General features: G+C 41.3%; 7 protein-coding genes across 13 annotated transcripts in view; 4 read left to right on the top strand and 3 right to left on the bottom strand.

Moving 5' to 3' along the window:
- LOC143029937 (ionotropic receptor 21a-like) overlaps positions 1-3,392 on the bottom strand; it is a 9,599-nt gene extending 6,207 nt beyond the window's left edge. Inside the window, exon 1 of the mRNA XM_076193148.1 lies at positions 3,166-3,392. Within this exon, the coding sequence (XP_076049263.1) occupies positions 3,166-3,392 (227 nt within the window). The remainder of the gene's footprint in view (positions 1-3,165) is intronic.
- Positions 3,393-27,521: 24,129 nt separating this feature from the next.
- On the top strand, positions 27,522-30,631 carry LOC143029938 (zinc finger MYM-type protein 1-like). The gene is made up of 2 exons (XM_076193149.1): positions 27,522-29,990; positions 30,527-30,631. Exons 1-2 carry the CDS (start codon positions 27,522-27,524, stop codon positions 30,629-30,631), a joined length of 2,574 nt encoding a protein of 857 aa, XP_076049264.1.
- A 2,325-nt stretch (positions 30,632-32,956) lies between these two features.
- Positions 32,957-74,047, bottom strand: LOC143029584 (uncharacterized). 6 transcript variants are annotated; one of them, XM_076192275.1, is made up of 11 exons: positions 73,501-73,554; positions 72,499-72,546; positions 68,955-69,014; positions 67,562-67,752; positions 59,034-59,146; positions 54,535-54,670; positions 54,238-54,404; positions 50,788-50,905; positions 37,216-37,307; positions 35,884-36,051; positions 32,957-33,755 (listed from the first exon to the last, which is right to left on the bottom strand). In XM_076192275.1, exons 1-11 carry the CDS (start codon positions 73,537-73,539, stop codon positions 33,640-33,642), a joined length of 1,248 nt encoding a protein of 415 aa, XP_076048390.1. In that variant the 5' UTR covers positions 73,540-73,554; the 3' UTR covers positions 32,957-33,639. The 6 variants fall into 6 exon arrangements, with proteins under 6 accessions (XP_076048390.1, XP_076048394.1, XP_076048392.1 ...); XM_076192279.1 differs by lacking the exons at positions 72,499-72,546; positions 73,501-73,554 and adding an exon at positions 74,024-74,047; XM_076192277.1 differs by lacking the exons at positions 72,499-72,546; positions 73,501-73,554 and adding an exon at positions 73,636-73,844.
- LOC143029583 (uncharacterized) lies at positions 73,802-82,988 on the top strand. Of its 2 annotated transcripts, none has more exons than XM_076192273.1 (5): positions 73,802-73,935; positions 75,991-76,095; positions 76,202-77,141; positions 77,352-77,478; positions 78,827-82,988. In XM_076192273.1, exons 2-5 carry the CDS (start codon positions 76,013-76,015, stop codon positions 79,240-79,242), a joined length of 1,566 nt encoding a protein of 521 aa, XP_076048388.1. In that variant the 5' UTR covers positions 73,802-73,935; positions 75,991-76,012; the 3' UTR covers positions 79,243-82,988. The 2 variants fall into 2 exon arrangements, with proteins under 2 accessions (XP_076048388.1, XP_076048389.1); XM_076192274.1 differs by lacking the exon at positions 73,802-73,935 and adding an exon at positions 74,067-74,286.
- Positions 82,989-88,611: 5,623 nt separating this feature from the next.
- LOC143029939 (uncharacterized) lies at positions 88,612-91,916 on the top strand. The gene is made up of 3 exons (XM_076193150.1): positions 88,612-89,577; positions 89,655-90,189; positions 90,277-91,916. The coding sequence occupies exons 1-3, from the start codon at positions 88,612-88,614 to the stop codon at positions 91,914-91,916; spliced, it is 3,141 nt and encodes a 1,046-aa protein (XP_076049265.1).
- A 65-nt stretch (positions 91,917-91,981) lies between these two features.
- On the top strand, positions 91,982-93,787 carry LOC143029940 (ATP-dependent DNA helicase Pif1-like). The gene has a single exon (XM_076193151.1). The coding sequence runs from the start codon at positions 91,982-91,984 to the stop codon at positions 93,785-93,787; it is 1,806 nt and encodes a 601-aa protein (XP_076049266.1).
- Positions 93,788-125,325: 31,538 nt separating this feature from the next.
- Positions 125,326-144,179, bottom strand: part of LOC143029587 (nonsense-mediated mRNA decay factor SMG9) — a 31,356-nt gene continuing 12,502 nt past the window's right edge. Inside the window, exons 3-9 of the mRNA XM_076192283.1 lie at positions 140,502-140,584; positions 138,843-139,041; positions 131,777-131,956; positions 130,858-131,116; positions 129,199-129,352; positions 127,212-127,311; positions 125,326-125,984 (exon numbers count right to left, since the gene is read on the bottom strand). Coding sequence (XP_076048398.1) covers positions 125,906-125,984; positions 127,212-127,311; positions 129,199-129,352; positions 130,858-131,116; positions 131,777-131,956; positions 138,843-139,041; positions 140,502-140,584 — 1,054 coding nt within the window. The 3' untranslated portion in view covers positions 125,326-125,905. The remainder of the gene's footprint in view (positions 125,985-127,211; positions 127,312-129,198; positions 129,353-130,857; positions 131,117-131,776; positions 131,957-138,842; positions 139,042-140,501; positions 140,585-144,179) is intronic.

Raw genomic sequence — 144,179 nt, forward strand, 5'->3', positions numbered from 1 at the left:
CAGACAAAATACATAGCATACTAAACAGTTCCTTGAAAGAAGGAAAAGTTCCAGAAGATTGGAAAAAAGCAAATATAGTACCTATATATAAAGGAGGAAATAAAGAAGAACCTACAAACTATAGACCAGTCTCTCTAACAAGTACAATAGCAAAAATTTGTGAAAGAATGATCAAAAGTAGATGGGTAAAATATTTAGAAAAAAACAAAGTGTTAAATCCAAGGCAATTTGGATTCAGACAAGGACGATCATGCGTCACCAATTTAATATGCTTCTATTCAAGGCTAATAGATATAATACAAGAAAGAGATGGATGGGCGGACTGTGCATTTCTAGACCTAAAGAAAGCTTTTGACAAAGTACCACATAAGAAGTTGCTTAAGAAATTAGAAACTGAAGGAGGAATACAGGGCAAACTGCTAAATTGGATGGAAGACTTTTTGCAAGAAAGAAAAATGAGAGTAGTGATAAGAGACCAGCACTCAAAATGGGATAAAGTAATAAGCGGTGTTCCGCAAGGAACAGTACTGGCCCCAATAATGTTTGCTATATATATTAATGATATGGATGAAGGAATTGAAAGCTATATGAGCTTCTTTTCAGATGATGCAAAACTACTAAAAAGAGTGAAAACAGAAGAAGATTGTGAATCACTACAAAGAGATCTATATAAAGTACAGGAATGGAGTAGGAAGTGGGAGATGGAGTTCAATACAAAAAAGTGTAGTATAATGGAATTTGGAAAAAGCAAAAACAGAATAACATGATCATATAAATTGGGAGAAGAAGGAATAAAAAAAGTAGAAAATGAGAAGGACCTGAGAAACATATAAATAAGATTTTTGGAGAAACTTATAATATAATAAGAACAATCAAATTTGCATTTACATACCTGGATGAAGAAATGGTGAAGAAAATCCTAATCACCCTGATAAGACCAAGATTGGAATATGCAGCAACGATATGGTCACCAAGTACAAAAAAATGTATAAAAAAAACTTGAAAGAATACAAAGAGCAATTACAAAATTGGCACCAACACTCTCAAAACTATCATATGAAGAGAGACTAGAAAAACTTGAACTACAGACACTAGAGCAAAGAAGAGAGAGGAGATTTGATAGCTATTTACAGAATAAGATTCTAGGACTGATTGCGCGATCTTTTGATTTCAAAAGTCCATCACTCATTAACAAGCTATATAAATCGTTAGTTCGTCCACATTTGGAATATGCTGTTTCCGTATGGTCACCGAATCTCATTAAAGACATTGACAGATTGGAAAAAGTACAACGGCGAGCCACAAAACTGATTCCAAATATAAAAAATAAATCATACGAAAATCGACTAAAACATATGAATCTGTTTTCCCTAAAAAAGCGTAGACTCAGAGGTGACTTGATACAGGTCTTTAAAATTCTAAAGGGAATTGACAACATCAAAAGTGACCAAAGTTTTACATTGAATGAGAATCAGACAAGAAACAATGGTCTCAAACTGTCCGGAAATAGATTCAATTTGGAAGTAGGTAGAAACAACTTTGCCAACCGTGTAGTTAATGAATGGAATAAACTTCCTGCACAGGTAGTGCAATGTAGTTCAGTTCAAAGCTTTAAGAATCATTTAGATAAATACCTAAGTAAGATGCTGTAATGATTATAATTTATCTTATATTATTTGTTTTTGTTTTGTTATCATTTGTCTGTCTGATTTTTATTTATTATTAGTTATATGTCAATTTATTATTATTTACTATTTACCTGTTTGTTTATTATTTAACTATACCTATGCATTTATTTATGTATTTTATTTGTTATTTACATTATCATAGTTTTTATTTATTATTTTATTATTAATATGATTTTTTTTTCGCATCCGACCTAGATATGGATCAAAAGGTCTCCTGTCGGTATGCTCCGCCTTTGTAATCCTTTGTAAATTACTGATAGAGAGAATCTGATAAAATGGGATGACAGAAATACAAGAGGACACGGAAAGAAAATAAAAAAAGACAGCTATAGAAGAGATTTGAAAAAGAACAGCTTTCCTCACAGAGTAATAGACAGTTGGAACAAGTTAGATGAGAAAGTGGTGTGTGCAAAAACAATACATGAATTTAAAAATAGTTTAGATAAAATGAGATATGAAGACGGGACTCCACGAGCATAACTCCCCTTCCCGTAAAATACAACTAGGTACAACTAGGTAAATACACACAGACACACACACACACACACACACACACACACACACACACACACACACACACACACACACACACACACACACACACACACACACACACACACACACACACACACACACACACACACCGACGCAAACACACAGCCCGCTCGACTTACTGAAGTTATTAGAGTCTCGTCATCTCACGATAGAGGTTCGAGATCAGGCCCCACTCGTAACATGGAAGCTATACTAATACTCCAACCCGTTACTGTTTCCCCTAAGCATTGGGATGGGTGCATAGTGTGCATAAGGTCACAACATCACCCATAATTCGGACATTGCTAGTTCTGAACTCTCATCGAGAAAAAATATACGGGTTCACCATGGTCACGTGATCTGTGATCATGGTCAACTCATTCAGCACCCCCACCCCGACCCCAAGACACGACTTGCTGGTGTAGTGGTCATTGCCGTGGACTCACGGCTGTCACAAGCTAATAATCTAGAAATATATATGATGAACACCTGATATAACTAAGAGGACACAGGACAACATTAAACCACCTATTTATATCTAGAAAACATATCATAATATCATAATTAACAATTTATCCCATCAGTTTAAACTTAATGTCATATGATAAAGACTTGCGAATGAAAAATTTTAATTTGAGAAACATTATATATATATATATATATATATATATATATCGAGAACTGGGAAGATGCAATCGAATAAGTGGATTTAAAGATATACTTTTTATTCCAAAAGTCACATCATTGCCTATAGGATTTATTTATTTTTTCAAGAAACGGAAAATACTTCTCTTGTTAATGTGCTGCCTAAATCAATGCATAAGAAAATGAAGAAAAATAATTGTAATTCTTCCTCTACATTCTAACAGCAACATTCATCTCCTAAACAGACACGCTCTACTGTAGAATTTAACCATCCTGGAAAAAAAATCGAGAAACGCACCAGAATTTCGGAAAGGTGTGAAGAAAGTCTATGTAGCGAGGTGCCAAGTTTTGCAGGTGCTTGTTGGTCGACTCTTCGAAGAGAAGACCCCAGAAGTTGGAGAAGCCGTAGATTGGCAGCTCTGACCTGTCCAGTTGGCTCACTGTCTTCATCGGCGCGTCCAGCGTCTCGATCGTCAAGAAGGCAGTCAAGTTTCCCGAATAAGACACAGCCGTTGTGAAGCCCATCAAGAGAATTATTCCAATCAAAATCTGAAGAATATTCATCGCTTAGTTCAGTGATGCATAAGAAATTATAAGTACGTAGTCTTCTCACAGTGCATAAGGTATCGTAAATGTAAGAGTTTTTTCATCATATGTATATCATATGCAATTTGCCAACCTGTCCGAGGGAATTCCATTAAGACATTTTTATGGCGGTTTCGACTTCCGTCGATTTGCATTTACGACGCTGGAAATGTTTGTCCCTGTACATTTCTCTTTGATGTTTTTTTTTTTTTTTAATACAAAGGACTCTGACTCACTATTATTTTGACCTTGCAACCTCGCGTTTACATCCCTCACTATCCTATCCATACACCACGACGATATTTAACAACCCTGACACAACATCACCTTCACCCAAAACCACTCTTTCTACTCTCTACCCACACTCAATTTCTATTTCTCACTCAAAAAAAAAAATCGTCCTTTCCCATACATCCACAACACATCCCATAACGCTCCGTCAACCCTGTGTACGAGACAAGTACGGAAAAAAAACGCTTAAAGAAAACGGGATGTAAGAACTAGTAGGGATATATGGAGACAAAAATATATATCACACTGAAAGAGGCTGAAAATGAAGCCAATGTGATATTGTGAACTCACCTGCATAGGCGGGTTCTTAGGTAAGCCATAGCTTTGGTTGGTAAAACTGCACAAAGAGTACAGTAAGGAGGTTTGTGGGGCATGGAAGGTTTGGAAATCACGCTCCGGTAGCCACTTGGCTATACAAGGAATGACCAGACCAATACCAATGATAGTGACTAAGAACAATAACCACACATCCAGCGAGAAAGGAAATCCAAGTGCCATCCATCTGTGGTAAAAAGAAAAACATATACAGGTATTCCTTAATCTAAATTTTAATGCGCAACTCAGAATGCATGATAGATAAGGTAATAATATATGGAAAAGAAAACTCTCACAGATAATAGTAAATGTTTGGATAAACTTCGATGCAGTTGTTGAGAGTACACTTTACATAACACGGTCATTCATTTCTTGAATATCTTCCTGTAGCCTCACATTTAGGTCCGCGCTTTCAAGGATATTCCAGACATACTGTATGATGTACCTCTCCCTTCTTCGTAAGGAGTATGCTGTACATTCAGAAGTTTGGGGTTTTCTCAGTAGCTGAGGTACCTTGTATCCAGCTGGTGAAAATTATCACGGGGGCCTTAGTCAGCATTGAGGGTCCGCTACAGGACCTCCGGCCTATCCCCGAGATGACGTTACAGCCGGAGCACTTTTGCCACGGTGGCTTCTTAACAAGGACACGTGTGGACACGTGTGGTAGCGCCTCAATATCACTAATGTTTTCCGTCGTGTTATAAAAGTGTATTTTCTTTCTTGTGTTTATCTATGTGTTCATCTGCGTGTGCCATGAAAGACAGAGGTAGGTCCAATAGGATTTCTGATGCCACGTGAAAAGGCTTCAAATTTACGTGTATAGGACACTTGTTAATTCCCAAAGGATGTTAAAATATAATTAATATTTACACTTTCTCTTGTGAGAAGGATCGCTTGGTTACTTGTTGGATAATCTAGCATATATTTTGCATTGTAATTATGACAAGTTAAGGAAGATGGATAAAGAAAACACAGGCCAGAAAAAGCTTAGAACGAAACCGGACAGGAATAAACCTTCTTCGTTTTGCATCGTGTTAACGTCGTTCTGGTAAGTGTGTCTTGCATGTACTTACCTTGGCAACGGTTTCGGCGATGGAGTCACGAAGCAAGCCGTTTCATAGTCATAGGGAATAGAAAATTCACAGAACTGGGCACGATCCCATACAATGAACGTATTCGACAGTCCAATCTCTGCCAGGTCATGCGTGCCGATCTGCCAAAGATACACATCCCAGTATCCTAGTGTAGCAAGAATCATAACTCAAATAAGATTTAACAAATCTAAAAATAAAATCGACGAAAAGATTAACCTTTACGTACCTGGCCTACGTGACCCGTGAAAGTACCATTCGGAAGAATTTGTCCCCAAAGTTCAGGGCCGGGATGCTCCCATATCGGCGTGAAGTTCAGATACTTCGCAAGGACCATGGTAAACTTGTAGTCGATGCCCCCGATCTCGTGTAAGAACCCGTTCTCGTCGACCTCACAGAACAAAGACGGTGCATGCTGGTGGGCCAGTATACGCATTGGGTATCCCTGCAGCCTCTTCACCTATGACAACAATATAGTAGAAAAGGTGGTAGGAAACACGAGTTATGTCAGGAGCACTTATATATAATCCGACGTTTCGACTACATCCCTTCTTCAGAGTGACAGACGTGTGCAGATTAGTGGTAGACAACAATTTTTTTTCGGTTATAGTTGTATTTACTGAAGTAAATACGTACGTTCATGTGCATGTATAGACACATACGTCTACATACATATGTACACATATACAGACGTAAATAAAAACAGCATATCCCTATGCTTTTGAACGCAAAGTATATATGCGTATATATATATATATATATGTTAATTCTGTGATGTACAGCTTCAATCTAAAGTGGTGCGCGTGTCCTCTCCCAACATGATGCACATACATTATGGTCTTGAATTACGTGATAGGATCATGATCGACAGCTATTACCCTCTCGGATAAGAGCTCAGACATCGCTATATCGAATAATATTTCTATGATATGCCTATTGATCTATCGCGTCTTACCTTGTCAGGGAAGAAGTTTGTGTTCGGATTTAATAAAGACTCATTGCGCCATTTGTCCACGAATCGAAATGTACGATTGGTGTACATCCAGTGAGTCCAGAGTTCCAGCTCGTCATTTTTCTTTCCAGGTCTGGTGAAATAATAAGTGGAGAAATGTAATGGGCATTTCGAAACAACCCAGAAAATATTTGAATGAGTTCCATTAAATCAATATATTTCTCTTTCTCTCTCTCTCTCTCTCTCTCTCTCTCTCTCTCTCTCTCTCTCTCTCTCTCTCTCTCTCTCTCTCTCTCTCTCTCTCTCTCTCTCTCTCTCTCTCTCTCTAATAAAAGATATATGGCAGTGATGTTGGGAAGTGTTATCTGGCATTTACATGCAACATCTTTCCTATCGAGGGGATGCCACAGAAATGGATAAAATAGTCTGGCAGTAGTCAGAATGCAATAAGAAGTGTCAACCGACATGAAAGGGGTTAATCGACATATACTCTAACTTCTTCACTACCGAAAGGGGGTGCCACCGATATGATGTGTGTGTGTGTGATAAATAATAATCAACGGTTTATTGGGTATAGCAGCATTTCTGCTGAAAATATACATCCTACAAGATTATAACAATATAAAACTATGACAATGAAAAAATGTTACAAGCAATAAAAAAACTAGACAAAAACAGTAAGCTGAGTGTGTGTGTGTGTGTGTGTGTGTGTGTGTGTGTGTGTGTGTGTGTGTGTGTGTGTGTGTGTGTGTGTGTGTGTGTGTGTGTGTGTGTGTGTGTGTGTGTGTGTGTGTGTGTGTGTGTGTGTGTGTGTGTGTGTGTGTGTGTGTGTGTGTGTGTGTGTGTGTGTGTGTGCGTGTGTGTTTATATGTATGAATAATTGAACATACAGTATATACTTTTCAAAATACCGTCGTATTATACGTACAATATGAAGATTGACTTGTGTGTCTTGGCAAGCTTGTAAGTTCTGGAGAAAAGTCTAAGGTCTTCCAGCGTAGAGTCGGTAATGAAAATATACCTGAAAACCACACACAGAGAGCTTGTTATCACAGGTAATATTTAGGGAAGCTGTTATGAGTCTGCTGATATACTTAAGCGTGCCACTACAACACTTGTAAATTATTTGAGAAACTATGAATGGTGGCCTGGCTCAAACACTCAAAGTTTTCAAAGGGATTTATTCATACATTTTTCAGTAAAAGAAAAAGAAATATCTGCCTTTTTTTTTTAAACAATATAACATTTGAATATCCATGATGTGAATCTTTCTATGTCTAAGCTTTGAGACTAAGTTTTAAAAATAAGATTTAGGCTAAGGATTTAGAAAAAGAAAATTCCTCATGTTAGGTTAATAATGACTCTCTTTCACTATATTTTCTTTCTAATTCTTCTTGAGAGTTTATAACTTCTCCCGTCTTTTTCATTTAGTGTAGATAGTAGTTAATGCTCCAAGCAAACAGGGATATTTATAAAATTTTCCTTGTTCTATCTGTAATTTGTTTCATTGATTCCCAAATTGGTAATAAATCACCGTCGTTGATCACCAGCACGATCTCAAGTTGAACAGATTCTTGCGTTTCTCTGTCTTCACAGTGTATCCTTCTCTTCATGGTACAAAGACACTGTATAATACTATTTTCTTTATATAGAATGTCGGTTACCGATAAAAATGTCTACGAAAACATCACGTGGGAATAAAATTATTATTTCTGGTGTGCGTCATCAAGTGCTTGAAACCTAATAAAACTCTAACAAGCTTATCAGGAATAAAGGCTTCGTTCTCTAACAATATTTTCCTTTCTCTCTCCTCCCTTTTAGGCCTTCCCTTTCCTTTGTATTTTTCTTTTGTATTATACAAAAAGATCTCTAGCTCATCCATGCCTATCTCTCTTTTCTCCATAGTATTTATACTTCCCTTTTGCTCTCCTCTTCTCTACATCCATCTACATTCTATCCACACACCTCCTTTGTCAACTTGCTCCTCTTCCCCATCTTCACAATAAATTTTAGCATGTTTATATATTTTTTATGTTTAAAATCATATCAGTTCTCCTTATATTAAAAATAAGCTATCTCCACCATTTTACTTTCTGCAAACAGGCTACCTCTAATGTCCACAATGCGCTCCCATAGAGTAGTTTTGTTTCTACTGCGTTTTCCACCGTGTTCGACCTTGATTTGTACCGAAAACAGTAAATCACAGGAATATGAAATTTACATATAACAAAGAATTTTGTATCTCTTACCGTGGCCATATGACAGACATACTCACGTTCCAAAAAAGTCCCATTTTTTGTCGTCCTCGTTTACAGCATCGTAGATCGACATTATGTCATTAAACACAAATATATAAACATCACAACTAGTGGTACGCCAATAAACTCCGTATTCTGCAGTGACACTTATCTTATTCACCTTAGATTGCGGAAGGAAAGAAAATAGTAAAGATATCAAGGCTCAGAGTTCAGTGATGCAAATGCGCATGTGCATCTACTTTATCCACACCATTCATTCCTTTAAATGCGTGACAATTTTTCTATGTACATTTCATCCTATCATTAAATCACAAATATTTACTTAGGCTTGAATATAAAGAACTACGTTTATGTACATTTATATTTGGAATGCATAATATCGATGATCAAATCATATTTCCACTTACCTGGTACGTCAATTCAAGTTCTATTGCTAAGGAGATGATTTCATCTATCATTCCTCCAAGATAGAACTGGTTGAGTTTGGTAATCACACTTATGGAACAATTCTTGAGCTCATGTAGAAGCAATTTTCGGAGAAGGCTCAGATACAGGCGAAAACTGGGGTTAGGGACAATTGCCTTTGAATGTTGTTTGTAAGAAAGAGAGGTGGATATGAAGGGGGACAGGAAACTTCGTCCCTGAGTTTTATGAGACAGTTGTTGTGAAGGTGGGCGTTGAGTGGAAGCAACAGAAGATGCATCGGCACAGAATGAGCAAGGAAGTGTTGAAAAGAATAGAGTAGAGGTGAAAGACGAGGGAATAGGGGCTGGCAATGTGGAAATCATGGAGGAATAGGAGCATGGAGGGAAACTCAAGGGAGATATGTATCTAGTCCTGATTCCAGAGAAGCCGAAGAAGACGTGGGTAAGGAGAGGCAGTGCCACCAACACTCCGACTATCAAAGGTTCCTTTCGGAGAATTACTGCTATTTCCCACATTCTGAGGAAAGACAAATGTTTATAGTGTGCAAGTAAGTCGTCTTACACTGATTATGGTTTCTAATTTGTTTGGAAACGACAAAAAACAGATTCTTTGTGGCAACACATCACAAATATTACTATCACTTCATCCAAACCACATGATTTCATGCAAAGTATTTACGTACCATATTTCAAAGCCGCATTATGCCCAGACTACCTCATCTAAGACACTTATTCATCACAGAGAAGTGGTAGACTAGCATTACGAAGTTCCCCGCCCGGATCGATCCTAGCGGGGCCGGGTTGCTTGTTTGGAATACTTCACTGTTGCGAGTGATTTGTTCCATGATAGTTACATCGACAAAGCGAATAAAAACTTAGGGCATTCTGGTGTTCACCACTGGTAGGCGTCGGGAGGTAGGTGAAATGAGGTATATCTGACGGCAGTTGGCAGTCACTTTCATTCCTGGGTATAAGTCAATATCAGATTCTAACTCTTTTGTACGCTCAGTGGTGTAATCAGTAGAGCGGTGGGCTAGCCTTACGAAGATCCTCGGTTCTAACCTCGTACGACTGGATTGATTATTTGAAAGACTTCACTATTACGAGTAATTTGTTCCACGAATATATATATATATATATATATATATATATATATATATATACTTGTGTGTGTGTGTGTTTATGTATACAGTACATGTAAGAAAACTTGAAGTTCTTCATATCAACAAAGGAAGGCAATGCAAACCAAGCAGAGGACAGATTTACGTTATACAAGGTTCCTGCGAATGTGCAAAGAAAGGAAAAATATCTGAATCAGAATTTAGAGACCCAACGTAATGTAATCGATTCAAGCAACGAACACTGGAAAGCAATGGGGAAGACACGATGTGAAGGAGATACACTGAAAACACGATCAAACAAGTCTATTAGAAAACGAGGACGCAAGAAAGGCGTTTAGAGAGACACGAAGGGAGAGATTTGACAACAATGAAAATTGAATATAAAAGAAAAGGAAAACTAAGCAAAATTGTACAATGAATGTATTGATAAAAACGACAGTGAAATATAAGTACCAACAACTCAACGAAGGGTGAGATTTGACAACAATGAAAATTGAATATAAAAGAAAAGGAAAACGAAGCATAATTGTTCAATGAATGTATTGATAAAAACGACAGTGAAATATAAGTACCAACAACTCAAGTTAGAAGTAGTTTATGAAATTATATATATCAAAGTATTAAAGATTAAATTCCACTCACTGATCACATAGAAAAGTACATGAGGAGGACACATAAAAGAAGAAAAAATACAGGAGAAAAACATGAAAATGTCCAAACAGAAGTTAAAATGGGGTAAGGAAGACTATAAGGATTTATGCTGGAAAAGCGTGTGGAGTAACCGTTTCACCCAATCAAAGTAACACTTGAAAACTTACTAAGTAAAGCTAATTTTCCTCTCACATGGAGACCAGAATCCTTAGTTCTCACATACAAAATGGAAAATAAGAATAACGTGGCAATGGTTGGAAAAGAATTAGACAACTAGAACATCTAGGGGGAAAAATTTCGGATATTCGCATCTAGACCAGGGAGTACTAGGAATAGGGAGTACTAGGAAAAACAGCGGATTGTTGGACAGCGCAGTCGTCGACCTCAAGGTGGGATGGGAATGAATGCGACACAAGAGTCGACTGTGGCTGTGGAGGTTGATTGAAGATGATGGGTGGAACCAGAGGTAAATTGCTCCCAATGAGTGAGATTTCTTGGAAGGGAAGAAAATGGGCAGACATTAATTCTGAGAAATCACTCAATAGTGGAAATAAGCAATACGAGTTCATACTTAATTCAGGCGAGTCCTTTTTTCAGAGAGTGAGAAACCTCGATGAACTCACTGAAACCCAAAGTGGTGACGGTTTTGCTCTGACCGAAGACAATAACGATTATATGGAACTTCCAATTGTGTTCATTTCTTGTATTCTTGTGGTACTTTTTATCCATATTTTACGCCACATCTTTTGTTTTCTTTTTTTGTCTCACATTTTCTTTATTCATCTATTCATTCACTTGCTTATTGATTTTTTTTATTTTTTCCCCACTCCGTGTTCGAGGGGCCTCTGGTCCGTAGGGGCTCAAGTTCTATATTAGAGCAGGAAACGTCTTCAGGTGTTGCTGAATCTCTTGCTCCGTGGGGGCAGTCTCGTGGTGGCTCCATGCATAAACGGTCTGCAGGTTTCAAGTCAAACAGAATCGGCTGGCGGCTTTAGGAGGAACAGACACGAAAGAATACCTCCGTCACCGATGAATCAGTCAGTGCGTATTTCACAGCCGAATGAAATCGCCCGGGGGCAGCCAGAGGGAAGGCTATAGGTGAGAGGGACTCTGGGGTATTACAGGTGACCGGCCATCTCGAGTGTCCTTCCCGGTGCGGCAGAAAACGTCCGGGTTCTTCGGCGGCCGGGGGATGAGACGGACGGAACGACGCGAGGACAGGAAGCCGGGCAGGACCCACACGTAAGAAGCCGGCAGGACAAAAGCTGCAGAATATAAATAAATGTAAAAAAAAAAAACAAGAAAAAAGATGGACGACCGTTGAAGAGATACAGAAAAGGAACGAATGGAATAGACTTAGTAACCATGCAGTGAGCGGTGAAACTATTGGCTTAGCGTAGGCCTTATGGTCTCTTGTAGTCTCTTCCATCCTTATGTTCTTATGTTTTGGATCTGCTCGCCACCGTGGCGACTCCTCCGTACTCGATGTCATCCATCTTCTGACGAATACCAGAGTCAAGCCAGGAGCCGCTTAGCTGCAACCGATACCGCCACCTTTACCCCACGTGCTCGGACAGCAAGGGTTACTGATAGCTGATGAGTATCAATCATGGATCCACCAAATGTTATATGATTGATTTCACTCTGTACAACTCATCTGCGCGCACGCACACACACATACAGTTAATAAATCCTTTCCTGTGACTGGTCGTTTCCTCTGTGTGTGTGTATGCAGAGGGCAATTCCTGTGGACTTTAACGGGGATTTGGACGGCGTGGCCCACCACAGTCTCCACTGTCATTGTGAGCATGCCACAATCGGTCTCTAAAGAGAGAGCTCAGAGCTCATATATGACCGATCTATGGGTAACGCACACGCACACACATACACACCCAACTCCCCGCCCACGAGAATTGGAATAACGACTCGCAGCGCAGCGATACTGAAATTATTTCAGCCCTCGGCGGGATTTGAACCCGGACTGCTGTAGTGGCGGCCGGGAACTCTACTACTGCGCCACGAGTCGTGTGTGTGTGTGTGTGTGTGTGTGTGTGTGTGTGTGTGTGTGTGTGTGTGTGTGTGTGTGTGTGTGTGTGTGTGTGTGTGTGTGTGTGTGTGTGTGTGTGTGTGTGTGTGTGTGTGTGCGCGTCCCTTCACAGGCCTCTGTGGTTTTACCTCTGCATTTTGATTTTCTTTGGGAAGAGCACTGTTCATTTAGTACTTTCAATTATTGACGCATGATTTTGAACAAATGCCTCACGATTTCCCAACACATGAGGATATTCTTTGCCAATTTGGACTCTGCAAAAACAGATCATGTAATTCTGTGAATATTAGTTCAAACCGGGCAAATGGAACCGAGTTTGAGTTCGACCTGGTCATCTTAGTTGGGTTCAGACTGTGGCCTAACACAAAATTGCAGTGAAGAAGAAAACGACACAATTTGGCGCGAACGTTGACGTCGGCCCTTGGCCGAATACTCAGCCCTACTCATTCACGTCCCTGACAATACTCATTATCCTTACAAACAGAGTTCACACTTATTTCAGAGCAAAGCTATATGCGCTAGGGATGCACACATGAAAAGGTTCGTAGTTACTCCCGAAGTAGTCAATTTTATATTGTGTGTACGAGAGTCAAGGTAAATCACCGGTGGAGAAAGAATTCAACCTACCTGTAACAGCAATCATGAATCCATTGATGCCTTCTGGAAAAGTGGTTCCATTTATATTGCTTTTAAGTGTGTGTGTGTGCGCGTGTGTATTTGTGTGCCCTTTCTCACGATCACGAATTTTATTTTAGATCCCCTTCTGCACCCCAGGAAAAATGATAAATGTAAATTGTGTGTGCAATTGGAAGACCTGCCTTTAGCTTAGGTAAGGTTTAATACTATTTGGCTAAAGCCGTCGGAATGATGCTTCATTCAGTCAACTATCACTATAATTAATACACACACAGATATATATATATATATATATATATATATATATATATAAATATTATATATACATATATTTATATATATATATGTATAAATATATATATATATATACATATATACATATATATATGTGTATGTGTGTGTATATATATGTATATATATATACATACATATATATATATATATATATATATATATATATATATATACATATATGCAGAATAAATCACTTCAACGCGTAATTCTAGTATGCAGAAAAACCACTAGGAAAATAACAGAAATGAATCGACGAAAGTGCTCGGTCTCATTTCTGTTATTTTCCTAGTGGTTTTCCTTCATATATATATATATAGATATATAAATATATATATATATATATATATATATATATATATATGTACATTATATATATATATATATATATATATATATATATATATAAAAAATATAAATTTCTTGTTTATTCTTACTTTTCATTGATAATTTTTTTCAGATATTCATTTATGCGTAATTTCTTTTATTATTGATATTAATATTTACGTTGTTACTGCTACTATCATTGTTAAAATCAGTGTTTATATTGTTTGGAAAAATGAACAGTCTTGATTCCACTTGCATAGTTGAGCGTTCTCGTGAGAATTCGATTTTCAATTTATTTCTTTTCTTTCAGGTGGATAGGTTAAACTTTATTTCAATTGCCTAATTGTTTGAAAGCATTTTGTTTAATACAAACCTCTGTTATAGAGCAAAGCTAATTGAAGTGATCCTAAAAAATTCGTGGTTGTTTTCCTTGTTTTTCAATAGTTTGAATATATTTCTGCAAAATGTTAGTAAACATAATCACGTCAAGTTACAGTATCTATATGCCCAAAAAGTAAATGAAGAATGGTTACAGCTTGTTCTTATTGTCCTGCGGATAGTCCATCCACGCTTAGGGAAAACCTTGAGGCCGAGGACGTGTTATCCTCTGCACCGATGGTTTTTTAGTAGAGCACACAGCAGATTTTCTCTCTTTCTCCATCGCTCTATCTATATATTTTTTATACGTACATATATACATATACCAAGGCTTTTTACCCCTTACAAGGGAGGTAGCCAAAAAGGAAAAGGCATAAAATCATTCCCACCCATTCCATCCCTGAATACACTCCACACCCCTCCCCCCTCTCTCTCATCTTAGCACCTCTTGGATGACGGGTCATCCCTGCACCTTGTCCACTGCCCTGGGTCAGAAAGCAGTGTCGCAAGACACAGCACATCCACAGCAAGGCCGCTTCATTAAATCGGTGACCCCCCCTCTCCGTCCCCCCATGCATAAAGGAGAAGACGGGGAGAAATCCCTTTGGGCTGCGTCAAAAATTTGCTCACACATACTACCTCACCCTCCATCCCCCCACCCATTCCACCTCATGCATCACAACATCATCCATATACAACCATTCTCCATTCACCCCTGTCTTCTGTCCTCTTCCGTCCTTCCTCAACAGACATTCCCCTCTTCCCCAAAGCCCCCTTCACCCCATCCATCCACCTCATCCTAGGATGTCCCTTCATGTTCACTCCCTCCACATCTGCCTTCCATACCTCTTTTACTAGTCTTTCTTCACTCATTCTTTCCATGTGTCCAAACCATTCCAATACTCTTTCATCAACCCTATCTCCCAACTCCCTTTCCACCCCTGTTCTCCTTCTCACCTCCTCATTTCTCACTCTATCCAGCCTAGTAACCCCCATCATACTTCTCAGACACCTCATCTCAAACACAATCAAACTCCTTCTCTCTTCCTCTCTTATGTTCCATGTTTCTGCCCCATACAGTGTTGTTGGCACAATCACTCCTTCATATAGTCTCCTCTTAGCATCCATTCCCAAATGTCTATTCCTCATTACACTCTTTATTCCACCAAGGCATTTACTCGCTTCTCTCAATCTACATTCTACCTCCACCTTCACTCCACCTTTTCCTGCCACATTTGCACCCAAGTATCTAAAACTATCCACTTCCTCCAGTCGCTCTCCCTTAATGCTCACTTCCAGTCTACTGCCACTTTCACCCCTTGTACATCTCATCACTGTACTTTTACCCACAATTATCTTCAGCTTTCTTCTATCACACACTCTCCAAAACTCTGTCACCAACTTCCTTAATCCCTCCTCCGATCCTGCCACAAGCACAGTGTCGTCCGCAAACAACAGCTGGCTCACCTCCCACTTTTCTCCATTTTCTTTAACCATCTCCAATCCCTGACCCACTACCCTTGCATTTACCTCTCGCACTACCCCATCCATGTATAAGTTGAACAGCCAGGGCGACATAACGCATCCTTGACGAAGTCCCACCTTTACCTCTAACCACTCACTCTCTCCATTTCTAATCCTGACACAAGCTCTACTACTCTCATTAAAACTCTTGACAGCTCCTAGAATATTATATAATGGATACGTATAACAAGAAGCTTTCCTCCTACGGGATAGGAGGAAAGCTTCTTGTTATACGTATCCAATATATAATATTTGAATTTCTTTTCTATTATAATTTTTTTAATTAAAAATATGCAGATCAGTTGGCTTCATTGCAGTTTATAGTTTTATGTATCCACTAGCCTAAAATGCTGCACTACGTGCGGCATTTTAATGTAGCGCCTGCGGAAGGTTAACTGGTATTGCGGCCCAAAACTAGAGAGCAATAAATATAAAGCATTTATTGGTACCCTACCATGTCAGATTTACATCAAAGAGTTCCATATCTGGAGAATATTGTATCAATGTGACATTTGGAGATCACTGTAAAACAGGAGGATAAACACTTTAGGTTATCGTCTGCAGAAGGCTACTCGGCCTTTGGTCCACAATAATAACATAACCAAAGTAAAATATTAAGATACACATTTAATTCGACTTGGTGTTAGATCAAGTAAACATCAACTATTGCATTTTAGCAGGATTTTATTTATTTTGTTTGATGTGAGAATGCAATTTTTTTTTTGTCATTTGTGGATATCACCCGGATTTCAAGAAGGTATAATATGACCGGGCTGGTACATTGTTTGAAAATTTAAGAAACAGGACAGGGATTCATATCTTAATTATATATGATGATATGAAGATATTAAAGATTTTGTTTTACGAGTCTACGGATTGTGCGCATCATGTTTCAGTAGTCTAAAAATAAGACGTTCGCATTTATTTGTATAAATTTTTTGGGAGGATTTACAAGTTTTTAATGTTAGTCTGTGGATTGTGTGCACTTTGTTTTGGTTAAAAAAATGAAACATTCGTATTTATCTATACATGAAAAAATATTAGGTATTTATTTGCATTTATAATTTTTTTTATTAATTCGTATCTTTATCTAAATTAATTTTATCGTATTATTTTTTCATTTAACTTATTTTATTTTCCTACATGGAATCGTGCACATCAGAATGAAAAAGTGTGCATTCTGTAAGTATATTTTCCTCCTGTTGAATACATTCAACCCTCAAGCAGAAATTCCTTCACCTGAATAAAATCGCTTGGCTGAAGTCAATAACAACATGCAAGAACAATAATTGTGGTCTCCTGATGAAATGAGATAGCCTACAACTTTTGAAAAAATTCCCTCAGCGAAATAAAATCACTTGGAGGCAGTTAGGAATGGTACACAAATATAGCAACATTTGCATGGGTCTTGCGGTCTCTTGTATGTCGGGTTTTCAGTCATCAATGAGTCGGTGTGAGCGCAAATAGGATGATGGTAAGTTTTAAACGGAAAATGTCATGGTGGATGGCGGACTATCTACCTCAAATGTTATTCCGAATCAATGCCCCGTTGACATTTGAAGGTTTTCTGTCCTATTCAGTAGTGTAATTAACACAGTTGTGCAAGTTTTACGTGGGGGTAACTCCGATGGCGAGCAAATCAGGCCCAGCACATTTGTGTTCCGTGTTACACTTAGCCACTTTGGTAAGATGACTTCTACGTAGGCGGTATGAAGTGCGAGTAGGCACACGACAATGCCGGTGCCGGCGTCTTAATTATATATATATATATATATATATATATATATATATATATATATATGTATATATATATATATATATATTTTTTTTTTCTCTCCAGAAACCACCGGGAAATTAAAAAAACATATACCGAGCGTTTTCATCTATTAAGACATTTTCAAAGGTACGAAAACGTTCGGTATCTGTTTTTTTCAATTTCCCGGAGGTTTCTGCAAAAATAGTTCATCACGTGTGTTTTGTGATTTCTTTGCATATATATATATATATATATATATATATGCATATATATATATATATATGTGCATATATATATATGTAGTTGTACATGAGTTACCCCTTAACCTTCCCTTAACGTATTACAATTGGTTGGAAAGTGTTTTGTAGTTATAATAAAATCCTGAGAGGCTCTCTATCTTTATGTTTAAAACGTAAAATTTACAATCAATGCATTCTGCCAGCAATAATCTACGGGTGTGATACTTGGAAACTGACGAAGGCGATGGAAACAAATCTAAGGACTGTACAGAGGAGAATTGAGATATGAATGATGAGAATATCGCTGAGAAATCGAAAGAGAGCAGGTCGGGTGAGAGAACAGATTAGAAAGACTTTGTGGAGGCGGTAAAAGAGAGGAAGTGGAATTGGACAGGTAAGTTAGTGCGAACGACTGATGGGCGATGGAGCAACTGTGTCACTGAGTGGACGCCGCGAGATGGGGAGCGTGGAAGAGGGAGACTAGACAGAAGGTGGAAAGATGAGATTAAGAAATTTGCAAGAGTGATGTGGCAGAGATTCGCGCGGTCGTGTGAATCATGGAATGCTATGAAGAAGGCCTTTGTTCAACAGTGGACTCAGGATGGCTGATTTGATTGATTACCCCTGGATTCTGTGAACTGGTTTGATAATTTTTGTGTTTATTATTACTCAGAGTAAAAGAGAACGAGTAATACAGCAAACTTTATAGTTTATAATGCGAATAGTGTGATGAATCGTACATATGACAGCCAATGCTTCGTGCGAGAATTTGCTCGTACTAAAGTGGTTAAGAGAAATCCAGAATAACGCTTGACTATTTCATAGATTTGAAAATAATATCTGGCCACGGATGGTTCAAGACTATTATGATTAAGGTGACCTTACTAAAATAGAATGAAAATATTGATGTAATTTAATTGCTTTGGAGAAATATCAATCAGGGATTCCTCAAACATTTTTACATATTTGTGGAATTCTTGGTCCCAAAGGAATATACAAAGAAAGTGGACAAATAAATAATAATTAGTCATAACTCTGTCAGCATTTATCTCTGAGGGTTGGCACAGTTGTATTGTTTTATGCAGATGCATCCTTGCAGATCTTTTTTTCCTGGCTGATCTCCACTCAAAGAATGCTGAATACTTTTAACTTTTACTATACCTCCATTGTATTACCCTCTTCAAGTCATTTCTGTCACTTCTATGGTAACACATCTTCGGTGAGATAGTGTTCCCCAGGATAGAAGCGCCGGTTATTGCTAACAAAACATAATAATTCCAGGGGTCGTTATCGACCAGTCTGGTGATTTATCTATATACCAAATTCTTCTTCCCACTTATGAGGGAGGTAACCAACTCAAAGGAACTCACCCAATCCCATCTACCACCTTCGTTTCCACCTTATCTTGGCTCTTCGTCGCACATCCAAGGGTTCATGTGCTAGCGGCGGAGTCTGCTAATCCATTTGTCGTAACTTTACACAACTTGTCGGATGGCTTGCCTGAATAAAGACTCGATGAATTTAAGATTACATAGTGTACTATGCGAGTGTCGTCTGGGAATGGTCAGGTCAAGTTCCAGACCATTCCTTTTGTACGATAAGTATGATGCAAGGGTAACGTTCTTGCTTTGTGGTAAGCAGTCACACATCCAAGGGCTCGAGTCCCAGCGGTGGAGTCTGTTAATCCATTTGTCGCAACTTCACACACACACAAATATTATATGTTAGGAAGATTGTCCTCACTCCTCCCTTCCACTGGCCTCGTTCCACAACCTTTGACTCCCGAGGTCTCCCAAAGGAATCGCTCGTGCGGCCAGCCGTGATTCATGTGCCGCCTGGCCGCGTGACCCACACAAAACCTCTTTGAGGAAACGCACGTGCAGTTCACCAGCCTAGGAATTCGCACTTTGATGACTGACCTACCACCTCGCACAGTACCAGCACCCCACCCCCTCCATGCCCTGTGTTTTCGTGAGTCAGCGGCACGAAAACGTTTTGCGTCTGACTTCCCAGGCATCGACTTTGACCTCGCGACAATTAAGGGTACGGGTCATGACCTGTCCGGGTATATAAAGACCGGATGGAACGCCGAAGATTCAGATCGCTTCGGAGCATCACACTGTGAACCTGGCTCTCTGCCTTCTTGTTTTCTCACCTTCTCCCCCCTCTTCCACAAGCAGACCAAGTTAAAACACGACTTGAATCGCTCAGTCGTCACCTCCCTTGCCATCCCCCACTTTTTCTCGCACTTAGAGCAAGCTATCATTATTGGCGCCCGACATTTATTTCTAAATAAACAAATTCCATCAGAGTTTACCTTCAAACCAGTCTAACACTTTGGCTGTCCAAGGTTTTGGGCCCCGATCCCCAGCTCTGCCAACTGTCGGCCGCTCGACTGATGTCAGCTCTGGTGCCACTTGATCTGTCAGATCGTCTGCAGCTCGAGTGCCGCCATTTCATCTGCCAGATTGTCTGCCACCGCTGCCTGCCGCCACTTGTCTGCCAGTCCACCTACCACCGCTGCCTGCCAGGTCCGCCGACATCCAGCTCGCCTGAGACTGCCAGTTCGACTGCCTTTACTCTCACCTACCATAGATATCTGCCGCCGCTTGACTGCCGCCATTTGTCTGCCAGATCGACTGCCCCCACTTGTCTACCAGATAGACTGCCGCTACTTGTCTACCAGATCGCCTGCCACCGCTGCCTGCCATCTTGCCCATAGGCGTAGGAGGCGGGGGGGCAACTGCCCCCCCGGGTTCGGGGGCCCGTTGAAATTCGGGCAAATAGCATGGGATATTTGGGCAATTTATACAGAGAAACAGTGAAATCACAAAATAAGAAAATATATTTTCTTACTACACCTGTATCACTAATTTCCTGTGAAACAAAATTCAACTACAGTACACGAATTATCACTATATGCCAAAATACCTTGTTCATTGTTCAAGAAATTGTGGTGGTCATGTCTTCATGGTATCATCATGATTATTACGAGCGAATCGAAGTTTACTATGGAGATGAGGGTCTTGTTACATTTGCACCGAACCGGCCCGGCCCGGCCCGACCGTAACGCTATCTCCGGAACTACTTGACTGATCTTAATGAAATGAACGTCATATGATAGTACAACTCTATCAATTTGATAAAGTATAGGTTTTATATCTATAACTGGGTTAAGTCAATGGGTAACTTGCAAAAAGTGGAAGGGTGTAGAAAATAGCATATCTCTTAAACTACTCAACCAATTTAAATGAAACTTACGAATGTTTATGATGTTATAAATCTAATTAATCTCCTTATGGTAAATTTGAAATAAAGCTGCGCATGCGCAAAATTAAAAAACGATTTTTTTACTTATTAACGGATTAAGATCAAATTTTGTAGATAATGAGATTCTTTCAGTAGATTTTGAGATTCAATTCCGCTCAGTCGCTTGTTGTGTGCGGACGTGTGTCTCGTCACTCCGATATTTTTGCTTGTTGGTTGGTGCTGTTATTGATTTGTTGATTGGTTTTCGTCTTCAGCATCATTGCAAGTTGAGTGTTTACAGATATTCACAATAAATATTTAGTTGCTTTGTTGCTCAGATCATTTAATTGCACTCTAGATTGATCGGAAGTAATTTGACTGCTGCTTTTATGGCATGACATTTTATTGCTGATTAAAATTCTCAATACCATTGGAGAGTTTTCATACTTCTGCTATATAATATGAATATATTTAATAGATCCATATTATTGCTGTTTAGTTGGATTTTTTGAATCGCTCACAAGACTGATTGGAAGTTGTTATGTTATTGATGATTAATGTTATTATGCTATAATGTTGATTGATGTTATGATTTTTATGTTATTGATGATTGAACATTTCAATATCATTGTCCAAGTTATATTTTGCTATATAATATGAATATTTTGAGGTAGTTTTTGGAGTTATTTAACTACTCCTTTCTATTAGAACATGAAATAGATGATGATTGTTTTATATATATAATATTCTCAGTCTTATTTTTAGTTAATTTTTAGTGAAATAACAGTTTCTTATACTCTTAATGTTTGTTTTCAAGTGGTAAGCAGTTTTTCGCATTGTTGAACAATATCGCAATCATATGCAAGTATTTGATTAATCGACCAATACCATTGATGTAATTCCCATAAGGCTTCATGGCGTGAAGTATTGTGTAATTGCTGATAGCAAATTTCGAGACTGTTGGTGGACTTATTTATCTGTTCTGCCTATTAGGCATATGTTGGTGGAGTAGAAATGGTTAGGAGGAGGATGGTATTTTTGTAGATAACATATTTATTTCTCAATAACGCATGCTCTGACTTTCTTTCAAGTTCATTCGTGACAAATACAGTTTTTTTCACATTGATGTCTACCCACATAGTCAAGTTGTTTTCGAGTGGTGAGAGTATGGGAGGAAGTTTTCACGGTCTCATTGGTGTTGAATGTGAGCAATACATGTTTTGCTCATATATATGTTTGTGTGTATCTGTATAAGTGTATAAGTACATATATATATATATATATATATATATATATATATATATATATATATATATATGTGTGTGTGTGTATTTACCTAGTTGTATTTACCTAGTTGTATTTTACGGGAAGGGGAGCTATGCTCGTGGGGTCCCGTCTTCATATCTCATTTTATCTAAACTATATTTAAATTCATGTATTGTTTTTGCACACACCACTTTCTCATCTAACTTGTTCCAACTGTCTATTACTCTGTGAGGAAAGCTGTTCTTTTTCAAATCTCTTCTATAGCTGTCTTTTTTTATTTTCTTTCCGTGTCCTCTTGTATTTCTGTCATCCCATTTTATCAGATTCTCTCTATCAGTAATTTCTATGCCTTTCATGATTCTGTAAATAGCTATCAAATCTCCTCTCTCTCTTCTTTGCTCTAGTGTCTGTAGTTTAAGTTTTTGTAGTCTCTCTTCATATGATAGTTTTGAGAGTGTTGGTGCCAATTTTGTAATTGCTCTTTGTATTCTTTCAAGTTTTTTTATACATTTTTTTGTACTTGGTGACCATATCGTTGCTGCATATTCCAATCTTGGTCTTATCAGGGTGATTAGGATTTTCCTCACCATTTCTTCATCCAGGTATGTAAATGCCACTTTGATTGTTCTTATTAAATTATAAGTTTCTCCAAAAATCTTATTTATATGTTTCTCAGGTGACATATTATTCATAACAATGACTCCCAGGTCCTTCTCATTTTCCACTTTTTTTATTCCTTCTTCTCCCAAATTATATGATCCTGTTATTCTGTTTTTGCTTTTTCCAAATTCCATTATACTACACTTTTTTGTATTGAACTCCATCTCCCACTTCCTACTCCATTCTTGTACTTTGTTTAGATCTCTCTGTAGTGATTCACAATCTTCTTCAGTTTTCACTCTTTTCGGTAGTTTTGCATCATCTGCAAAGAAGCTCATATAGCTTTCAATTCCTTCATCCATATCATTAATATATATAGCAAACATTATTGGGGCCAGAACTGTTCCCTGCGGGACACCGCTTATTACTTCATTCCATTTTGAGTGCTGGTCTCTTATCACTACTCTCATTTTTCTTTCTTGCAAAAAGTCTTCCATCCAATTTAGCAATTTACCTTGTATTCCTCCTTCATATTCTAATTTCTTAAGCAACTTCTTATGTGGTACTTTGTCAAAAGCTTTTTTTAGGTCTAGAAATGCACAATCAGCCCATCCATCTCTTTCTTGTATTATATTTATTAGCCTTGAATAGAAACATATTAAATTGGTGACGCATGATCGTCCTTGTCTGAATCCAAATTGCCTTGGGTTTAGTACGTTGTTTTTTTCCAAGTATTTTACCCATCTACTTTTGATAATTCTTTCACATATTTTTGCTATTGTACTTGTTAGAGAGACTGGTCTATAGTTGGTAGGTTCTTCTTTATTTCCTCCTTTATATATAGGTACTATATTTGCTTTTTTCCAATCTTCTGGAACTTTTCCTTCTTTTAAGGAACTGCTTATTATGCTATGTATTTTGTCTGCCAGTTCATTCCTGCATTCTTTCAGAATCCATTTTGCTATTTCATCTGGCCCATGCGATTTTCTGACATCAAAATTACCCAAGTGTGTCAATATTTCATTCTTTGTTACTTCTATTTCTTCCATAGGGGGGACTTTCTCTTTCCACTCAATCTCTTCAGGTTGTATATTTTCCCTTGTAAACACTGATTTAAAATGTTTGTTCATAATTTCTGCCATTTCCATTTCCTCAGTGTATTCAACTCCTCCTTGTCTTAATTTCTCCAAGTCTTGTTTGTTTTTCAGTTTATTGTTTACAAATCTGTAGAATAGTTTTGGTTGATCTTTACACTTTTCTATAACATCTTTTTCATATTTTCTTTTTTCCTCTCTGCACTTTTGTACATATTCATTTCTATAACCAGTATATATTTTCCATTTTTCAGGTCTTCTGTCTTTTTTCCATCTGGTCCAGGCTTTGTCTCTTTTGTCTTTTAACTCCCTACAACTTTTGTTGTACCAGCATTTTACATATTCTTTTTCTTGTTTTTGTCTTGGGACATACTTTTCCACTCCTTTTTTGTAAATTTTTGTCAAAATATTCCATTTCTCTTCCACTGATGTTTCTTCTTTGTATATTTCTTCCCAGTTTTCTTGTTGGAAGAATTCTCTTATTTTATCAAAGTTTGTTTTTTCATACATCATTCTTCCTTTTCTATATTGTTCATTTCTTTTCATATATTTTTCTTCATTAAGTTCCAGTTCAATCAATATGTGGTCACTTTTACCTATTGGTGTTTTATATTCAATCTTGTCCACTATTCTAGGTTCAGATGTAATTATTAAGTCTAGTCTCGATGGTTCTTCTTCATTTCTATACCTAGTGTTCTCTTGTATCCATTGTGTCATTGAATGGTCAGTAATCATCTCAAGTAGAGCATTTCCCCATGAGTCATCACCACTCTTTACTGTCATTTCTTCCCAGCAGATTTCTTTGCAATTAAAGTCGCCCATCATAACTATTCTTCCTCCGTCTTCCATTATTTTAGTTAATGCTATCTTTGTGTCCTCTAACATACTTTTATGTTCACTCTCCTCCCAAGAGGCTGTTTTCGGAGGCACATAATTGATCACAAATTTTCTGCTCTTCTTATCTCGGTCTTCCACTTCTATCATAATCATCTCTACTGTATTCTTTCCATATATGACACCTTTCACGTTTATATCCTTCTTAGTCAGGACATAACTCCACCCCCTTGTTTTTTTCTCTCTGTTTCTAATCCAATAATTGTATGCATCATGTCCTACACTGTTGGGTGGTAGTGGGCCTTTTAATTTTGTTTCTACAATTCCCATTATGTCCGGTTCTTTTTCTTTCAAATAATCATTCAGTTCATTCAATCCTGTTATCAATCCATCTATATTTGTGTAAGACGCTCTTGGTTTTCTGCCACTTCCATTGTGTTCTCTGTTTCCCTTATGTTTTTCTTTTGTATGTCGAACTGCTTTATTTTCATGTTCACTACTCTCCAATAGAATCTCTCTTTCTCTGACTCCGTTCTTTCCTCGTTTTTTGCCTTAGCTTCAAGTCTTTTCTGCTTTTCTGCCTCTCTTTCCTCCTTATTCATTTCTCTTTTTATCCATACCTTTTTATATTGATCATTTGTTGCTAGTTTCCCTGTTTTGGATAGAATTTTCTCTGCCGTTGTTTGTGACCTGAATTTAATCTTAATTGGTCTGGTCTTATCTGTACTATATTTTCTGAGTCTGAATTTTTCCTCAATTTCCTTTATAATTTCTGGTTCATCTTCCTGGACTAATTTTAATAAACTGCTTACTCTTTCATTTTCCTCCTTGATTCTTGCGGTTCTATCTGGGTTATGTTTCTCTTCCATTCCTAATATAATTATACATTTCTTTTTGTCAGCTAATTCTCTTACTATATTCTCCTTCTGTCTCATCACTTTAATAACTGAGTCTTCATTATGTTCTTTCAATTGCTGTTTGACTATGTCAGTGAATGAAACCTTATTCCCTTCTTGGGTTGTTCTCCAATTTTTAGCTTCTTTAGCTATTGTCTCTCTGTTTTCATTACTATTCTTCTTCAATTTCTCATTCTCCTCCTTTACATTTCTTAACTGTCTTTTTAGGTCCTCTATTTCATCAGTTAAGTTTCTGTTTGCCTTCTCTAGTTGTTCCAACCTTTCAATTCTCTGGAAAATGGAGTCAACATTACCTAACCTACTTTCCAAGTCCTCGATCACCTTATCAACTCTCTCCTCTAGTCTTATCAGTCGGGGGGGGGGGGTTGTGTCCCCCCCCCCACCCTCTTTAAATCCCTGGAACATATTCTCGTCACTTTCTACTGTATTGCTCCTCTCTATACTTCTAATCTTTACATTTTTATTAGACATTTCATCATCGCTCAGTCTTTTGTTTACCTTTCGCTTGTCTGGCTGGGCCAAGTCTACTCCCTCCTCATTTCCTTCCATTTCCCTCAGTAATCCCTCCCCTTTTCCTCTTTCCCACTACTCCACGAGCAATTTCCCCCCCACCCTGTAAAAACACTAGGCACTTCTCTTTGCGTTGGGATCCACAGACTTCAGTTTTCTTCAGAACGTCATCCAAGCCGTCCATTCGCTGAAGTGTGTGTGTGTGTGAGTTGAGGTTGTGTGTTACTTGTGTACGTTGCAGTTACAGTTGTATGTTACGGTTTTCATTGGCTGTTCAAACGGAAGTTGATCACGTGTGGAACTCGATGTGTTGCGCGTCGGAACACGTTGTATTCGCCAGTTTTTGATAGTTTTTGCAACTGAAAATGCACGTGAATGTTGAGGGGGATACCTCTGTGAAGTTTTTGTGTGTTTGAAAAACAACGATATGAATGTAATATTTGCTTCTCAGTTGATCAAGCGTTTGAAACAATCGAAATTTAAGATCAAACGAGTAGTATCTCCTCTCCATTATGGAACATACTATATTATAACATATTATAACATAGACGTGACAGTAGCCTTAAATCATGTGACAGCTATGTGAATGACAGCATTGTGAAGACAGCATTGTGTGAATTTTAGAATATTTGTAGGAATGAAATTATCCTATATACAATAAGAAACATATGAAGAAAAATACCCTATTCAGAAGAACTAATTTACTTAACTAGTTTGTCACCTATTTTCTAATATTTGCTATACTGCTTTGATCATTGCAACTTTGCTGATGATTGCATGATTGATGATTGATGTCGCTGTCCACTAGCGAATTTATTCACATATATATATATGTATATATTATTGTTTTTGTTATTTTTTGAGTGCATGAACAGCACTCATACGTCCCCACCCCTCCAACACAACCTTCCCGTCCTCTCTCCCCATGTCCACTCTCCCTCCTCACTCCCCCATCAACGCGCCTCCACAATTCAAATTGGTCGGCTTGATTGGTCGAAACGAATGTTGGGCGGTTATGAGCCTATGATAAAAAATGAGTGAGTTTTAACGGGAGAGAGGTACGTGTTGTTTTTTCGTTGCTACGAGGCCTGGTTGATTTTTTATTAGATTTTTCAATTATTTCTGTGCTTCATTCGACGAAAAAAGTTCAGTTGTCATTGTTTTTATGACTAGTGTTGGTTTTCTTTCTGCTCTGTTATTTTGTTATATTTGTGATTTTAATTACTATAAATAAATAGCATTCTGTATTTTCAACAGAATCTGTTGAGTCTGTGTACTGTTGGACACCATATTGGACATGGAGAAGTCAAGAAAGAGGCTTTACAGAAGAAAAGTTGAATGTTCTAAGTGTGGCAAGGAACTTGATGGAGATTATAAAACTGAACACTTGAAAAGAGTTCATGAGTATGATCAACAAGTAGAATTCCATCCTGTGATTGATCCGAAACAAAGAAAACTGTCATTTGGAGTTGCTACCAGCACAAAGTTGAGTGAAGCGATGCCAACAGAAGCCACTACTTCCATAGAAGACGTTTCAATAACTACTGGTGATGACAACAATGAAGAGATCCAAGATCAGGTTCCTGCAGAACCAGACATAGAGGTCCTGGTTACAAAAGCCAAGGATACAGGCGCTCCACCTGCCACTGATTCAGAAGGACCAGAGGAGAAACTAGTGGTGGCTGAGACCTTAGCTGAGACTGATATACAAACCGGTCCAAATCAGCCTCTCTTGGATACATACAACAGGAAACAACTGGGCAAGGAAAGTGGAACAAGAGATTTCAATCCTAACTTGTTTAAGAAGTATCCCTGGACCAGTTTTGACACTGCCACAAAATCAATCATCTGTTTCCCCTGTGAGAAGTTTTTGTTTGATTATAGTTTCACATTCAGCAATTGGAAGAAACCAGAGCAACTTGCAAAACATGCAAGTAGCAGAAACCACAGTATGGCAATGTCCAAATGGATTCAATCAAAAGTGCACCACAACCGTGAGTCATCAGTGCTGACCCAACTTGACACTGCCCACCATGACATGGTTGAGAAAAACAGAGCCTACCTCAAAGTTATCATTGAGTCTATCCTCTACACAGCACAGCAAAATATCCCACAGAGAGGTCATATTGAAGACAGGTCCAATATTGGGAAACAATCTGATGTAAATCGGGGGAATCTGATAGAGCTTCTGCATCTTCGGTGTAAGGATATCCCCTGGCTTGCTGCCAAACTAAACTCACAGCTGGAGGCCCATCATCAGTGGCTATCACCAGATGTCCAGAATGAAATTTTAAACATTACTTCTGACTTAGTACTGAATCATATATCCCAAGTAGTTAAAGAGGCTGGTAGGTTTAGCCTGATAGCAGACGAAACTTCGGATGTAGGCAACAAGGAACAAATTGCAATATGTTTGAGGTACATCTACAAGGCTCAGCCAACCGAGACTTTTGTTGGTTTTTACGAAGCACAATCCACCACGGGAGAGGCCCTCTTCAACATGATATTTGAAGTTTTAAAGAGCATGAAACTGCGGATTGAAGATGCGGTGGGTCAGTGCTACGATGGGGCATCAAACATGACAGGGAAAGAAAAGGGTGTGGCTGCAAGAGTACAAGAGGTAGCACCGAAAGCTCTGTATGTCCACTGCTATGGACACCTGCTGAACTTGGCCCTGCAGGATACTCTGCAAGAAAATGCAGTAATAAGGAATGCACTGGGAATCGTGCAGTCAATTCACCACTTTTTTAACTCTCCAAAACGAGAACATGTTCTCCGTTCTGTGCAGATACCAGCTGATTTCAATTCAGTACCATTCATCAAGTTGAAGTCTATCAGTGAGACACGCTGGGTCTGCAGGTGGGAGGCAGTAAAAGCCATTGAGCAACAGCCAGAGAGAATATTGCTTGCCCTTATACAGCTCTCAAACGACAAGGATGCAAAAACCTCTGTTGATGCTACAGGCCTTATAAAGGCCATGCTGGAATTCCAGTTTGTCCTGGGATTGCATATTTTGAAGGTTATTTTTTCAAATACAAATTCATTGGCAAGCTACCTGCAAGGTCATGAGGTTGATGTTATGGCTGCAAAAGCTACGTGTGAAGCAACCATCAAAACCCTCTCTAAATGTAGAGAAGAAATGTTCTCCCTGATTTGGGAAAAAGCCCAAAAAACTGCAAAAAATATCAGTGAGATTGCACCAAACAAGGAGGTGAAGACATCAAAAAGACAGAAAAAAACATCCATAAGGCTGCAAGCATTATTAGGAGAGACTCCTGAGGTGCAACCCATCTTGTTCACTGATATACAGAGAGGCAGAATTGAGGTGTATTACGATCCACTAGATAGAGTTCTTTCAGAAATGAAAGAGAGATTTGCAAGCAGGGACACTAATATCTTGACCTCATTATCTGACATAGTGGTGGGAAAAGCTACAGAGGAGAGTTTCAAGGCAGTGTCAGACTTCTACAGCATTGACGCAGACGTCCTGATGGGGGAAACTGCTATCTTCCACAATCTAGAAAGTGTTAACTTGAAAACAGCAAACCAGGTGGTAAACTATCTCTACTCAAACTCTCTGGATGAAACCTTGCCACACTTCACAGAGGTGGTAACAACACTGGCAGCCATACCTGCCACATCTTGCTCAGCCGAGAGGTCATTCTCATGCTTGAGAAGACTGAAAACTTACCTGAGATCCACCATGGGCCAGGAGAGGCTATCAGCATTAGGACTTCTTTGCATAGAAAGAAGTCATGTCAACCAAGTGGACATAAACACTATAATAGATATATTTGGTAGACGAAAGGGCAGAGACAGCATGTTTTTCTAAATTATTTTGAGATTGACTATACTGTATCAGGTGATTGTATAGTTTACCTAGATTTACTATAGTCCCTACGTCTGTATACATGGTTTCGTGTTCAACTTATTGGAAAGTTCCTAACATCATATATATTTTCACAAGCGATGTAGAACTATTATTTAATGACCTTTTTGTAGACATTTATAACTGCTTCCTATTTCACATTGTACTCAGTGAATATATATTTTATACATGCATGCTTAAGGTACTGAAACACAATATGACTCATAAAATCTTGTCTTCATTGAAGTTTCTTTTCTATAAAGAATAAATGGTTTTAGAGTGTTTTTTATAATTTCTATTAAAATTTTCCCCAAGTATTTTCATATTTAGCTCTATAGCATTTGTTAGATGGTTTCAACAGCACTGTATAATGGCAAATTATTTAGGTTCTGGGAGTATGAAAAATTCGGGCAGATTTTGTGTTGCCCCCCCAGGTAAGCTTCATCCCCTACGCCTATGATCTTGCCTATCAGGTCTTTCGACTGCTTACACTCTCGCCTACCACAGGTATATCCGTGGCTTACTGCCACCGCTACTAGATCATTTAGCAAACTACAGTTGTGAGCATCCCCACCTTGACCCACCAGCGCACTCAATGGAGATCACAAGGTCCCCGCACCTTGATTCTGGTAAAGCTAATGACTAACAACCTCGACCATTCTCGAAGTGTCTGTCTTTTTAGGGAGATGTTGCAACCAATCTACCAATGCCACCGTGCGACGTAATCCCAGGTCGCGTTCCAGGTACGAGATCCCCTGAGCAGCCTCCCGAGATGCACCAAACTCTTCGACGTCACACATGACGTGCAGGACAACTCCGGTCCCATGGGAGTAGCCGAGCGCCACGAGGCTTGCTACCCTGTGGCAAATGGACCCCTGCCTGCTGCTCCCACTGCAGTCTGATGACCAGCTCTACCCCCGCCTTCAAGTCCCGGCCCTGTTGTGAGGACAACTCCCTTGACGATTTATTATTGAGGCTCCACACGACTTCACTTCTAGTCTCGACTTTCGTGGGGACGTGTTAGGATTGTCCTCACCACTTTTACTGGCCCCGTCTCACGACCATTGAGCCCCCCCCCCCCCCAAAAAAAAGGGAATCGCTCTTGGGGCCAGCCATGTGACTCATGTGCTGCCTGACCCACACAACGCCTCTGAGGAAACGCACGTGCAGTTCACCAGACTAGGAATTCGCACTTTGATAACTGACCTACCATCTAGGCCAGCCATGTGAAGATGCACAAAAGACTTTGAAGAACTCACATATGGTACCTGCCCCCCTACCCTCTGTCTTCATGAGTCAGTGGCATGAGAATGTTTTGCATCTGACTTTCCAAGCATCGACTTTGATCTCGTGCCAAAAGCTAAACAAAGAGGTATATTGTGTTCTGTTGTTTTCTTGATTAGTTGAATCTCTGCCTGCAAATGGTCCAGAGTTGAATATTGGCTTCTTAAGCCTGCCTGTTCTCTTCATTGGTTTCCACCTAAAACTTGACTTAGTCTATTTGTAAGGATCTTGGAGAATATGTATATACATTTGAATGCTAGCTAATCGGTCAGCAGTTACTAAGATCCTTCTGGTCTCCTTTTTTATTAATAAAAATCACTATAGCATTGCACCAGGATTCAGGAACATTTTCTTGATGTAAATACATAAATACTATCTACCTTTATATTTGAAACATAAAGTTTACAATCAGTGCATACTGCCAATCATAATCTATGGGTGTGAGGCTTGGAAACTGACAGAGGCAATAGAGACAAAGCTAAGGAATGCACAGAGGAGAATGGAGAGATCAATAGTGGGAATAATGCTGAGAGACTGAAAGAGAGCAAGTTGGAATGAAAGATATTGTGGAAGTGGTAAAAGAGAGGAAGTGGAACTGGGCAGGTAAGTTAGTGTGAATGACTGATAAGCAATGGAGCAAGTGTGTTACTGAGTGGATGCTGCAAGATGGGAAATGTAGAAGAGAACAGACAGGTGGAGAGCCAAGATAGAAAAAATTACAAGAGTGAGTGTGAGTTATGGAATGTTATGAAAGAGACCTTTGTTCAGCAGTGGACTCAGGATGGTTGATTAATTGATGTGTGTGTATGTATGTTGTGTATATATATATATATATATATATATATATATATATATATATATATATATACAGTACAGAATATATAGTAGGCCGTGCAGTAGCCCAGTGGATACCATGTCAAATTCATGAGTAGCTGGTCATGAGTACAATTCCCAAGACCAGTTCCTTGTTTCTTGTGCTGGTTCCCGACAGTCCTGGCTAGGCAGGGAGAGAAAAAAAAAAAAAAAAAAAAGAAGTTTGATATATGTATACATATAAATACATATAAACTAAAACCACAGTTGGAGAAAAAAGATTGGAAACAGGGAGTCTATATACTTCAAATGCTAACTGCAATTGTTTCAGAGTTCTACAATGTGGAAAACCCACAGCCCAACAACAGCTGGCAATGGTCCTCAGAACCCATCCCCAGGTCTTTCTCGGAAGAATCTTTGGACTACAGTACTGTCTGTGTTGTATCAGTGTGGCAATGTTTCTATGTCACCTGCTCAAGTGGTAGGAAAAGGAGAGCAGATGCCATTTGTCAGCTCCCCAAGTAAGAAAATGTGTAACAAATTCATCTGAAGTTCACAAAGATCTTGGGCTCGGTCTTGGAGACACTGTCAGCTCCTTAGGGCTGCCCCTCATGATGAAGGTGGAGTTGTTGATGAGTTCTGAAAATGGGTGGCTTGGGTGTTGATCATGTAGGACCACCACATGCAGGTACCCATTTTATGTGTATATACTATTAGGTTGATACAATTATTCTTATAGGGTGAAAAAATCATCCTTTCAATAAATATAATGCAGTATTTATTTGGCATAACAAGTTAAGTCAGATATGAAAACTCACTTTCATCAGCTCTATACAAAATAATTGTCTCTGATTCACAGGGCATCACTTCAAGTGAATTTTCAGGTTAAATAAATCAAATTCTGTGACAGTTCTGACAATTTCATAGTATTCAGATTTTATTGTATACACATGTGTATTTTCCTTACTACCTTCACTTAAATCCCTTGCTATTTCTACATACTCCAAGTCTTTCAATTTAAATGAGGAACAAGTATTCATACATACATATACCAAGGCTTTTTCCCCCTTACAAGGGAGGTAGCCAAAAAGGAAATGGCATAAAATCATTCCCACCCATTCCATCCCTGAATACACTCCACACCCCTCCACACTCCCTCTTATCTTAGCACCTCCCGGATGACAGGTCATCCCTACACCCTGTCCACTGCCCTGGGTCAGAGGCATTGTCACAAGACACAGCACATCCACAGCAAGGCCACTTCATCAAACCGGCGACCACCCCTCTCCGTCCCCCCATGCACAAAAGGAGAAGACGAGGAGAAATCCCTTCGGGCTGCGTCAAATTTTGCTCACACATACTACCTCAACCCCCATCCATCATAGTTTGTAATATTTCTGGAAACAAGAAAGGTTGCTGCTTCTTTGGGTTGCTTAGGTTTATAACTTGCTCATACGGTTTCTTTACAATCAGAAGATTTGACAATGTGCTTCTTTCGATGAGCATAGTATGTTCCTTTGTAAGCTGTTGCATAACCACATACTGCACATTTGAATGGCTTCTCACCTGAAAGAAAACATTAAAGACTGTTGCAAAATACAGAGAAAAGTACTCATACAACCATATCTTACTTATAAGAGCTAACCATCATAACTACTGCCTTAATTCCACTAAATGGCCCTACACTAGCCAGCAAGTTCTCAGGCCCAACCACAGGCATTTCTGAAAAGGAACTGTGATTGTTTGTATTGTATTTATTGTATTAGTCTGGATTAATTTTTATGTCACACATAAGGAGGAAGAATATAAGGACAAGAAAAAGGAGGGGGTGGAGAGTGGGAGGGGAAGGAGGCAGAGGAAGAAGAGGAGGGGGCAGTTGTCTGTTGTTTGGCCTTATGACCCATTTACATGCTGTCTAAAACAGTGGGTAATTGCCCTGCAACATTCAAATTTTACCTTTGAATGTTGTCTAGTAACCAGACAGGCTGTTTTCACTACACAGGACACACTACACTTCAGTCACCCTATGGTTTTCGAGCTGGAAGTCTTTTATCTTTTTTCTATTTCACCTTGACTCAGACATGAAATGACAGAAACACAATCCTATGGCAGTACCTTTAACATCACACACCTATCTCACAAGTAATACCAATAAAATAAAACAAAAAACTACATCACCAGCATTCTACTCAAAACATTTATAATAATCTATCACCTGTACCACATAAAAAACCTCCATGCAAAAACTTGATGCTGAAAGATACAAAGACAGGTCACTACGAGCATAGCTCCCTTCCTGTATAATACAACTAGGTAAATATACACTCAGATTACTAAAGAAGTCCCTCAGGACAGAACATCAAACTCAATACTCCACCAACAACTCTGAGACATTAGCCCCAGAAAAAACACTCCCACATCTGGGAAGAACTACACTGTCATACCTGTATTCAGGATACCTCCCAGCATTCATACAATACCAACAGTGCATGTAATTACCACACAGAGGACACAGAACACCTCATAATACAATGCCCCATACTAACAATCCCTAGATAGCAATACATGTTCTCTGAGTGACTTATTGGCCTGCCTGGAAGCTAATGTCAGTTGCCCAGTCTTCTGCAAGAGACCAAGGGCAACAGTTTGATTGACTGATTGATTGCAGAGTGTCTTTGCAATGTCCCATCATGGAGACAGCTGGCAAAGCACTGATGTGCATCACTCTTCCACTGTATAAAAAAGGCACAACATGACTCATGCCTTATGATCCTACGGATTGCAACCTGACTTTGTGTGCGAGGCATTGGATAAATGGATTTTTTTTTTTTTTTTCCCCAGAGAGGGAGACAGACTGGAGGAAGTGGATTGTTTTAGATACTTGGGTGCAAATGTGGGAGGAAAGGGAGGAGTGGATGTGGTAGAATGTAGACTGAGAGAAGCGAGTAAATGCCTTGGGGGTTTAAAATATATAATGAGAAATAGACATTTGAGAATGGATGCTAAGAGGAAATTGTATGAAGGAGTGATTGTGCTGACAGCACTGTATGGGGCAGAAACATGGAACATAAGAGAGGAATTTGAATGTGTTTGAGATGAGGTGCTTGAGAAATATGATAGGGGTTACTAGGTTGAACAGAGTGAGAAACAATGAGTTGAGGAGAACACTCTCAAGCCTAGGTGGGACTCTACAGATTTAATTTTAACTTGTGGTACATACATACATATACCAAGGCTTTTTCTCCCTTACAAGAGAGGTAGCCAAAAAGAAAAAGGCATAAAATCATTCCCACCCATTCCATCCCTAAATACACTCAATTCCCCTCCACCTTCCCTCCCATCTTAGCACCTCCTGGATGACAGGTCATCCCTGCACCTTGTCCACTGCCCTGGATCCTACCCTGTGGTGGGGGCAAAAGAATACTGCCACCAAGTATTTCCACTTGGATTGTAAGAGGTGAGAAAAAAGGGATGGGGATTGGGACCAGGCATCCTTCTCCCTGTAGCCCCACAGGGGACATTCCTAAAAAAAGTAAAGGTTAACTAGTGGCAGATAACATTATCTATTTGAAGAGAGCAACTCTGCCTGAAAAAGATAATTTACCCTAATTTTTGGGGGGGTTATCTCCAAAAGATTTTATTTAGCTAACAAGAAAACAATATTCTAGATGCATTACTAGGAAATCTTACAAACCTCTGTGAATGTTTTCATGAAAAGCCACATGTTCTTTTGATTTGTACTGTTTCCCACAGAATGAGCATTGAAAAGGTCTTTCATCAGAATGTACTTTCTGGTGCCGAGACAAATGGGAAGCACTAACATATGACCTTCCACATTTGCTACACAGATGAGGACGTATGCCTGCAAAAAAAAAAATAATAATAATATAATAAAAAAATATATATAATAAAAAAGAAAAAAGAAAAGAAAATAATAATAATAACAATAATAATAATAATAATATATACATATACATATACCAAGGCTTTTTCCCCCTTACAAGGGAGGTAGCCAAAAAGGAAAAGGCATAAAATCATTCCCACCCATTCCATCCCTGAATACACTCCACATTCCCCTCCACCCTCCCTCCTATCTTAGCACCTCCTGGATGACAGGTTATCCCTGCACCTTGTCCACTGCCCTGGGACAGAAGCAGTGTCGAAAGACACAGCACATCCACAGCACGGCCGCTTCATTAAATCGGCGACCCCCCCCCCTCTCTGTCCCCTCATGCATAAAAGGAGAAGACGGGGAGAAATCCCTTCGGGCTGCATCAAATTTTGCTCACACATACTACCTCACCCCCCATCCCCCCATCCATTCTACCTCATGCATCACAACATCATCCATATACAACTCTTCTCCATTCACCCGTCTTCTGTCCTCTCCCGTCCTTCCTCAACAGACATTCCCCTCTTCCCCAAAGCCCCCTTCACCCCATCCATCCACCTCATCCTAGGACATCCCCTCATGTTCACTCCCTCCACATCTGCCTTCCATACCTCTTTTACTAGTCTTTCTTCACTCATTCTTTCCATGTGTCCAAACCATCCCAATCCTCTTTCATCAACCCTATCTCCCAACTCCCTTTCCACCCCTGTTCTCCTCTTCACCTCCTCATTTCTCACTCTAGCCTAGTAACCCCCATCATACTTCTCAGACACCTCATCTCAAACACATTCAAACTCCTTCTTTCTTTTCTAAGAGCTCATAGTCAGAATACCCCCATAAATCAAAATTAGCACAGAGTTTGAGAAGAATGTATAGAGTAAGGCAATGATTTGTTTTATGTGAGGGGTGCATCAGGGATGAACTGGCAGTTTTGTTAGGAAAGGGATGAGGTGGAATCTTTGCATGGTTTAAGAAGGGAAGAAGTAAATGAGATGCATGTTAGTGAAGTAAATGGATTAAGGTTGCTTCCCCTTTCATGCCCATCTACCTTGCTTTATAAGTAATGGCTATTTGGATGGAGGATGAGGAAGGTTATCTATCACTGAATACCATGAAATCGGAAAATTTACTGACCTAAATGCGTAAGTTTATGTCTCTTCATATATCCTTTTGTAGAGAAGCTTTGTCCACAAACACCACAATCAAATTTCATATTCATGTGATATCTGAAACAGTTCAGTTGTACAAATTCTTAATGTATGGTGTATTACAAAAAATCAACATAACATAAAAATTTAAGAAATAAAGGCTGAATTATTTATTACTGCAGGGCAAGAAACATATATATATAACTACAAGACTACATAAACTACAGCACTGTACAGCACCACAACCTTGTATAGAATGAAAAGATTATATTTTTTCCTTTTATGATTTTATTGCACTAATAAAACATCAACATATCCTGCAAAAACAGACAATATCTAAGTAAAAGAAAAATTGCTTACATCTGGACAAAAGAATGAAAAATTCACATTTCATATTGTTTCACACATGTTCATATCACCACATTCTCTCCTTCCTATCAGAATTAATATCCACAATAATGGAGAGGTTTCTGTCATTCCTGCAAAAACCACTATGGCAACTCCAAGATAATAGGTTGGTCAACTGAAATACTAGAGACAATCAATCAATCAAACAATTGTTGCCTAGAGTTTAACTAAGTGGAATACTTGATTGAAGACTACCACCGCCATCATTTTATCTCTGATAGTTCTATCTCCATTCACATCAACAATGGTGGTTTAGGGGGGTTGGGGGGTTGGAAGGAGTTTCCACCAAACTTGTTTACATTCAAAGTCAATCCACAAGGAAATCCATCTGCTTTTACTTTGATAAATTACCTGTCTGAACTGAGTCATTCATTAAGTATTCATTCAAATGTATCAGCAAAATGCACATGCTCATATTTTGGGTTTGCTGCCAACAACATTACCTTGTCAATAAAAGGGTTAAATTTACTTGCACCAATGCAAGTAAACATATCAGTCACTTTATTTAGAAATTGAAGCACAACGGAGGACTAAGAAGTAAACTACTAAAATGGATGAAAGATTTTTTCTGAAAGATGGGGAGAAGTGACAAGTGCCATTCCACAAGGATCAGTGCTAACACCTATAATGTTCCTTACCTACATTAACTTCTTGAATATGATGACGTCTATGTATGCGTTATGAGCCATGAGTGGGGTTTACGAGGATGCTGGCATCAGTTTCCTAATCATATTTATTTGTAGTTTTAGCTGAATGACCCCCGTATTCTGTGAAGAAGCTTGATCACATTTTCTATGACATTATATTTATTCAGAGTGAAAGAGAACAAGTATAACAGTAATGACTTTATATTTTGTAATGCACATATTGTGATGCATTATTGTACATCAGGCAACCTGATGTGTATACGAACATATCTGACTCATATTGAAGAGGTTAATGACATGATGAAAAATACAAGAAGCTATGCCAACATGATGCAGATGATGCAAAAGTTATGAGAAAAATGAAAAACAAGGACAGTAAGCTGCTGCAAAAATATCTAAACACCATATATCCATGGAGCCATGAATAGAATATTAATTTCAATATTAAAAAATACAAATATTGGAAATGGGCAATAGCTTTGGGAGGTGAATCCATTAATAAATAAAGCAAAAGAGGAGAAATATTTGGAAGTATTGAACCTGTTACCAGACAGACATATCAGTAGGACTGTGGTAGTGACACATGGACTGCAGCAGAACATTAGTGGCTTTCCATTATGGATGAAATGATGAAAAAATCACAGAAACACTGATTACTCCAAGATTAAAATATGAGTCAGTGGTATGGTTCCCATCCCACACATAATGAAGGATGTACACAGGATTGAGAGAATAGACAAAATATATAACAATTAGTTGCTCATTCGAAGAAGGAAAAATACCAAATGAGTGGAAAAATGTCAATATTGTTTCAATATATAAAAGAGGAAACAAAGAAGACCCAACAAATTACAGATTGGTTTCCCTTACAAGCACTGTAGCCAAAATTTGTGAAAAAGTTATTAAGAACAGATGAATAAAACACCTGGAAGAAAACAATATAATAAATTTGAGACAATTTGGATTCAGACAGGGAAGAGCAAGTGCTACAAATTTAATCTGTTTCTACTCAAGACTAATAGATATAATACAAGAAAGGACTGAATGGGCTGATCGTGCTTTCCTGGACTTACAAAAAGCCTTCAACAAAATGCCACATAAAAGATTATATATATATATATATATATATATATATATATATATGTATATATAAAGGAAAATATATGAGGGATACAAGGTAAACTACTAAACTGGATGGAGGATTTTTAGCATGGAAGGAAAATGAGGGTAGTGCTCATAGAAAAGAGTTCAGCTTGGGAAGAGGTGATTAGTGGAGCTCCACAGGGATCAGTACTGGTTCCAATAATGTTTTCTATTTATGTTACATGAGTTTCCCTCCAGATGACACTAAACTGCTGAGGAAAGTGAATACTGAAACAGATTGTGAATCACTGCAGAGAGACCTGAATAAGATTTGGAAATGGAGTCAGAAGTGGGAAGTAGACTTCAATACCAAGAAATGTAGCATAATGGAATTCAGAAAAAGTGAAAAAAGAATATCAGGGTAATTTAAAATCAGAATGAAAGAAGTAAAGAAAGTGGAATCTAAAAAAGACCTGGGAGTCATCACAAATAACATGCACCCTGATAAACAGATAAACAAAATTGTTGGAGAGTCATACAACTTGCTAAGATCAATAAAGGTGGATTTTACCTATTTGGATGTAGAGATGGTAAAAAAAAAAAAAAAAAAAGTCACACTGATAAGGCCTAGACTGGAGTATGTAGTGACACTATGGTCACCCAGTACCAAAAAGAACATAAAGAAGATTGAAAGAATCCAGAGAGCAACTACGAAGATGGCCCCAGCATTTTCAAACCTGTCATATGAGGAGAAATTGTCAAAACTGAATTTACTAACTCTGGAACAAAGTAGAGAAAGAGGTGACCTGCTGACCATCTACAGAATCATGAAAGGCATGGAAGTCCTTGATAGAGAGGGCTTACTAAATTGGGATAAGATAAATACAAGGGGACATATGAAGAAACTTAAAAAGGACAGCAATAGAGAGACCTGAAAAAAAAGTTTTCCACACAGAGCGGTGGATCTCTGGAACAAACTGGATGGAACAATAGTGTGCGCAATAACCATTTATGAATTCAAGAGCAAACTAGACACTGCGAGATACAAAGATGGGACACCATGAGCATAGCTCCTCTTCCCATAAGATACAACTAGGTAAATACACAAGTGACGACTGATGATTGACACTCATAATTTTATGTATGTATATGCATATATGTTTGGTTGAGGTCAGCAATTAGTGAGTCAGACAGTATATGATTGGTAATTTTGTAGAGGATAAAAACATAACTTTTCTTTGATCAAATTACATGGAAATCACACATTTTAAAGAAAATAGGTCAAATAATGCAACCATATGCTAATTTTTTATATAGAATTGTGCATTTCAGCAAAAACAGTCCTCAGCACTCCTCATCACTCATTCTCGCTAACCGTTCGTACATCCTTGTCGAGCACCGCATATAATTAGCATATGGTTGCATTATTTGACTTATTTTCTTTAAAATGTGTGATTTCCATGTAATTTGATCAAAGAGAAGTTACGTTTTTATCCTCTACAAAATTACCACTAATTACTCACTAATTGCTGACCTCAACCAAACAATGACGGTTTTTGTTCAAATGCACAATTTTATATAAAAAATTAGCATATGGCTGCATTATTTGACCTATTTTCTTTAAAATGTGTGATTTCCATGCAATTTGATCAAAGAAAAGTTATGCTTGTATCCTCTGCAAAATTACTGACCACAGCTACAATTCGTCCAGCCTGCCATCTATGATCACTGGTGGTATGGATCAAACTACACTCTATTAAGTTTCTTACTATTGTGTTATTAGTGTAATAGATTGCATATACAGTAGTTAAATTATTTCGACTATTTTCTTTAAAATGTGTGATTTTCATGTAATTTGACCAATCGTGCATTTCAGCAAAAACCGTCGGACAGTATTCATAGCTGTGGTCGGCAATTTTGCAGAGGATAAAAATGTAACTTCTCTGATCAAACTACATGGAAATCACACATTTTAAAGAAAATAGGTCAAATAATGCAATCATATGCTAATTTTTTATATACAATCGTGCATTTTTAGCAAAAACCGTTCTTGTTCAAGTTTGGTCGGCTATTAATGAGTTGGACAATATTTGTAGCTGTGGTCGGTAAGTTTGAAGAAGATAAAAACGTAACTTCTTTTTTATCCCATTACATGAAAATCACACATTTTAAAGAAAACAGGTCATATAATGCAATCATATGCTATTTTTTTTTTTTTTTTTTTTGAGACATTCTGACAGGTTGACATAAGTGGAGTAGGAAACACAGGAGTCTTAGTCTTGAGTTTATTCCTGACTAGTTTCGCAGGTATGCTTTGAAAAAGCATACCTGCGAAACTAGTCAGGAATAAACTCAAGACTAAGACTCCTGCTAGTTTTTTATATAAAATCGTGCATTTCAGCAAAGACCGTCCTTGTTCGAGTTTGGTCGGCTATAAGAGAGTCAGACGGTATTCATAGCTGTTGTCAGTAATTTTGCAGAGGATAAAAACGTAACTTCTCTTTGATCAAATTTCATGGAAATCACACATTTTAACCACTTCCATACGGTGACGCCTACGTAGGCGGCATGAGGAGCAAGTGGGTACTCGATGATGCCAACGTCGCCATCTTGATTATACAGGTACTCCTTGTTTAACGACCTACTCGGTTAACGACAACTCAGAGTAACGACGGGCTTTATGACGTCGTTTAACATAAATCTCCCGAAGTTACGACGTCGTGTACGATAATTAAGTTGGCTGAGGCAAATTTGTATGATGTTATAAATGAACTTGTACAGTGGATATTACCTGTGAGGTAAAGTGTTCTGAAGCTTAGGTCTACATTACCATCCTGCAAGCTGCAAAAACTACCTGGGGTACAGTGTATACCGGTAGTGGTAAATTTTTAGTTTCGACCATGGGCGCAATATAACAATAGAAAATTAATTATTAATTTTGTAAATTATAATGTATCAATGTAATATGCAATTTTGTGAGCGGAAATGAAAAAAAAAAATGCTAAAACAGATTTCGTAAGTAACGAAGTCATGTCGGACGAATGGTACACCATATTTGTTATGATAGATGCCGATGTCGAAGAAATGAAAGGATGATAAATTAATTCATCTAACCTAAACTAAACTAACCTAACCTGTGTTTAATAAATCATTACCTGCAAATTAAATGTCATCTGGCTCGTCCTCGTTGTCGTCGTCATGAGAGACGTTGGCAGACGACAAGATGGCGTCCCGAGCCTATGCTACCGACTTCGTTCATTTGCATATTTTCTTGTAGCAAGGTATTTTTTACTTTAATTTCCGCCCACAAAATTGCATATTACGTTGATACATTTTAATTTACAAAATAAATAATTAATTTTCTATTGCTATAGTGCGCCCATGGTCGAAACTAAAAAAATACCCCGGTATTCAATATGGAATGTCAGCATACGCGGATTTGGTCATATACGGTAATTTTAGGAACCTAACCACTGTAAATAAACAGTAAATAAAGCTTTAATGTACTGTATAAAAGAGGGAAAATACACGAAAATAAAGATACATGTATTGCTGGACATTGTACATACAGTACATGTACGTATATGTATACACTTTCACTTAACGACCAATTCGGTTAACGACGGCGCGCTGGTTCCAATTGTCGTCGTTAAACAAGGAGTACCTGTATTTATTGTAGTTGTACATACATATACCAAGGCTTTTTCCCCCTTACAAGGGGGGTAGCCAAAAAGAAAAAGGCATAAAATCATTCCCACCCATTCCATCCCTGAATACACTCCACACCCCTCCATCCTCCCTCTTATCTTAGCACCTCCTGAATGATTGTAGTTGTACCTACGTAATTTCGATTCTCTCTAAACTGGTTTCATCAATTTTCTATGGTTATCAAAATACACGGGTGAAAGAGAACGAACGATTGAGCACTGACTTTATTCTTTATAATGCGATTATTATGACGCAACAACGCACGTCGGGAAGCTAATGCTGCCAGACGTGCGATGTGCCCCGGAGTGAAGAGGTTAAAGAAAATAGGTCAAATAATGCAACCATATGCTAATTTTTTATATGAAATCGTGCATTTCAGCAAAAACCGTTCTGGTTCGACCTTGGTCGACTATGAGCGAGTCGGTCAGTAATTTTGCAGAGGATAAAAACGTAACTTCTCTTTGATCAAATTGCATGAAAATCACACATTTTAGAAAATAGGTCAAATAATGCAACCATATGCTAATTCTTTATATAAAATTATGCATTTCAGCAAAAACCAGATGGTATTCATAGCTGTTGTTGGTAATTTTGCAGAGGATAAAAACATAACTTCTCTTTGATTAAATTACATGGAAATCACACATTTTAAAGAAAATAGGTCAAATAATGCAACCATATGCTAATTTTTTATGTAGAATTGTGCATTTGAGCAAAAACCATCATTGTTTGGTTGAGGTTGACAATTAGTGAGTCAGACGGTATGTGGCTGGTAATTTTGTAGAGGATAAAAATGTAACTTCTCTTCGATCAAATTACATGGAAATCACACATTTTAAAGAAAATAGGTCAAATAATGCAACCATATGCTAATTTTTTATATAGAATTGTGCATTTCAGCAAAAACAGTCCTCAACACTCCCCATCACTCATTCTCGCTAACCGTTCATACAGGTCCTGGAGCTGCAGCGTCTACGTCGTGGGACCACCCCCCAACCCCAAGAGTTGGGGGCCAAACGGCAGCATCTACCCCTGGCTACCGGCTCTACGCAGGTGGCACCGATCCCCAAGAGGAGCTACGCCTACCTTGGGGAGTACCACAATCCTTTTTCCCAACATGCAATATTACGTTTTTTCTGCACCGAGGGGTGATTTTCCGGAGATCACTCCTCTTCTTCTACTTTTAGCTGGAGATGTAGAGAGCAATCCTGGGCCCACCACAAAATACACATGCCCAACATGCTCTAAACCCATTACTTCGAGCAGACAGACAAAGGGCTCAGTTCAGTGCAATATGTGCAAAAACTGGGCCCACCTCACTTGTACAACACTTGCTGACACAAACCAATACACAAACACTTGGACATGTTCTACCTGCCCTCCAGTAACTCCACTCCCACCTCCCCAACCACAGCCAGCACCCTCACCCACTCACAATTTCCCTCTGCCCTTACCCCCGATTAGTACTCCCCTTCCTTTGTCCCCGATCTCTCCTTTCCCCCCCTCTGACCCAGATCCTACACCTTCCCCACTACCACCCCAACCTCAACCCCAAACGGCAACATACAACACATACAAAACACACAACATCAACATATTACAACACAACATTGACGGTATTAACACGAAAAAACATGAACTTGAACACTTTCTTAAACAACACAACATACACATTGCGATTTTACAAGAAACAAAACTAAGACACTCACACAAAAACACCATCATTTCATAATTACACCACCATCAGACAAGACCGGACTGACGGCTATGGCGGTGGACTCATCACACTGATCCACCACTCCATCTGTTTTGTGGACACAAGTGCCACAACCAAAATTCTCCTCCCTACCACAGATAACACAACAGAAATCCAATCCATTCGAATCCGCACAGGCAACAAATCAACACTGACAATAGTTAACATGTACATTCCCCCCCAATCATCCCCCACAGTTCCAGACACCTTCAGGCCTCATTTTAGCCAACTAGCCTCAATCCCCAACCTGATCATGGGTGGTGACTTCAACGCCAAGTCGTCTGCCTGGTATGTCGACAACCCTGACACAGACAGAGGGCTTGATATACAGACTCAGTTTGACACATTGACTATCATGAACAACACACATAATCATACACATATCCCACACCAAGCCCTCTACACTCCCTCCTCTCCTGATATCACCTTCTGCTCCCCCTGCCTAACCCCAACAACATCATGGAGAGTGGTCGGAACCCTTGGCTCTGACCACCTTCCAATCATCATCACCACCAAAACAAGATGCACCCCAGTCGGCCACAGACACACTTACACCAATTACAAGAGAGCTAACTGGGAAGCTTTTACTGAAGAGACAGAACAACATTTTGAAACACTTAACAGTACACCAATCACAAACATAAACAATGCTGTGCACACTTTTAATACAATCATACAAAATGCAGACAAGAGATACATCCCTAGAGGCAACAGAAAATCACACAACCCCAACTTCACACCAGAAATCCAAAGCCTCATCAGACAACGTGACACACTTAAACACGGTACCCCCACACCTATCCCTCAAAACATAGCAGACCAAATACAAACACTAAACACTGTGATTGCCAATAAAATACATGAACAAAAAACACAAAATTGGCAAAACTTTATCAATACACTTGATCACAAAACAAACACCAGCAAATTGTACAAAACACTCAACAGCATTACACTATCCAACAGCAATAATCACAACAACAGATAATCTACCCTCAAACAGACAACAAGCAAATGCACTCATACGTCATTTTGCACAGACAAGCCATCTCACTTCTCACCCTGACGACCGACGCACCATTCGACGTAAGAAAGACTTTCCCACAGACTCAGACTATATACCCTTCATAGACAGTCAGACAAAACTCATAATACATAGTCTCAAGCACTCATCTGCCTGTGGCCCTGATAACATAAGCAACATCCACCTAAAACACATTGGACCACAAGGTATACACGCACTCACAAACATTGCAAACTACAGCTATTCACACAACACTATATCCGACATCTGGAAGCGTGGTAAAATAATCACCATTCCAAAACCGAACAAAGACCCAACAATCCCAACATCGCACCGTCCAATCACACTTCTCTGCACCCCCTCTAAAGTCATTGAACGCCTAATACTTAAACTTGTCACACCACATATTCCCCTTGCTGACTCACAACACGGTTTTAGGCCACTACACTCCACAAACACTCTTCTGACAAACCTCACACAAAGAATTTTAGATGGCATCAATTCAGATAGGCCCCACCAAAGAACACTTCTTATAACATTAGACATTAGTAAAGCTTTTGATGCTATCCCCCGCCACAACCTAACAAATAAAATATATAACACAGACATGCACAATAACACCAAAAGATGGCTGGCCAATTATCTGGCAGGTAGGAATGCTTACGTGTCATATAATGGCCAATCATCGCACATCAGAAACATTAAGAACGGAGTACCACAGGGCTCAGTTCTATCCCCCACACTATTTAATCTATACATGCATGACTTACCCACACCAGACACCTCAGAAATACAAATCTCTTCCTACGCAGACGACATAACAATCACATGCACACATCGTAACACAGACAAAGCTGCAGAAATAATCCAGCCATACCTTGACACACTCAACACATGGTTCATCACAAACAGACTCAAAATAGCTCCAACCAAATCTACAGCAACACTTCTCACCAACTGGACAAAAGAACACAAATACATACCTCATCTCTACATCAACAACACTCTAATACCACACACAAACACACCGAAAATTCTTGGTGTAACATACGATACATCCATGTCTTTCAAACAACACATCACAAACATAAAAAACAAATGCACACCCAGACTTAACGCACTTAAGTCAATCACTGGAACAACATTTGGACAAAACAAAGAAACTAATATAACAATATACAAACAATGCATACACTCAGTGTTGAATTATGCGAGTCCTGCATGGGCTCCTAATCTCAGTGAGACACACCACAACACCCTTCAAATCATACAAAACAAAGCCCTAAAAACAATTACAGGCTGCACAAATACAACACCTACAGACCATTTACACCATGAAACAAAAGTCCTCAAAGTCAAGGACCACCTCGACATGAGAGGCACACAAACACTTGCCGCAGCCACCACAAACACATTACACCCGCTACACTACATAGCAGAACACCCACACACACCAAGAAACATTAAAACAACACCCAAAGACCTTTATCACGCACAGATACTCTCTTCTCTTCCTCCACAACCACCAAATACCAGCCTCCAGAAACTTACTCACTACGGTAAATATAACAAAAGAAACAATTAAAAGGTGTATAGACAAACTCAAAGTTAATAAAACACCAGGGCCTGTTGTTCCATTAGAAATTATTTTCAAGAAATCCATCATATCCGGAGATGTCCCAAGAGAATGGAAGCTAGCTAACGTTACTCCCATATTCAAAAAAGGTGACAAAAAGAAACCAAATAACTATAGGCCTATTAGTTTGACTTCGATCGTAGGAAAAATAATGGAAACTATCATCAGAGATGCTATCGAATATCATTTAGAAAGTAACCGTTTGATAAATGATAGCCAACATGGTTTCAGACGGAAAAGTTCTTGCGTGACTAACTTACTCGAATTCTACAACACAGTTGTCTCGAATTATGACAAAAGAAACAATATAGATTTAATATATCTAGACTTTGCAAAAGCTTTTGATACCGTCCCACACGAAAGACTACTTACTAAATTAGCTTTGCATGGAATAAGTGGTAGCCTATTAGGTTGGACTAGTAATTGGTTGAAAGGTCGAAAACAGAGAGTTGTTTTAAATGGAAAAACTTCTGGATGGAAAAGTGTTGCAAGTGGAGTTCCTCAGGGTTCCGTTCTTGGGCCACTTCTATTCATAGTATATATAAATGATATAGACCATGGACTAAAATCTACTGTTTCCAAATTTGCTGATGATACAAAACTGTGCGGAGTGGCAAATGATCACTCAAACCAATTAGATATTCAAGAAGATTTAGATAAATTACAGCAATGGTCTGAAAAGTGGCTAATGAAATTTAACACAAGTAAATGCAAGGTAATGCACATAGGTAAAAATAACAGTAAGTACGATTACAAGTTATTTGGAAATTCGTTAACAAAAGTGGATAGTGAAAAAGATCTCGGCGTAATTATCAGTAACGACCTCAAATCATCCAAGCAGTGTATTTCAGCCTCTGAGAAAGCAAATAAGATTCTGGGATTGATTGCGCGATCTTTTGATTTCAAAAGTCCATCACTCATTAACAAGCTATATAAATCGTTAGTTCGTCCACATTTGGAATATGCTGTTTCCGTATGGTCACCGAATCTCATTAAAGACATTGACAGACTGGAAAAAGTACAACGGCGAGCCACAAAACTGATTCCAAATATCAAAAATAAATCATACGAAAATCGACTTAAGCACATGAATCTGTTTTCCCTAAAAAAGCGTAGACTCAGAGGTGACTTGATACAGGTCTTTAAGATTTTAAAGGGAATTGACAACATCAAAAGTGACAAAATTTTCACATTGAATGAGAATCAGACAAGAAACAATGGTCTCAAACTGTCCGGAAATAGATTCAATTTGGAAGTAGGTAGAAACAACTTTGCCAACCGTGTAGTTAATGAATGGAATAAACTTCCTGCACAGGTAGTGCAATGTAGTTCAGTTCGAAGCTTTAAGAATCATTTAGATAAATACCTAAGATGCTGTAATTATTATAATTTATGTTATATTATTTGTTTTTGTTTTGTTATAATTTGTCTGTCTGATTTTCATTTATTATTAGTTATATGTCAATTTATTATCATTTACTATTTACCTGTTTGTGTTATTCAACTATACCAATGCATTTATTTATGTATTTTAATTGTTATTTACATTGTTATAGTTTTAATTTATTATTAATATGATTTTTTTTTTTTTTTTTTTTTTTGCAACCGACCTAGATATGGATCAAAAGGTCTCCTGTCGGCATGCTTTGCCTTTGTAATCCTTTGTAATATTCATAATCATATCACTCACCGCTCCATTAACACACTGAAAGACAACACACTGCTGCATGCCAGACCCCCTGATATCCACCCTTCTGAATCCTCTCTCCCACGAAAGGACAGAGTCCACTTGGCCAGACTGCGGTGTGGTCACCACCCAGCACTTCTAAGCTACCAGAAGAGGCTGGATGACCGCATTGTGAACAGCTGCCCAGGATGTAACACTTCACCCCATACCATACAACACATAATGGAAGACTGCATTATACACAATCATGCACGCAAACAACACAACATACGCTCTATAAAGGATTTGTGGGAAAACCCAGTTTCGGCTATGGCATTCCTTGGGGAGACGGGACTGCTCGGACAGACAGTCTAGGGAACGACAACAACAACAACCGTTCATACATCCTTGTCGAGCACTGTATATATATATATATATATATATATATATATATATATATATATAGATATATATATAGATATATATATAGATATATATATAGATATATATATATATATATATATATATATATATATATACATATAAGAAGCCATGGGAATAAAGTTAGTAAAGATCAGAGCAAGATAGGAAAGAGTTTTCTAAAAAATCTTAAATCAGAAGCTGAAGAAATGCTATCCAAGTAGATATTAGAAAATGAAGCCTCTAAAGAAGAAATACAAAGAAAGGAAGGTGGAATGATGACAACAGTAAAAGATAATATAATCATAGATACTGGGAGAAGGCAAAGCTAAGGTAATAAAAACTAGGGAGAATGATAAAAGAGACTTCATGGTAGCATATATCTCCCTTTAAACAAGGGCAGGAAATGTGGCTGAATATCAAGATCTGTTTTCAGATATGACTATTCACCTACAGAAATTGACTGAACAAAGTGATACTGTAATCCTGGTGGGTGACTTCAATTGTAGAGAGGTGCATTTAGAGGAATCAGATGCTAGCAGATAAAGTCATGGGAGTAATGAACTACAAAGTATAACAATGAACAATGTAAAAACCCAAGGGAAGATGATATGACAATATCAGGAAAAACACACCTGCAAGATTAGAGTTACTGCTTATCAAAGAACCTATTGTTTCTACAGCACGATCATGCACGCAAACAACACAACATACGCTCTATAAAGGATTTGTGGGAAAACCCAGTTTCGGCTATGGCATTCCTTGGGGAGACGGGACTGCTCGGACAGACAGTCTAGGGAACGACAACAACAACAACAGCATATTTCTGTAAATCCAGGCTATATTTCCACATTTAATTGGGGCTATACTTCAGTGACCTCTTGTCCAGAAGAGATGACAAGAAATGCAGGGAAGAACTAGATTCTTTCCTCTACTTGCTATAGAAATATAACAAATAATTCTCTATTGTGCAATTTGTCTACTATTAATTAGTTGTATTCTCCATGAGAATGATAACTCAAAGTTTGGTAACCATGTACAACCCATGGGAAAGTGACTTTAAATCTGCAACAATCACTGTTCCTTGTTCTGTGAGGCTTGTATTCATTATGACCTGTCAACTCCAATGGAACAGATGCTCTTGAAAGGTGACGCAATATGGAATAAACACAAGAAACATGGGATGTACTATTAAACTATAATACAATACCTGTAATGTGATCTCATAAGGCCATTTGTGGAAAAGATTTTATCACATCCTTTGTGAAGACATTTAATGGTCTTGGCTCTGTGCACTGCAACAACATGGCATTTCAATGCCTGGCAATCTACATGTAAATGGAAGATATATCAGTAATGATGATAATAATACATGATTATATGCCCATATAACAAATTATAAAAATACATATATACCAAAGGGACTTTTCCTTCTTATAAAGGGGTGACTGAGTCATAATATAACTACCCTACAAGTATCCATCTGAGCACCTCCTGGATGACAGGTCATCCCTGCACCTTGCCCACCGCCCTGGGTCAGAAGCAGTGTCGCAAGACACAGCACATCCACAGCAAGGCCGCTTCATTTAATCGGCGACCCCCCCTCTCCGTCCACCCTTGCATATAAGGAGAGGACGGGGAGAAATCCCTTCGGGCTGCGTCAAAAAATTTGCTCACACATACTACCTCACCCCCCACCCCCCCGCCCATTCCTCCTCATGAGGGTGGGAGGGGTGTGGAGTGTATTTAGGGATGAAATGGGTGGGAGTGTTTTTATGCCTTTCCCTTTTTGGCTACCTCCCTTGAAAGGGGGAAAAAGCCTTGGTATATGTATGTATGTATGTACAAGTATCCAAAACCCATTCCTCACCCTTCCCATTTTAGTACCTCATGAATAAAGGGCCATCCCTCTTCCTTACTACTCCACCCAGATCAATGGCAACGCAATGAGAGACAGCACCCCCACAGTAGGGCCCAACAATCACAGCTGGTTTACCTTAACTGCTTCATTACACGGTGACTCCCCCCTCTCCCCAATATCCTCTCAAAGAATTTACATAGCAGACAAATAAAACATCCCTTCAGGCCATCATTTCTTCTTCCATTTACAACCACTTTCTACTCCTACATTTTGCACTCTCTTTTTCTTGCTCAACAGTCATTCCTCTTATTTCTAATGCCTTAGTCTTCCACTCAATATGACTTAGGAACTGATGAAGACAATTGAGAAAAAACTAAAGAGCACACAGAGAGAAATGAAGAGATCAATGCTGGGAATATTGCTACAAAAAAAGTTGGCAAGTTGGGTGAGAGAAAATGGAATGAAAGATACTGAAATATCACAAGCATCTAAAACTCTTTTCACCCCATCCATCTCATTACACGTCTTCCTCTTGGGCTTATTCCACATACTTCTGCTTTCCATGCTCTCTTTGATAATTGTTCCTTATTCTTTCCTTATACCTAAACCAACTCTACACTATCTGGTTTACCCCCATCAGACAGCATTTTTCCAACAACCATTCTTGCTTAACCCCTTCACTACAGGCCAAAATCTCGCGGGCAGCATTAGTTGCCAGACGTGCGATGTTGCGTCATAACACTCGCATTATAAAAAATAAAGTTACCACTTATATAGCTCGTTCTCTTTCACCCGTGAATTTTGGTAACCATAGAAAATATGATGAAGCCAGTTTACAGAGTATGGGGGTCACGCAGGTACAACTACAAAAAATATAATCAAGCCGCCGACATCGGCATCCTCGCATACCCACTTGCTCCTCATGACGCCTATGTAGGCGTCATCGTATCGAAGGGGTTAATCTCCAATTTTTCATTCCCTGTATGAGTTACTTACTTCATACAACTTATGCAGTCAATGCTTTTAAAGACTTTAAACCCTATGGACCAGTCACATGCAATAGTAGTGTTTTATAATTTGAGATTAATCTCAACAAGAATGCTGATCATTTCTAACTTTCACTATCTCTTCTTTCTTTGCTACCCTCCTTTACCATCTGTAAGGAGGGACAACGATGGGTACCTGCATGTGGTGGTTATGCCAGATGGACAGTAAATCTGCCCATTTTCAAAATCTATCAACCTCCAACCCCCTCACTTCTATCAGGAGGTGCAGCACAGAGGGGCTGACGCTCAGTCTCTCGACTCGGTCCAAGATTTCTTTCTATTAACTTCAACTGTATTACTTGCATTTTTTCACACATGGTGAGCTGACAACTAGTGACTACTCTCCTCTTTCTACCACTTTCAGCAAGTGACATAGAAACTGTCTCTAGGATGTGAAGAAATAGTTTTCCATATAGGTGCATAAATATTTGGAATTGCTTAGATCAGGTGCGGATCCAGGAATGTTATTTGGGGGGGCCCAAACCAATAACCGATACTTGAAACGCGCCGATATATTAACCCCCAAGAATAATGCTGTTGGCTTGGAGATTGGTCCAGAAACCTAAGTCTGTTTTGCTCGTAATTGTATGTAAAATCAAATATAATTCACAAATATAATTAAAATCATAAATTTGCACTAAAAAGACGTGGAGGGGGGGCTGCCCCCCCCCCCTTGTATCCGCACCTGGCTTAGATGGTGATATATCCCAAGCTGGAACAATACTTGAATTTAAATCTAAATATACATACATATACCATGGCATTTTTCCCCTAACAAGGGAAGTAGCCAAAAAACAAAGCCATAAAATTCACTCCCACCCATTCCATCCACACACATTCCTTTCCCTCCCTCTTATCTTGGCTCCTCCTGGATGATGGGTCATCCCTATATCTCACCCACTGCCCTGGGTCAGAGGCAATGTAGCAAGACACAGCACATCCACAGCAAGGTTGCTTAATTTAATCGGTGACCCCCCCCCCCCTCTCTGTCACCTCATGCAGAAAAAGAGATGGGAAGATATCCCTTCAGGCTGCGTCAAAATATCAGTCACACACACTCCCTTCCAGGCATCACAGCATCATCCATACACAACCATTTTCCACTCACCCCTATCTTCTGTCTTCTCCTTTCCTTCCTCAACAGACATTCCCCTCTTTCCCAATGCCCCTTTTACCCCATCCATCCATCTCATCCTTGGTCACCCCCTCATGTTCACTCCTTCCACCTCTGCCTTCCACACCTCTTTTACTAATCTTTCTTCACTTGTTCTTTCCATGTGTCCAAACCATCCCAATACTCTTTCATCAACCCTATCTCCCAATGCCCTTTCCACCCCCATTCTCCTCCTCACCTCCTCATTTCTCACTCTATACAGCCTAGTAACCCCTACCATACTTCTCAGACATTTCATCTCAAACATGTTCACTCTCTTCGTCTCTTATGTTCCATGTTTCCACCCCATACAGTGCTATTGGCAAATCATTCCTTCATACAATCTCCTCTTAGCATCCATTCCCAAATGTCTATTTCTCATTACACATTTTAATCTCTCAAGGCATTCACTTGCTTCTCTCATTCTACATTCTACCTCCACCTACACTCCTCCCTTTCCTGCCACTTTATCTCATTCACCTAAAGGGATAAATAATGAAAACACAATCATGACCTTTATCATCACAAAAGCTTCCTGGTGAATGACTTCAGGCACAACTACCTTAATCAGAAATCTATTCTATCATCAAAATAACTTACTGCTGAATGACTTCAGGCATAATTCACACACGAATACTTTGTCATCCTCTGAAACATGGATTCTTCTTATATGACTGAGGAATGACGAGCGTATGGTGTAGGCAAGACCACAGATGCAGAGATACTTTGCAGACGGTGAATGTATGGCTTGGTGAGCTGTGAGAGCACTTTGGGAGAGAAAAATAAAATATTTGGAAAAGTATATCATCAAGAAACCTTTACAATATCTATTCATATCACTAACTAGTTAATGTATACTCAGCATATCAAAATTGAAAATGAAGTAAAAGCTCTTACAATTGGAAAACAAAGGCCTTGTTGCAAATGTTGCATACGTAAGCCTTTTCCTGGATATGGCGTGAAATAATGTGCCGTTTACGACTGTCCTTGCGGCTGAAGTGGTCTCCACATATTTCACACATATAACCTTTCACTGAAAACAAAGTGAAAAGCATACCACAGTAATTAGTTTGAATTCAATCACTTATAAAAAAAATAAATATCAAAACTGATAATACTATCATTCAGGTTACTTTTCCTAGACAGCATATTTTTTTTTCTTTGGATGGAATGGGTGGGAATGATTTTATGCCTTTTCCTTTTTGGCTACCTCCCTTGTAAGGGGGAAAAAGCCTTGGTATATGTATGTATGTATGTATGTATGGCTACTGTTTGACAATTCTATTCAGCTACAGGGAGAACCTTCAGCCCAACTAAGGGCTAAACCTATATCCACCAAATCCTTCATCTAGCATTACAACTTTTAGAAATTTATCCTAGACACAAGACACAGCACATCCACAGCAAGGCCACTTCATTAAATTGGCACCCCCCCCCTCTGTCCCCTCATGCAGAAAAGGAGAAGATGTGGAGAAATCCCTTCAGGCTGCGTCAACTTATTTTTCATACATATTCCCTCACCCCCATCCCCCACCCACTCCCCCTCATGCATCACAGCATCATCCATATTCAACCATTCTCCATTCATCCCTACCTTCTGTCCTCTCCCGTCCTTCCTCAACAGACATTCCCCTCTTTCTCAATGCCCCTTTTACCCATCCATCAATCTCATCCTAGGTTGCCCCCTCATGTTCACTCCTTCCATCTCTGCCTTTCACACCTCTTTTACTAGTCTTTCTTCACTCATTCTTTCCATGCATCCAAACCATCCTAATACTCTTTCATCAACCCTATCTCCCAACTCCCTTTCCACCCCCATTCTCCTTCTCCCCTCCTCATTTCTCGCTCCATCTAGCCTAGTAACCACTATCATGCTTCTCAGGCATTTCATCTTAAACACATTCAAACTCTTCCTCTCTTATGTTTCATGTTTCTGCCCCATACAGTGCTGTCAGCACAATCACTCCTTCATGCAATCTCCTCTTAGCATCCATTCCCAAATGTCTATATCTCATTACACTTTTTAATCCACCAAGGCATTTACTTGCTTCTCTCAATCTACATTCTACCTCCACCTCCATTCCTCCCCTTCCTGCCACATTTGCACCCAAGTATCTGAAACTATCCACTTCCTCCAGTCTCTCTCCCTTAATACTCACTTCCAGGCTGCTGCCACTTTCTCCCCTTGTACATCTCATCACCTTACTTTTACCCACATTTATCTTCAACTTCCTTCTTTCACACACCTTCCCAAACTCTGTCACTAACTTCATTATTCCCTCCTCTGATCCTACTGTAAGCACAGTAACCTCAGCAAACAACAACTGGCTTATCTCCCACTTTTCTCCATTTTCTTTAACCATCTCCAATCCCTGACCCACTACACTTGCATTTACCTCTTGCACCACCCCATCCATATATAAATTGAACACCCAGGGTGATATAACACATCCCTGATGAAGTCCCACCTTTACCTCAAACCACTCACTCTCTTCATTTCTAATCCTAACACAAACTCTACTGATGATGATATGATATGGTTTAACGTCACAAACTCCCCCCTACTGAAAGGCTAGGACAGTGCCCCTCACAGAGGGCTTTGTAGCATGGAATTTAATGAACTCTACTACTTTCATAAAAACTCTTGATTGCTCTTAAAAGCTTTCTTCTTATCCCATATATCTACAATACCTCCCACACTACCTTCCTGTGTACCCTGTCATAAGCCTTTTCCAAATCCATAAAAGCCCAAAATACATCCTTACCTTTCCCTATAGCTTTCTCACATATTTGTCTTACCACAAAAATCTGATCCTCATAACCCCTACCTGTCCTAAATCCACACTGTTCCTCACCAATTCCTCCCTCTGTTCCTCTCCTAGTCCTATCAATCAAGACCCTACCTTAAGCCTTCCCAACTACACAACTACACTTAACAACCTGCTCCCTCTGAAACTGCTACACTCACAATTGTCCCCATTTCCCTCGTAAAGTGGAACTATGCAGGCACTCCTCCAGTCCTCTGGCACTCTACCCTCTCTTAAACAAACATTAAATAACCTCACCAGCCAGTCCACCATAACTGTACCTCCTTTTTTCAGACAATCTGCATGGCATCCATCTAGCCCAGGTGCCTTACCTGCTTTCATCATCTTAACATCTGCCTTTACTTCATCTTTCCTTATTTCTCCTCTATTTTCCTCACTCATCATGGTCATTTTCTTAATGCTTTCCACTGCAACTACCTTTCCCTCCCTATCCTCCTTCACATTTAGCAACTCCCTAAAATAATCTGCCCACCTTCCTCTCACTGCCTTCTCTTCCATTATCATCTCTCCATCTGCACCTTTTACCTTTTCTTCTTTACTTGATTCACCTCTTCCTCTCTTAATTTCTTTCCAAAACATTTTTTTTTTTTCAAAATTTTCTGTCATACACTTACCCAATTTCACATCTGCTCTCCTCTTTGCCTCCTTTATCTTATGTTTTACTTCTCTTCTCTTTACTTTGTACCTCTCATATGATTCCCTTGTCCTAATTTGTAACCAATCTATAAAAGCTCCCTTCTCTTCTACAACCTTCTTTGCTTCCTCATCCCACCACTCACTACCCTTCCTTCTATTTCTTCCTGTCCTCCTTGTTCCACACACCATCTTTGCACACCTTATGACTCCCTCCTTGAGCCATCCCCATTCCTCCTCCACTCCTAGTTCTATTTTTGGCTACCTCCCTTGTAAGGGGGAAAAAGCCTTTGGTATATGTATGTTTATTGTGTTGCTGGCATGCATGATTATGTGCAATGCAGTCTTCCATAACATATCATATAGTATGGGGTGAACGCCAGCCCTTCTAGTAGCTTTGAAGGGCTGGGTGGTGGCTCCACCAAAGTCTGGTCAAGTAGATGCTGTCCTTTCGGGATTTCAGTTTGTTGATAGAGCAGTGAGTAATATGGCTGTGGATATGCTTCTGGAGGCTGGTGTCTGGTGGTTGTGGAGGAAGAGGAGAGAATATTTGTGTGTGATATAGGTATTTGGGTGTTGTTTTGATGTTTCTTGGCATGTGAAGGTGTTCTGCTATGTAGTGTAGTGGGAGTGCTGTGTTTGTGGAGGTTGCAGAAAGTGTTTGTGTGTCAAGGTGATCCTTGAATTTGAGAAATTTGTTTCATGGTGTAAATGATCTGTTGGTGTTGTATTTGTGCAGCCTGTAACTGTCTTTAATGTGGTGTGGTGTGGTGTGGTAGTGTCTATGTCATTGGATCATCCCCCAACTCCAAGAGCTGAAGTCAAATCAGCCACAGCATGAATTCAAAAGCAAACTAGATGTAGAGAGATACAAAAACGAGTCAACACGAGCAAAGCTCCAGTCCCGTAAAATACAACTCGGTAAACTAGGTAAATACACCCCTGCCACTGGCTCTTACACAGGTGGCACCAATCCCTGGGAGTAGCTTTGGTTACCCAGGCAGATACCTTAATTTGTTCTCATGACTTATTAAAGCCCTCCTATCTTTAATCAAGAGCTCTCTTCTGTCAATGTAATCTATCCCACTGTAGGTGAATGGAAGTGAGGGTGCTAGGATTTCATGATGAACAATAGGGAAATTATTTTCTTTGGTGTCTATTCTGCAAGACTATCATGATTATGCTACTAGGATTGAGTCATAGGTGTTACAATATAAATTGTTAATAGGCAAGGTTGCAAATCAGATGACATCACTGTACATACATACGTATACAAAGGGTTCTTTCCCCCTTACCAGGGAGGTAGCCAAAGTCAAAAGGTATAATTCCACTCCTACCCATTTCATCCCCACCCATTCCATCTCATTCACAACCCATCCCTCCCTCTTATCTAGGCTCCTCTTGGATGATGGTCATCCCCCCTGCACAGCATATCCACAGCGAGTCCCCCTCTCCATCCCTTCATGCAGAAACACTGAAGATGGGGAGAAATCCCTTTGGGCTGCATCAAAATATCATTCACACATAACCACTCCCTAACTAGAGCAGAGAAGAGAAAGAGGTGATCTACTGACTATATTTAGAATCATGAAAGGAATGGAAATCCTTGATAGGAATGATTTACTAAAAAATGACAATGGAAAAACAAAAGATCACGAAAAGAAACTAAAAAAGGATAACTATAGAAGAGATTGGAAAAAAGAATAGCTTCCCACACAGTGCTGGATATATGGAATAACTTAGATAAAGAAACAGTGTGTGCAAATACTATTCAAGATTTTAAGAAAAAACTTGATGCTGAAAGATACAAAGACATGTCACCACGAGCATAGCTCTCTTCCCGTGTAATACAACTAGGTAAATAACACACAACCCCATCCCCTACCCATCAGTGACATCACTGTGCTATTTCTATTTCCAGCTGTATGTACTTACTCTTGGCAGATGGTAGCACTTCATATGACACAAATATATCCCGTGATTGGTTTCTGCATTTTCTATCTTGTTTTACAACACTTTCTGGCTGAAGAGTATCTGTAGACAAAGTGCTGAAAAAAGCATAAAAACATTTAACTACTTTGTATATATTATTATCTAATATATACATTTGGATCTTATTATATGTATTTACTTAAGTGTAGTATACAGGAAAGGAGCAATGCTCATTGGGTCCCCTCTCCTATTCTTTAATTTTCTAACATACCTAGACTCAAATTCATGTATAGTGCCAACTTAATCTATATCTTTGATTTCCAATTATAATATTTAGATTTGAACTCATGTATTGTTTGAGCTTGGGCCATATCACCTTCTAAGCTATTTACAAAGGATTACAAAGGAGAAGCGTACCAGCAGGAGACCTTTTGGTCCTTAACTAAGTCGGATGCAAAAAAAAAATAATAATAAATAAAATAAAATAAATAAATAAAAATAGATATATAAATAAAAATAATAATAATAATAAATAGATAAATAAAAAAATATTGTAATAATATAAATATACATACATATACCAAGGCATTTTCCCCCTTACAAGAGAGGTAGCCAAAAAGGGAAAGGCATAAAATCATTTCCACCCATTCCATCCCTGAATACACTCCACACCCCTCCACCCTCCCTCTTATCTGAGCACCTCCTGGATGACGGGTCATCCCTGCACCCTGTCCACTGCCCTGGGTCAGAAGCAGTGTCGCAAGACACAGCACATCCACAGCAAGGCCGCTTCATTAAATCGGCGACCCCCCCTCTCCATCCCCCCATTGCATAAAAGGAGAGGACGGGGAGAAATTCCTTTGGGCTGCGTCAAATTTTGCTCACACATACTACCTCATCCCCCCATCCCCCCGCCCATTCCACCTCATGCAATCACATCATCCATATACAACCATTCTCCATTCACCCGTCTTCTGTCCTCTCCCGTCCTTCCTCAACAGACATTCCCCTCTTCCCCAAAGCCCCCTTTACCCCATCCATCCACCTCATCCTAGGACGTCCCCTCATGTTCACTACCTCCACATCTGCCTTCCATACCTCTTTTACTAGTCTTTCTTCACTCATTCTTTCCATGTGTCCAAACCATCCTAATACTCTTTCATCAACCCCATCTCCCAACTCCCTTTCCACCCCTGTTCTCCTCCTCACCTCCTCATTTCTCACTCTATCTAGCCTAGTAACCCCCATCATACTTCTCAGACACCTCATCTCAAACACATTCAAACTCCTTCTCTCTTCTTCTCTTATGTTCCATGTTTCTGCCCCATACAGTGCTGTCGGCACAATCACTCCTTCATACAGTCTCCTCTTAGCATCCATTCCCAAATGTCTATTCCTCATTACACTCTTTAATCCACCAAGGCATTTACTTGCTTCTCTCAATCTACATTCTACCTCCACCTTCACTCCACCTTTTCCTGCCACATTTGCACCCAAGTATCTAAAACTATCCACTTCCTCCAGTCGCTCTCCCTTAATGCTCACTTCCAGTCTACTGCCACTTTCACCCCTTGTACATCTCATCACCTTACTTTTACCCACATTTATCTTTAGCTTTCTTCTATCACATACTCTCCCAAACTCTGCCACCAACTTCCTCAATCCCTCCTCCGATCCTGCCACAAGCGCAGTGTCGTCCGCAAACAACAGCTGGCTCACTTCCCACTTTTCTCCATAATTAATAATAATTAATAAAATAAATGCATAGGTATAGTTGAATAATAAACAAAGAGGTAAATAGTAAATAATAAATTGACAGATAAATTATAATAAATGAAAAGCAAGCAAATAATATTAAACAGACAATGAATAACAAATAATATAATATAAATGGCAGGCATTACAGCATCTTGCTTAGGTGTTTATCTAAATGAATTTTGAAGTTTTGAACTGAACTACATTGCACTGCTTCTGCAAGAAGTTTATTTCATTCATTAACTACATGGTTGGTGAAGTTGTTTCTACCCACCTCCAGATTAAATCTATTTCCGGACAGTTTGAGACCATTATTTCTTGTCGGATTTTCATTCAATTGAAAATTTTGTCAATTTTGATGTTGTCTTTAGAATCTTTAGAATCTTAAAGACCTGTATCATGTCACCTCTGGGTCTACACTTTTTTAGGCAAAACAGATTCATATATTTTAGTCGATTTTTGTATGATTTATTTTTTATATTTGGCTCACCACTGTACTTTTTCTAATCTGTCAATCCTGGCTGTTCAATTTATACATGAATAGGGTGGTGTGAGAGGTAAATGCAAGGGTGCTGGGTCAGGGATTGGAGCTGGTTAAAGAAAATGGAGAAAAATGGGAGATAAGCCAGCTGTTGTTTGTGGACGACACTGCACTTGTAGCAAGATCAGAGGAGGGATTGAGGAAGTTAGTGACAGAGCTTGGGAAAGTGTGTGAAAGAAGGAAGTTGAAGATAAATGTGGGTAAAAGTAAGGTGATGAGATGTACTTGGGGAGAAAGTGGCAGTAGACTGGAAGTAAGTATTAAGGGAGAGAGACTGGAGGAAATGGATAGTTTTAGATACTTGGGTGCGAATGTGGCAGGAAAGGGAGAAGTGGAGATGGAGGTAGAATGTAGATTGAGAGAAGTGAGTAAATGCCTTGGTGGATTAAAAAGTGTAATGAGAAATAGGCATTTGGGAATGGATGCTAAGAGGAGATTGTAGGAAGGAGTGATTGTGCCGACAGCACTGTCTGGGGCAGAGACATGGAACATAAGAGAGGAAGAGAGAGGGAGTTTCAATGTGTTTGAGATGAGGTGTCTGAGATGTATGATAGGGGTTACTAAGCTGGATACAATGAGAAATGAGGAGGTGAGGAGGAGAAAGGGGGTGGAAAGGGAGTTGGGAGATAGGGTTGATGAAAGAGTGTTGGGATGGTTTGGCCACATGGAAAGAATGAGTGAAGAAAGACTAGTGAAAGAGGTGTGGAAGGCAGATGTGGAGGGAGTGAACATGAGGGGGTGACCTAGGATGAGATGGATGGATGGGGTAAAGGGGGCTTTGGGAAAGAGGGGAATGTCTGTTGAGGAAGGACGGGAGAAGACAGAAGATAGGTGAATGGAGAATGGTTGTATATTGTATGGATGATGTTGTGATCCATGAGGTGGAATGGGTGGGGGATAGGGGGTGGAGTATGTGTGAGAAAAATTTGATGCAGCCCAAAGGGATTTCTCCCTATCTTCTCCTTTTCTGCATGAGGGGACGGAGAGGGGGGTCACCAATTTAATGAAGTGGCCTTGCTGTGGATGTGTTGTGTCTTGTGACACTGCTTCTGACCCAGGGCAGTGGACAAGATGCAGGGATGACCCGTCATCCAAGGGGTGCCAAGATAAGAAGGAGGGAAGAGGATGGAGGGGAGTGGAGTGTGATAGGGATGGAATGGGTGGGAGTGATTTTTATGCCTTTATTGGGGGGGCTATGTCCCTTATAAGGGGGTAAAAGCCTTTGGTATATGTATGTATGTATAATTGTCATCATTATCATTATTATTACTTTTACACACACACATATTCCAAAGGCCCATTTCCCCCTTTTAAAGGGGTGGCTATATCAAAGCATATACACATCCTACACGCATCCAAAATCCCATTTATCATTCCCATCTTATTTCATAGATGAAAAATCCATCTCCCTCTACACTGCTAATGTCAGGGATAAAGCAATGTTAAATAATTAATATATAAGGTCAAATTTTTATTTATACAATGAATCATCTAAAAAGCTGATGACAGCCATCTTCAATATCCTGGGCCAGGTCTGGGACCTGAGTGGCAGCCTACAGGACTGTGTCCCTGATGGTATGAAAGATGGGTTTCTTTCTAAGAAGTAGGTGTCTCCCTCCTGGAGTCATCAATAGCCAGAGCTGGGTGTGTTACCGCCAGACAGATAGTGCATTACCATCAATGAATTACCAATTTTAATTTCCTTTAGAATGATTTTGATGAAAAAAAAAGAAAAAAAAAGAAAAGGAGAAGTATTTACTTTTTACAAATATTCTTAATAAAATAATACCTAAACTATAACATTAATATTCCCTATTCTAAAACATAAAATAACCAGAGCTGGGCACTTGCGCTACTGCATTAGTAATGCATTACCTGTCCAGTGGTAATGTGCCCAGCTTTGCCAATAGCAACATGTGCCTTACCAGTATAGTGGGGCAGCATAGCTAACCTATTGTGCATTTTTTGATACAAGCACCAAATTTGGCACAAATGTACATTGACACATGGCGAACATTTTCAGATATTGAGCCATTCGGAATTATCTCTTCATGTCCGCCATATTGGAATTCAAAATGGCTGCCATTTGAAATCTACATTTTCGATTATCTTTGGGTCTAATGCTGCTATTGACTCGATTCTGGTGTCTAAATGTATGTTTTGGGGGGCAAGGAATCCAATGGTAACAATCTGCATTGCTGCCATATTGGATTTCAAAATGGCCGCCACTTGAAATCAACATGTGTGATTATCTCTAAGTCATAGTGGTGATGTTTGGTGGTCTCCACATCGAGATGGCGGCACTGAAGACACTTGGGGACTGGCTGAAAGGAAGTGGTTGGGTGCAAGCACTGGTGCAAGCTGAGATTGCGACAGCAGGGACAGCAGACTCATTCTTGCGAGCATCTCATGTCTTGCGCACTAGAAGAGCACATCAAGTGACTGCAGCAGCACTGTACATCTTGCAACACCATGCCTACAACCGCTTCTGTTCGGGAGAAACCAGAGATGCAGAGGACCTTCCCGCGTTTGAAGACTGGTGTCGCCAGAGAAGAGACAACATCCCCCAGTTTTGTTACTGGGCAACTGTGCTGGAACTGGAATTGTTGGTTCAAGTATATGTGCGTTCTCTCAGGCAGGGATCGTTTGTGATGTACCTGGATGCTCTGACAGAGCTGGTCCCCTGGTTTCACGCACTAGATCATACCCACTATGCTAGGTGGATACCAGTGCACCTGAAGGACATGGCCGAGCTAACTACCAAACACCCAAACGTAGCCAGCAAATTCAGCGAAGGTCACTTCACAGTTAAAAAAATGCAGAGGGTGTTTTCTTCAATCCCGCCTGACCATGCACATGAGCAGAATAATGCCTGCATCAAAGGAGATGGTGGCGCAGTTGGGCTTACTGACAACCCTAGTGCCCTTCGTCACTGGATGGTTGCAGGACCAGAAGTTGCTAGGGTGATCGAAGAATTCCAAGACGGGAACCAATACTGTAAACGGCAAACAACAGACACACGCCATCATGATCAGACTCCAAGTGTACAGGCCTCATTTGTGAGAGATGTCCGCTCTCTCGTTGGTGTAATAGAGGAGATGGGGAACCCATTCGAGGAGGAGAGCCAGGATCTAGTCATACTGGATTCAAAGGACATTGCAGGTCCTGATGCTGTGGAGACCGTGATGAATGCCAAGAAGATTGGCCAAGAGCAGTTCGAGGCTTTCACCAGAGTGTCTGTTGGACAGAACAAAGGCAGTGGATGACCCCATACCTCGTAACAAGCTGAAGGTGTTCAGCACTTCAACTCCAAGAAGACAGAGCAAAGGTCAGCAACAGCTCACCTCCGTCAAGAATGACCGTAAACTCTTCGCACGCCTGTACATTGGCTGCCAGACGAGGGATGGAAACCTTGAGGAGTTCTTTCGTCATGAAAACCAGGCATGTCCTCCTGCACTGTCCGATGGTGGAAACCTCTTCACTGGTACCAAGAGTGATCTCATCACATGATTGGAAGAAATCTCCGACGCTAAGACAGAGGCTCCTGTCACTACCTGTTTAGTGCTTGATGGAGCAGCTATTGTCCAGATACTGAAGCCGGCTGCATCAAAGACCTTTGAAGAGTACGCACATCAGATCTTCATTCCATATATATCTACTAAGCTGCAAACAGTGTCACGCCTGGATCTGATCTGGGATACTTACCTTGCTGATTCGCTGAAAGGTAGTACACGTGCAAAGCAGGGACAAGGCGTGCGGAGATGTGTGGTGGCCGCCGCATCCATTCCAGGAAACTGGCAGAACTTCCTACGAGTGGACAGCAACAAGACCGAGCTGTTTAAGTTTCTCTCAACAGCTCTCTTGGAATGGTTTGACCAGGAGGACAAGCAACTCATCATTACTGATGGAGAGGCAGTGCTCAGCAAGCCACTACTACCAGATCTGACTTCACTCGACCCATGCAACCATGAAGAGGCTGACAGTCGGATGTTGCTGCATGCATCTCACGCAGCTAAGCACGGACACCATTCAATAGTCATCCGGACTGTAGACACCGATGTTGTGGTGCTGGCAGTGTCTGTGATACAGGAATTACAACCAGAAGATAAACTATGGCTGGCATTCGGAACAGGCCGAAGTTTCCGATACCTAGCAGCACATGAAATAGCAGCTGGACTGGGACCAGAGAAGGCTCGTGCACTGCCAATGTTCCACGCTCTAACTGGATGCGATACTGTGTCAAGCTTTGCTAGACATGGCAAGAAGACCGCATGGGCAGTCTGGACAGTACTGCCAGAGTTAACTGAGGCGCTGATGCAGCTGTCTTCCGCACCAAGTGACATACCAAATGATGCAATGTGCATCATCGAGAGGTTCGTGATCCTGTTGTATGATCGAACCAGCAAATGCACGGACATTGACAAGGCCAGGAGGAAACTCTTCGCAAGGAAGAACGATGTGCAGTTGATCCCTCCAACGAAGGCAGCTTTAGAGGAACATGTCAAGAGGGCAGTATATCAAGGTGGACATGTGTGGGGTCAGATACTGCTGCCAGCACCAGAACTCCCACCACCAACCAACTGGGGTTGGTCAATGACTGGAGGACAATACACACCATACTGGACCAGGCTACCTGAGGCAGCTGACACCTGCATTGAGCTGGTTTCTTGCAAGTGCCAGAAAGGGTGTGTGAAACACTGCAAGTGCAAGAAGGCTGCCCTTAAGTGCACAGCCCTCTGTGTGTGTGAAGGGGACTGCACATGAAGATGAGTCCACAACATTCATTTACTTGTGGCAGTGCTGAACTGGTTAGCATGACACTGTTTATGTACACATATCTTCAGTACCGATGTATACCTTGCCTCAAATACCAGACCATTGTAGAATGTCAGTGTCAGTGTCTTCACAGACTTTGAATAAAATGTTGTCTTGTCAAAAATACATGATGATGAATATTCATCTCTCATGAATTAAGTGGAGTACTGTAATAAAGTATGTCATTTTGAAAAATGGATACCAGCAAATATTGTCATGTACTATAAAAATATTTGCCCCAGAGGTAATCTCACATGTAGAATTCAAGTGGCGGCCATTTTGAAATCCAATATTTTGGCTAATTTATAAAGATACACAATGCAGATTGTAACCATCGGGTTCCTTTCCTCCCAAAACATACATTTGGACACCAGAATCGAGTCAATAGCAGCATTAGACCCAAAGATAATTGAAAATGTAGATTTCAAACAACGGCTATTATGAAATCCAATATGGCAGCTCATTGGTACAAAATATGCGATGTAGATTGTTACCATTGGATTCCTTGCCCCCCAAAACATACATTTAGACACCAGAATCGAGTCAATAGCAGCATTAGACCCAAAGATAATCAAAAATGTAGATTTCAAATGGCGGCCATTTTGAATTCCAATATGGCAGACATGAAGGGAGAATTCCGAGTGGCTCAATATCTGAAAATGTTTGCCATATATCAATGTACATTTGTGCCAAATTTGATGCTTGTATCACAAAATGCACAATCCTTTTGAATATTCGAGCTAAACCGCCCCACTAGTAGTCATTTGTTGATCTACAACAATTTACTAAAATCATAAGGGATTACCCAGAGTAAATATATGATAATAAGACCTACAACGGACCTTTACAATAAATTCTATTTAACCTCTTCCATTCGATGATGCCTATGTAGGTGCCATGAGGAGTAGGGGTACAGTATATGGGGATGCCAGAGCTGGCATCTTGATTATACAGTGAGTCCTCCTTATACAGTAATTCTTTTTCCGGTAAATTCACAGTTACGGTATTTGGTAATTACTACCCTCGATTCTATTTACAGTAAGAAAAGTTCACAGATATGGTATATGCTTGTGTTTTGGAGGTAAAATTAGATATTTTGAAGAGGAAAGAGCAGGGAGAAGGTACGTCTGCCATAAGTCAAATTTCAATTTGCGGTAAGGTTTTCAGGAACGCATATGTACGGTATAACAAGGACTCACTGTATTCATTCTGCAGTTGTAGCTGAGTGACCCCCGAATTCTGTGAACTGGCTTGATCATGTTTTCTGTGTTTATTATTACTCAGTAAAAGAGAATGTTTAATACAGCTGTGACTTTATATCTTATAACACAAGTATTGTGATGCATCAATCATTGTACATCAGGCATCCAATGCTGTGTGCGAGAATTTGACTTGTATTGATGGGTTGAAACTATATTACCTTTTATCTCCTTCATCTGAAGTTTCTTGGTCACAATTTGTCTGCACAGTATTTGCACCACATTCATTCTCTGGGCTTGCTGGTCCTAGACCAATATTGCCGTCACGAAAAACAAAGTCCTCTAAGCATATAATATCTTCTTCCTCCAAATCATCCACTTGATTGATGATGGCATCTAAACAGCTAAGACTCTGAGGAAAATTACAAAATAAAGATATCAATATATATATATTTCACCCACTTCATTTGACTAATGATAGTCAAGTTACTAATGACTAATCTCATGGTGGTCCTGCAAAATGGCTGCTGGGAGAGAATCATCTTTCCATTACCCATCCTTTAAATCTATCAACACCTTCAACTCTATCTGGAGCCTTGGGGAATTGGCACTCAAGTCTCTGAGCTGGACCCAATATATTTCTATCAGCACATGTACAACCCAGTTCTAAGGAATCAAGGAAACAGCTAGTTGAAGCATTGAGGTTGAAAGTGTAATATATAATATAGGGTCCAGATCTAGAAAAATTGCTATATAATACATCTAAAAATAATGTATCAAAATGGATAATGAAGAATGATTCAACAGTTACTGATAATTTGGAAGGTAAGTAAAACTCAAATTGTTCTAAACTATTGCATCTGAAGCTGGAAATAGTACATTGGTTGTTGACCACAGACTTGAGCAGGATGATGATTATGGAAAATTTATGAGGAACTAGGTAATTTTAAACAAACAAAAGACCTGAATAACAACTATGACTGAGATACTTAGGAGAAATAATGAAGGATATGATTAAGATCAGAAAAGAGAGAATTACTCTATGGGGACTCAAATGTGTAATCTTCTGGTTCCAGAAATTTGGTTGTTGTTTTTTCTTAGTTACTCTGAACTGACCCATGCCCAGGCCAAAAACTGCTAATATGGAAAGAGCTTTGATGCCTTTTATCATTAATCAATCTGTTGACCCAGGCCTCTCTTGCAAGTAACTTATCAGGTAGGTTATGGTAATTGAAAATACTTGAATTTTAATCCTTCAAAAGAAATTGCCTATGCATAGTGTGATCCCTATTTCTTGCATAAAAATAGGATAATAAAAAATTCACTATACTTGAATATGTTCAGTAATAACATGGTAGTAGCTTGGGTCTGCTCTTTTCAGTCTACCTATATCTATGGATAAATAAAGGGAATGCAGTAAATATTATGTTTACAAAAACCATAAAATGTCAACTAAGATCTTTGTGATATCTTTCTTGCCATCTCATCACACAATGAACATTTCCTTCAAATTACTGTTCCCACATGACTCCCAATCTATTATGGAAATCACTCACCCATGTTTCTTATGCCTTTGATATCTTTCATTATTTTCTAATTACCAGAATGACTAACCTCCTCTTCAGGTTCATTCCAACTGCTGCGAACAGCTTCTGGCCCACTAAACCTTTCCATCTGCCAAAATAAATGAATAAATAGATTAATAAATATAAATAATAAAGGATCATGAAAAGAGATATGCAATTACCTATTCAATCACTATTCATTCAAATGAAGGATCAACAGCGGTTACCTATTAGTAGTAATATTATATGTCAGATACAGTATTTGATTGACTCATGTCCCTGCTGTCTGTTTTCAAAACCTACAGTATCAATGATCACCTTTATCTGAAGGCAGAGCTGACACATTGACACCCAGTATCAGGACTAAGCTTTATGAATGATTCTCTCTCTCTCTCTCTCTCTCTTTTTTTTTTAAGCAAAAATGCCCTACTAGTCAGTGATACCCACACTAAAACAATATAAAAATCCAATCATGTGGGCTGCGGTTTCCCATCAGTGAAATTCATAACAGCTGAATGATAATACCTTTGTTCTTCTGCAGTCACTCCTTTAAACTGTTCCCTTGAACCTGTCTTTTACTATTTCCATGACTCTACCTCTTCTGGAGCCCCCTAAGGTGTAGGACAAAGAAGTCTGCCTCTGTGTTTCCCATGTATTTACCTAACTGTAATACAGTGAGTCCTCCTTATACGGTAATTCTTTATCCGGTAAATTCACAGTTACGGTATCTGGTAATTACTACCCTCTCTTCTATTTATGGTAAGAAAAATTCACAGATATGGTATCCGCTCGTGTTTTGAAGAGGAAAGAGCAGGGAGTAGGTACGTCTGCCATATCCTATTATTACATCTTATAATGGGTTTAGTATACAGTAATTTCAATTTGTGGTAAGGTTTTCAAGAATGCATATGTTCCGTATAACGAGGACTTACTGTATACAGGAAAGGAGCAACGTTTGTTGGTACCCATCTCCTACTCTCCGATTTATCATACCTAGCCTCAAATTCATGTACAGTTCCAACTTAATCTATATCCTTGATTTTCAGATATATTTAGTTTTGAATTCATGTATTGTTCAAACTTGGGCTATGTCACTTTCTAAGCTATTCCACATATTTATACATCTATGTGGAAAACTGTATTTCATCACATCTTTAGACATGTGGTCTTTCTCAATATGTTCCCCATGATCTCTAAAAGCCCTCCCATCCTTAATTAAGAGATCTCTTCTGTCAATGCAACCTATCCCCTTTAATGACTTCAATTCTTTTTCTCTTAGATCTTTCAAAAGATGGCAGACCCAGTGCTTTTTGTTTTTCCTCATATGACTTTTCTCCAAGGCTGATGGTTTGGTTGCTGCCCTTGGTATTCTCTCCATCTTGCTTATATCCTTCACTTTGTGTGGGGATCATACCACAGACACATAGTCCAGTCTTGGACAGTTCAGGGTTTCAATATTTTTTTTATAATCTATATCTATATATTTCATTATCATCATCCATATAGTTAAAAGCCAGTATAATCTTCTGCAGTAGTCTGTACATCTCTCCCACAATCCTGCTGATATGTCTGTCAGGTGATAGGTTGTCAACACTTCCAAATGTTTCTCCTCTTTTGCTTATTTAATGGGTTCTCTTTCCAAGGAATAGTATAAATATATATTGAGGTTTGTCCTGGCTTGTGTTGCTCGGTAACTTGGGGACTGGTGTCCATGTTATTTTGGGATGGTTGAAGTCATTAACTATGAGCTTGTGTGTGTTGTTGCTTGTTGCAGCCCATTTGAGAATGTTATGCAGAGTTTCATCCCTTGGGATAGCCAGTGTGGGGGATCCACTTCTGTATAGTACTCCTGAGCAGTTTGTTATTGCTTTGTCTCATAATTTGGACCTACATAGCATCTGTATGTGTGTATTCCATGTCTGGGTATATCTGCTTTGCCCTATGTTTTGTCTTGACCTGTCCCTCTGGTGTGTGGGGCTGTGAGGTCATTGGTGAACAGCTCATATCCCAGTAAAACCATTGTGTTTGGGTCTGGTATCTGGCCTATCTTTGGCTTTATTTCAGTAAGTGCAATAACATCATATGGGTCCTGATTGATAAGTGCTGCAAGTGATTTGTATTTGCTCATAATAGAATTGTCAATTTTGGTATAATAAACTCTCAAATCTTGGTTGTGGGTTGTTTGGGGTGCCTTCAAACATGTAGTGCCATTTTTGTTTTGTTGTTGTTGGTTTATGCCTCTTCCTGGATCTCAACAATCCTTCCTTGCTTTATAACCCACTTTTTTCCTGGGTTCACTTTCCTCTGCTCTTTCAGTTCTGCTCTTAAGTTTTTTTACTCCTCTAGTTGGCTTCTTGTCAGGTCTGGTCTGATATATACATTGCTATATGTCTCATGTGTGCTATCTCTTAGCTGTTTGGCCATGGAGAGAATCAACTTCTTATCTGCCTGAGACTCTAATTCCACCTTCAATAGCCTAGGCTTGCCTTCCACCTGCTTACCTATTCTTGATGCTTTCTGTGTCTTGGTGGATATTTTGAACTCTTCTTTAACCATATCTATAACAAGCTTGGTATCCTAATCAGATGTCTCCTGGGAGGAAGAGGAGGAAAATGGAGGAGGAGGAGAAAGGGGAAGAATGGTAGGAGGAAGAGGAGAAGGGTAGGAAGATGAAGAGGAGGAAGAAGGGTAGGAGGAGCAAGAAGGGTAGGTGGAGGAAGAGGAGGAAGTGGAAAGCTTGTGATAATCAAATTCCACTTTCTCCCCTAAATTTCTTCTAGCGCAGTCAAACCCTGTCTGAGCGATCGAGTGTGAACCTGGCTATTTGGATGTGAATGGTCTTTTGCTGCATTTGCCCATTTTCAGTACTTTGCATTTTTTGGTACTGAAATTCATTTCCCATTCTTGGAAATGTTAAATATCAGCATTTATGTGATACTGGAATTTTACCTAGGTTAGGTTAGGAACTACTAGACAACATAAATATTCATGTTAAATACTACTGTTTGTGTGATGCTGAAATTCTACTGGGACACTGATTCTGGCATTTATCATGGCTAATCTGAAACTATATGTATATAATGGTTGGTTTGCTTTAAGCCTGAGGACCACAATGAAAATAAGCATACATGCTTTTTGTGTTATCCTCGGCAATTTGCAATTATTATTTCGAACTATGTGTTCTTGTCATTATCTGCACTTCATGTATATTGATTCTTTGCCAAATAAAGTCTGTCTGTCTGTCTGTCAGCATTCTTCTATGGTACTGTTTGCCAGTATCACATGTAATTCTTATCTATATCATCTGATAGCTCTTATCATTCTGAATATTTTGAGCCCCATGAATAAGTAAGGCAAATTAATGGTAATATCAGTGGAGCTTTTCTTTTTTTGTGTTTTCTTATGGGGGGCTGCAGTGCTGAGTAGTACACCTGCATATCAAAGAGCTGTTTAAGAGTGAGTAAAGCAGCCTAGGATATGGGGCAATTTCCCCTTTCAGTATTTCACCACATTCATTCACCAACAACAACAAAGAGGACAGTGTCACACACTTGTCCAAGATTATTTTACCCAGGCAGCACAACTCTATTCACCTTCAGGCAACCAGTGTTGTCAGTCATGTGCAGTACCTCCACGTGACACTTCAAGTGATGAGGAAGATAGCAATGAATGGAAAGTGATGGGACAGGTATTATATCTTCATAATCACCAGGTTACACTGGTCTCACTAATTGCCGAACAAACTGAACAAAACCGAGAAAAGCCAAACAAAACAACAAAACCCAAACAAGGACGGGTTTTGCTCAAATGCACACTTCTATATATATATATATATATGGTTGCATTATTTGAACTATTTTCTTTAAAATGTGTGATTTCCATGTAATATGATCAAAGAGAAGTTACGTTTTTATCCTCTGCAAAATTACCGAACACAGCTATGATTCGTCCAGCCCGCCGTCTATGATCACTGGTGGTATGGATCAAACTACACTCCTTTAAGTTTCTTACTGTTGTGTTAAATTACATGAAAATCACACATTTTAAAGAAAAGAGTTTAAATAATTCAACTATATGCAGTCTATTACACTAATAACACAACAGTAAGAAACTTAAAAGAGTGTAGTTTGATCCATACCACCAATGATCATAGACGGCGGGCTGGACGAATCGTAGCTGGGGTCGGTAAAATTGCAGAGGATAAAAACGTAAGTTCTCTTTGGTCATATTACATGGAAATCACACATTTTAAAGAAAATAGTTCAAATAATGCAACCATATATATAGAAGTGTGCATTTGAGCAAAACCCGTCCTTGTTTGGATTTTGTTATTTTGTTCGGCTTTTCTCGGTTTTGTTCGGTTTGTTCGGCAATTAGTGAGACCCGGTTACACCAGGTCGAGTTGGGTTGGGTTGGGTTAGGTTAGGTGTGTGCTTTTCTCCACTACATCATTCAAAATAAAAATAAAAATAAATAAATTATTCACGGGGTTCAAAATACTCAAAATGATAATCTTAATAGCTATCTAATGATATAAATAAGAATTGCATCTGTGAGATCGGCATAGAACTCTAGACGTACCAATTAACACTTACTACGTCTATTGTCATCTCATGGTACTCTGTCTTGGCCATTTAGAAACAAAATACAATAAAAATGGTGACACGTTTAAAAATTGTATTATTATTTATTGTGTGATCACATACACGTCGATTAACTTATTCCACTACCTTTTCCGGGATCTGACTTGACATTTAAATGTTAATCCATGAGTTTAGACGAGTAAGGGTTAGTGTCATGCACTTTTGCCAGTGCATTCATTATTCATATCACATGACAATTTCGCAAATTCTGTAGCGCGTTTGAAACTAGCTATCATGTTTATATTTCCCTACGTAAGCACGTAAACAATAGGTAAACTTCGTGATTGCACTGGTGATCCCTTCGTAACCCGAAAAATGTAAACAACATTCCAATGTAGAAACGTTGAGCGGAGTTTGAAACAGTTAGAGTAGCGGCGGCATAGTCAAGTAAGTGTAGGTTTGATTTGATTTTATTCGGATTCAATCATATATACAATAAGATACAATACATGTAAGACTCATATTATAATTATACATAGTAAATACAATTGTATATATAATCCGAGGATGGCACAGAAAGTCTAGACTTATTTCCACTGTCACTGTGGTCCTCACAAAAAATGGCATATTATAACTAGGAAAAGATTGTCATAATACAAGCTACGTTGACTAGAAAAAAAACGTCCAAATCAACTAAACAGTGCGCGTGGCTAAATTGGCCAATTTTCGATGCAAAAAAATCTCACGTGACAACCAAAAATGCAGGGAACATTATATTATTTACTATCTTGTAAATAGGTAAATATAAATATGCTTGCCAATCCCACATATACAATACTTATATATCATTGGATAGCTCTTATAATTCTGAGTATTTGAACCCCATAAATAAGTCATGTAAATTTACTGTAACATCATTAACCATTTTATAAAACTAAGTAGTATTTTTGGTGGGAACGGGCGCAGAGTAGCACACGCACTTAACCGAAACCTAATCTAACCTAACCGTAACTGGTTATAATTATGAAGATGTTTTGGTCAATTTATGGATCCAGCCAACTATACAACTTGATATGTGGCTCGTGTGGGAACGCGTGGGCAAAACATACGCTCGCGCTTATGTATGTTAATATCTTGTACCAATTCAGAGTTATTTTGGTAACGGACGTTAATGGATATAATAATCTCCCACCCCAAGAACCCAATGTTTAGGAGAAACACATGAGTAACCTAAGGAAGACGTTAGTTGGGTAAAAGTAGTTAATGTAGCTATTCGTTGTAAGCGTAATTCAATAACAATAACAAATATGGCTGATTGTGAGTTCACCCCCGCAATCCCTGCATAGTAGGTGGAATTTGTGTATTTTGTATTTGATATTATGCATTAATTTTTTTGTTACACGTCTTCTGCAATAGTCATTACTCCATGTGTACATTCCCCCCACCCAAAAACCCCGGTTTCCCACATTTCACCCCCAGATCGTTCAGGAGGAGAGGTAGGCCAAAGTGCATTACTTTAACAATTAATATCTATAAAACTACGCAATTCCGAAGGAAAAGAAGTACACCATCGTTTATATCACAACATTTATCACTAGGAACACATGAGCCAGATATCAAGTTACACGGTTGGCTGACTCCATAAATTGTCCGATGTTTCCCAGCCTATTTGTGAACAAACACTTTACTTGTCTCATTGCCTTTTATTTGTCGTTGGCTTCCTAATTGTTTGAAGCACAGAGGGAAGGTAATGCAAGTGGCTAACAATGCTGGTCATCCTGTGTGGGTTAGAGCTGTGCTTCCTGGATAAAGAAAGCGTGGACAAATGTTTCCTCTCAGTGGTCATTTATGAATACATATAGATAATGAATGTAAATTATGAATTATAAATATAATTGATATATGAATATAATAAGGATATTAGATATAATATGAATATTATAAATATAATGAATATATAGAATAAGTATAGAAGTATGAGTGGAGAATGGTTGTGTATGACGAGAAACTTGCAGCCCCATAGTAGGCAGCAACAGTTCTAGAGCTCTCCCATAGGGTTCTGTGAGAAGAAACATTGGACTTTTGCCTTTGTTGTATCATTGTGAGAGTTTTTGTACCACCAGCTTGTATGGGGATTATGGGAATGGTTGCTGGTTGTCAGCTCTCTTTGTGTGAAAATTAGAAATCTTGGACCTGGTCTGGAGATTTTGCCATCCCAACGGGGCAGTACTTACATGTGGAGGAGAGGGTGTTTATTTGATTTGAAGACCATTGGCAGGAGATTTTATTTTATTTATTTATTTTTTCTCTCTCTCTCTTTTTTTTTTTTTTTTTTTCTCCTTCTTCTTCTTCTTCCTCCAACATCTGTCTTACCAGACTACAAGTACTGAATGAATATGTTAGATATAATGATGTTCAATCTCTTTAGTTGACATGCTATTTTCAGAATAATTTTTTTTACTTTAAGAACATGATTAACACTATAAATTTTCTTTTTCACAGAATAAGATTATCATATATAGTCATGAGACCAAGAAGTTCAAGAGTAGAAACAGTTCCAGTTGCTCCCATGAAGAAAATTACCATATTTGGTCCTGTCATGCCAACGTAAGATAACTTCATGTGAATGTAATTGGAGTAGTATGTCGACTTCTCTCTATGCTTTTAATGGACATTTTAAATTGATTTTGTATTTTTTCTTTTCTACTTCCAGAAAAGGTGAGAGACTGAAAGCAGTCCAATCAAACCTCTCATCTGGATCCAAACCAGTTCTTCCTTGGAATTCTGGTCCTGGACTGAAAAATATGAGAAATGCTGTAAGTGGTGATCCTGAAAAGCCAAAGAAAGAAAGGCCTCACAGCAAAACCAAAGCAAGTGGATATCAAAAGAAAACAAGGCTCAATTGTAACCACCTTGATTCATCTTTTGTAAGGAAAGAACCTTATTACTTAAGAGAAATAACAGAAAATGCAGATTTCAGGTCTTCCCATGTTATACCCTCAGTGATTCGAGAGCCCAGGGGTGCAGTTGATGGTAGAAAGATATATGAAATAACTGAGGACGACAAAAGGGATGTCAAGAGGGATCATGAGTGGAGACCCACTGAAAAAGTACAAAGAAGAGTAAGAAGTTTTGAGGATCTTTGTGGGACTACTTTTGATGACCCTTCTGAAAATATCGAAAATTCTGAAAAATTCAAGAAAACTGTGACCTTTGCTACTGATACAGAAAAATTTGATGAGAAAATACCATCAAACAAAGAACACTTTAATAGTAACACCAGTGATGAGAGAGACTGTGATAATTGGGCTAAAACTTCTTTTCCCAAAGACATTACATTGCCACCATATTTGTCAAGTAATGTATATAGTAGCCCAGAAAGCTTTACATCCAGATTAGGTTCAGACAGTATGAGAAGTGATAAAGATGCAGGGTTAGATTATTGTCCATTTTGTGAACAGGATGGAAACAACACACACTATGATAACTTCTTTTCATATCTATACGATTGTCCCTTGTGTGATGAAAGATCAAGGGCGATGGATTTCAGATATGATAAAGACAGAGAATCATTATTCCAAAGAGATGACTTCTATACAAAAGACTCTAGTGCAAGAAGTTCCCATAACTATAAAAAAAAGAACAGGGAAAGGGTATGTATAATATTGTTTTTACATTGTACTCTGAAATTATAGTTGTACCCTACTGAGATTGGAGTGGTGTTGAAGACTGGATTATTTCTTAATGATAGTCCAGGGATTGCTGAATGATTATTTTGGATAGTTATGTTATTTAAATTGTAAATAATCTTGAAAAGCAGTCATCTTTTTTAAGTTACTTGCAGTATTTTCATGATGTTTCAGGGAAGGAAATTCGCAACAGGAAACAAAAATTCATGGTCTGACAATGACCTTGATTGTGTACAGCATTTCAGGGAGAAGAATGGACATAATGGATCACTGCACAGCTGTTCCAGCTCCAAGCCATATTGTAATTAGATTCTTTATTTGGTTTGATAGTTTTTCTGCATTTATGTTATTAGTGTAAATGCAGCAGTTTGCAAGAAAAGGGCTTTATCTTTACAGTTCATGGCAAAATATGAAATATTGAGACCCTATATTATATTCTAAAATATAGAGTGCATCGAACTTGGAAGTAGAACTAATTACTGTAGATGTAAATTAAGGATCCAGTGATGGGTACCTGCTGGTGTCAGCCCTGCAAGACAGATATTGTAAAGAATTATCTATTGTCCTCAAATCTCATAATAATTCTCACCTCCATCTAGAGGTGCAGCTCTGAGAAATTGTGTCACTACATCTTTAGAATGAGCCCAAGATATCTATCAACTTTGACCATATATCCAAAACATTTTCTCACAAGAGCTAATAATCAAACCGTTTCCCTTTTCTTCCTCCTCCTCCTCCTCCTTCCTTTCCTCCTCTTTGAAGTTTAGGCTTTCCTTACCTACTATGGTTTCCATTTTGAAGTCTTGCTGCCCAGCCAGTTTAATCTATTCAAGAATAGGGAGACAGGATCTCAATCAAGAATCAAAACCAGGCTGAAAGGAAACCAACTCCTACCTCACCGCCTTCAAGTGGTGCCCTTGAGTTAAACTGATATCCAGGAGTTGATGCAAGGAGTGAGATGTGACTGAGACTGACAGAATATTCAGTCACCATCAATCTTCTGTCGCACTAACAATAGTCAGCATTATTGATAATGGTAACCAGAAGAGTAGGAAGAGTTTTGGATGTACATGTTCTCAGGAGAGAGAGTAGGGATATATCAGATCATTTTTTGTTGGAAGATAAGTTGAGAGTGGAGGATAGATGGAGAAAGAGGAAAAGGACAGAATGTAGGTAGGTGCATAGAGTAAACTGTTTAAATGAGAAAGAAAAGGAGAAGGAATGCACAAAGCTGAAAAAAGAATGGGAGGGAGTGAAGGATAGAGTAGAACTAGGAGTGGAGGAGGAATGGGGATGTTTCAAGGACGGAATCACAAGGTGTGCAAAGATGGTGTGTGGGCTTTAATGGACAATATAGTGGTAAACAGGAGAAGAGTAGGAAGAGTTGGATGTACACGTTTCATCCTTTAGAGATTTAGGGTCAATGTGGTGGCTGTTACCAGTTACCATGGAGCTGTGGGTCTCCTGCAAGAGAGTCCTGGGACAATGGATTGATTTATAAGTAAATATAGTGCAGGTGTCCAGCATTTTTCAGACATGTAGGATGTGAGGCTGTGGACTTACAGTCACTTAAACTTGAAGTAACAATTATTGTTGTAGTAAAGAAATTCTTTGTGGAAATGTCATGTTAAGAGGATTTTATATTCCAGGTGTTCATCATTATACTCAAAATGATCGTCTGTTTTTGGAGCCAAGTAATACAAGAGAAGGAAAAAGTGTCTGCTCAGAATGTGGTACACCACAATATTTGAATGAAAATAACAAGGATCCTTACATGTACCACATTACCCTCCAGGATTTAAAAAAGAAAAAGGATTTCCAAAGATCTGAAAACAGTGATGAAAGAAGGAATTTTAGTGAAGTTCATCTGCCAAATAGGCAGAAAATAGATGATACTTCCAAACATATTTTTGCCAAAGTAAAAGGACATGTAGGACATATATTAGAAAAAGATTTCCATTACTCATGCAGATCAGATGAAGCAGATGAATTACGAAATAGAACACTGGCTTTCCACAAGAGATGCCCAAGTAGTTCAATGGCATTTGTAGATCACATACAGTAGTGATTGAATATGGATTAGAAATTGTTCCTATGGTGAAGATGATTTTTAGACAAAAGCTCTTTAGTGTTCTTAATGTCGTAATAATACTCGCATCATAAAATATAGTCACCGCTTATATCGATCGTTCTCTCTTTCACCCGCGAATTTTGAAAACCACAGAGAATGGGATTCAGGGCACATTTGGGAGAATGTAAAAACACGGGCGACTACAATGAATATAATCAAGACGCCGATATGGCAGCGTCGCAAATCCACTTGCTCCTCATGACGCCTATGTGTGCGGCACCGTATGGAAGGGGTTAAGGATTTTAAGGACACTTATGATAAACATATATTTTGTAAAAGTGATGTGAGTATTTATAAATTCCTATTTAATGTACATATATTTTTTTTAACTAATTTGTTTAGAATGGCTTGTCTGTGCACTTTTTCACTACTTTGTTAAATAGGGTTTTGTCCTGCTGTCCAGATAATCGGTAACAAAAATAATTTAAATCTAAACTTTATAGATTAAGTACAGTCTGGGGCTTTCTCACATGGCAACTCAAACACCTTAATCTGAGCAAGATTTCCAGTTTCATCATTATCCCCTTCAACATCTTCCTCACCTAATACATTTCTGATTTGGGTGGGAGTCTCCATAGGGACTTGAATTTTCTTGAGCATTACTTACATCATAATAAATCAAGTCATGAAGTTTCTGAACAGGTCTACATTTACACATCTTACCATACAATCCCTACAAGGAAATAAGTCAGTAATTAAACCCAAAAGCCAACATTTTCTTGGAACATTATCTCCTCTTATTAATACAACAGAACCTTTCTTCAGATTACATACATACATATACCAAAGGCTTTTTCCCCCTTACACAGGGGGGGGTAGCCAAAAAGAAAAAGGCATAGAAATCACTCCCACCCATTTCATTTCCCATATATTCCACTCTTTAAATAATTGTCACACTACATTTTCCAAAAATTTCTCAAGTAGTCATTATAACTACTATTTACATATTTGTCTGAATCATTAGGATGAAATCCTACAACTCAACCAATCAGATAATGTGAAGGTGTCAAAGGGTTAATCACATCAGGTTCTTCATTTACATATGTCAAAGGTCTGGAATTAATGCATGCTTCTACTTCAACTAAAGTTGTTTAAAGTTTACATTTAGTCAGGCATTTTGTGCCAAGAGATGTCTTAAGAGCAGATTTTGCCAACCATACAAGTTGCTCCCACCATGGGGATCTGGGAGCAATAAATTTCTACTTAGGAATCAACACATGAGAATAATTCTGAAGCTTATTTCCAACACTTGTAAATATTTTTCCACTCTCTAAGTACATCACAGATGGGAGACCTCTCCTGGCAGTAAATCTACAATCAGGTACTGAAAGGGAGTCTGTTGACTCCAAGTGAACAGATCTTGTGACAGCACATGCCTATAATATAAACTGCAAGATCAAATACAAACAATGGACCAGCATTATCTAAACTAGTTATGTCAAAGGGGAACATAATTCTGGCAATCGAGCTGCTGGCTGGTTACATGCCATAGAATAGAATTTTTTATGAGTAATGCTTTCTTTACATACTCCCTTGGCCAGTCATCTTAATCCAATAATCCAGTTAGAATTTCTAATGGTTGACATAAGAATATGGAAGTGAGCTAAAAGTTTTGCCACATGTCAATTTGGAATTCTTTTGGGGTGTTTACAGTCAACACAAGTCAGAATATTTCAGTCTACCATTGACTCTTAATAATCCTTTCAGATCTAGAAAAAGATCAAGTTTTCTCAATGAAGAACTTATAGGGAGAATTTTGTCTTCTTTTACTTAGCTTATCATAATTGAAGGGACCAGAAAGTTTAGTAGACTTAGGTTTATTGTTGATGACAGAGTTTGGGGAGTGTGTGATAGAAGAAAGCTGAAGATAAATGTGGGTAAAAGTAAGGTGATGCGATGTACAAGGGGTGAAAGTGGCAGTAGACTGGAAGTGAGCATTAAGGGAGAGCGACTGGAGGAAGTGGATAGTTTTAGATACTTGGGTGCAAATATGGCAGGAAAAGGTGGAGTGAAGGTGGAGGTAGAATGTAGATTGAGAGAAGCGAGTAAATGCCTTGGTGGATTAATAAGTGTAATGAGGAACAGGCATTTGGGAATGGATGCTAAGAGGAGACTGTATGAAGGAGTGATTGTGCCAACAGCACTGTATGGGGCAGAAACATGGAACATAAGAGAGAAAGAGTTTGAATGTGTTTGAGATGAGGTGTCTGAGAAGTATGATGGGGGTTACTAGGCTAGATAGAGTGAGAAATGAGGAGAACAGGGGTGGAAAGGGAGTTGGGAGATAGGGTTGATGAAAGAGTATTAGGATGGTTTGGACACATGGAAAGAATGAGTGAAGAAAGACTAGTAAAAGAGGTATGGAAGGCAGATGTGGAGGGAGTGAACATGAAGGGATGTCCTAGGATTAGGTGGATGGATGGGGTGAAGGGGGCTTTGGGGAAGAGGGGAATGTCTGTTGAGGAAGGACGGGAGAGGACAGAAGACAGGGGCGGATAGAGAATGGTTGTGTATGGATGATGTTGTGATGCATGGGGTGGAATGGATGTGGGCTGAGGTAGTATGTGTGAGCAAAATTTGACGCAGCCCGAAGAGATTTCTCCCAGTCTTCTCCTTTTATGCAATGGGGGGACAGAGAGGGGGGGGGGGTCGCTGATTTAATGAAGCAGCCTTGCTGTGGATGTGCTGTGTCTTGCGACACTGCTTCTGACCCAGGGCAGTGGACAAGGTGCAGGGATGACCCATCATCCAGGAGGTGCTAAGATAAGGGGAGGGTGGAGGGGTGTTGAGTGTGTTCAGGGATGGAATGGGTGGGAATGATTTTATGCCTTTTCCTTTTTGGCTACCTCCCTTGTAAGGGGAAAAAACCTTGGTATATGTATGTATGAGAAATCTTAAAACCCTATCATATACTAAGGGCTTTTTCCCCCTTACAAGGGAGGTAGCCAAGTCAAAAGGCAAGTATCCACTCCCATCCACCACCCTTTCTTCCGTCTCATCTAAGCTCCCGTAAACCTAAGTAGACTTGGGTTTATAGTCACTGAGAAATCTTAAAACCCAGGCAACAGTATCCCTTGGTGAAATCACTCCATTAATTAAAATCAAGTATGGATATAGCTTCAGTAAAAGCCAACACTCGTCATCCTTTATATTCTTCGCTGGGAAAAAATTACTTGTTTCATTCTCAATACCATTGCATCAATTAAGTGAGGAATTAGATGACCATTTACGACCAAATAATCTAACATTAAAAATTTAAGATTTTCTTTTAGTATAAAGGAATTAATTTCTGTTGTTCAAATTAAGGTCTTTATATGAAAACACATCTTCAGAAGAATTCCAATACATTCCAACAGTTTTGTTACACTTGTTCCAGGTTCAAGTACTGATTATATTGATTAAGAAGTCATTGTTAGTATTACTTCAATAAAATCATGCCAGCATCTAGTAACACACTGAAGTTCACTAAACATGTAACTGGCTTCTTCAACTGTATCTGCTCCAAAGAGCCAATCATCAGCACAAATTCTCTTTTTTAAGCTCCTGTTCTGTAAAAGAATTACCCTAAAAACTTAAATGATGTTTAATAGTGGCATTCAGTTATAATGGACAGTAGGTACTACCAAAAGGCACTCTTGCAAACCTCGTTACACATACCATATAGCCACATTACCAAATAACCAGTGCACATCTTGATCAGGATGTTGCTGTTAAGTGATAGATAAAATAATTTAGATAATAATTTAATTTAAATTTTATGAAAATATGTATGTATTAAATTCCACTAGAACATTAGCAAATACTTTTCTGTATTTAAATAGAATGCTCCCAAGAGGTATTTTTTTATGTTGTTAATAAAGAACACATCTAAGATGACCACCACTTTAACTTGTTTACTTGAAACCTCATCAACCTGTTTATCATTGCCTCACAGCATGCTATAGAAACTTGGTGGCAGTACGAGAGAACCCCTAAGATAAGAGAGAAATATTTTTCAAGTATATTGGGTATAGCCTTTTCATCTTGCAAGAATTAGGCTTAAATTGGCAGCTTCCAATTCAGCACCAATACAACAGTCTAACTCCTTTGATAAACTTATTAAGAGGTGAAAAGGATTGGTATTTTTCATCAGAAAATTGAGCTCTTATTTGTAGGCTACTGGTTTCAATGAAAAGCCAGACACTGAAGGTAGCCTTATAATTAATACATGGCAGAGATGAACATTTGAAAATTTATAATGCCCTAGATTTTGGTGTGCTTGTTACTAATGATGACAAAATTGTCAGTGATCCTGGCAAGAAATTATCTAATTTCAGCCAAATTTGGATAACAAAATTTGCTGAGAAAATTAATTATTGCCTCAAGATACAAATTTCAACGTACACAAGGATGATCAAAACCTGGATGCTTTTATAACTAGCCTAAAGACACAGGACTATGATTACTCATCAGAGAAATTATACCATTTGTGATCAGATCATTTTTGGGCATAAGGAATACGAGAAAAAATTCTAAACAAAGAATGCATTTCTAGACACAAGATCTGTGTAGCACATCAGGCAGATTGAAAATGGAATAAATAAAATTAGGCCTAAGAATAAAATAAAAACTAATTTATAAGTTCTGGTGATAATGAAAATAGAAATAAATCCAACAGTGATAACTGCAGCTAAAATTGAAACAACATTTACGACTTGTAAAATCTGTGGCAACAAGCACATATGGAACAAAAATAAGTGTCCAGTTTACGGAAATGTACTAGATATGGCAAAATGAATCACTTTGCTAAATGCTTGGAAAAGAGTCAAGCAAAAACATAACAAAATTTCAGAGTGAATGATGTAGAGAAAGCTCCAACTCCCATTCTGCTGAATTTGTCCTAGAAATAAAGTTGTTTGAAAACAAGATATTCTATAACAACAATTACATGATACAAGAAATGTGAAAAAAACTACAAGATACATCAAGACAAGAGCTTCCAAAAGTGGCAAATATGGACACATACATATGAAGAGAGCTTTTAAAGAAATAGTACAACAAATACAAAAGACACAATTATTGAAGTAATCACAGAAAAAGCAAATTGGGTCAGATACAGTGGACAGAAAAAAGTAATGAAGTACAGTATATCAATTAAAGGAAAAACATGGTTTGGTTAGGTACTTGAGAGAAAAAGCAGAAAAAGAAATGGCAAAAACAATTCTAAAAGAAGTACAAGATGACCAAGAAGTAGAAAAAGAAATAGAAGTGTATAGAATGAGACAATATTCTATAGAAAGAAATCGACCTTGAAAGATAAAACTAGGATCACAAATGGTAGCAGAACACATACTAGCAAAATCAGGTAAGTTAGCAAAGAGGGAACATTACAACAATATATGGATAAAAAGAGAAATGAATGTTGAGGAAAGAGAAAGAAGCTAAAGAAAAAAAAATAGAAGAGAGAGATCAAAAGCAAGGAATTCTATTGGAGAGTCTTAGACATGAGGCTGAGAAAATGGTACACCAAGATAAGCATAATGAAAGGAACAGAAAACAGGATGGAGAAAAAATAAATAAAATAAAAAGTGGCCTATACTAATATAGATGGATTAATCTCAGATTTTAGTGAACTAAAAGATTACCTGTCAGAAGAAAAACCAGACATAATAGGAATTGTGGAGACAAAATTAAGGGATCCTCTACCACCAAATAGTGTTGGACATGGGTTATATATTGGATTAAAAATAGAAACAAGAAACAGGGTGGAGGAATCATGTTTTTAGCCAAGAAAAACTTAGATATGACAAAGGTTACTGAGGGTAAAAACAGTGGAAATTATCATGAAAAAAGTGGAAGACAGCGACATGAAAAGTTGAAAGTTCGTGGTGATTTATGTGCCCCCAAAAACAGGCTTTTGGAAAGAGGGCGAGCATTCAAAAATGTTAGAAGATACAAAGCATTCATTAAATGAGATTCTGAAGGATGGAGGTAACCTGGTACTTAGGAGAGATTTTAACTGCAAGGAAATCTGTTGGGAAGAGATGACAGTGAATGGTAGAGAGGATCTATGGGGAATTGTATTACTTGACATGACTATAGAATATACAATGACACAATGGGTAAAAGAAAATACTAGATATAGAAGTAATAAAAAACTGTTGAGACTGGAATCAATATTTACAACCTAAAATTGTGGATAAAATTGAATACAAGACACCATTTGGAAAGAGTGACCACATACTAATAGAGGTTAAACTAAACGAGGAAATATATTGAGAGAGAACTGAGAAATACAGAAAAGGAAGACTGATGTACAACAAAACGGACTTTGGGAAACCCCACATCATCTTCAGATTACACGATATATCGATATGAAAAGGAAATTACCTGTGTTATATACTCAAAACGTACCAGTTTCAGAGAAGCATGAAAACGAGTACTATGCAGGATGATCAGACCAGGAATCGTATATACAGAAGTCCTACAGTTTGTTAGACGAACTCTTCCCAACACTTCCTCTCAGCCACACCAAGAGAAACCACCTATATCGTACAAGAGCCCCTTGCACAAACCACCACATCCCCATTGTCAGCATCACTAGAACCCTCAGCCCAACCACACACACCCAAGCCATCTGAAATACAAGACCATCATATAAAATCCTCAATCGGAAGGGATTGACCATTAAAAAGTCCACCAAAACCCTCAACTACAAACCCATTCATTGCCAACTCACATCCATCCGAACACTTGCAATCCTTTCAACCGAAGAACAAGAACTTCCCAAAAAAATAATCCACAAGTCCACTACAACACTCACTCCCAAACCCATACATTCCCTCCCCTTATTCACCCCAAAGCCAACAACCCTCTGACTTCAAGAAAAGATCCAACTCCCAAGAAGAAACCATAGAAAAGCTAATAGAATGCAGCAACCACTGGCGAGTTCGTTCCTGAAGGTGATTGGGTAGTTCTGGGTAATCTTCCTTCGACTCATTTTGGTTTCGTCCAGGGATTGCGTTACTCCTCGTGCTCGGTAATGCAAGCAAATCAGACGTGTGAATATTTAAACTCTATTTTAATTTTTTGATGAATAAGACTTCTAAGATGACGTGTTTCTTGACACGTTGTTATGATACCTATATTTTCTAACATTGTTTCTCTTGATAGGGTTGTCTGTTGTTCTTGGCATAAATGGTTATTGGAGGCTCCAGATGCGGTGTTGTCATGCCGACAGAGGTTGAGAGGAGATGGGGTTGAGATTGATGCATGCAAGCTTCCAGGAGATGGGGCTGAGGTTGATGAAGGTCGTGTACCAAATGTGGGCGTGTGTAGGTAGTGATTACTGTAAGGAATATCATATTTTCCCATTTCTGCTTCAAATAGCACTCGAGATATTATATTTTGTACTGTAAATTTAGCATAAGGTGAAGCTAGTTTACGTATTTTAATTGCTACTTGTTCTCCAAATAGTTGGTATTCGTCTTTTTTGCTTTTTAATTCTGAAATAGATTTCATAAGATTCACAGCTTCCTTAACTACAGGCCCATTCAGATACATATTAGAGCGTCTTAAGGCAGAAGAAGACTTTTGGGGGGATTTAGAATTTTTTTTTTATGGTGGTTGAGCTTGACTGCTTTCTTCTCCTTGGCCCTCAACTTCATCCTCCTGAACACTACCTTGTGTGGTTGTTTCTTCATTTTTGCGTATACCCTGAAAAAATATATATATATATATATTTCAGTTTTTTATTTATACCTGTAAAATAAAATAAAATTAATTAGGGCTTTATTTAAATTAAATTAAAATAATTTTATGATTTAATCCCATGTAACTTTTTCCGATGAAGCAAATGGCGCTATTTTTATTTTGATCAGACATCATTTTGGGGGGCTACGGGCCCCATATATCTAATATAAAAAAAATTAATGGTTGCTTACGCCGTTCGGTGGTAATTCGGTCACACACAGGTGGTGGTTGGGAAGGATGGCCGGGGATTCGTCAAAGTTAAAGATGCAACGGTATCGTCACTTCTGGAGTTGGGTGACGAAGGAAAAGAAGTTCAGTAAAGGAGAGTTAATGAAGAATAGGAAATTGAACCAAGCGCTAAAAAGTGAACATGAGAAGGCGTTTCCTCACCTTTACGAACAGACCAAGGGGTTACAAGTAAGGGAGTCGATAAAGATGTTTCAACGAAAGCTACTAACGTTTAACAAGATGCTAAAGGAGAAGAAAGACTGCGTCTATAGCGACGATTTGTTGGATTCCTTGGAAGTTTACGTTGGAGAAATTCCTGAAGAACCCCCAGGCGAAGCCTGGCCGGCGAAGCCGGTGGGCTTGTTCTCTTAATATAAACAAAATTAATGGTTGCTTACGCCGTCCGGTGGTAATTCGGTCACACACAGGTGGTGGTTGGGAAGGATGGCCGGGGATTCGTCAAAGTTAAAGATGCAACGGTATCGTCACTTCTGGAGTTGGGTGACGAAGGAAAAGAAGTTCAGTAAAGGAGAGTTAATGAAGAATAGGAAATTGAACCAAGCGCTAAAAAGTGAACATGAGAAGGCGTTTCCTCACCTTTACGAACAGACCAAGGGGTTACAAGTAAGGGAGTCGATAAAGATGTTTCAGCGAAAGCTACTAACGTTTAACAAGATGCTAAAGGAGAAGAAAGACTGCGTCTATAGCGACGATTTGTTGGATTCCTTGGAAGTTTATGAAGAAAGGATAGAAGGTTTTGTGAAGCACTATTTTGCTGGATATAAAAGCTTCACAAAGCATGGAGGAAAATCTGATCACATAGAGTACCAGAAACAATATTTGCAGAGGAGTTTCGAGGCTCAAAAGCGCTTAGACAAGGCGAAAAAGTACGCCATAAAAAGAGCCTGCCAACAAAACCCGAAGCCTGTAGAACCTTCTCAGAGTGAAACCACACCTATAGTTGTTGAAAAAGAGCCCGTGGCGGAGCCTTCAAATAGAGAAGAGGAGCCCGTGGCTATGTCTTCAGATAGTAAACAGGAGCCTGTTGTTTTGCCTTCGGATAGAAAAGAGGAACCAGTGACTATGCCTGCAAATATAGAAGAGGAGCCGGTGGCGGGCCCGTCGACTGATGCTGATAATCCGGAGCCACTTTCGTTACCCGTTGATAGTACACTGGCAGAGATGTAGCAAAGCTTGAAAGAGACTAAAGCAGAAACCAGTCAAGCGAGGAAAAGTACGCCACTGAGACGCACTAAACGAACAAAAGCAGAGATCAAGGCGGCAAAAGAAAAGAAGGCTAAAGAAGCCAAGGTAGCAAAAGCTATAAAGGCAGAGATTAAACGTATGAATAGGAGCGATTTCCTATCTTCGCTTATTCCAGTAGCTGCCGCGGATATTCGTGCTGGAGCCGTTGAAAAGATAGCCAATATGCGCGAGGAACGCAAAGATCTCGGCAAAAAACCACAGTTCTTAGAGATGAAAGAGCGTCTGATGATGTCATTCTGTGGTTATATGACAGAAAGCGACGAGTCACGGGTACCTCCTCACTCAGTCGGTGAGATGGGCGCATTTAGGTGTAAGAATTGTCAAGCTTTGCTTTTCAAGACAGAAAGGAAGACCATTTGTTGCAACGGAGGCAAAACTCCCAAGGCGATATTTAAATTGACGACACTAGACGAGGGCATCAAGGGACTTTATGATGGTTCCTCTTCACTCTCAAGGCACTTTCTCGATAACATTGTAGCGTTTAACAACGTCTTCTCCTTTACCTCCTTCGCAACCTCAGGTTCCCTAAGTGACAAAAGAGAAATGGCGCTTTGTTACAAGATTCAAGGCAAGGTTTATCACCGTTTGGGTTCGATGAAGCCGAACCTGTTGGTATCAGAACACGACGACTGGGGTTTAACAAACGCACCGTTTTGGAAATCTGCAGCAAGTTTCCTCGATTTGTACTTTTACCACGACAAGGAACAACAGCTAAAACTACGTTGTGAAATGGTCGAACAGTTCATGAATCAAAGAAAAAAGGGGCCGAAAGCGAACACCGAGACGATTAAACGTAGAAAGCGTGAAACCGCCGAATTCTTGAGGAACGAAGAGATCATAGAGCAACTATACGCGCATTTGGTTAAGCACAACGCATCACTGAAGGTAATCTTGGAAGAATTGGAAACCTCAAAGAAACTCATTCAGACTTACGTTAATAAGGAGAGAGCTATACCAAACGTGGCTATTACGTTAAAGACCGCAGAAGGGGTTGCAACCAGGGAACACAAAGGTGTCTATCATTTGCCAACGGCGTCCTGCCAAGTAGGAGCCATAGTCAATTTGGGGCCAGAAAAGGACACCTTGAAAGTTACAATAGCGTACCCTCTTCCTTGGTTAAGCACAACGCATCACTGAAGGTAATCTTGGAAGAATTGGAAACCTCAAAGAAACTCATTCAGACTTACGTTAATAAGGAGAGAGCTATACCAAACGTGGCTATTACGTTAAAGACCGCAGAAGGGGTTGCAACCAGGGAACACAAAGGTGTCTATCATTTGCCAACGGCGTCCTGCCAAGTAGGAGCCATAGTCAATTTGGGGCCAGAAAAGGACACCTTGAAAGTTACAATAGCGTACCCTCTTCCTGGTTCGAAATACGCCCTTCGGATGATTAACTCGACCAATTACTTCTACGATCTCTTTCAATATCCTCTGCTATTACCTAACGGAGACAAAGGCTACAGCTTTACGATGGAAAAGAAGGACTCCGAGAAAAGACTTTCAGCACTTATGTACTATTCAGCTCTTTACATGGAGAGAGAAGGTGTTTTTAACTACATTGTAAAAGGACGACGACTGTTCCAACAGTTTGTAATTGACAACTACGTTAAAATAGAGACGAGCCGTCTACGCTTTCTGGAACACAACCACACCGGTATGCGAAAAGAAAGGGTCGATCTATTGCAAGTGACTGAAAAAAGTAAGACGGGACAATGAATTGTGTTGCCTCCGACATTTGTAGGAGGTCCTAGGTACATGAAGCAGCGCCAGCAGGATGCGTTGGCTTATGTCACGGCTTATGGATCACCCGACTATTTCATCACCTTCACTATGAACCCTAAATGGGCAGATGTCACAGAAGCATTAAGCAAGCTTGACGGACCAGGGGCACGAGCATGTGATCGTCCAGATATTGTAAGTCGGATATTTAAGTTGAAGTTGGATAGTCTGATGGGTGATTTGGTGCACAAGAAGGCTTTTGGAGCCGTCAAGGCCCACCTTTACAGCGTAGAGTGGCAAAAACGTGGGCTACCACATGCTCACATATTGCTTTGGATGGCAGTGCGTGTGACAGCGGATACAGTCGCACAGATAATAAGAGCGGAGATACCCGATAAGGAGAAGGAGCCAAGGCTATACGAGACGGTTACACGGTGTATGATACACGGCCCCTGCAAAGGTTACGACGAGTCCCAAATATGTTGTCATGGGAAGAGCGCGAAACCCGATCAGTGTGGTAAAGGATTCCCTAAGACGTGCAGAAGCACCTTATTGTTCGGAAACAACGGTTACCCGGAGTATGTTAGGCGTTCAGTAGGAGAAGGCGGTAACTCTTTTCAACTCAAACTGAAGGACGGTACAGTAACCGTAGATAATTCGTGGGTTGTGCCTTATAACCCCTATCTTTGTCTCAAATACGACGCACACATTAACGTGGAGTGCTCAAATTCTATAAAAGCTATAGCTTATGTCACCAAGTATGTTAATAAAGGTTCTGACAAGATATTGTTCACCATAACTTCAGGAGAAGATGACTCTGTGAACGAAGTCAGAAACTACCAGGCGGCCAGATACATCAATTCTAACGAGGCGACGTGGAAGATTTTCAAATTCGACATCCACAAATCTTACCCACCGGTGTTTCCGTTGGATTTGCACTTAGAGGGTGAGAATTCAGTATTCTACCACGAACAGATGACAGATGAGCAACTTTCTCAAAAAGTTAAAAGGGACACTCAGTTAACCGCCTTTTTCAAGTTGTGTGAGAAGGACGCGTTCGCAGCCACGTTATACTACAGCCAGTTGCCCTTCCATTACATCTATAACGCACAAAAAGCCATATGGGAGGAACGAGTTGGGCGTACATACAGTCTGGGTCGCATTCGCGCTGTAACCACCAAGACGGTAGAACTGTTCTATCTGAGGGTCCTGCTGACACATAAAAAGGGGCCAAAGTCGTTCGAAGACCTTCGTACCATAGACGGCGTCATGTACGAAACAAATAGAGAAGCCGTTAAAGCACTCGGTTTGCTCAGTGATGAAGCAACTTGGAAAGAGACGATTATGGACATTATCAACCACACTAACGACAGAAAACAACTCAGAGAAACTTATGCAAGTATGTTGGTCTTTTCTGATCTCGAGGACCAGTCCGGCATATGGGAAGAGGTCAAAGACTACTTTTCCAGCGATTACTTGCATCAAGCCAAGCTGACAGAGTACAACGATGAAATTATTTGGACGCCTTGGATGAGATCCAACACTTTGTGTGGAACTGCGGCGGGGGTTCGATCACACAGTACGGTCTTCCAGCTTCAAGAGGAGGTGCACGGTCATCTAATGTCATCAGAAGAGAGAAGGCGTACAACAAGCAGAGGCTGAAACAGTCTGTTGAGGAAAAGTCTAAGCTTCTGAATGACAAACAGCGAAATGTCTTCGAAACTGTTATGAAGCGAGTGGAAAAGGGATACCTCTATAAGAATAACGGCATATTTGTCAACGCTGCAGGAGGCACCGGGAAGTCTTTTGTCTTGAATTTGTTGTTGGATGCTGTTCGTTCCCAGGGAGAGATCGCTTTAGCTGTTGCTTCGTCTGGGATTGCAGCAACCGTCCTTTCTGGGGGAAGAACGGCTCACAACATGTTCAAGATACCCTTGATGGAATACGATGAAACTAGAGCGTGTAGCGTCAAGAAGAACACAGAAATGGCAAGACTGCTAGAACAAACTCGACTGATAGTTTGGGACGAAGTCGTAATGGCGAACAAGAACATGTTGACGTCTTTAGACATCACTTTGAGAGACATCATGGAGAACGAAAAGTTCATGGGAGGCAAGGTGTTTGTCTGCGCAGGAGACTTCCGACAAATCCTGCCGGTCATAAGAAACGGAGGGAAGACAGAAGAACTGGCTTACTGCATCAAATCGAGTTACATGTGGGAAGGGCTGACAAAGTTGGAGTTGACAGAAAACGTACGCCTTAAGAAGGATGACGTCAAAAACAAGAGGTTTGCCAAACAACTTCTAGCCATCGGCACCCATAACGACGGCGAGATCGTCTTTGAGAAGGATTTTGGTGTTCGGGCAAACTCACGAGAGGAGTTAGTGTCTAAAGTTTACGACGAGTTTGAAGAGAACCATCTCAACATGTCTTACTTCGAGAAGAGAGCAATAGTATCACCCACAAATGACGACGTGGGAAGTATCAACCAGTTTATATACGACCGTAACCAGGAGAAAGAGCGGATTTACTTCAGCGTCGACACACCCGTGGACAAAGAGACTGACGTCCAAGCGTCAGTTTTTAACGCCATGACAAGCCCGTCGTTGCCTCTACACGCTTTGAAGGTGAAAGTAGGATGTGTCCTCATGATCATCAGAAACATCTGTCCTCCTAGGCTTTGCAACGGAACCCGGATAATGGTGACTAACTTGAAGAAGAACGTGATAGTCGGAAAAATACTAGGAGGGAGCTACCGCGGCGAGCAAGTTTTGATTCCACGTATAGTGTTAGAGTCTCAAGATACCCCAATCCACTTCAAGCGTAAGCAGTTTCCCGTCAAGCTCAGTTATGCCATGACCATCAACAAAAGCCAGGGGCAAACTTTCGAGCGATGTGGACTTCTGCTTGATTCCGTCCAATGCTTCGCACATGGACAACTATACGTGGCCTGTTCACGAGTAACCAAATGGAACGCGTTGGTGTACTACACGGGCTGGCGTAGAGGTGATGAAGGAGTTGAACGCCGGCCGGCCTTTAACAGGGTATATAAAGAGTTATTTGTTGAAACCGAGACAGTAGATGTCGAGGAGGAGCCAGCGAAGGACGCTATTGGTAGTAAAGCTCTTTTTGAGGAGGAAGAAGTTGAGTTCGAAAGCAAAGACATACCCGAAGGTATTCACAAGATCACAGAAGAAGATTGCATCAAGATGATCATGCCAGATTGGGTAATGCGTGATGAAGAGGAAGAAGAGGAAGTTAACGCACCCGAGCAAGGGGATGAAGGGGTTGTCAAACCACCTCCGTCTCCTGACAGCGACGAAGAAGTAAGCGATGAGGAGCTGTTAGCGTATTTGAGGAGAATCATTAAGCGTAAAATGTCACCGAAGAAAAGACAGGGTTCAGAAGACGAAGAGGTCACCCAAGGCGATCAAGACTCCGAGGACAGAGGATCACCGAAGAAAAGACGGGCTCCAGAAGACAAAGAGGTCAACCAAGGAGATCAAGACACCTCCACCATCAAAGAAATGTAGGGATTGTAAATGTGTTGAATAAAGTACCAATTGCATTCTTATTCTTTAATTATCCATAGGCTATAGTATCCACAAAGTGGGCGAAGCCCAGGGCGCGAAGCGCCCGCGAGCGCAGCGAGCATTGCCGAAGGCCAAGCCCCCAGGCGAAGCCTGGCCGGCGCAGCCGGTGGGCTTGTTTATATATATAAAAAAAAAACTAATTTAGGGCTTAAAATTAAAGTAATTCGGGCCTTATTTAGATTAAATCCAGATTCTTTTATGGTTAGATCCCATGTAATTTACTTCAAGAACGTTATAGGGGATTTACCCTTGCAAAAATTCCCTACAATTAAATTCTAGAATTTTATTCCTGCTTTGTACCTGGAATTAAAAACAAGAATAAAATTCACGAACTGCCATGATTTGGGTTCATGAGAGCTTCCAGAATTACTCGCATTTAGTCCAGTCAATACTTTACGCATACATTTACTGATGATATTTTTTTTTTCTTTCAGATGGTGAAAACAGAGGAACACTGGGGACACATAGCACAGCAGTTCAATGACAGATGGAATTTTCCAAACTGAGTAGGTACAATGGATGGCAAGCATATAGCTTTACAAGCCCCCTTGCACTCTGGCACCGATTATTTTAATTATAAAAGCTTTTATAGCATTGTACTTTTTGCAGTGGTGGACGCCAATTACGATTTTATATACGCAAACGCTGGGTGCCAAGGTAGGATTTCTGACGGGGTGTATTTAATGACACATATTTCAAGGAATGTCTTAAACGAAAACTGTCTGCAGCTCCATCCACCTTGTCCACTACCTGGACGAAATGACGCAGTTCCATTTGTTTTCGTCGCCGACGACGCTTTTCCTCTATTATTGAACATTATGAAACCGTTCCCTGGGTAGCAAGAAAAAAATTCTATAAACAGAATTTATAACTATTGTAGTGGTTTGGTTCGAACAAGCCAGGGAAAATGAAATTCACTTTGGTCTCTTATTCTAATCTCTTTGGTAAAACAACCACAAGTAATAGCCACTGCTTAGTGGATCTGATCAGTGATCAGTCGTAGCTGGACGGTGAGCCTAACGTCAGAGGCGGTGGCGGCTGATGACGGCGAGGCTCGATGGGACTGCTACAAGACTGGACGAGATGTTGTTGCTGCTGCCGTGGCTACTACTATTCTGCCCTGACTGGTGTGTGTGTGTTTAATTTGGGAGAGAGGCTCCCACGGGCTTTAGGTGTGAGCCCGTTTGGTGGGTGATTGTGCATACGAGTGTGTGTGGGCCCAGCCACACACACTCATACATTCACAAGATGTGCACACGCATAAGAATGCGCATGCACATCTCCGTGAATGCACCCTTCTCAATATAGCTGAATTTGATGGTAGGTGGTGACATCTTCGTATATATAATGTAAGAAAAGGGGAGGGGGGTGATCCAATGTATGAGTGTGTGTGACCTTGGCCACACACACTCATACATTGGTACCTGGGGGTCTGGATTGATGAGAGGCTCACCTTTCAGAGGGAACTTACCTATCTCAAGGAGAGACTGAAGGCAAGAACCACAGTTATAGAGCAATGACGGGGAAGGCACTCGGTGCCACGCATCGGGTCCTTCGCACATTCTATGTGCACGCAGTCCGCAGTCTGGTGGACTACGCTGCCCCAGCTCTCATAAATGTGGCGACTGCCAAGCTTGAAGACCTGGAGCCTTGCCAAAATGCCGCAGCAAGGATTATCCTAGGAGCTCAACCTTGGACTAAGATCGTTAACCTCCGAATGGAGGCTTCGTTGCCTTCATTAACATCACGGGTCAGAAGGCTGGAGGTCGACTTTCTTGCCAAGTTGGTCCAGAGCCCCAGGATAACTGAGCTGAGTCAGAGTCTTGTGACAGCTCTGGGACGGGTGGGTACTTTTATTCACTCCGATACCTGGCTGACACAGGCGGCAGGGATCCTGGACTCCTTCAAGCTCACCAGCACTCTCCTTGAGAAAAGTAGGGACTCTCCACATCCAGAGTTCAAGCCCCCACCACCATGGCTGTCGATACCTGGATTCTGGATTCTGGATTCCAAGGAAAGACCACCTCGCTTGCGCGGGATCGGGTTTTGTGGGAGGGGAAGAATGTCTGTAGGCAAATGAAAAGATAGTAGTGTATAAAAGAGGGCTATTGCCACCGGGCGAATTGCTAGCGATTAGGGGCTTATTTGTTGTCGTGGCTTAGGAGAACTGGGCTAGGAACTTGGACGGCGGCGCCAATGCCGGGAGGAAGAGCATATTATATCACCAACGAAAGTTTGGAAAATGGTAGGAGACGTAGTAGGAGAGAAAGGGGGAAAAACGGAAAAATCTTTAGCGGGAGGTAAACTGAAATGAGAAGATGTAGTACAAGAGAAAGTGAGAAAGGAAACGAATTTTAGTCGAAGAAAAAGTAAGTGTATATGTTTGTGCGTGGGATGCGGCTTTGTTCGTGAGAGGTGTGTGTGTGTAATTTACGGTTAGTGAGTAGATTTCACTTCCCGCGTGTAGAGGGCGTTCCTGATTGGCCCCAGGTAAGGCATGAGAATACCTGCAACTTTCGTTGTCACAAAGCTTCCCAATAAGAAGAAGTTATGTGACCAGGAGAGAGTACGAGCGCAGGCCCTACAAGGCGTCCGCGCACTGTCGAGACCTGGAACGGCGGTCTATTACACGGATGGCTCCGTAGACCCCAACAGGCCTCGCAGTGCGGGATCTGCTTTTGTGACGGATGGTTTGACCTACGGCAGGAGAGTATCTGATCATGCGTCCACTCTCCAAGCTGAGGCCATAGCGGTCCAAGGAGCGTTAGAGCATGCTCTAATATCTCGAGCTGGTCCTGTAGTGATCCACACGGATTCACAGTCCTTGCTAGGCAGTTTAGAATCGATACAGCCCAGCGACAATGTACGCCTACTGACCTCCATCCTAGCACTCCTGCTGAAGCTGCATCAGCAAGGCAGGAGTGTTACGCTCAACTGGGTGCCAAGCCACGTAGGCGTCCCAGGTAATGAGTTAGCCGACGCCGCAGCAGAAGCGGCGCGCAAAAGACCTGAAGTCGATGTTGTCGTCCCTCTCAGCAGAAATCAGTTGCGTCTACGCACCAGGGCTCTTAACCAGGTACAACGGTTCCTCGAGCACAGACTGGAGGCAGAGGTGTCAGAGAGGGCGAGGTGGTACAGGGCAGTCACAGACTACGAGCCCCTTGTACTTCCTCGCTCCACACCTAGAAAAGTGGAAACTCTGCTCTTCCGTCTGCGGCTGGAGGACCGTTGTTTCTGGCAAATCAAGACGAACCCCACACCAGAAGAAAAGAGATGCCATCATTGCCGCCACCCTGAACCACTACCTCAAGCATTGCCCCGCAACTGCTTTTCTGAGGAGAGGGCCTCCGACAACATCTGAGGGTCTTGTGCGCCGCCTATGCAGCCACTTAAGTCAGTTTGAACTGCGTCGGCTGGTGGAGTGTCAGCCCCCCCTTTAAAATATTACATATACATGTCTCTTTCGGAAGGGTGAATTCATAGCGATATGCATACGTATATTGCATACGTATGCACATCTAATGTATGTATGAGTGTGGGTGACCAAGGCCACACACGCTCATACATTGAATCACCCCCCCTTTAATTTCAATATATATATGCTTATTGTCAGGAAGGGTGTATTCATGGTGATGTGCATACGCATATTGCATGCGTATGCACATCCAATGTATGAGTGTGTGTGGCCAAAGCCCTGACTGGCCGCCGCTGCCCTATTTAGGGGTCGCTCGCGGCTCAGCGTAGTTGGCAAGAGAGGTCGCTAGCCGCTCGAGAACCATTTGCTGGCTCCTGATTGGCTAGCTCATATTCACCTCTTGCCAACTATGGGAAGTGTGTGACCGCCTGTGGCTGCGTCACTACACCACTCCCCCTCTCTTCGAGAGCGGGCGTCGAGGGAGATAGGGAGCGACGCGCGCGACGTGGTTGAATCGGTGTGGCCTTCGTATCACTCGCCCAAAACGTGTGGTCATTCCATCAGGGGGCATGTCTGGCGAGGAGGGCCTTGATGGAGGGGGGCTCGAATGCAGGGTGGTGTGGTCGAAGTCAGATGCCTGGCGAGGTGGGGTCGGTTGAGTATGGAGCTGTGGAGACATAAGGTTGGATGAGAATTGTTGCATTGCATGGTAGAGTGGGGGCGTAGGGTGGGGAGGATCTTGCGGGGTGCCGGGAACAGTTGTAGAAGGATGTGGTTGCGGGGTGGGAGAAGGAGAAGGGTTCGCTGTCGTGTGCGTGTGATCTGTGTATGGTGAAGAGTCGGGGGCAGGAGGGGAGTGTTGGTTTGGAAGGGAGAGTGTTTCGGGGGGTGAGGTAGGGGGATTGATGGGGAGATGGGCCGGCTTGAGCCTGTCGATGGAGACGCTATCCGGTTTGGCACCTCGGTTGATCACGAAGTACTTTGGTGATCTGCTGAGGACTCGGAAAGGGCCGTCGTATGGGCGCTGAAGAGGAGCTCGTGTGGAGTCTTTCCTGACGAAGACGTAGTCACTTGTAGACAGGGCCGGGGGAAGGTGCTCCGGCTGTGGTTGTGGTGGACGAGGGGGTGTTGGACGGGTGTTGGCGAATGTGTCCTTGATGAGTTGGAGGAGGGCGTGACGATCCGGATCGCCGACGGCAGGCGTGGCAATTTCCCCAGGGAGGCGAAGGTTCTCAGCGTAAAGTAGCTGCGATGGGGAAATGTCATTGTCGACCTTAGGTGTGACGCGGATCGTGAGAAGCACCAGGGGAAGGACGTCGACCCAGTCGCATGAGGGTTGTGCCTTCAGCGACTCCTTCAGTTGGCGGTGGAACCGTTCCACGAGTCCATTGGCTTGGGGGTGGTAAGCGGTGGTCCGGTTACGTTTGGTGCCAAGGAACTTGAGGAGGCTGGACCATAGGTCAGATTCGAACTGGGGGCCCCTATCGGTGACAATGATGTGAGGTGCGCCGAATCTGGATACCCATCCAGAGAGGAAAGCACGGGCGGTCGTCTCGGCGGATATATCCGGAAGGGGGATCGCTTCTGGCCACCTGGTGTATCTGTAGATACACGTAAGGAGGTAACGCATGCCGCGAGAAGGCGGAAGGGGGCCCACAATGTCCACATGAACTGACTGGAAACGTGCCGTTGGTGCAGGAAAACGCTAGAGTGGTGCGTGGACGTGGCGCGTAACCTTGGCCGTCTGGCAGGGGAGGCAGGTCCGGGTCCATTGTCTGACATCCTTGTTGATGCCTGGCCAGACGACTCGATCCGTGATGAGGCGTTGTGTCGCGCGGATGCCCGGATGACTGTGGTCATGGAAGGAGGAGAAGACGTCCTTACGGTGACAGGCGGGGATGTACGGACGGGGTTTGCCTGTGGAGACGTCACACCACAATGGTACGGGGTTGTTGGGAAGCTGTCTTAGCTGTAGGGATGAGGTGTCGTGCATACGTAGGAGGCGGAGTTCACCGTCGTTGTTCTGAGATGCGGCGATGCGTGCGTAGTCTATGTTGTGGTTAGGGAGGATGCTGGAGGTGATTCTAGACAAGGCGTCGGCTACCTGGTTATCCTCTCCCTTGATGTATTCAATGCGAGTATCAAATTGGGAGAGGAAGGACAGCTGCCGGGAGACTCTTGGGGAGTGATGGTCGGAGACTCTGTCTAGGGCATGGGCGAGTGGCTTGTGGTCTGTAAGGATAACGAAAGGCCGGCCTTCCAGGAAGTAAAGGAAGTGCTTGACAGCCGAGACTATGGCTAGCAGTTCCCTGTCAAAGGCGCTGTAGCGAATTTGAGGAGGGTCCAGACGTTTGGAGAAAAAGGCGATAGGCTGGAGCTGGCCGTTGATCTTCTGTTGGAGGACGGCGCCAATTGCTGTGGAGGAGGCATCAGTGGTAAGGAATGTGGGTGCGTGAGCTACTGGGTAGGACAAGCGGGCGGCTTCAGCGATTGCCGCCTTGGCTTGCCCGAATGCCTGGGTCGCTTCGGAAGACCATCTCACAGGTTTGAGCGACCGCTTGGAATGGTTCTTGGTAAGGTCGTTCAAGGGAGCGAGTTTTGCAGCTGCGTTGGGGATGAATCTGTGGTAATAATTGACGATTCCTAGGAATCGTCGGAGCATCTTGATGGTTGTTGGTTTTGGGAAATCTTGGATTGTGTCTACTTTCTGAGGGAGAGGATACAGACCTGCTGTTGAGATGCGGTGTCCGAGGAAGTCGAGAGATGAAACTCCGAGGAGACACTTGGACGGATGTACCCGGAGGCCATAATCTTGGAGGCGGCGGAAGAGGAGGCGGAGGTGTTGGCGGTGTTGGTCGTGGGTATCGAAGGCTACGAGGATGTCGTCGATGTAAACGGTGATGAAGTCGAAGTCCCTGAGGGCATGGTCTATGAACCTCTGGAACGTCTGGGCGGCATTCCGGAGGCCAAAGGCCATCATCTTCCACTCAAAGAGGCCGAACGGAGTGGCTATGGCTGTCTTCTGGACGTCTTCCGGCGCTACAGGGATTTGATGAAACGCCCTGACCAGGTCAATTTTGGAGAAGACCTGCTTCCCGTGAAGCTTGAAGTGGAAGTCTTGAGCGTGAGGGATGGGGTAGCGGTCGGGCTTCGTGATGCGGTTAAGTTGACGGTAGTCACCGCAAGCCCGCCATTGGTTGGGCGGTGGGGGTGGCTTGGGAACCATGTGGAGTGGTGATGCCCAAGCACTCTCCGATGGTTGGATGATGTCCTGGTCTAGGAGTTCTTGGAACTCCTGTTTGGCAGCGGCCAACTTCTCTGGGGAAAGTCGTCGAGGCTTGCTGTATACTGGCGGTCCAGATGTCTGGATGTGGTGCATGATGTTGTGAGGGGTGGTGGTGGTGTTGGTCTTGTCTGGCGATGTTAGCTGGGGAAACTCCTGCAGGATGCGTACATAATCGCCAGCGGACTGGAGGGACGATATCTGGTGGGATTTGGCGTTAGTGGTGGTTCCCGGTATGCTTGTCGTGCCGTGGTACAAGCAGTTATCCTTGGCGCTAACTACCATATTGTAATGCTGGAGGAAGTCGTAGCCAAGAATGGGGTGCTGGACCGCTGCTATGACGAATGTCCAAGGGAACTTGACATCGTGGAGGTCCAGGACGCTGTGGTGGCTGCCGTACGTTGCAATGGGCGTACCGTTGGCTGCAAGCAGGTCGTAGGATGGCCACCGTGTACCGTGGTTGGGTTCTTCCGTCGGGGGTATGATGCTGACGGCTGAGCCCGTGTCTACCAGGAAAGATAGGCCAGAGTGGCGATCACGCACTGAGAGGAGGGCGTGAGTATGGTTAGCGGGGGTAGGAGTGCTTACCGACCCCCGCGTTTGGCGTTTCCCCGCGACCAGCTGCATGGTTGTGTGCATCTGAGCGCCTTGGCTCCGAAGCGGGTATGGTACCAACAGGAGGCAGTATCCTGTCGTGGAGCGGGGCTAGGTGGTGGTTGAGGGGGGGTTCCCTTCTCGGCAAGCAACTGGTTGAGCAAGGTCTTCATGTCGGCGACTTCCTGCCGTAGCTGCTGCATACTTTGGTCACTGGCACTATATGACCTGGGAATGTTTTCACTCACAGCACTATGGTCAGTAACACCTGGGTTGTCACTACACTTTGCACGAACACTATGCACTGGTTTGTGTACCGAGGTATGTCGCTGGAACAACCTATCTGCTATTTCGCAGTATTGTTCGTCGTCCTTATCGCCGGCTAGAGCTTCCGGGTGTAAGTGGAGGGCGTCCGGCATCTTGGAGAGGTGAATGGAGCGGAGGAGTTCCTTGGGCAATGACACCTTTGCCCGGGTGTTGAGGTTGGCCATACGGGTGTATAGCTGTGAGGGGGTGGTGTCGCCGAGTTCGCTCTGCTGGATATCTCGATAGAGCTGGTCGTCAGGCCTGGCGCATAGCTTCCGTAAGGCAGTCTTGAGGGCGGCACACTTGCCTTCTTCCGGAGGAGAAGAGACGGCGTTACGGACAAGGGCGATGACGTCCGTTGGTAGAGCGGCGATGTACGCGCCGAAGGCTTGGTGGTCCGGAACGTCACTTTGAGTGGCTAAATAGGCTTCTGTGTGAAGTAGCCAGCTCTCCAAGTCACGGGAGAAACTGGGAAGTTTCACTTGTGAGTTTTCCATAATCCTGGTTGTCCTTCACCGGGGTCACCAATTTGTAGTGGTTTGGTTCGAACAAGCCAGGGAAAATGAAATTCACTTTGGTCTCTTATTCTAATCTCTTTGGTAAAACAACCACAAGTAATAGCCACTGCTTAGTGGATCTGATCAGTCGTAGCTGGACGGTGAGCCTAACGTCAGAGGCGGTGGCGGCTGATGACGGCGAGGCTCGATGGGACTGCTACAAGACTGGACGAGATGTTGTTGCTGCTGCCGTGGCTACTACTATTCTGCCCTGACTGGTGTGTTGTGTGTTTAATTTGGGAGTTAAGGCTCCCACGGGCTTTGGGTGTGAGCCCGTTTGGTGGGTGATTGTGCATACGAGTGTGTGTGGGCCCAGCCACACACACTCATACATTCACAAGATGTGCACACGCATCAGAATGCGCATGCACATCTCCGTGAATGCACCCTTCTCACTATAGCTGAATTGGATGGTAAGTGGTGACATCTTCGTGAATATAATATAAGAAAAGGGGAGGGGGGTGATCCGATGTATGAGTGTGTGTGACCTTGGCCACACACACTCATACATACATTGGATGTGCATACGCATGCAATATGCGTATGCACATCACCATGAATACACCCTTCCTGACAATAAGCATATATAAATTGAAATTAAAGGGGGGGGGGGTGATTCAATGTATGAGCGTGTGTGGCCTTGGTCACACACACTCATACATACATTAGATGTGCATACGTATGCAATATACGTATGCACATCGCTATGAATTCACCCTTCCGAAAGAGACATGTATATATAATATTTTAAAGGGGGGGCTGACACTCCACCAGCCGACGCAGTTCAAACTGACTTAAGTGGCTGCATAGGCGGCGCACAAGACCCTCAGATGTTGTCGGAGGCCCTCTCCTCAGAAAAGCAGTTGCGGGGCAATGCTTGAGGTAGTGGTTCAGGGTGGCTTCGGGGTGGCTGCAATGGCGGCATCTTCTCTCTTCAGGTGTGGAATTAGTCTTGATTTGCCAGAAACAACGGTCCTCCAGCCGCAGACGGAAGAGCAGAGTTTCCACTTTTCTAGGTGTGGAGCGAGGAAGTACAAGGGGCTCGTAGTCTGTGACTGCCCTGTACCACCTCGCCCTCTCTGACACCTCTGCCTCCAGTCTGTGCTCGAGGAACCGTTGTACCTGGTTAAGAGCCCTGGTGCGTAGACGCAACTGATTTCTGCTGAGAGGGACGACAACATCGACTTCAGGTCTTTTGCGCGCCGCTTCTGCTGCGGCGTCGGCTAACTCATTACCTGGGACGCCTACGTGGCTTGGCACCCAGTTGAGCGTAACACTCCTGCCTTGCTGATGCAGCTTCAGCAGGAGTGCTAGGATGGAGGTCAGTAGGCGTACATTGTCGCTGGGCTGTATCGATTCTAAACTGCCTAGCAAGGACTGTGAATCCGTGTGGATCACTACAGGACCAGCTCGAGATATTAGAGCATGCTCTAACGCTCCTTGGACCGCTATGGCCTCAGCTTGGAGAGTGGACGCATGATCAGATACTCTCCTGCCGTAGGTCAAACCATCCGTCACAAAAGCAGATCCCGCACTGCGAGGCCTGTTGGGGTCTACGGAGCCATCCGTGTAATAGACCGCCGTTCCAGGTCTCGACAGTGCGCGGACGCCTTGTAGGGCCTGCGCTCGTACTCTCTCCTGGTCACATAACTTCTTCTTATTGGGAAGCTTTGTGACAACGAAAGTTGCAGGTATCGACAGCCATGGTGGTGGGGGCTCGAACTCTAGATGTGGAGAGTCCCTACTTTTCTCAAGGAGAGTGCTGGTGAGCTTGAAGGAGTCCAGGATCCCTGCCGCCTGTGCCAGCCAGGTATCGGAGTGGATAAAAGTACCCACCCGTCCCAGAGCTGTCACAAGGCTCTGACTCAGCTCAGTTATCCTGGGGCTCTGGACCAACTTGGCAAGAAAGTCGACCTCCAGCCTTCTGACCCGTGATGTTAATGAAGGCAACGAAGCCTCCATTCGGAGGTTAACGATCTTAGTCCAAGGTTGAGCTCCTAGGATAATCCTTGCTGCGGCATTTTGGCAAGGCTCCAGGTCTTCAAGCTTGGCAGTCGCCACATTTATGAGAGCTGGGGCAGCGTAGTCCACCAGACTGCGGACTGCGTGCACATAGAATGTGCGAAGGACCCGATGCGTGGCACCGAGTGCCTTCCCCGTCATTGCTCTCATAACTGTGGTTCTTGCCTTCAGTCTCTCCTTGAGATAGGTAAGTTCCCTCTGAAAGGTGAGCCTCTCTTCAATCCAGACCCCCAGGTACTGATACTGGTGAACCCAGTCCAGCCTAAGGTCCTGGATGGTGAGGTGCTTCCCCTCTATCCTGAGTCTCAGTGCCATAGCTTTCGACTTTGTAGGGGAGATCTTTAACCCCAACCTGCTACATTCCGTCGCCACAGTGCTTAAACAGCGTTGGGCCCTGTTGAAGCACTGCCGTTTCCCAGTAATTAAGAGCGCAATGTCATCTGCATAGCAGATGACCTTGCACCCCTGTGGTAGAGGTAGTTCCAGAATGTTGGAGACGAGCACATTGAACAGAGTGGGGCTGAGGACCCCCCCCCTGTGGAGTGCCATTCTCCAACATTCTGGCCTCTGATATGTGACCTTGAAAGCGTACTTTCGCAGACCGGTGACTGAGATAGTCAGCAATCCAAGAAAGCAGCTTGCCTTTTACGCCCTTGCGAGCAAGGGTGTCTAATATCACAAGTGGACTGGCCAGCTCAAACGCCTTTTCCAAATCCAAAAAGACCACAATGGACGGTGTTCCACTGACAGCATTGAGGAGTGTTGCTATACTGTTTCCTGTGCCAGTGCCTTTGCAGTAAGCATGGATATGCTCATGCAATGGGCCCAGTTTCCACAGCAGCCTGTTTAGCACCATCCTCTCTGCTGTCTTGCCCATGCAGCTTGTCAGGCTGATGGGGCGGTAAGCACTAGGTTCCTTTGGCTTTGGAATTGGCGTTATGATTGCCGTCTTCCAGGCTGTTGGTAGCTTGCCAGTCCTCCAAGACGCCTTTATCACCCTTAGAAGTGCCTCGTCACCCGCTGGTCCAAGGTGGGCCAGCATGGAATAGGTGATGAGGTCCTCTCCAGGTGCCGTGTCTGAGCTGGTCTTGTGTGTGACCCGTAGCTCCTGAAGCGTAAAGCTAGCGTCAGTATCATCCGACCGACTCACCATGTCCTCAACACCTTGGCGCCTCACTCCTTGGAGGTCCTGCAATGTGTCTTGAACACACTGCGGGAGTGAGGTGCTGCTGGAGCGAGAGACAAACTCCTGCACCAGCCGCTTCGCCTCAGCATCAGGGGCATGATGAGTGCGTCGTGGTTGAGTCCTGCCAGTAGCCCTACGGAGCTTAGACCACAGCTCTGCTAGGGAGGTGTGAGCAGTAAAGCCCTCACACCATTCAAGAAATGTAGCTCTTCTGGCATCTGCAGCTATGACGTGAGCGTCATGTACTGCAGCGCGCAAGTTGGCCAAATTAGTCTGAGTTCGGCGCCGTCGGAAAACACGCCTAAGCATGTTCACCCGATGGTTGGCCTCTCTCACCTCAGGGGTATAATACCAGCTGTTCTTATGTTCTCTGGGGGACTGGCGAGTCTTTGGGATGGCTCTGTTGGCAGCCACCTGAATGGCTGCAGAAAAGTCAGCTTCCAACGTTTCCACGTCCTGTGGTGGAACGTAGGACGCTGCCCATTCTTCAACAGACTTCTCAAACACTGGCCAGTTTGCCGAAGCTGTCTTCCACCTGGGAACAGGTAATACAGCTGGTATGGGTGGTGAATCCCGTATGTGCACAGAGACACCAAAGTGATCGCTAGTGACAATAGGATGCACCTCCCAGGTTACCCTAGGGAGGAGAGTGGCCGTCGCCAAGGTCAGATCAAGTCGTCCACCTTGCACGTGCGTCGGATTTCCATCATTCAACAACGCAATGTCAGGGCATTCGTCTAATACTGAATTTAAGTGGCGCCCAGCGACATTGGGCCCTTGGGACGACATTAAAATTTCATGGTGGGCGTTGAAGTCCCCTCCTATGATGAGGAGCCTGTCCGCAGCAAGAGTACACACTTCTCCAAGGTCCAGTTCTGCTCTCAGGCCCCTGTATATGTTGTAGATGGTGTACGTTTCATGGGCCCGATGGAGTCGAACCGCAAGAACTTCTACACCATCTCCACATGATACAGGGTCCGTGATTTCACTGCAGGGGATGGATGATTTGACTAAGATCATGCACCCTCTAGCAGTGAGTGAACGAGGGAGGGAAAAGATGCGATATCCCGGAAATCGCACCTCGTCGCTCACCAATGTCTCTTGGAGAAGCATGATATCGTAATCATGCTCTTGCGCAAGCGCAAGGAGATACGAACTTTTACTGCGGAACCCGTTAAGGTTCCACTGTAGCAACCTCAAGTGATTATTGAACAGGGCGATGTTCTTCCCTGTCAGTTTCCATGACGGTCTCATCTTGCTCTCCCCGGTTAGAGGACAAGATGGGTTGCGACTTTGAAACAGTGGGTGCCTTTTCTTCCTCATCAGAAGAGGAGTCTTCAAGCCTCAATGCAATTTGACGTTGGGGCCTAGCAGAAGACACTCTCCTGGTCTTAGATGTAGTGGGCGTGTCTTTCCCAATGGTGAAGGCGGGTGTGTCAGGCTTGGGGGAGGTGGAAGGGGAGGAGGAGGAGGAGGTTGAGGAAGAGGAAGAAGTGGTGGAAGAGGCAGGGGAGGAGGCAGGGGAGGAGGAGGTAGAGGGGGAGGGAGTCCTCTCCTTTCGCCTTGGATTCCTCTTTTCTTTTAGGAGCTTGAACACATTCTTTACGGACCTGTTCACCAGCTCCAGCATCTTGCTGGTGTCATCATCGCCATAAGTCGAGGCGACAGCAGCAACAACGCCAGTCACTATCAGCTCGATGTCATCCTCTTTGAGGGTGATGACATCGGACGGATATTCGGGTGGAGAGGACCGTCGGTCCTGTGCTCGTGGGGTTGGTACGGGGGTGTGGGTTTGGCTTTAGATTTAGGGTTGGGATTAGAGGCAGGTGTGGATTTGGAGATGGGTGCAGGTTTGGAGGTGGGAGCGGCCTTTTTGGGAGCTGGTTGTGTCTGTGTGGGAGCTGTCTTCAATGTTGGGAAGTGCGCCTGATTGTTCATATCAGGAGCACTGTGTGTAGGTGGTGGTGGTGCAGTGGCAGGAGACTGTTTCCTGCTGCCCCATACAAATGTTCCTGGGGGGGCAGGTATGAAGTCCTGCTGTTTCTCTGTCCTCTCCTTTGAGGCAATGGCCTGCATTTGACGCACTGCGCACCCGGTATTCCAGGCGTGGTGCTTCTTCCCACAGTTCGGACACTTTGGAACCGTCTCAGTGCCAGCTTTGAACTTGTCGAGACAAGTCTCCGTGGCATGAGGCATGCTACAAATTCCGCACCTGTGCTGCTTAGCAGTGCACCTCGCCTGGTGATGACCGTAGCGCTGACATTTAAAACAGCGGAGAGGATCAGGGATGTACGTTCGTACATCATGCCTGCCATACCAACCCAGGTCAATAGTATCAAACGGTTCTCCTCTAATAGTTATAAGGACCTGACGTGTCGGTGTCTTGTCCCACCGGCGCATTCTCGTGGCCGCGATTACCTGTGGATGGTCCTCAATGACATCCATATCGAAAGAGGTGTGGTAATCGTGTACCACGAGACGATGCTTCCGGTCTTCAGGGTTTAGCCGCTCTAAGTTCAACGGCTTACCATTGAGCGTCTTGGTCCTGTCCAACTACTCGACAACGTCATAGCTGCTAGGTAGCAGAAGCACGCTACCATCGCCGAGGGGTCGAAGGGACAAGAGCTGACCGCGGAGAGGGCCCTTCTCCAGTGCTCTCACCACTTCAAATGCAGTGTCGTATCCTGCCGAGGGTACGACCTTGAATGTGGGGAGCTTGCCACCCCTAGTGTTAGCTGGGGCCATCACCACGGTAGCTTCGCTACTCAATGGAGCCGGCGAACTCGGAGCGCAGCGACGCTTCTTGGACACGCAGGTCCATGACTCAGTGTCCGCCATGGCGGCACTGAGAACGAGAAAAAAAAAAAGAATCCTAATCGTAAATATATATGTGTGTGTCCTATCGATCCTCAACAACTCGCGGAGAAAAAAAAAATCGTAATCTACGGGGCGAGTTATAGCGCGTTGGTACGGTGTCTTAACCTGTCTATCTAGCAAGCAGTCAATCGGAAAACGAGGCTCGGGTGCACGAGGGTGTGCGAGGACCGGGCTATTCTTCTTGTCGGTGGTTCCCCCCCTCTCCCGCCGTAAAAGCGATTTTAATCAACCACACGGGCCACGCTGATCGTGCAGGGAGAGTTATTATGGGGCATAATCCTGCCAGAGCGAGATTCCACGGGAAGAGGGAATTCTCTCGGGTAGCAGTACTTTCGGATTTGATAGTGTGTAGCACGTCTATCAGAGCTAGAGTCTAGGGTGATAGACGGCATACAGAGCGCAGACGGGGAGATAAGCATGCACGCGAGGATGCTCTCCAAGATTCAGTCTTATCTCTTCAGAAGCGATGCTGGGGATGCCCTGACTGGCGTGTGTGTGTGTGTTTAATTGGGAGAGAGGCTCCCACGGGCTTTGGTTGTGAGCCCGTTTGGTGGGTGATTTTACATACGAGTGTGTGTGGGCCCAGCCACACACACTCATACATTCACAAGATGTGCACACGCATAAGAATGCGCATGCACATCTCCGTGAATGCACCCTTCTCGATATAGCTGAATTTAGATGGTAAGTGGTGACATCTCATTATTATAAAGTAAGATAAAGGGGAGGGGGGTGATCCAATGTATGAGTGTGTGTGACCTTGGCCACACACACTCATACATACATTGGATGTGCATACGCATGCAATATGCGTATGACTGGCCGCCGCTGCCCTATTTAAGGGTCGCTCGCGGCTCAGCGTAGTTGGCAAGAGAGGTCGCTAGCCGCTCGAGAACCATTTGCTGGCTCCTGATTGGCTAGCTCATATTCACCTCTTGCCAACTATGGGAAGTGTGTGACCGCCTGTGGCTGCGTCACTACACTATAGGCTCAGCAGAGCTCGACGAGTTTCAGAAAATGCTTTCGGTATTTTATCTGGCGTTTTTCGTGTGCTGCGCAAACCAATGCTGTTACAACCAAGAACTGCAAAAGTAGTAGTTCCGACTTTAATTCATTTTCGCATTTTTTTTTTTTTTTTTTTTTTTTTTTTTTTGCGAAAAAATACGTCAAGAGCACTTTACAATCCCCCTGGAATGGTAGACGTAGAATGCTCAGATACGGGGCAAGTCAATCCAGGGCTTTGGAGGTCACATGGATCAAATTCTCATTTGGTTAATTTTGACCGAACAGCCAGAAGAAGTTCGGATGCTGCGCAAAATGTGAGAAAGGAATATGCAGAATACTTTAGTTCTCCACAAAGGAAAATACATTTTCAATATAATAAGTAACAAAAAAATTAATTTGCTTTTATTGAAATGCTTTGTCATATTCAGGTTTATAAATTTAAATATGTGTAATGCAGAATACCTACTTTAGTTCTCCACAAGGGAAAATAAATTTTCAATATATATATATAAAAAAAAAAAACTTGTCAGGACTTTGTAAATTTAAATATAATCAATAAATGTAATAAAATGTCTTACCTCAGTGTCTACTGTTGCAGTAGGTTTATTTCTATCCTTCAAAAAGAGCATACTATTGTATGCGAACCATTTACTTTGGTAAGTATCATTGGTCGAAGTTCCACTTTTGGTCGAATCCTTTTCTTTCTTAACTTCGCGTGAGAAGTGGCTCAAAAGATACCTTATTTTCTTATCAATTTCCTCCTTATCCACTCCAAAGTGATTGCCAATTTCACACAAAGCGTCACGACGTTTGTTTTTATTTTTATAGTCTATCAAACGACTGTTCCAAAGTACTGGATGTTCGTGGTACAATTCAATCAACCTCAAAGTTTTTTCCCGCCGTCCACTCCATCACTTTTAACAAATGCAGAAAAAGAAATAACAAAATAAGCGAAATGAAATTTCCAATGATCCTTCTTCCATGCACAACACTTTGTGACTGCAGAGAAAGCCATTCGGCCGCCTGGTGTCCACACCTAAAGAAGCCGATCGGCTTCCTTTGATGAGAGACCGCCACCGTTCGGGTTAGGATCGGCATGCGGATCGGCTTACGATGCAAGTCAACGGTTACGTCTTCACTGACTCGGCCTTGCCGATCATTTTAGCCGATCGGCATAGTGGAGATGCACCTTTACAACATCCTATGGTACACGGGAATCTATAGACATGTCACCGAGTTTGTTATTTCTCCGCGTTTTTAGGGTGGTTACGTAGTAACATGGCTGATTTTCTTGCTTTTGTAAAATACTATACGATTCAATATTTTCTCGGGATTTTATTTTTTATCATTAGTTTTGTTATTCTCTCTCTTCTTTATATGCCAATCAGAAATACGCTCTAGTATATATTTTTTTCAGCTTGTCTTTTTGTATGGTTATTTTCTTGTTTTGTCATTTCTTATATGTTGAATATATTATTTAACAGTGCTTGTGTTGATCTATTTATTTATCTCTGGACTTGTTTCCATGTGCTGCAGTACTACTCATATGTAGGCGTTGATAGCTTACTATTCAAACAGTGGCCAGTTTTGTACGTTTTACATGTATATCAGTGTGAAATTATCTTGTTCTTGTTTGAAATACTCGTTAATTAAACAGTGAGGAGGGTGTGTTTAACACCCGGGTGGAGGAAAAAGAAAACCATCAAAAGGGCAGATAAACTCTTGAGTCAATGGCCATCCAACCCCGTTATGGGTCCATAGCCCACGTGTTTGCCGTGCGTGGCATCACTGTAGAACCTGGAGACGGGAGTCCTGAGGGCTTAGTGATGTTCCAGTGCCTTGGTTGCACTGAAATGCCCACCCTGGGACGTTTATTCAGGCCAGGAAGGATGGCCCCTCTTGGCTCGGAGATGCAAATCGGTTGGGATGATCGACTTGAATATGTGGGTCAGGCACGCCCAGAGTCAAATAACTACCGCCTGGACCAATACCGCAAAGTCCGCGGCTGTCGTCTCCTAGTGTCAAGGTAATCTCTCCCATGACCAAGGTTTGGTCTTTCATTGTTGGGCTTGGTGGTGGATTGGGGTGTATCATGAGAGAGCGAATCACAAGCTTGTGTTCATGGCAACCACAGTGGACACGTATGGTGGGGACGGGCTTGCAACCTGCCCCCATCAAATTACCAAAACCCGAAGTGTGGTGTGCCGTGGTGTTGCAAATAAGGCACAGACACGTCGAGCCATGCCCGGGGTGAAGTTTAGGTGGGTTCTCCGTGTAGGCGCTTGGAACATTCTTCCTCCCAGGATGACCAACTAACCGTGCTCCTTATTGGCGTGAGGTCATGTGTGCTGCGTGGGGAAGTCTGAGGCAAAACGTTTGACGCCGATGACTCACGAAGATAAGAGTGTATGCGTTCTTCAATAGGTTCAGTGTTCCGTCACGTGGCTGGACGAGATGCAGGTTTAGTCATGGATGACCGATGCTGGCACTGCACGCGTTTTCCTTCAAAGAGGTTTTGTGGCGGCCACGTGGCAGACCCTAACGCTGGTTAGTAATCTGCTGGCCCCACGAGCGATTCCCTTGGGGGCTCGGAGGTCAAATGCCGTGGGCAGAGAAGAGGTAAGGACGGGAGTGACGAGGCGAGGACCGGTCGTAAGGACTACTCCTAACACTTCCCCAAGGAAGTCGAGGCTGGAAATGAAGTCGTGTGGAGTCTCGACAAGAAATTGTAAAAGTTGTCCTCACGACTGGGACAGAACTTGAAGGTGGAGGTGGAGCTGGCCCTTAGACACCGAGATCAACATGGAACCTTTATCCGGATGTTACGCACGCGCTCTGAGAAAAGCTTATAGCCTTCGGAATAGACGGGATTTCCTATGCAGCTGCATCGAAGAAATGGTCACCCCGAAACAGCTTCTCCAGTTTGACCATCCTTTCCCTCCCCCTGCACAGACCTACCTCACAGAGTGCTGTAACCTCCTTTCCTCCCAGTCCAGCCAGGCTTTCGAGAAAGCCAGGAAATTAGGTTCCCAGCTCCGCGGTATCATGTCCAACTCTTATGCTGAGGCCATTAAAGACGACGTAGCAAATTTCAACTTCCAGCAGAAGGACAGGCTCGCGTGCCAACTGTCCAGTCTGTGTGCCAACAGCCGTTGGAAGAGCATGGGTAGACCGGATATCATCACTAACATCTCCAGCAGGCCGCTGTCCGACGTCGAAACTGAAGTGCTCAGCCTGGGACTTAAATTCGCCACCGGCATCCCGAAACCCAACCAGAACATCGACCTCATCACGAAGAACTACAGGTACAAAGACTGCGAATTCCAGCAAGGCTACATACAAGGACTGCTAACCTCGGCACTTTGCGACCCTCCCAATCCCACTTTACCCAAGAGATACTTTCGAACGTTGAAAGGCACTCGCCAAGGACCCCGCCGTCAGGATCACCACCGCGGACAAAGGTGGAGGAGTGGTGGTGATGGATGCATCTTCCTACCTACATAAGATGACTGACCTTCTCATCGATGAAAATACTTACGCCGAAGTCACCCAGGCGAAAGTGGACGTCGAGACAAATAACTTCCTTAAGGCAGCCAGGAGGATTATTAGGAAATCAGAAACTGGTAAGTGTTTACTTCACCTCCTGCTAAACCTCCCACGTCCAGCCACCCTGTATGGGCTCCCAAAAACCCACAAGCCCAATATACCCATTACATAAGGGATCGGGAGTGCGCCACACAAACTGGCAGGTGCGCTGGCCAAACATTTGTCTCGCCTTTTGGGTACCATCAGTGGTGCTCATTTGAAACACTCAGGGGACCTATTGAATAGAATTAAGGACGTTCCTGCTCGCAACAAAAAGCTGGCCAGCCTGGATGTGACTTCTTTATTCACACGTGTCCCGACCCTTAAAGCGATTGACCTCCTTAGGGCTAAAATCACTAGTTCCGACACTGACCTCCCTATTCCCCCCAATGACTTTGTGGATTTAATACAGCTTTGTGTCCAATTCAATTATTTCAAATTCCAGGACCATTACTTTCACCAAAGGTTTGGCATGGCCATGGGCTCTCCTTTGAGCGCTGTCCTTGCCAACCTGTTCATGGAATTTCTAGAAGCAGGGCCTTTCTCAGATATCGTTCCTGACGTAATATGGCTTCGCTATGTGGATTACATACTACTAATTTCCCCCAGACGGTTTGACATCCCCAAACTCCAAGTGGCACTGAACGAGGTTGAGCCATCCATCCAGTTCACCTTGGAGGAAGAAGTCAACGATTCCCTTCCATTTTTGGATACCCTTATCACCAAACATGATAATCTTTTAAAATTTACAGTCTACAGGAAACCAACCAATAAGGACAATTTGACTCACTTCCTTTCCCACCATGACCTCAGTATTAAGAAAGGTGTAGTTATAGGTTTCTACCTCAGAGCTCTCAGAATTTGTAGCCCTGAATTCTTTGAGGACGAGTTTATGCACATAAAGGAGGTCTTTCAGAAATTAAAATATCCAGAGTGCATCATCCACCAGTGCAAAAAAAAGGCACTCAAAATAATGGAAGGGCAGGAACCAACGAAAGATCCAGCTAGGAGGCTTATCCTTCCAGCCAGCAGCGTCACCACCACCCTCACCCGGACACTTGGGCGTTGCAACATTCAGGTAGCGGGCCAGTCCAGCAGGACTATCAAAGAGCTCTCTAGAAGGAGTGACAGCCGGGACGAGATGTGGGGGAAAAAACGCTGGTGTCTACCGCATACCCTGTGCTGGATGTGATAAAGTATATATCGGCAAGACCTCCCGTGACCTGAAGACCCGGATCCGGGAGCATCGCTACGATTCCCGGAACAACATCACCACCAATGCCTGCGTTATCCACTGGAACACCAACGACCACCTGATGGATTGGGATAACGAAGAGCTTCTTTTTAGTGAACCAGACAGGGTGAGGAGGAAATGCCTGGAAGCGGCTGCCATTCAAAGCTTCAAAACCATTGAGCAGAACAGAGGCATGTTCAACATCGCCCCTCCTATCATCCATCTGTTACCTGCATTATACAAATGTATGAAATGTCCCCCTTAGTCCACTTCAACAAACTGTCCGAAATGTCCTCCTTTATCTCCACCAAGTCCCACCCGTCCCCTTCTCACACACACCCCTCCCTGATAACCTCTCCCAGTTCCTTCCCCGTCGGCCTATATGTACTCAGTGTTTGCCATATGTCTGTACTTGAAAAAGCTGTAACAAGCGAAACATCGTACCAATAAAGGTTTCGACCTCAGTGTTGATTTTCACAACTATTAAATTGGTTATTACTTCAGTGTCTCAATTTACCATTGATAAACCTGCAAAACACTTATGGTTCATCTTTGCATTTACCTACATTGCCTCTTTCAAAATTACTCTCCTCCTCCCTGTGATTTCTTGTGTAGCTGTTTCTAGCTTGTTTGTAAGCTTTTGTTTTATTACTTCTTCTCTTCCTCTATTTTCCCCAAGCCATATCCCTGGCTTTTTTGCAACCTCACACGTTTTACTGAACCAGTCTTGTTTCTGCTTCTTCCTTCTACTAATCTTTGACACGTTTGTTCACTCCCGGATTGTAAGTCATAATTATTCCTATGGTATTCATGAATTCCTCCCAGTCTGCTTCTTCAAAGAATTTCTTGAAACCTATTATTCTGCATTCCCAAAATTGAGTCTACCTTACCTGTGTAATTCATTCCTTGGCTCATTTCCTCATCTGCTAGCTGAAATTCAATTGTTACATTGTCACTTTTTCCTATGGGGCAAAGATAGTTCAAGGAGGTGACAATGTCTAGCACTTTGATTAGAAGCAGATCTAATCTTGTGGAAATGTAATCTCATACCTGAGTCACTTCCTTTATTCATTGGGTTTGCGTTTTCCACCGTCATACTTAACAGGGTATTTCCCCAGAAATCTGCCTTGTCATTTGCTTCCCATTCCTCCTAGTTGACCTCATTGCAATAAAAATCTCCAATAAGGACTAAATTGTTCCCTTGTTCAATTGTTTTCCTTGGGAGAGTTCTGTCCAACATTTCTTGATACTCTGATTCACTCCAAGCTCTTGTCTTGGGGAGGACATATACCACCATGAAGTCTCTCCTATTCTGTCCTTTAGCTCTAATTTTCAGGTGGATTGCTTCAGCTTTCCCTTCCTTTTACTTCCACCTTTATGTCATCTCCAACAATCATTACCCATTAATAGTCATTTATCTCCTACCTGGCCAATAGTAAACCATCTACATTAACATAGGCTACTATAAGTTTCCTAGTACTGTTTCCTGTTTTGTTTGGAAACCATTTACTCGCATTCTAACTGATAACTCTCCAGAGAAACAGTTTTCCTTCTTTTATCCTCATTTCATTTTTCTTTGAATGTTTTGTGTAGTACATGTGGTATGTTTTTATAGCTGTTTCAGTAGCATGATGCTGGTGTAGTTATATTGTTGTCTACTGTTGGTGGTGTTTGTGAATATACTGTGATGGGTGTGTAGTGTTGCTGTCATTTTCATGTGGAGTTCTATGGGGAGATTTTTGGTTTCTGTATGCAGGTGTCTAATTGGGATGGGTTTGGTGCATCTTGATATCACATCCAGTGCTCTATTCTGGTTTGTAAATGGTTTGTGTTCATTTTGCTAATTGTTGGGTACCATGTTGTGAAGGTGAAGTTGAGGGTGGGTTTTATGAATTGCTTGTAGATAGTTATTAAATTTTCTTTCTGTTGTACAAAGGCACTGCTTGATATGAATTTAAGTAGCTTTTATTTTCTTGATTTTTGCTGTCAAGTCTTTGATATGTGGGCTAAATGTCATACAAACATCAAATGTGAGGCCTAGAATTTTAGGGTTCTTGTCCAATAGAAGGATTTGGCCATTTAATATTATCACAGGGTTATTATAATCAGTGAACACCAATAATTAGTTTCAATTCTGGAGTTGAAAGATAGCATATGAAGAGACTGTAGAGTACTAGTGAAAGCATTGCACCTTGTGGGATGCCATTGTATAGCCTTTTTGTTCCTCAGATTTGGTTGATTTGGTTTCCTTTGCATTATCATCCTATCAAGTTGGTTAGCCACTTTTGATCATTGTTATGAATATCTGTCCCAATGATCTTTTTGAACATTGTTAGGTGTGCATCTTGTTAATAACTATGGTTCCAATTTTTTTTTTTTTTTTTGGGTGGGCTTTTCTATTTAATCCTTCCAGCACTTGTTGTGTGCTGTTTGTTAGCAAAGTCCTGATAGAGTGGCCTTCCCTGAATTTATTGTCCCTTTTAAGTGAAGTAGCCAAAAAACAAAGGCATAAAAAGCACTCCCACCTATTCCATCCCTAACATACTCCACTCCCCTCCCTCTTATCTTGGCACCTCTTTGATGACGGGTCATCCCTGCATCTCACCCACTGCCTTGGGTCAGAAGCAGTGTTCCAAGACACCGTACATCCACAGCAAGGTCGCTTCATTAAATCGGTGACCCCCCCCTCTCCGTCCCCTCATGCAGAAAAGGAGAGGACAGGGAGAAATCCGTTCAGGCTACGTCAATTTATTTCTCACACATACTCCCTCACCCCTCATCCCCCATCCCCTACCCACTCTATCTCATGCATCACAGCATCATCCATACACAACCATTCTCCATTCACCCCTATCTTCTGTCTTCTCCCATCCTTCCTCAACAGACTTTCCCCACTTTCCCAATGCCCCTTTTACCCCATCCATCCATCTCATCCTAGGTCGACCCCTCATGTTCACTCCTTACACATCTCTTTTACTAGTGTTTCTTCACTCATTTTTTCCATGTGTCCAAACCATCCCAATACTCTTTCATCAACCCTATCTCCTAACTCCCTTTCCACCTCCATCCTCCTCCTTTCTTACTCTATCCAGCCTAGTAACCACTATCATACATACTTCTCAGGCACCTCATCTCAAACACATTCAAACTCCTCCTCTATTCCTCTCTTATGTCCCCATGTTTCTGCTCCATTCAGTGCTGTCAGTACAATCATTCCTTTATACACTCTCTTCATAGCATCCATTCCCAAATGTCCATTTCTTGTTACACTTTTTAATCAACCAAGGTATTTACTCATTTCTCTCAATCTACATTCTACCTCCACCTCCACTCCTCCCAAATTCGCACCCAAGTATCTAAAGCAATCCACTTCCTCCAGACTCTCCCTTAATACTCACTTCCAGTCTGCTGCCACATTCTCCCCTTGTACATCTCATCACCTTACTTTTACCCACATTTATTTTCACCTTTTTTGCACACCTTCCTAAACTCTGTCACTAACTTCCTCAATCCCTCTGATCTTGCTGCAAGCAGTGTCGGCAAACAACAATTAGCTTATCTCCCACTTTTCTCCATTTTCTTTAACCATTTCCAATCCCTAATCCACTACCCTTACATTTACCTCTTGCACCACTCCATCCATGTATAAATTAAACAGCCAGGGCAACATAAGACATCCCTGACAATGTCCAACCTTTACCTCAAACCACTCACACTCTCCAGGTCTAATCCTAACACATGCTCTACTACTCTTGTAAAAACTCGACTACTCTTAACAGCTTTCCTCCTATCCCATATATTTGCAATACCTCCCACAGTGCCTTCCCATAAGCTTTTTCCAGATCCATAAACCCCCCACCCAAAAAAAAAACATTTTCTATAGCTTTCTCACATATGATTTGATTTATGGAATTTTTGGCTTGAAGGCCAAGCGCCGGAGCCGGTAGGCCATTCAGCACATATTTCTCGCATATGTCTTACCACAAAAATCTGATATATGAACCACTATGTCCTGAACCCACTGTTCCTCACCATTTACTCCCTGCTCCTCTCCTAAACCTCTCAATCAAGACCCTCCCATAGGCCTTCCCAACTACACTTAACAAGCTGATCCCTCTGAAACTACTATACTCACAATTGTCCCCTTGTAAAGTGGAACAATACAGGCACTCCTCCAGCACTTTACCCTCTCTTAAACATTAAATAACCTCGCCAGCCAGTCCACCATAATTGTACCTCCTTTTTTCAGATTTTCTGCATGACATCCATCCAACCCAGGTGCCTTACCTGCTCTCATCTTAACAGCTGCCTTCACTTCATATTTCTTTACTTCTCCTCCATTTTCCTCACTCATCATGGTCATTTTCTTAGCACTTCCCACTGCAAATACCTTTCCCTCCCTATCCTCCTTCACATTTAGCAACTTCCTAAAATACTCTGCCCATCTTCCTCTTACTGCCTTCTCTTCCATTATCATCTCTCCATCTGCACCTTTTACCTTTTCTTTTCTACTTGATTCACCTCCTCTTCCTCTCTTTATTTCTTTCCAAAACATCTTGTAATTACTTTCAAAATTTTCTGTCATACTCTTCAACCATTTCACATCTGCTCTCCTTTATCTTATGCTTTATTTCTCTTATCTTATCTTTGCACCTCTCATATGATTACCTCATCCTATTTTGTAACCAATCTGTGAAAGTTCACTTCTTCTCTTCTACACTTTCGTTGCTTCCTCATCCCACCACTTCCTTCTATTTCCTCATGTCCTCCTTGTTCCACACACCATCTTTGCACACCTTGTGACTCCCTTTTTCAACATCCCCATTCCTCCTCCACTCCTAGTTCTACTTTATCCTTCACTCCCTCCCACTCCTCTCTCAGCTTCTTCTTGTACCCCTTCTCCTTTTCTTTCTCATTTAAGCAGTTCACTCTAAGCACCTCCCTACCTTTTGTCCATTTCCTCTTTCTTCATCTATCCTTCACTCTCAACTTACGTTCCACCAAAAATGATCTGATATTCTCCCACTCTCTCCCCTTAGAACATGTACATCCTTAACTCTTACTATACTCCTGGTTACCACTATACAGTCCATTAATGCTCTACCACCCTTCTATCCACCACCCTCTCCCATGTGTAATTATGTTCAACATTCTTCCTTAAAACTGTATTTGCTATAATCAACTCTCTAGACACATCACCATCAACTCTCCACTACAATATGTTCCTGGAACTCCACACTTACAAACCACTCTGTCTATTGGTTCATTTCCTACCCTAGTATTAAGGTCTCCCAATACCACTACACTGACATTTCTCCCTATTCCTTCTATGCACTCATTTAAATCTATCCAAAAAGCCTCTCTTTCCTCTACACTATTCTTACTACCAGCCCTAAATGCACTTACAAAAACCCACATCTCCCTTCCCAGTTTCACCTTCATCCACATTAACCTTGAAGAAACCTCCTTCCACTCCACTACATGCTTACCTGTCTCTTCACTTCCTAGTATGGTCACCCCTTCTCTCCCTCATCCTCTCTTCAACACTAGGAGTTTGCTCTTGGTAGTTTATAAATGTTCTCTTGAATGTGGGTTGTCTTTTTTCTTCTAGTCTTCTATTAACCTTTATCAGGAAGTCATCAAATGATTTTTTTTTTCATGATTTTCCATATTTGCGTTTGTGGAGAGACTGAATACATGGTTATGTCAGGGGATGTTGGTTGTTGTGTTGGAGAGGAAGTCCAATGGGGTTGTTGCTGGAGTTAATGATGTTGGGGAGTTGATCAAGTATTTTGTTTACCCACTGATCTGCTGTTCATGTACTAAGCCAATCAATTAATCCATTGTCCATGTTCTCTCTTGCAGAAGACTTACAGCCTCCAGGATACCAGTACCAGCCTCTGGTTGGGACCATATGTTACTTAGAGAAGAGATATTGTGTTGTTGTCTGGGGACTATTAACATGGGGCATTGTAGTATGAGGTGTTCTGTGTCTTCTGTGTGGTGCTTGCATCTGGATACTACTGTGTCTGGCCTGCAAGAGGCTGCACCACTGGAGTCTCTGGACAATGAGAGGATGAAGACCTTTGCCCCCTCAGAAAGCTTACTCAAGAGAGATGTCCAAAAAGTCCACAAGTGGACACATCTTATTCCCAACCTCCACAGGGAGATGTGGCTCCAAGGGGCTGGCATTTGGTTTCTGGACTAGGCCAGAGTGTGTTCAGCTAGATTGGATAATGTGTGTTCAGATCACCTGCCAGTATGTGGTTTGTTAATGAGTTTAGTGGATGGGGTTGATGTAGTTAGTGGTATGCACTGGTTTCTGATAGTGTAGGTTGTTTTCTTTATTTGGGCTTGGATTGTGATTACTTCAATTATGGTGTCTGTGAGTGAGTCTGGCATCTCTTGTTTTGTTAGAGAATAGTATACCACTGGGTACTAGTGTTAGAAGTCCACCTTTGTGGCTTGTGTTGTCTTCACTAATGTTGTGTAATCAATGATGGTATTGTTATTTGTGGTGTTAGTTTTGTCTCTTGTACAAGTGCTATATGTATATTATGTTTGTATGGGAAGTAGGGCAGTGTTTGTTAGTAAGTTTATTTTTGTTTAACTGCAATATGTTTATGGTATGTTTGGATGTTAGCTTGTTTGTGGGTGCAAGTGTTGGCATGTGTTGGTTATAGCTCCATTTCTTTGTGTACTGGATTGTGTGGCAAGTGTTGTATATGTTACATTGAACCAATAACGGCATGTATTGCATTTGATGGATGCGTGTGCATAGTTTATAGGTTTAGAGCATGTGGGTCAAATTTAATGGCCTGGGTTAGTTTCATGTCACTGTCTAGTAGAAGTGGAAAGGTAGGTGCCAGTATACTGACTTTCTTGTGTGAAAAAACAGGAAAATAGGAAAGGGAGATAGTTGGGAGTTGTGTGGGAATGTGAAAAGAGCGACACTCTGGCCTAGTCCAGAGAGATGTTAGCCCCTTGGGGCAGCACCTCCTTAAGGAGGTTGGACGTAATGATATTCATTTGGCAACGACAGGGCGTCTGGGATGTCTTGGGAGGGAGGGCACTTCTTCCTCTCCTTGTTACCCCAATGCAAGGTACAGTTGCTAAGCTGGACACTGTGGCACCCAGATACTACAATGCATTATTACTATTTTAACTATTATTTGCCAAATTTCTGCATTCTTTAATATTTTCACTACAGGTCATCCATACAAATAGTCATACATCAGACACAGGTTCATGCATACAATTTTTTTCTATTAAAGAAATAAAAAAAAAGGCTACCTTATGATAACAAAAAGGGTAACATTTATGTTATAATTAATTACTCACATTCTAGATTGTATAATCATTTAATGACAAACTATATATCAGTTTTGGGTAGAGAAATTGACAGACTGTATGAGATGCCGGTATATAACAATTTGTGAAAATGATATAGAGTACCACTAACATATCACCTGTTTGTTCAGAAAGTGGTTGTATATGTACATGTGTCAGTAACTGTTCATCTTTCATTCCATCACACCTTTTGAGAATTATGGCTTTTGTTTTTGTGTGATGGATGGGTCAGTGTATGTTTTGACTTTCCTATCTCTCCCTTACAAAATGAAAGGGCCCTTTGGTATGTAATTGATGTAAATTAGTAATAAGAATTGTTGCCTAAGTTTCACTGAATGGAAAACTACAAACCCATGGTGGCTAGCATTGGTCCTTGGGCCTTCTCATAGACTTCTCAGGGAAGAAATTTTGGATTTTGTGTTATACTTGTCTGAGACCATTTCTATGTTACCAGCTGAGAACAGTAGGAAGGGAGCAGCCACTGGTTGTCAGCTCTCCTTATGTGATAAGGTGGCATAAATTAAGTTGATACCGAGATCTTGGGCCCTGTCTGACCAAGTGCCAGCCCCGTGATATGGCACCTCCAGATGGAGGTTGAGGGGTTAATAGACTTTGAAAATGGGTATCAGGGAGATAATTCTTTCTACCATCCATCTTGTGGGACCACCAACATCATGATCCCATCATTGGTCTTGCTGTAAAAGAACTGAAAAAGGACGAGATGAAATTCATTCTGAATACAGACACTGGATTCTCGATATTTGATTAGAAAACAATAGATATATGATATCAAATGGCCAAAAACTATTGTCTTCATTGCATGAAGGATTGATAAAACTTTGAATTGCCCACTGCATTATATTAGTACCAGACATTTTTCATTGCTGTAACTCCTCCACCTCAAAAAATACAGGCACCTATTACAGCCTGACAATGTTCCTTCTTTCAGACATGCATTGCCTGGTATGTAATATGAATATTCTCTTAGTCCTTGAAGCCTTCTGATTTTGTGTGGAAGCAACAAATGAACCAAATATTTGCAAGTTAACATAGAAAATTTTGGTAAACCATAGTACCAAGTGGTTAATCTACCTTCACAAGTTTACTGCAAATGCATGTTAATCCCTTTTCTAAGAATATGCATCTTACATATTTTATTCTTACTAGTGCCAAATGATTTTATCCAGCTTAGGGCTGGGTCTCATGCCGAAGGAGTTAAAAGTATTTCCATTAACCCCTTCATGATGATGATGATGCACTTAACAGATTTTGTTCTGGCTAATGCTAGACAATTTCATTCAGCTCATGGCAGGGCCTTGTGCTGAAGCATATATGTTATCCCACTATGCAAATCTTCCATTTATCTATCAATAATAATATAAAGAAAAGAAAGACAGAAAAGTAAAAAAAAAAAAAAAAAAAAAAAAAAAAATAGAAAAAAAAATATATATATATGTATAATAATAATTGGAAAAAAAAAATTATAATAATAATAAAACACTGCCCCCTCATTGGATGTTGCTTCAACCATGAATCACCTAATTAAATTCTTTATTCTATCATCAAAACACTTGATGCAAAAGACACTGAAATTTTCTGGTTGCATGGTGCCATAGCATCAGATTTAAAACATGGAAAAGATGCATCCAATGAGGATAGGCTGGAGCTGAACCAACCAGTAGAGGTGAGTGCATTTGAGTGGACATGTGTCAAATGGTGTTCCTGGAACAAGCACATGTCCATGTGCACATACAAGTGAAAAGGTGTGTTTTTTCTGGATATGTAAACATCACTGAGGAAACTGGCCTCTGAAAAAATAGAAAATAAATGATAAAGAGAAGGATATAGGATGGATGGATGGATATAAGGAGAGGTGAACGATGGGAACATGGGAGGAAGCTAAATGGCGAGGTATCACTAGGGGAAAGATAGCCAAAGGAAGGAGACTAAGGGAGAACAAATTGCGAGCTGATGGAAGACGGGTAATTGGCGGGGGGACGGAAAGGAAGAGTGGAGGGGAAAGGAGTGAAATGGAAGAACAGATTTGGTGGAATGAATGGGGAGATGAGTGGAGATGAAGTTGGGGGAAGAAAAGAGATGTAGGAGCAAGGTGGGAGGGGAAAGGAGATGTGGATGAAGTACAAGGAAAGAAGTGGGGTGGGTGGGTGGAGTGAGTGAGCAGTGGATGTGGAATGAGGGAGGAGTAGAGGTGAAGTACAGGAGTAATGAGATGTGAAGCAAAGGAGGATTAGGATAAAAGTCAGGGGGTAAAGGAAACGGAGGTGAAGTAAGAGGAAAGAAGTGGAGATGAAGTGAGGGAGGAATGATGGTGAAGTGAGGGAGGAATGATGGTGAAGTGAGGGAGGAATGATGGTGAAGTGAGGGAGGAATGATGGTGAAGTGAGGGAGGAATGATGGTGAAGTGAGGGAGGAATGATGGTGAAGTGAGGGAGGAATGATGGTGAAGTGAGGGCGGAATGATGATGAAGTGAGGGAGGAATGATGATGAAGTGAGGGAGGAGTGATGGTGAAGTGAGGGAGGAATGATGGTGAAGTGAGGGAGGAATGATGGTGAAGTGAGGGAGGAATGATGGTGAAGTGAGGGAGGAATGATGGTGAAGTGAGGGAGGAATGATGGTGAAGTGAGGGAGGAAGAGGGTGAAATGAGGTAGGTGGGGGGGGGGGATGTCCTGGGATGAAATGAGAGTTGGGCAAAGTAATAAGGGAGAGCAGACATGGGGAGGGAGGGAGGGAGGGAGGGGGGGGCAGAGTGGGAAAGAAGAGCAGAGGGGAAGTAGAGGGAAGAAGGAAAAGGAGTGAAGTGCAAGGAAGACCAATGGACACAAGGGGGAAAGGAGAGGAGTACAATGGCTTTTGAGCAGCAAGTTGGAAAAATATTGGGAAGAAAGAGAAGGAATAATAATAATAATAATAATAAAAAGAGAGAGAGAGAGAGAGAGAGGGGGAAAGGGGAGGAAATGGGGGAGGAGGAAAGGAAGGGAGGGAAAGAAAGAGAGATAGAGAGAGGGAAAGAGAGAGGGAGGTGAGCAAGGGAGGGAGAGAAAGAGAGGAGGGAAAGAGGGAGGGAGGAAGGGAGAGGGAGGAAGGGAGAGAGAGGGAAAGAGAGAGGGAGGGAGAAAGGGAAAGAGGGAGGGAGAAAGGGAAAGAGGGAGGGAGAAAGGGAAAGAGGGAGGGAGGAAGGGAAAGAGGGAGGGAGGAAGGGAGAGAAGGAGAGGAAAAGGGAGGGAGGGAGAAGCAGAGGAAGATGAATGGAGGGAGAAGCAGAGGAAGATGAATAGAGGGAGAAGCAGAGGAAGATGAATAGAGGGAGAAGCAGAGGAAGATGAATAGAGGGAGAGAAAGGGAGAGAAAGGATGAGAGGGGGAAGAGAGGGAGAGAAAGAGGATGAGGGTGGGGAAAAGAGGGAGAGAAAGAGGATGAGGGTGGGGAAAAGAGGGAGAGAAAGAGGATGAGGGTGGGGAAAAGAGGGAGAGAAAGAGGATGTGAGGGGGGAAGGGAGGGGGGAAGGGAGGGAGGAAGAAAGGGAGAGAAAGAGGATGAGGGAGACAGGGAGGGAGGGAAAGGAAGAAGGAGACAGATAGGGAGGGAAAAGAAGAGGGAGACAGGGATGGAGGGAAAGAAGGAGGGAGGGAAAGAAGGAGGGAGGGAAAGAAGGAGGGAGGGAAAGAAGGAGGGAGGGAAAGAAGGAGGGAGGGAAAGAAGGAGGGAGGGAAAAGAAGAGGGAGACAGGGACGGAGGGAAAGAAGAGGGAGACAGGGACGGAGGGAAAGAAGAGGGAGACAGGGACGGAGGGAAAGAAGAGGGAGACAGGGACGGAGGGAAAGAAGAGGGAGACAGGGACAGAGGGAAAGAAGGAGGGAGGGAAAGAGGGAGGAAGAGGAAGATGAAGAGAGGAAGAGGATGATAGGAAAGGGAAGACAGGAAGAAGAGAGGTAGAAGGAAAGGAGAGGGAAATGAAGAGAGGAAGAGGGGTGAGAAAGAAAGAGAAAGAGATAGAGTGGGGTGGGGAGAATGATGATGTAAGGGTGCATACACGAGCATGTGTGTTACTGTTATGGTGTCAATTTTAGTGCAGTCTTTATATGTATGTCTACATCTGGTGTGAGTTATGCCATAATGACAAGGTTCCATCCGACTTGGAGTAGTAGTGACGATGACGTCCTGAAAACCCAGCAGGGCTGGAATTCAAGTTACGAGATACAGCGGCTCAGCTGTGCAGCAGAACCTCTCAATGATGATGATGACGACCGACACATGTCCAAGATGTGCAGGAACGCCAGCTGCACTCGTGTTGAAACTTTTATGTGACACTTGGTGTGCCACAGCCCACAGGTGCACCTATGGAGCTGCACCCCCTCACTCTTCTTGCCTCACTCCTCTGCCTGCTCATGGTGGTGAAAGCGTGGCAAGGCCCCGACTGCTCAAAGTCTCGCATGCCGAGGGATGCAGAAGCTTCCAAGACACAGGCAAGGAATCATCTCCTGCTGTGAGGGGAAGGGAGGGGACCAGGGGGGCGTAGGAGTGGCGCAAGGCCTTCTCGTTAGCAGCAGCAGCAGCAGCACAAGAGCAAGGCAAAGCCAGGCTGTGCTGAAGAACCAGAACCAGACTTTTTCACTTGCTCCTTCACGGTAAGAGCCGACTGTATTCCAAGAACAGGCTGGACTTGCGCACAGTTTCCCATGTTCGACATGCATGCTGGTACCTGGAAGCAGATAATCAATCTAAGATAAGAAATACAATTAAGCATCACCTCCTATGCATAACTGGTAGCAATACTGGGACAAGATATAAATTGAACAACTCAATTTGTGACAGCCCCATATCGGCAACATATTTAACCAATTTAGTACAATGGTGTGCCAATAACTATCTCAATTCAAATGTAAAAAAGCTAAGGAAATGTTATTTGATTTTAGGAGGCCAAGTTTTGTACCAGTATCTGTAATTATTAAGACAGAAGCAGTAGAACAAGAGTCTGAATATAAGTACTTGGGTATAGTCATGGATGGGCTTAATGGTAAAATTAACAAAAAGTTTACAAACTAACCTCCCGTTCCTCTCTTAACTTCCTTCCAATACATCATTTTATTATTTACAAATTTTTCTGTCATACTTCTCCCCCATTTTACATCTAACCCAGGTGCCTTACTTGCTCTCATAATTTTAAAACCTACTTGCACCTCATCTTTCCTTATTTCTCCATTTTCCTCACCCATCACTCATTTTCTTAGTGCCTCCCATTGTTACCACCAATCTCTCCCTATCCTCCTCTGCAGTTAACAACTCCCTAAAATACTCTGCCCATCTTCCCTTTACCACCTCCTCTTCTATTATCATCTCCCCATCTGCATCTTTTACTTTTTCTTCTCTATTTGATTTGCCTCCCCTTCCTCGCTCAACTTCTTCCAATTTTTTTTATTACTTTCAAAAACGTCTGTCATAATCCTCCCCAATTTACATCCATCTTCCTTTTAGCCTCCTTTATCTTATATTCTGTTTTTCTTCTTTTTACCTCTCATATGTTTCTCTTGTCCTACTTTGCAACCAGTCCACGAATGTTTGCCTCTTCTCTTCAACAACCTTCTTCACTTCATCATCCCACCTCTCACTACCCTTCCTTCTATTCCCTCCCATCCTACTTGTTCCACACACTATCTTTGCACACCTTGTTACTCCCTCCTTGAAACACCCCTTTCCTCCTCTACTCCTACCTCAACTCTATCATTCACCACCTCTCACAATACTCTCAGCTACTCTTTTTCTGGATACCACTACATAGTCCATTAAAGCTATATCAATCACCCATCCATTCACCACCCTCTCCCATGTGTACTTATGCTTAACTTTTTTCCTAAACACTGTTAGCTATCATCGACTCGCTACTGTTTTAGTTGTCTAAATGGGTTTGGGTGATCAGGATCACACTTACCAGGTCTTCTCTGAGAGTGCACCATGGGTCATTGGATTTCTACGCAGACTTACAACCTGTCGTCTCATTTCCTCAACTGATTCCAAGAACTTAACAGGACCTAAAATAAGAAAAATAATGAATAAATACCAGTTGAACATGTCTGTGGACAATTTCAGTTTACAAATATTTCAAAATATTATCCTTTCAGTTTACAAATATTTCAAAATATTATCCCCATCTCCACCAAACTGAGAATCAGAGTTAAATGTATTCATCTGGCATTAGCTAGATTTAAAAAACAAAAACAAAACAATATCCCTCTCTGCAGATGAAGCCAAGATTACTATCTTAACCAAAAAATTTATTGGTTTTGTTTTGATGATGATGATGATGATGATAATGATGATAATACATACACACATATACATTTAATCGGCAACCACCCTCTCCACCCCCTCATGCAGAAAAAGGGAGAACTTGAGTGACTGAGTGATTGGAAACCCACCACTCAGTGGCTGGCAATATTCTCTAGGCTCTCCAATTGATCTCTGGAAAGTAACATTGAGCTATTGCCTGTGTTGCCTTAGTGAAGGATTATTTTTTGAGAGAGGCTGGAGGAAGTGCATAGTTTTAAGTATTTAGGGTTACATGTAGCAAGAAATGGAGGAATGGGGGTGGTGGTAAACTGTAGAGACTGAAAAGTGTCATGAGTAATAGGTATTGTGGAATGGACGTGCACAGATTACATCAAGAGTGATTGTGCTTATGACACTGCACATTGTATAGGGCAGACTTGGAAATTAAGAGACACATAGGAAGTTTTAAATGTGTTTGCAATAAAGTGTCTGAGAAGTATGGTAGGAATTACAATGTTGGATTGAGTAAGAAATGAGGTAGCAAGAAGAAGGGTGGGGGTGTAGAGAGAACTGGCCGATAGGGCTGATAAAAGATTATTGTGATGGTTTGGGCATATGGAAAGAATGAGTGAAGAAAGTAGCAAAAGAAGTGTAGAAAGAAGAGGTGGATAGAATAAACTTGTGGGGATGACCAAGGATGAGATTGGGTGAAAGATGCTTTGAGCAAGAGAGGAATGTCTGTCGAACAAGGAAAGGAGAAGGCAAGGGATAGGGGTGAGTGGAGGAAGGTTGTGTATGGATTATATTTTGGTACATCCCAAAGGGATTTCTCCCCTTCTTATCTATTTTCTGCATGAGGGGACAGGAAGGGGAAAGGGGGTTGCCAGGTTAGTGAGGAGGCCTTGCTGTGGATATGTTGTGACTTGCTACACTGTTTCTGACCTAAGCAGTGGGGAGGAGACAAATATGACTCTTCATTCATGAGTAGCTAAGATCAGAGGGAAAAGGTGGTAGATGCAGGCATGCGAGTGGGGTCGGGGGGGGGGGAAAGAGAGGGAAAGAGAGGGAGGGAGAGAGAGAGAGAGAGAGAGAGAGAGAGAGAGAGAGAGAGAGAGAGAGAGAGAGAGAGAGAGAGAGAGAGAGAGAGGGGGGGGGAAGGAAAGTTGCAAGCGAGTGAAGCATCCGAGTGGGGGTGGGGGGTGGGATGGAGTATCCCCTTCCTATGGCTGGGGGGGACCAGTCATTTTCACGAATGAATTCAATTCTCATACACTGAATATCAATCCAGAATGGCACAAAATTATTGGTTGTTAGCTCCAATTATGTGAACAGGTGAAATTTTGGAGGAAACACAACTCAAGTCCTTAAATATCTTGGGCCTAGTCTGGAGACGATGCATTTTAATAATTATACAATATTTCAAGTACATATATATTTCAAGTATTTCAAATGCATTATAATAATTGTACAATATTTCAAGTACACCATTACAGACCCCTTAATGCTGAAGATGAGGGTGGTGATGGGTTTTGAAGATGTATTCAGGGAGAAAGTTCTCTCTGAAATCCACTTTACCACACCACCACTAACAGATACCCATCAATGGTCCCGAAATGAAAACAAAAACATAATTGTATAGTAAAACCTACCATTATGGTTGCATCTGCTGTCAGGCAGCAAGAAAAGATTAGCAAGGCTTCCACATGTTGTTTGGTTCAAAGGGGAATACATGATGGCATTGCAAAGTCCAATCCTGCTTTCACCTTCCAGACAGGAGTTAGCAAGACTCTCACGATAGATTGCCTACCGATGATGAATGAAAGAAAAAATAAATCATTAAATTAGATAGTAATAATAATGAATACATACATATACCAATAGCTTTTCCCCCCCATAAAATCTACTCCCACCCATTCCATCTCCACATACTCCACTCCCATTCACCTCCCTCCCTCCCTCTTATCTTGGCTCCTCCTAGATGACAAAACATATTCAAACTCCTTCTCTTTTCCTCTCTTATGTTTCTGCCCCATACAGTGCTGTTGGCACAATCACTCCTTTATACAGTCTCCTCTTAGCATCCATTCCCAAATGTCTATTTCTCATTACATTTTTTAATCCACCAAGGCATTTACTCGCTTCTCTCAATCTACATTCTACCTCCACCTCTACTCTTCCTTTTCCTGCCACATTCGCAACTAAGTATCTAAAACTATCCACTTCCTCCGGTCGCTCTCCCTTAATGCACACTTCCAGTCTGCTTTCACTTTCACCCATTGTATATCTCATCACCTTACTTTTACCCACATTTATCTTCAATTTTCTTCTTTCACACACTCTCCCAAACTCTGTCACCAACTTCCTCAATCCCTCCTCTGATCCTGCTACAAGCACAGTGTCGTCCACAAACAACAGCTGGCCCACCTCCCCCTTTTCTCCATTTTCTTTGACCATCTCCAATCCCTGACCCACCACCCTTGCATTTACCTCTCACACTACCCCATCCATGTATAAGTTGAACAGCCAGGGTGACATAACACATCCCTGACGAAGTCCTACCTTTACCTCGAACCACTCACTCTCTCCATTTCTAATCCTGACACATGCTATACTACTCTCGTAAAAACTCCTGACAGCTCCTAAAAGCTTTCCTCCTATCCTGTATATCTGCAAAACCTCCCACAGTGCCTTCTGTCTACCCTGTCACAAGCATTTTCCAAATTCATAAAAGCCCAAAAAACATCCTCACCTTTTCCTATAGTTTTCTCACATATCTGTCTTACACAAACATCTGATCTACACAACCTCTACCTGTCCTAAATCCACACTGTTCCTCATCAATTACTCCATCTGTTCCTCTCCTTATCCTCTCTATCAAGATCCTCCCACAAGCCTTCCCAACTACACTTAACGAGCTAATCCCTCTAAAACTACTACACTCACACTTGTCCCTTTTTCCTTTGTAGAGTGGAACTATACAGGCACTCCTTCAGTCCTCTGGCACTCTATCCTCTCTCCAACAAACATTAAATAACCTCACCAGCCAGTCCACCATCACCGTACCTCCTTTTTTTTTAGACATTCTGCATGGCATCCATCCAGACCAGGTGAGATACCCCAAGATAAATCCTTTACCCTGATAGGGCAAGGTAATTAGAATGAACAAATACTATCACACTAAAACTTTGTACACTGTGCTCTTTCTTAACAATAACATGACAGACATTGAGGTAAATCTTAACATCTGTAGAACTACCACAGCCTTTTAATCAAGTCTACTAGATTGATGAAGTAATAAAGGAACTCACCTGAAGTTTTCTCATGAAAGTTGGTGTGAAACTTTCTGTTCCAACCCTGTTGTGAACCACAACCATGTGTGGGAAAAACTGGTGAGCTTCCTCTCCTGTCACTCCCACTGGGATAGGTTTGAGCATCTCACAGGTCTGCAAAAGGCGGACCATGTTGGGATCCAATGAGTAGTCTTGTACCAGGATGACGACATGGGCTATGCTCATCATCAGGGTCACCAGTTGTAATGACTCAATCTCCATCAGATTTTCTGTTGAGCTGTATTAAAAAAAATATATATATATTAATAAAATTGCATACAGATGCTTGTAATTGAAATACTTCTCGAAAACAAGAAAATGCTAATCTATATGAACAAGAGAAAAGTTTAAACTTTGCAGCCCCACAGTAGCCAAAAATAGCTCAGCCATCTCTTAGACCACTCTAGAAAGGTACTGTCTGTGTTGTCTTAACATGGGTCTTTTGACATCACCAGCCAGTAGGAATATTTATCTGAGGACTGTACCAAATGCCTTACATTTATTACCAATTTAACTGTTCTTTCTGGTGGGTCTGGGAGGCGTTTTCCTACCAGTACCCTAAGTTTTGGGTCTTTTAATGTGCGTGGATGTGGTACAGATGAGAGTAAACGAGAAGAGATAGGCAGTATTTTTGTGAGAAGAAAAATTGATGTCTTGGCTTTGAGTGAAACTAAGCTGAAAGGTAGGGGCGAGTGAGAGTTTGGGGATGTAGGTGGGAGGATCTCAGGAATGAAGTGAGGATGAGGGAGAGAAGGGGTGGCTATACTAGTAAGTGAAGAGATAGGTAAGCTCTCACATATCTGTCTTACCAGAAAAATCTGGTCCATGCAGCACCTACCAGTCCTAAACCCACACAAATAATACACACACACACACACACACATATATACATACAAACCTGTACTCGGATGTAAATTTTTTCTCATGCGTAATCAACTTGTCCATTATAGAGGGTGACAGAAGAGGCTGACAGTCTAGAAGGATCAGGCGATCTTGTGTTACGTAGATATCAACACCATTGGTTGCATGGATGCCACTTACAACCTGATCTAAGGACTCTGGTCGGAATGTACAATACCTGAAATCAAAATAAAATAAAACTATTAGTTTACTGATCCAGACCTTTCTTGAGGGAGACCTACAGCTCCCAGGTAATTGGCAATAGCCACCATTTTAGCCCCATAAGACACTCAAGGAACAACCACAATGTTGCTGTCTGAGTATGGTTACAATGGAGCCATGGTGTTCTGTGTCTTCTGGGTGATGGTAGAATCTGGGGCAGTTTGTTCCATGGCCAGGCTTTATTCAACGTTGGTATTGCCTTAGTGATCAATGATGACCTGAAAAGTCATGCTAGCACAGTTCTACCTTCTCATGGGAGTTTTTTTGTGGGGGCTGATGTCTAAGAGGTTTTGATAGTGTGGGTGTTAGTTGGTTAGTCTTTGAGGGTTTATTTTGTGATCTGGACATCAATGTGCTTTTGCATGAATGTGCTTTGTGGTGCAGGGGGGCCACCATATGCCTGGAAGACATCCTACTGGTCCAGATTAAAGCAGAAGTTGGACAGAAATTCAATGCAGTACCACTGATCTCCATTCAACCTGGGGACAGTACCAAACCACAAAGTGGCACAAAATACCCACCTCCATAAGATGCAGCCCCAAAGGGCCAGTACCTGATATTATGATCAGGCCCAGAAACTATTTACTGAACCACTTCTCTCCTGTTATTTCCCTTTCCTTTATTCCTGCTTTTTCACTAAGGAGTTAAGTACCCTGGCATCTCCCCTCACACCATACACATACCCAACATGTACAAAAATCATTAAATTTTTCACATGCATCCATCAAACACAAACCATGCCACTCTTGGTTCCACTTCACAACAGTCAATCTGTTGCCCCTGGTCTCTCTTGTAGAAGACCTGCAGCCTCCATAAAACTGACAACAGCCTCCAGTTGGGATCATAAATCACTTAGAGAAAAGATATTGTGTTATTGTCAGGATATTGTTAGTGTGGGGCACTATAGTATGAGGTGTTCTGTATGTTCTGCCTAATGGTTGCATCTGGGGTATAGGTGGGAGGTTGTTGTAAACATTTGAGTAATGTGTAGCTGTATCATTTTTTTGTTGCATTCTGTTGGTGGTACTTGAGAGCTGTAATGTGATAAGTGTGTTATGTAGGAAGTTTTTGCATAGAATTGTGTTCCCATCATTTTCATGTGGTGTTTTGTGGGGAGAATTTTGTTTGTTGTACGAGAGAAGCAAGTAAATGCCTTGGGGGATTAAAAAGTGTCACGAGAAAAGGTATCTGGGGTTGGATGCAAGGAGATGATATGAAGGGGTGATTGTGCCAACAATATTGTATGGGGTGGAAGAGGGGGTGGGGATGGGGGGAGGAGGAGGGAGCAGTTAAGTGTGAGCGATATTGTGATGCAGCCCCAATGGATTTCTCCCCGTCTTTAATTTCCATACAAAGGGATGGAGGGAGGGGGTCACCAATTAAGTGAAGTGGCCTTGTTGTGGATATACTGTGTCTTGCTGCATTGCTTCTGATTCAGAGCAGTGGGTGGGAGACAGTGATGACCCTTCATCATGAGGTGCAAAGATGAAAGGGAGGGAAGGGTGTTGGATGGGAGTGGAATGGGTGGGAATGGGTATATGCCTTCTGACGTGGCTACCTCCCTTGTACAGGGGAAAAAGCCTTTGGTATACAGTGAGACTTCTCATTAACGGACGTTAATTAGCTGTGTTTGTGGTGTTTTTGCTGTGTTTTCAGTGTTTTGGAGTGGTTTTTGGGTGGCATAGTGATTGCATGCACTAAACAACAGCACCAAAAACACCGAAAACACAGCTAATTAATTTCCGTTAATGAGAGGTCTCACTGTATAGATTGGTGTAGGTGTCCAATTAGGAAGGTTTTGGTGCATCCTGTTATAATTCTCAGTGCTTCTCTAATGTTTGTACGTTGTTTACATTCATTTTGCAGACTGTTGGGAACCATGCTGTGGAGGCACAGTCAAGTATTTTTTTTTTTATGAATTGCTTGAACATGGTTATTAGTTTCTTTCTGTTCTTTTTGGCTACCCCCCTTGTAAGGGGGAAAAAGCCTTGGTATATGTAGGTATGCATGTTCTGTTGTCTGAATTAAATGCTTGCAATGGTTTAAATAGACTTGTTTCCTTGTTGATTTTTATTGTCAGATCCTTGATATGTGGGTAGAAAGTCATAACAGTTCTAGGGTTCATAAGAATGGAGGAGAATACAAGAGATCGTAAGGCCTATACTGGGCAGTTCCATGTCCCTTGCCACCTATCCTCCTATCAATAAAGTTATCTTCTCTTAAAACAACCAATTGCTTCAGCACTCACTATATGGTTACTAAGTCTATCTCATTCGCTAACCACTCTGTTGCTACACCAATTATTGCCTATTTCCTTTTTAAATCTAAATTTGTCTAACTTAAATCCATTATCATAAGTCCTGCCCTGCTGATGACCTTGCCTACATTGCCCTTGTTAAAGCCCTATGCTAGGAGCAATAATAGATCAGGTTGGCAGAACTCATAAAGGGTAATCATACAACCAACAGAAGGAAATCTGTTGGGTGTGAAGGCTGCATTAGGTCTTTTATACTAGGTTTTCAGGCAAGGATAATAGGCCAGTAGTACAATAAAGCTTGTATGCACTAGTGCTATCATCATGAGGGCTGAGTAAAAGTTAAAGCTAGGATTAAGAGGAGAAAGCTAGGATCCAAAAGGTGACAACTAGGATCCAAGAGGGAAAAAAATAGCACCTAAAAGAAAATGAATTGGATTGAGATGAACTTGAACAAATGCAAATATGAGGAGTATCTTCCCCTAAGGAGGAAGCATATAAGCAGTTTATGGAATGTACCTAAATTAAGTTTTCAACTTTGCATAAATACAAGCTAAAATCAAGTGTTAAATTTATAAGTCCAGTTGATTCAAACTCCAGTTTCATTAAATTTATGATTTCATACCTTTTAATGAAAGATATGCCTCCTCTGTTGACATACACAAATCTCTAAGAGGCATGTCGTGGAGGAGGAGGAGGAGGAGGAGGAGGAGGAGGAGGAGGAGGAGGAGGAGGAGGAGGAGGAGGAGGAGGAGGAGGAGGAGGAGGAGGAGGAGGAGGAGGAGGAGGAGGAGGAGGAGGAGGAGGAGGAGGAGGAGGAGGAGGAGGAGGAGGAGGAGGAGGAGGAGGAGGACAAAAAAAATCAGGAATTTTAATGGTAATACATTAATTACTGGAACTTTATAACAATGTTTGAAATGTAGGGAAATAATAATGTCAATGTCACAGCAAAGCTGGCACAGCAATTTCTAGATGTAATAAGAATGTTCAGAAGTATAAAGCAGAACTTTAGAAATACTACACACTAGGTTTAGAAAGACTAGAAATTAAAGATGCTTGGATAGGAAAAGTCACTGAAGGAGATGATTTGAGAGCTGTAACAAATGTTTACCTATACAGTATTCATAGATGATGTACATAACTTAGTAGAAACAATGGGGAAGTATATTGTGAAAAGGCAGTTGAAGTTTTGAGATGGCTACCCTACCATATGCAAAGCTGTTGGATATTTGAAGCTACAAGCTACACAGATGCAACGCATCAGCATCCTGGTCTTGGCATCTTAATAAATTCTCAAGGCCTTTGTCAAAGGAAGTAAATAACCTAGCACTCCAAGCACTAGATAACAAAGATAACAAGAAAGTAATGAGGCAATCAAATGATAGAGGAAAGGCTCAGGGTGCTAGCTTCAATACTTGAATGTCAATAACCCCCCCCCCCAAAAAAAAAAAAAAAAAGCCTGAGGATTACAGATGCCAACAAATATGGAAGTCCCAGAGAGAAAATTCTCCCACATCAGACCAGAACCACACTAACATGCCTGCACTCCATCATTAAGATAGTACCAACACAGAATAAGCCTGGCCACAGATTGAAACAACCCCAGATACAATCACCACAGATGACAAAGAACACCTCATACTACTACACCCCACACTAACAATCCCCAGACAATAACATAATGTCTTTTCTCTATGTGAATCATGGTCCTGACTGGAGGCTGTTGCTGGTTTCTAGAGGCTGGAGGTCTTACAGACACTAGGGGCAACAGATTAATTAATCTCACCTTCATAATCCTTGCATCATCAAATAGGTTTGCATCACTGTCTATCACGTCATTAATAGAAAAGGAACATTACAGGAGCCAAAATTGAGCCCTGTGGTACACCACTGGTTACTTTTCTCCATTCTGACTTTTCATCACTATCGTACTGTTCTCATCCCTTTGTACTTTAAGAAATCTTTTATTCATTCTAGTTTCTGCTAAGGGCTTCTAGGTTTTCTTATTTCCACATCAATATCTTGTATGGAACTTTGTCAAGGGTTTTCTCAAAGTCCAGATATACACAGTCCACCCATCCCTCCTGTCTTGGAGCACATCAGTCATCCGAGTAAAAACTTGGAGGGTTTGTAATACAGGACTTTCTCTGAAGGAAAGGTGTGTATGTCTGTACATTTATGTTCTGCCTCTTGTGCATGTGCGATGTAACGAGATGGGTGAATAGGGTTGAAGGTTCTAGCATTGAGCTGTGTACCTATCACTTTCATATGTCTTATCTATATATCAAAGACATCTTCTCCTTTATATGGGATGCTGCCAACCAAGGCATGCACCCACCCTGACCCATCCCAATTTCCATTTGTTTCCTTTTTATCTTCACTCCTCATGGATGAAGGTTCATGGATGAAGGTTCATCCCTGCCTGCCACCCACTACCCAGGTAAGAATAAATGCAGCAAGATGCAGCACAACCACAGCAGGTGCCCCACTGCTTCATTCATGTACTGACCTTCCATTCTCTTCCCCTTATACAAAAAGAGAGAAGACAGGGAGAAACCCCTTTGGGCTGCGTCAATTCATCATCCATTCACAACCATTCTCTATTCACACTTACCTCTTACCTTCTCCCTCCCACACTCAACAGACAATTCTGTTTTACTCAAGGACCCTTCATCCCATCCTTCCATCTCATTCTTTGCCTTCCCTTTCAAGTTCATTCCATTCACCTCTGCCTTCTACAATATTCTCACTTATTCTTTCCATGGGCTCAAATCATTCCAAATATCCTTTCATCACCTCCATCTGCCAGTTCTCTTTCTAACTACACTCTCCTCCTCACCTCACTTCTCATTCTCCATCCATCCTTGCAATCCTGAACATACTCCTCCAACATTTCATCTAATACACATTTAAGTTTCTCCTTTCTACCTTCTTTAAATTCCAAGTATCTGACTCATACAGTGTTATAGGGACAATCGCCCCTTCATATAATCTTCTTTTTGCATCCATCCCCATATACTCATTTCTCAAAACATTTCATTCCTCCAGATTATTTACTTGCTTCCCTCATTCTACAGTCAACTTCCAGCCCCTTTCCTCCATTCCCCATTACATATCAGCCTAAACTTAAAAATATCCACCTCCTCTAACCTCTGTCTCTGTCTGTCTGTCTTTCTCTCTCCCCTTTAAAAATTGCCTCGCACTTACTGCCACCCTCATCCTTTACACATCTACCTTGCTTTTATAACATTTCCTTTCAATTTCCTCCCATCATATACCTTCCCTAATGCTGCTACTAACTGCCCTTTGATCCAGCCACTAGTTCAGTGCCATCAGCAAACAACTGGCTCACCTCCTTCCTTCCAGTCAATAACAATTTCCATTCCCATGCCCATCACAACTGCATTTACCTCCTTTACCACCCCATCTATGTACACACTGAACATTCATGGTGACAATACAACCCTGACAACCTTTACAACATCTTCACTTCAAATCAACCACTCTCATCATTCACAATCCCAACACAAGTTCTACTAATCATGTAAAGGCTTTTGACTGCCCTTAGCAGCTTTCTACATATCCCATATATCTGTAATACCTCCCACAGTGCCTTCCTGTACCCTGGCATAAGCTTTTTCTAAACATATAAAGGCCAAAAAACTAAACCTTACCTTTTGCCAAAAACTTCTCACAAATCTGCCTTACCACAAAAATTTGATCTACACATGCCAAATGAAGCCGGACAGTATGTGAACAGTATCCAATAAACCTTCAATATATCAAATTAATAGGAGGAGAGGCTTGATATCATAGCCAAAAGTAAGTACTGTATGTACATATGAATTTAAATTTTCCATGTGCCTGCCATTCATTCTAATCCTTGCACCATATAAACCAACATTTTTCGTTATATTAGACAAATGGTCAGTAGATCTCACTAGGGTTGATTTAGCTAAAATTCAGTGTAATGTGGTTCGATATAGTGAGGGTGTACCTGTAGTGTGAATTGGCCCCAAGATGGCATTGCCAACGTTCAGCCACTTGGTGGCAATGTTGACAAGTAACACACATAGCACCATAATGTAGCATGAATACTTTTTATATTTTTGTTATTCAGTACTACATATAAGTACATACTTACACTACACTTCCATTTAGTACTACTCTTATTACTTACACTTAGAACTATATATAATGTATTGCATCTACTTCCACTTTTTCAGGGGTTTTAGTGCACAATTACCTGTCATTCAGTACTACATATAAGTATATACTTAAACTACACTTCCATTTAGTAGTACCCTTATTACTTACACTTCACTTACACATAGAACTATATATACTGTATTGCATCTACTTTCACTTTTTTAGGGGTTTTAGTGCACAATTTCCTGTCATGGAGAAAAAAATCCACAAATATGCCCACAAAATACAAGTAAGACTACTACTTACACCATCTTGTAATCTGAGCAAGTACAGTACAACTATGCAAACAATGGTGTATAAATGTATATTATCAATAAGTTAAAAAACTATTTACATATCACATATAAAGATGCTATAGTTGAACTTTGGCACACCTTACCTTGACTTGCCCACACCAGCTTGGGGGTCAACCAGCAAGGACAACAGTGTGGATTTTCCAACACCTTGAGTTCCTATGGCAGCAATCACAAAGAAATTGCTTTGATCCATCAAGTATGGGGCCAAGTCATCCCCAACACTTAAGCTTTCATCAAGCAATTTCAAAGGAGCTTTCATAACTTTATCAGGAACTAATGTTGCTGAAAAGAAAATAATGCATAGATTAATTTTCACTGGATAGTGTGTGTATTTACCTAGTATCTTATGGGAAGGGGAGCTATGCTTGTATCTTGCCATATCTAATTTGCTCTTAAAAGCTTGTATTGCTTTTGCACACACTATTGTTTTGTCTAGTAAGTTTCATACATCCACCATTCTGGGGGGGAAAGCCGTTTTCTTTTTCAGGTCTCTGCTCAACTGTCCTTTTTGAGTTTCTTTCCATGTCCTCTTGCGTTTCTCTTATCCCAATTCATAAAGTCATCTCTATCAAGGACCTCTCATAATTCTGTAGATGGTCAAGAGGTCACCTCCGAGTCTCAATTTTCCTTATATTCTTTTTAGTACTGTTGCTGCATACTCCAATTTAGGACTTCTCGTGACCAGTATTTACTTTACCATTTCTTCATTCAAGTAACTAAAAGCCACTTTTATTGATCTTAGCAAGTTATCGGTTTTGCCAATAATTTTGTTTCTATGTTTGTCAGGGGACATATCTCATGTGTTGATCACTCCCAGGTCTTTTTCAGATCCCACTTTCATTAATTCTTTTCCACCAATTTTATATTGTCCTGATATTGCCCCCACCCTCAAATTCCAGTTACATTTCTTAATGTTGAGGTCCACTTCCCACTTCTGACTCCACTCCCAGACCCTGTTATCTCTCTGCAGTGAGTCAGTCTTTTCAGTACTCACTTTCTTAACAATTATGCATTATCTGCAAAGAAGCTCATGTAACATTCCACACCTCCATCCATGTCATTCACATAGATAGCAAACATTATTGGAGCCAATACAGAGCCCTGTGGAACTCCACTAATTACCTCTTCCCAAGGAGAACGTTCATCTCTGAGCACTATTTTTTTTTTTATGCAAAAAGCCCTCCATCCATTTCAGAAGTTTACCTTGTATCCTTCTATGGTTTCCAGCATATTTACCTAGTTACATTATACAGGAAGGGGAGCTATGCTCACAGTGACCCATTTTTGTATCTCTCAGCATCTAGTTTGTTCTTAAATTTTTGAATGGTTTTTGCACACACAATCGTTTCGTCCAATTTGTTCCAGACATCCACCATTCTGTATGGAAAACTATTAATACATACAAGAAACATTATACATGCTAGCACTGAACCTTGTGGAATTCTGCTGGTCACTGCTCTCCATCCAGACATCTTATCCTTTACTAATGTCCTCATGTACTTACCTTTAAAAAAATATATATATATATTCATCTTTCATCCCCCCTCCCCCAACCTTGCGCCGGTCTGGAGAGCTTTTACTCTAACATAAATGATGTGTGGCTCTGGTCCACAGAGGAGCCCTAAACACATTCCTAAAAGTTACCGAATGCATGTGACTATGCTGTTAATATCCTATATATAAATAAACACATTAAAATACAGTGGACAATGGACCACAGTGGTTTTGAAACCAGAGCTTACCTTCCAATGTTGATGGTTTGGAGGCAATCTGAATCTGTTGCCCTCCACTGCTTCCACTCCCAACACTTGCAGAAGAATCTTTCCTGGAAATCATATTCAACAAAATTTATAAACAAAATTGTTATGTCATCAATCTATATAAAATAACCACTATATTTGATGGCATACACAAGCGAGAATAACTTATGAACATAACTTGGAGCTTTTAGTGTACATTTTCTTTCAAAAGCCAAACATTTTCACATGAAACTATTAAGATACATGTGGCACATATGATAAATGGTGAACATTCATACAAGCTCAGAAACAATTACTATTACTTTTATATTTGGGTGTAAAATGAAGGCATTTGTCATGGAACATCCATCTATAATTTTTGGGAGAAGTCTGTCAAAAAATAGTAGTGGTAGTAATAACAGTAGTAGTAATAGTAACAGTAGTAGTAGTAGTAGTAGTAACAACTGTAATAGTAATAGTAGTAGCAGTAGTAATAATAGTAATAATAATAGCCATAACAATAGCAAAATAATAATAGTACACAACCCTCAATTTAGTGGACCTCAATTTGCGGACTTTAGATTTAGCGGACAAAAAAAAGTGTGTCCGGTAGTACCGGTGAAATTCCGGATGAAGTCCATAAAACGAAAATTTGTACTGCACTGTAGCTTTTTATTACATATCTAATACATATGTGCACACCGAAACCTAACAGACAATTTTCTAGGTAACGGACTAATGTCCAATAGGTGTCCGGTAGTAACGTGTGCGCACACTGAAACCTAACTGCGTGGTTCAATTTCTTCTTTATATGTAATGTACATCATTATACACATGTACTGAAGCTTTTTATTACATATCTAATACCTATGTGCACGCCGAAACCTAACGGACAATTTTCTACGTAATGGACTTATGTCCGGTATCCAGTACAGACGCTCCTCAACTTACGTTTTAGTTACATTCCGAACGGCCGAACGTAAGTTGAAAATGAACGTAAGTTGTTACTGTACTATACATCCGTAAATTCTATTACCGTATCTTATAAAACACCCCTAAATCATTAATTATACACATAACATTGTAAAATAATAACATTAATTTCAAATAAATTAAATTCAAGCAACATAAATTGAAATGGTGGAGGAGGAGGGGGTGGAGGAGGAGGAGGAGGCAAGGCACGTTCAGTCTGTCGTTTGTGCCATGTAAACAATGGACGCAGCGTCAAGCGTAACTATCGTTTGAACTACGGAGAGCGCGCTAAACTAAAAAATTCACTCGAAAAAAAAAATAATAATTTTTTTTTTACAGTCAGTTCAAACGTAAAATCGAAAAAACGTAAAACGAATGAACATAAGTAGAGGAGCGTCTGTATTGGTAATGGACAGACCAGATTTTCAAATAATGGACTTTTGCAAATAACAAACAAGGGTCTGCACGCATTTGTCCGTTAAATCGAGGGTTAAGCGTTATAATATTAATAGTAATAACAACAAAAACAGTAATAACAATAACAAAAACAGTAATAATAATAGTAATAATCATTATAACCATAATGAATAATAATAATAATAAAAATAATAAGCAACAATCATAATAATAATAATGATGATTGATGATAATAATAATGTTTTGTATAAATATACTAGAAGGCCATTTAAAACCCCTTACAACACCAAGGTATCCATCATTCACCTATTTGTTGTCCCTTGTATCTTAGGAACTTGTGAATGAAAGATCTTGATCTTTTATTCATTGTCCACATCAAAAGCAGTGCAGCACAAGATCAATACTAACACCAAAAGACCTCTTTCTCCTTACAAGGGAGGTGGCCAGCCAAAGGATGCATCCACCTCTCACTCATTTGACATACACTTATTTTGTTTTAACTTCTTGAGGATGAAGGGGTCATCCCTGCTCCCCAACCATTGTTTGGACCAGAGAACACGCAGCAAGACACAGCATGTCCACAGCAGGGCTCAAGTCAAAGCAGGTTTACCTCCACTGCTTCATTACATGGTGACCCTCCCCATTCATCCACTCTTGAATAACCAGAGAAAACATAGAGAAATCCCTATCTCTTGCCTCCTCTCTTCCCAGCCCAACAGATGTTTCCCTTTTACCAAGGCCTTCTTCACTTCATCCATCCATCTCATTTTTGGTCTTTCCCTTAAGTTCACTCCATCCACCTCTATCCACTCTTGCTAGTCTTTCTTCATTTTCCATATGCCTAAACCATCCCTGTATTCTTTATTCAACCCTGCCTACCAGCTCTCCCACCCCATACACTCACCTCACCTCCTTTCTGTTTCCCTCAAGTTCCAAGTCTCTGCCCCGTTCAGTTTCATAGGTACAATTATCCCTTCATATAGTTTTCTCCTTCCCCAAATACCTTTTTAATAGCACTGTTTCTCATTAAAGTTTACCTAACCCCTCACACACCTCATCATTTTAGTTTTACCCACATTTACACTCCCTATCACATACCTTCACAAAGTCTGTCACTAACTGCCTTAGATCTTCTGACCCGGCTATAAGGTCAGTGTCATCTGCTAACAATAACTGGCTCACCTCTCACTTCTCTTCACACTCACTAACCATCTCCACTCCCCTGTCCATCACAATCACATCTACCTCCCATACAACACCATCCATGTACACATTGAAAAGCCATGGTGACATAACAACCCTGACACAGCACCTTCACCTCAAACTGCCAACTCTCATAATTCTCAACACTAATAAAAGCTCTACTCATGAAAAAGCTTCCAACTGCCCTTAACAGCTTTTCTCTGCTTTAGGAGGTATCCAAATGAACCACACAATCTTAAAAAATATATAATAAACATGAAAAAAACTAATTACTAATATAAATAATAAATAAATAATCTATCTATATACCAAGGGCTTTCTCCCCCTTATATGGGAGGCAGCTAAGTCAAAATTCCCATCCACCATCCTTTCCTCCCTACTTTCTTAGCCCCTCGTGGATGAAGTGTCATCCATGTCTCCTGACCAGAGAGACCATAGCAAGGCTGCTTCTACATCCTCTCATGCAGAAAATAGAGAAGGCAGGGAGAAATCCCTTTGGGCTGCATCAAAATATCATTAACGCATACTCACTCATTACTACCCCTACCATCCCCTCCCCGCTCCCATTCTTGCATCATAGTATCATCTATACACAGCCATTCTCCACTCACCCCTTAGTCCTGCCTTCTACCTTCCTGGCTCAACAGACATTCCACTCTTTCTCAAAACAATTTTCATCCCATCCATCCATCTCATCCTCAGTCATCCCTCTCAAATTCACTCCATCCACCTCTGCCTTTCACATCTTTAACTAATATTTCTTTACTCATTCTTCCCATATGTCCAAATCATCCCAATATTCTTTTCATCGGCCCTATCTGCCATCTCTTTTTCCAACCCCTCGCTCTTCCTCACCTTGTTTCTCGCTCTTTCCAACCTTGTAACTCCTACCATACTTTTCAGACATTTCATCTCAACACATTTAAATTTATCCTCTCTGCAGCTCTTAAATTCCAAGTCTTCATCCCATACATTGTTGGCACAATCATCCCTTCATATAATCTCTTTGCATCCACTCCCAGATGCCTATTTCTCATCACACTTTCTAATCCCCAAAGGCACTTGCTTGCTTTTCTCAATCTACAATTT

This window comes from Oratosquilla oratoria, chromosome 11 (assembly GCF_046742065.1).
Source record: "Oratosquilla oratoria isolate Oo_2021 chromosome 11, ASM4674206v1, whole genome shotgun sequence".
Taxonomy (NCBI): Eukaryota; Metazoa; Arthropoda; class Malacostraca; order Stomatopoda; family Squillidae; genus Oratosquilla; species Oratosquilla oratoria.

What these genes read in the sequence shown, in the direction of transcription:
- LOC143029940 (XM_076193151.1), top strand. Translation starts at nt 91,982, where the DNA reads ATGAAGCGAGTGGAAAAGGGATACCTCTATAAGAATAACGGCATATTT.
- LOC143029583 (XM_076192273.1), top strand. Translation starts at nt 76,013, where the DNA reads ATGAGACCAAGAAGTTCAAGAGTAGAAACAGTTCCAGTTGCTCCCATG. An exon ending in TTTGGTCCTGTCATGCCAAC is followed by an intron (nt 76,096 to 76,201) that starts GTAAGATAACTT and finishes TTCTACTTCCAG; the next exon opens with AAAAGGTGAGAGACTGAAAG. An exon ending in AAAAAAAGAACAGGGAAAGG is followed by an intron (nt 77,142 to 77,351) that starts GTATGTATAATA and finishes ATGATGTTTCAG; the next exon opens with GGAAGGAAATTCGCAACAGG.
- LOC143029939 (XM_076193150.1), top strand. Translation starts at nt 88,612, where the DNA reads ATGAATAGGAGCGATTTCCTATCTTCGCTTATTCCAGTAGCTGCCGCG. An exon ending in TGCCAACGGCGTCCTGCCAA is followed by an intron (nt 89,578 to 89,654) that starts GTAGGAGCCATA and finishes TCCTTGGTTAAG; the next exon opens with CACAACGCATCACTGAAGGT. An exon ending in TCTGGAACACAACCACACCG is followed by an intron (nt 90,190 to 90,276) that starts GTATGCGAAAAG and finishes CGACATTTGTAG; the next exon opens with GAGGTCCTAGGTACATGAAG.
- LOC143029584 (XM_076192275.1), bottom strand. Translation starts at nt 73,539, where the DNA reads ATGGCCAAGACAGAGTACCATGAGATGACAATAGACGTA. An exon ending in AAGGCCTTTGTTTTCCAATT is followed by an intron (nt 54,405 to 54,534) that starts GTAAGAGCTTTT and finishes TCTCTCCCAAAG; the next exon opens with TGCTCTCACAGCTCACCAAG. An exon ending in ATGCCTGAAGTCATTCAGCA is followed by an intron (nt 50,906 to 54,237) that starts GTAAGTTATTTT and finishes ATTTACATGTAG; the next exon opens with ATTGCCAGGCATTGAAATGC.
- LOC143029938 (XM_076193149.1), top strand. Translation starts at nt 27,522, where the DNA reads ATGGAGAAGTCAAGAAAGAGGCTTTACAGAAGAAAAGTTGAATGTTCT. An exon ending in AAAGAAGTCATGTCAACCAA is followed by an intron (nt 29,991 to 30,526) that starts GTGGACATAAAC and finishes TTGCCCCCCCAG; the next exon opens with GTAAGCTTCATCCCCTACGC.